The sequence below is a fragment of the Juglans microcarpa x Juglans regia genome, chromosome 2D (genome assembly GCF_004785595.1).
Source record: "Juglans microcarpa x Juglans regia isolate MS1-56 chromosome 2D, Jm3101_v1.0, whole genome shotgun sequence".
Taxonomy (NCBI): domain Eukaryota; kingdom Viridiplantae; phylum Streptophyta; class Magnoliopsida; order Fagales; family Juglandaceae; genus Juglans; species Juglans microcarpa x Juglans regia.
The window spans coordinates 29,026,003-29,158,648 of record NC_054596.1 but is presented as its reverse complement, the minus strand read 5'-3'; the positions used below and the strand labels follow the sequence as shown (position 1 = coordinate 29,158,648).

The window sequence follows — 132,646 nt, the reverse complement described above, 5'->3', positions numbered from 1 at the left end:
CAGCTCCTTTACCATGATCAGAGAGTCACTTTCAATTATGAGGTTGTTGATTTCCAAATAAACACTAAGCTGAAGGCCCCTGAGTGTCGCCAGCATCTCAATTTCTACTGCATCACTAACATCCTGCTCTTTCTTGCTAGCTGTCATAAGTACCTCACCCTCACAATCTCTATGAAGTGCTCTAATACCTGCACTGTGATGTGTTAGAAATATGGCTACATCACATTTAATTTAAACACTCCTAGAGGTGGATGTTACCATCTGCGATGGTGTCTCATTGCTTTTAAAGGTTTCCTTTTGGATTCTTTAAACATCTTCTGCACTACTAGAGCATGCCCAACAGCTTGTTCAGGATGTAAGCACTTGTTCTCAAAAGTCATTATATTTTTTATGTACCAGCAGCTCCAAGATATCATAAATAAAAGTTCAAGATCATCCTTCCTCCCATCTCATTTAGTTGACCTGTAATATCAGTCTAATTTCTGTAAAAATGTTCTGCTCTAGCAATAGGCAATTGTTTATTCCAGCACTCTTGTATAGTAAGGCAATAGCAAAGTGCATGTGCCACATCCTCAATCTCAGAACCACAAAATTGGCACATCTCCTCATTCAAAACCGGCCTCTTTCTTAGATTATGTTTGGTAGGCAAACTCTCTTTACAAGTTTTCCAAGCAAATATCTTGATCTTAAGAGAGAGTTGGATAGACCATATACTTTTCCATAACTTCTGCAGGGACATAGTCTTTGAGCACTCACCTTCCATCCCAATCTTCTTTGATGCTCAGAATAATCTATATGCACTCTTCACACTAAAGTGTTCATTATTTTCAGGGGCCCAAATTAACTTATCAACTGATGTATAAGGGTTGAGAATCAGTTTCAGCACCTCATTAGCAACATCTGTAGGTAACACTGATCTCACCTTCTCCACATTCCACCACTTGGTATGATGATCAATTAGACTATCCACAATTGCATTATTATCTCTGATTTCCTCTTCTCGCATGTTGTTGGCTAGATTAACATAACCAGGAATCCAATGATCCATCCATATATTAATGAATTTACCCTTACCTACCCTCCATCTACACCCCAATGCTAGAAAATCTTTGACTTCCCATATTCCTTTCCACACACAAGAGGGATTATAGCCCAACTTGGCATCCAAGAACTAGACTTTTGGAAAGTACTTAACTTTAAAAACTTGGTGGAGCAAAGTAGAAGTTTCTTGCATAATCCTCCACCCTGCTTAGCTAAGAAAGCATCATTGAAAGTTCTAAGATCCTTAAAACCCATTCCCCCAGCCTGTTTGGTCTCACACATTTTGGCCCAACTAATTCAATGAATTTTATGTTCCTCTTTTTTATGACCCCACCAAAATTTTGTCATCATTTGTTCAAGTCCGTGACATAAGCTGCTAGGGAGTTTGAAACAACTCATAGAATAAGTAGGGATTAAGAGAGCTACAGCCTTGATAAGAACCTCTTTTCCACCTAGGGATAACATCTTCTCCTTCCAGCTTTGCAACTTCTTCCACACTCTATGCTTGATATCAAAGAAGGCTTTATTATTTGATCTACCAACTAAGGGAGGTAAGCCTAAATACTTCTCATATTGTAACAATTGCTAAACACCCCCCCCCCCAAAGAATGACATTATCTCCTCTTACTTTACAGCATCCACATTCCTGCTAAAAACCATTACAGTCTTCTCCCTATTAACTTTCTACCCTGATGCCTCTTCATATTTATCCAACAATTGTTGAATTCGAGTGTTTTTTTCAATAGTAGCCTTACATAACAAAATACTATCATCAGCAAATAAAAGATGTGAAGAGCTCCTCTACATATTTGGATTGCAGATAATTGTCTCTCTTTCAATTTGGTAAAGCAAAGTGATAAGACCTTCTGTGCACGGTAGGAAAAGGTAAGGAGACAAGGGGTCCCCTTGTCTAAAACCTCTTGAAGGTATAATAGGACCTTTAGGCTCACCTTTTATCAATACTGAAAATGTAACAGACTTGATACACATCATCATAAGTGCAATCTATTCAGCTTGAAATCTCATCTTACCCATAACAATCTCTAAGTAGCCCCATTCAACACGATCACAAGCCTTGCTCATGTCCAACTTAATGGAAATGTATCCATCCTTGCCTTGTCTCCTGTTCCTCAACAAGTGAATCATTTCATATGCAACTAGTACATTATTAAGAATGAGGCGCTTATGTACAAAGGCACTTTGGGAGCTAGATATAATATCATTAAGGACAAGCTGGAGCCAATTAGCTAACACCTTAGAAATCAATTTATACATAACATTACATAAGTTTATAGGCCTAAACTCAGTAATTTTCTCAGGCTTCATTCTTTTTGGAATCAAAGCAATAAAAGTGTGGTTAAGAGTAGAGGGAAGAGTACCACTTTGCAAGGCCTAAAAAACAACATTAGTGACAGCATCACCAACAATGTGCTAGGATTGTTGAAAAAATACGTGTCATTTCATCAGGTCCTGGGGCCTTAGTAGGATGCATCTGGTCAAGTGTAGCTTTCACTTTTTTCTTTTTTGAGCTCCTTCAACAGGACAACCCTTTTAGAAAATCCATGGTACTGGTCTGATTAGCAGCAGTAAACAAAGACTGAAAGTAATTTAAAATCACTTGATCCCTTGCTTCTTCAAATTGCCAAGCTCCATCCTCATTCTTCAAGCATTTAATCTAATTTTTACTTCTCTTTTGGGAAACTTTATGATGGAAAAATTTAGTATTACGATCACCCTATTTTATCCAGAGTGCTTTAGACCTTTATTTTCAAAGGATTTCTTCCCTTTCTAACCAACATTGGAGATTATTACGAGCAGCCTAATGAGCCTCCCTTCTAGTACAAAGTGGATCACTAGTTTGAATCTGTTGAAGTTGATCTTGAGCCTGCTTGATGTCTTTGTGAACCAAGCCAAACTTGTGTTTATTCCATGCTTCCAATCTCTGGCTACAACTTGCAATTCTAGTAACAACATTGTCCATAGACAGTCCTTCATGCCCCCTGTGATGATCTAGCAATCACACATTCACACTCTTCATCTTCCACCCACATAGTTTCAACTCTGAAAGGCTTTTTCTTGCTTCTCAATATTTTATTTCTCTCAAACAGAATAATTGGTAAACGGTCAGAATGAGCAACAGTTCCATGAAAAACTCGAGTAGAAGGAAATGTATTACACCAACTCTCATTTGCCAAGAATTTGTCAAGCCTTTCACCAATACTATTCTGTCTGCCCCTCCTGTTGCACCATGTGAACTTAGGGTTCTCATAGCCAAGGTTACTAAGAAGGCAGTCATCTACTAGCTGTATAAATTCCCTCATTTGTCTCTTAGGCCTGTCTCTTCCTCCCAACTTCTCCTGTCTACACAGTATCTCATTAAAGTCTCCAAAAAACAACTATGCTTGATCCCCTTCTCCCTTAAGTGATCTGATAAGGTTCCAAGTTTTCCATCTTCTATCAGTTTCAGGATTCCCATAAATACCAGTTAAATGCCACTCCATGCCATTATCAGTATCACAAACCATAGCATCTATATGGTGTTTAGAGAAGCTTTTAATACTTAGTTGAACTTCTTGCTTCCACAATAAAGCAAGACCACCACTTTTCCCTTCACTAGCCATTGCAAAACAGTATTCAAGACCCACTTTAAATCTTATAAATTCCATTTGCTTCACAGATAATTTTACTTCCTAAACAAACAATACCATGGGAACTTCATTTTTTACTAAGTCACGAAGTGCTCGAACTCCTCGTGGGTTCCCAAGCCCAGGAGAGTTCCAACTTATGGTTTTCATGACTCTCGGCGAGGCTGATCAACAGCCTCCACCATTTTTTATTATAAATTTTTTTATTCCTTTAATTCAAACTTTTGTGTTTTCCTTCCTCTTTTTCTATTTGTTGGCCCAGAGCAATACATTTTTCTCTTCCCCTTAAAATTCTGTTGGAATCACAACATTTGTGTCTTGTGTATTTGCCTTCAAACGTTGCCATTTCCTCCCATTTGTGTTCCTCGTGGGCTTGATGAATTGGGCTAGTGGCCTTCCTCAACAACCCTCTCAGACCTATCTACATGTTCACACTCAGAGTTTACGTGCATTTTCCATTTTCTGCATGCACTCTAACTGATTTTTCTTCAATATGTCAACATGTAACGTATTTCCACCTTCCATACTCGTCGCATTTTCTTCAATCACCGTAATAATGTGGCTAGCATCATTCACGAGATTATTGGATATCTTCTGCTCTTCCGTTATCCCCTTTTCCCTCCTGCTTATTAGTCAACTTTTCATCCATAATATTCTCCCTAGAAATCAAGTCCCGAGAATCCTGCATAACAGATTTACTCATTGAATCTTCCCTCACTTCTGCCGTGAATTCAGTGGTCCTCCAACTTGACTCCGTTAATCGGACCAACGAGGAGTTCTGGCCAAATTACCCTTCTGCAACTTGTGTTCTCTTCCCTACCCTATCGCACCCCTATATGTAACCATGGACCGAATGGTAGGTGATCATCTTATTGTATATCCTGTTGTGTGTGCTGCATGTTACATTCTTTGTGGTTATGGCCTAGCCTCCCATGTATAGCAGAAGTTAAGCAAACTTTCATATGCAAATCTAATCCAATAGGAACCAAACGTCCCCAGATTGATCTTTATACCACGCATGAGAGGTTGAGTTACACTTATATCCCTCTTCACTCTGATCCGCAGATATTCCCCCCAGGCAACATCACCCTGTTCTACATCTATTTCCTCCACAGTTCCAATAACACTTCCAATCAATCTCCCCACTCATTCATTCATGGCATGCAGTGGCATATCATATAGTCTTACCCAAAATGGGGCTTCTACTATATGAATCTTTGTAAATTGTAACTCACCTTTCATTGATTTTAGCAATACAAGCTTCCTATCAAATGGCAGTGGCCATTCCCTGATGACTCGTTATTTATCTCTATCATCTTCAAATTCAACTAGCATTAATCTGGATCCCAACTCCTTGAATGCGAGTTTTCTAATACGTTTCCAAATTTTCTTCATCGTATTCTTGAAGGCTTCTCTGTTGTAATATTGATCTGTAAGAAGGGATACAATTAAACATTTCTCCCCACATGCAATCGTAGGCTCAATGATGGTCGAATCCACCACTAGTTCCCATTTTTCCTTCTCAGACAAAGACATGCTTTTGTATAAAGTTTCCAATTCGTCAGTCATTAGCACCAAGAAAAAGAAAGGCTCGTACTAGGACAAGAGGGTAGGGGTGCTACTTGCCCCCTGCGTGGCGGGGCCACCCCTCCCCCGCCCCCTGCCCCCGCATGGGCGGGGGGTGTCAAAATTTCCACCGGGCGGGGGCGGGGTACCCCGTTTGTTCGCGTGGGTGCAGGGGTGGACCTCCATCCGTCCACCCCCTACTGGGCCTTTGGCCCAGCTCATTTTTCTGGACCCTAAATGGCCCAGAATCTATCTTTGGGCCACTTTGGACCCAAAATTTAACTAAAAAAAATAAATATATTTAAAAATTTAAAAAGAATATACATATATATAGATAGAACTATTAACTATATACTAAATTTCAACTATTAACTAATTAAGTAATAATCATCACTAAGGCAGTAGGCTCTAAGCTATTACAAATTACAATTTATAATTATACAAATTAAGACTCTAAGAGAACTAATAAATTTAAACTATTACAATATTACAAACTCCTCTAAAAAAATTAAATATTACAAATTGTACTAGTAACTATTGTAGCAATATTACACTTAATTGTAAATTACAATTATAACTAATAAATTTTCAATTTGATCAATTTGGGATGGCGTTGTGGCGGTGAGTTTACTGAGTGGTGAGTTGTGTCAACTGCTGTGAAACTGAAAATCAAGATTATAAATATTAATAAGTTATAAAACCTGAAATATTAATAAGTTAAAAATAAAACAAATTAGAATTATAAAGTTATAAAATGAAACAAAAATTAAAAAAATTAAAATACAAAATATTAAAAGTACTAACCAAGATGAGATTGAGATTGGACAGTTGGAATTTGAGATGAAGATGAGGTAGATGAGCATAGATCGGTCATTAGGATTCGGCATGTGTATATTGAGATTATAAAAGCTAAAAAATATAGAAGCAAAATAATTAAATACTAAAATATGATATAAAATTATAAATGCAAAAAATAAATAAAAGACAAATTGTGACAACCATTGCAGACGCCGTCTCATGTATCACTATAACAACAAAATTTGAAATGAAATTAATGAATACCAATTAAATGAAAATAAATAAATTAATAAGAAATTAGAAAATGAAATTAAAATAAATACCAGATTCAGACTGATCATCACCCTCCTCCTCGACGTTGGCCTTCTCATACTCAAGAACATCTGGAATATGAATTGGAGTTCCCTTGATCCAATTCTGCGTGCAAATCAAAGCCTCCACAGTGGTAAAAGCTAATGAACTCCGAAATGAATCCAATAAGCCAATCACATTCATGGAGAGATAAGATATTCACACACGAACACACTGTACACATTGTTCATCAACCATTCAAACCAGTGAACCACATGCACAATCAAGTCTCCACAGCACACAATTCACAAAATCTCATCCTCCATCTCTGATTAAACTTCATCATTCCTCCAATCTCCATTCCATAAAAGAAATTTCACAAAAAATTGTAGTAGTAGATTTAGGGATTCTTATCTTCGGTGACGGAGATGAAAACGGAGTTACGGAAGGCTGCGGCGACGACTACAGTGACGGCGAGCGACGGAGCCAGAACAAAGAGAGCGCGACGACTGGCAAGCGACGGAGAGAGAGAGAGATTCTAGGTGAGTGAGTGGGAGGGTGATCTCGAGGGGGGGATTCTAAACAAAACATGAAATGATACTGTTTCGTCATTGACGAAACGGCGTCGTTTTGTTATGGGTATTAAAAAAAAACTCAAGCATGAAACGATATATATAAATACTTATATATATATATATTTATGATGTGCGGGGCGGGGTGGGGTTTGCCCCTATCCCGCCCTTGCCTGGGGGGTAAGATGAGGGCAGGGCCACCTGCCCCCACATCTGACGGACGGGGTGCTCCACCCCGTTGAATGGGGGCGAATTGGAAGCGAGGGGGGCAGCGGGGGTAGGCCTCTACAGGAGGGGGCCTCTACATAGAGAGGAACAAACACTAGTCACATTTTTTGGAACTTAGAAAATTGCTTGCTTGTTGAGATCTTAATTGTTTTTAAAAGAATAATACTAGATACACATTTAGGCGTAAGTCTCGTGTAATATTTTTTAAAAAATAGTAGAGTTCATTATTAGAAAGTTAGTTTTTTCATATAATAACCATATTTACCCATTATTTTTAAAGGAAGTGCACAAGACTTACACAATATAAGACTACAAATATCTTTTCTCATTTTAAAATTATAACGTTCTCACAATAATTGATATATTACCACACCATTTTATATATGGTACATCTCTATTACGTCTTATTTTTTTAATTTATATTAGAAAATGATACCTCTACAGTTTTTTATAATTATTTTAAAACTCTATTTAGAATAAATGATAATTATGTAAAATTAAATTTATTTTTAATAAAACGACGCAATTATATTAGTTGATTGTGAAATAAATTATAAAATATTTATAGAAATTGTAGTCCTACCTACAACCTCAACATGTAGAAGTCTAATAATTATTATTTAAATATTAATCCCATAAGGTCACTAAAATTAAACTTAAGTAAATATAAATGAAAAAACAAAGTTTAAGATTATTATTATTATCAACTAGGTTCTTATCAACTAGGTTGACATGACATATTTTAATTCTATAAGAATTATTAATTGTTATTAAGGAATTTGTTTTATAAGCAATTGTTATCTATAAGGCATGTATGTCCGGTTGAAACGTGTTACTAAAATAAAATATTAAATATGATAAATTAAAAACTAATCATGAATTAATGTATAAATTGGAAACTAAAAATAAGAATTGCATTTTATAAAATGATAACTATATTAGTCCAAGGAAAATTATCTATTTTTATGAGTTATTGTAGAAAATAAGGTGAAGAAAATTGTTGTTTTTTCCAAATAATATTATATAGGAATAATAGTAATAACTCTAAATCTAAAAAATATAAAAAAAAATATAATTTATTTATATATATAAATGATGTTGTTTTATATTAAGTTTATTTTTTAATAGAACAACATCGTTTTGGGTATGATGTCATTTTAGATTAGGTTTTACTTTTTTAAAAAAACACCCCAAGCTCGCCGATCTCCCTCTCTTTCCTCTTTGTCTCTGTTTTTGGTCACCGTTGTCGTTGCCGATCTCTTGTCCCATTACTGGTCTCTCGAACTCTCTCCCTCTCACCGTTGCCCCCACTCAGCCCAGGTATATATATCCCTCTCTTAGTGTGATGTTGTGGGTAGTGGGTGGATGGCCCTAGGGGCCAATAAACTCGTCAGCTTGACGGGGGCACCTGACGAGGGGCAGGGCCGCAGGGCTCATCCGAGGAGTGCCGGTAGCACCCCTAAATAATAGTGCTCGTCCTAAGGCAAGCACTGCTGAAGTGTAAAGCTTGCCCTCGGGAGAGAAAAAATTACACCCAAGGTGAGTATAAGTGTTCACACCCAAAGTGATCAATGAGAGCTTGCAATTTGGGAGAGAATAAATTTAGGACCAAGACGAGCATAAGTGTTGGCATACGGATCTATATCTCCAAACAATCAATATGGTGAACGCTGCATTCATCCCATCAGGGGAGAGCAATAAAGCTTGTCCCAAATAAAGGTTATTTTCTTGTTCTACTTGGATATTCTGAGAGGTGTATTGATTGGACTGAACTTACTCGATAATCCCGAGTGTGTAAGAAAATAACTGAGCAAAGCAAAAAAAGAAACCCTGGCTAGGGATCCCTAAGTAATGCCATTATGATCAAAACACTGTTTGAGATAACCAACCAATGCATGAAAATAACCCTTGCTTGCATTTGATGGGGGTGGGCTGAAACGTAGGCCAGTATGTCTGCACTTACGGTTGCCTCGGTCTTGAATTTCTTCTCTTCTGGATTGCAAAGCACTTGTTGCTAGCCTGGTGCAAGCACATTTTGCTCGCATCATGTATTATTTTTTCTCTACCGGAGGTGAGCTTCACACTTCTAGAAGGAAAATTTAAAAGGAGTGTAAATGAGCCAGAAAGAAGGCACTGAGGTCCTCAAACATAGGACAAGCAAAACAACCAAAAAGGGCCTTAAAGGCACATTTTCCGCTACAAAACCAAAGATATTTTAGGTAAAGGTCACATGTTTTTTCACATTTGGCGAATATAATCACGTAATTTCAAGTCTGCATGCACAGGGATACCATTAAGCAAAGTAAAACAAATAGACATCATAGGGATATCAACGTTTCACCCCAAAATACAACATAACCAATCATAAAGTTTAAGAGTAAAAATGTAATGTAGCCATCAAACACAAATCACTATTCGTAAACAAATAGACTTATTCTCGTTTGTTTTCACAACACTCATCAACTCATCTCATCACATTTAATTAGGGGTGTAACAGGTCCAATTCGATCCGATTTTGGACAAAATTTAAGACCGAACTAGTATGTATCGATTTTGCATTTTTCAGAAATGGTTTTGCATTTTTCAAAACCGATTACGCACCAATTACCCTCCTAAACCGGTACTTATAGTTTTACTGGTTTCCGATTCCGTCTGGTCCAGTTTTTCAATTTTTTTTAAATGTAAGTTTGATATTTTGTCATTGAAAATCTGTTTCTACTTTAAAAAAAAAAAAAAAAACTGTTTTATACTTTTATTAAAAAATATGCTTTATTGAAAAAAGAATTTGCTTCAGCTTTACTCAAAACTACTTTACTAAAAAATCTATTTTACTAAAAAACATCTATTTTACTAAAAATTCTATTTTAATAAAAGCTGCTATAATTAATATAAATAAACTTTACTACACTGAAATCATAGAGTATTGACTTGACTTGAGCCTTATTTTTATTAAATAACTCAATAAGTTCTAACTACATTGCAATAATTTCAATCTTATTTTTATTTTTATTTATTTTTGTTGAGCCTTCGTAGTTTATTCAAATCCTCAACTCCAATTGATAAACATTAAACAGGACACAGATGTTATTCAAGTAGAAAAATTACAAAATCCTATCAATGTAATTTCACAAACCCAATCACAAAACACAATTTTACAAATCCAATCACAAAACCCAATCAAAGTAAATTTTAGATTCAAAAAATCCTAATATCACAAATATCATCTATCATAAGTTCAAAATAATTTCACAAACCTAATCACAAAGCCCTAATATCTCAAACACAATAATAAACACAATCACAAAAAATCCTAAATTTCAGATTCAAAAATCCTAATATAGTAATATAACAAAACCCAATCACAAAAATCTCAATATCACAAAACCCAATCACAAAAGTCCTAGTATGTAATTTCAAAAAAAAAAAAAATACCGTTGAGGGGCACTGGGCAGACTCGGCAGAGAGACAGAGTGAGGCAGAGAGTCGAGAGAGTTGAGAGAAGAGAGAGCGAGGGACGAGAAAGTGAGAGATGAGAGAGTTGAGAGATGAGAGACTCGAGAGTGAGAAGGGGCGAGGCAGAGATGCAACCAAGGGCCTGAGAGAGTGAGCGGATGAGAGAAATAGAGTGAGGTCGAGAGAGTTCAAGAAGTTCAAACTTTACTTTAGGGTTTAGACTTTAGTAATAGGGGAAATGACATTGTTTCCCATTGATTTATTATAACTATATATATTTATAATAACTATAGTCTATATTAGACTATTAGTATTAGTTATAAAATTATATTTTAGTATAGCTATATATTAGTATTAGTTATAAACTATATATTAGTATAGCTATATAATATATGATCAATTAAATTTTCATTTTTAAGATTAAACTTTTATTTTATAATAACATTATCTTATATATAATTATATTAATAGCATATGATCAAACAAATTACAAATATTTATATTTAAGATTAACATTTTATGTTATAATTTATAATTTATAATATGAAATTATTTCATATATAATATATAATTATATATAAAAATTTCACATATAATTATTTATTATATATTATATATAAAACTTATATATATAAAATATTTTGTATAATTTTAATTTTGTATAAAATATTAATTTTTATATATTTTTTTTATCAACCGGTTTGGAAAATCCTAAAATGGAACCGGACCGGTTCCGGCCGGTTTGCACATTAGAAGAACCGGTCCTAGACTAGACCGGTTCAAAACTGGTCCAACTGGTCCAGTCTGGGTTGGTTTTTCAGTTTAAATTTACACTCCTATATCTAATCATTACAATTTTTTCAAATTTCTATATAAAATAAAATAAACAATTCAACTTTTTCAAATTGTAAAACAAAAATAATATTAAAAATATATATTTTAACAATATTTTATTCAATTTTCAATTTTTAACTTTCATCTCATTTCATCTCATCTGCGAAAATAAACATTACAAGTTAAAGGTGGATATAGACCTTATTTGTTTTATTGGATGGAAGTTTGAGGCAAAACTTATTACTTAATTTAAATAAAATTAAAAAAAAATAACATTAAAAGTCATTTTAATTATAATTATTTTCTTACCTTTTTATATCTCAGATTCTCATCAAATAATTATGATAACAGACGAATGATAAAAAGGTTTAGAAAACACCTATTTTAGTACTTACTTTGAATCATAAGCATATGCAATCTTTTAGTTTAAATTAGGAATTAAATGGAACAAAGATGTAATAAAAATGGCGAAATGACAGGCCATGACCAAATAAATAAATAAAAAAGATTAGGCCTGTTTGAAACTTGGACTAAATTGTAATTAAATTAATTCAGTCTAATTTTAAACTGAATCTAACATCTAAATATCAACTCTTAAATCACTAAACTCATTTCAATTTAAAATCTCTTTATACGTGAGACTCACAATCTTTTTCAACTCAACACTTCTTTATACGTAGGGCTAACAACTTTTTATAAATACATCTAAATTTATTTTCACATCTAAATATATATAAATTCATTTTAGATGAGTTCTATAAAATTTATTTTATTATCTCAACTTATTATTATTTATAAAAAATTTAATTTATTTTAACTCAATTTAACATTTAAATGAGAGTTAAAATTTTAAAAAGTCCTTTTGGTACTATAAATTTGAAATTTGTACAACAACAAAATTGGTGGATCAAAAGAGTCAATTGGCTACAGCCTGCTGCTATCTTTTCCACGGAACATGAATCACGTGGAAGAATAAAACAATTATTTAGACCATCGGTTTGACTTGTGCATTTATAAAAGATTTTATTTATTTATTTTCGAATGAGATTAAATAATTTGAAATACAAAATTAAAAAAATGATTAAATTTCATGAAATTTTTACTACTAGTATATAGACCCTATACTAAAATATAAGATTATAAAAATTTTACGAATGAATAAAAATTTGGAAATAAAAAAGTTTCCTTGCACCTTTCTAAACCCTAACCTAAATAATAAAAATAACATGAAAGATAAATAAAAAAATAAAAATAAAAACACATAAAGTTAATAACAGTAACTACAGACTATAGACTACAAGCATTTTATATAATCTATATCCATTACAATATATAGCTAGACAATATTATTAAGACTATTCATCCGGATTCCAGCCTGAGAACCTGGGTATACGGAGACCGGAACACAAGTTTTAAATCCAGACCGGGTTAGACTAGGTCAGACTTGGGTTGGAACCCGGATGAATTTGAATTTTTAAAAACCCAGATTCTGAGTTCCAGGTTGAACCTTTTTTTTTTCAGCATGCTTGAGTGCATCATGTTTCAAACTTCACTTTAAACTTGCGGTACATACTATGTAACGCCACATTCCCGTGGATCTGGAGAGTTAGCTCATATTACCTAAAATTATCTTCAATAACACTTTTAAAATAACTCAGAGTCTGCATAAAATATTAACCTATTTATATAACACAAATATTCATGCTCCTACATAAAGACACATCAGAAATACCTCAATAATATACATTAGCATTTTCACAAAAACTCAGAAATATCCATTATTCAAAATACTAAAGCAACATAAAATATCAACACTACCAAAAAGACTTTCCAAAAAGTCATTGTACCGTAAGACACTTAATCTTCTATGATCAACAAAACTTGGAAGTACTCCATAATCCTGATTTCTAGTTGATGCATCAAAATTATCTGAAAAATAATATGGAGATAAGATGTGAGTTATCAATAACTCAACAAATAGAGAACATATACTAGTATGTAAACATGAACATTTTCAGAATTCAGAATACATAACAAGATATTTACTTTCAGAATATATAATAAAAAACGTTTATTTTTAGAATGCAAAATCAAAACATGTTATCAAAAATTTCAGAGCAAAGCTTTCAGATAACTTTCTTATTCAAAATCATTTGGTATATCAAAATCTGAGACCTCATACTCATCATATCGGAGCATTACATCAGGATAAATACCATGTTTAACCCCTGTGGTAGGGTTATAAACTATCATTATACCCGTGGTTGGGCTTTATCCACTATTATAACACGTGGTTGGGCCATATACCATGTTTAACCCCTGTGGTAGGGTTATAAACCATCATTATAAATTATGGCTGGGTCGTATCTATTATTATAACTCGTAGTTGGGCCGCATCCACTATTATAACCCGTGGTTGGGCCGTAACTGAAACAGAATAGAACATCAGAATTAGACTTAATCAGAATCTCATTCTAAGGTTTTCAGATCAATAACATATCCAAACAGAGTATTGAACAAATTCAGATCTTTTCACATATTCAAAAACAGTTTTAAAACATTTTCGCATCACATGTACAAATTTTCATAAATTTCATATTCACTCTTTCTGCATAGTTCAAAAACAGAATGTACAAAATTAGCTCATGTCTTCACCAGTCATGCTAGAAAATATTTTATTCTTACAAAAAATTTCATGAGTAATACAGAACAAATAACTGAGGTCGTTTCAAAATTTCTTTTCATAATAAAACATGCATATTTTCCAAAATCGACCTCAGATCATTTTATTTTATGCAAAGTCTAGCATAGAAACCCCGCTTACCTAAATTTCTTAGCTTTTCAGAACATCTTTACAATAGTGCCAAACAAATATCAATCGTTACCTATAAAAAATTAATGTAACTTGAATAAATCTCCAATTGAACAGTTACTTTTTAATTACACCTGAAATACCTATTTTAATACCTCGAAAGATAAAATTTTTCTTAACTCTAAAATATCAATATTTCCTAACTTTCATTGATATCAATTAACTCATTTCAACTAATACATTAATTCTAAAATATTTCTGTAAAAATATAGTTATTGTACTATAATAAAACAAGAATAGGCCCAATTAAAACATTTTACAAATTATCAGCTAACCAGTTAAGGCCCAAGCTACAATTTACGTCCAAAAATAAGAATACAGTTTTGGCTTATAACTCAAAGGGCATAAAAGTAATTTCATCAAAATTATTCCCACATCATGCCAAACTTTATCGTTTATGGGAGAAAACTACAATGCACTATTCCCAATTTAAAATAAGCTCTACTGTGCAAGGAGGGGAAATATTTACCGAGAGGACTTCGTGTGACGGTGACCTGGGTGCAGTGAGCGGAGGTGGTCATGACAGCAAGCTGAGCACTGGTAAGAGAGAGACAGGGTGATGAGCGAAAGAGAGAGCAGACGGAGGGAGAGAGAGAGAGTAAGTAGAGAGAGGGAGAAACAGAGAGGGTGCTAATGGCTTACCGTGAGAAAGACGACGGACCTAGGGTGGCACAAGCGGCAGTTTCTATGGAGGTAGAGGCGAGGTGGAAGGCTAGCGGCGTCATTGGCTATGGTGACTTGAGGAGGTGTAATGGATCATATGTGCTCTGTTTCGAGTTGTCTAAAACAGGGGACAACGGCTGACGACTTGTGGTGGTGTTGCCCCGTGTGTGGGTGGCTCCGGCTTCGTGTGGGCTGGGCACGGTGGTGATCTAAGGGAGGAGCAACGAAGCGATTGGCTTGGCTTCGGGGTGGCAAGGATGCTGGATGTATCGAAGGTTGTGGGCCGCGTTGCATTGCGGTGGAGAAATTTTTTCTTGTCTCTGAGTGAATGGAAACCAGGCTCTAGTGGAGCTGGGACGATGTGGGTTGTTGTAACGCCCGTCCTTGTGCTGAGACTTTTTATAAAATGATTTTAGGAAAGACGATGAGAATTACCGTTCGATTTAAAACTTTTTACTTCTATACCCAAAGTGCAAGACTCTACATTATAAAATAAAATGTGCTTTGAGAATAAAAGAAGTTTACAGTGGAAAATATTAATCTTAAGATAAAAAGGCATTTCCTACAATTAAACTCTCATGCCTAGACTTTCGTGTTCTTCTCCATGGGCAGTGTCTGTCCTGACGCTTACTGCTCATTCAGTTCCTGTGAGGGGGAGGGGCACACATAAAAACTAAAATGAGTCAATGACACGTAAGCATTACTTCATATGTTTAAAATATAATAACATAGGTTTTCATTCATGCATTCATCATTCCATATATATTATACGTACATGCATACATGCATTCATTTGGAAACATCACTGGACAGAGTTTTTCTTTAAAAAGTGTTTTTTTTTTAAACATTTCCCCTATCAGTACCTTAATTTCTTAAAGAATGCGATGCATTTATACTTTTATACATTCTTTTTATCACTTTCTTTGGTCGGTACACATTGTTACGCTCGTGTGTTAAGGTTAACGGTCTTCCTTTGAACCTGGATTCCACTCGTGGCCACGGGTTGGGAACCTCTTTCAGTTAGGGGCAGCACTGAGTGCACTACCAATACTTCACTTGAAACACTTTCCTTCTATCTCGTGCTCTTATGTGCTCTTTACTATGCTAAAACCTTTGGGATCCACTACCTCTTCCAAAGTCATGGTCTTACCTCAAGTGCCCATCCACTAAGGTGAATCTTCACCTTAGGATTAAGACACTGAGACCTTCGTCTTACTCCTCTTACTGACCTCATCCTGATGCATGACTCAGACCGACTAAGTCACGCATCCCAATCCTAGACAATACACCCGTCACTACATTCATGCATCTTAGCTCACACTAAATTCTCATTCTCATCCATACATGTCACACGACTTTAAGCCAACTCTGAGAGTTAAGCATTGTGTAACCATGCTTAGGATAAATTATCCATTACACATGGTAAATCCGTCTGGTACATGTATCTAACCAGATTACACACGTACCTTATCCCTTTATTACCTACGACCAACATATAATCCATTGACCACATCCTCCTAGGGACAAACGCCATACTCCGATACCAACCTTCTCATAACTCGACTAGAATGACTCTTCATGCTACCCGTCCTTCTTAACATTTCATCCCAACACTTAACACGACAAGATTTCATTTACAACTACGCTTTACGTCACGTCATATAGTTTGAGACTACTCTCAAGCTACACTGTGACCTTGTCACGTCACCTGACATCCCACTACATCACTCTTATGCTAACTCCTCACTCGTCACAAGCATGACTTCTGGTTTAACCATGTCACGAAGTGACATGGTCCCGTCATGCTTCCGATGCGTACTCTTACACTTACTTTGTCACTTTGCACTTACTCTGAGCCATAAGTCAAATATGGTGACATTTGTCACCTCATACTACAGGCCACATAACAACTACTTCAGAACACTGTTCTATAGTTCCCGACACTACTTACTATGCTTTACGCCCATCAACTACGCAACCATCATTGTTTTCGCAACACACCACACGGTGTATCGTTGTACCTCATGGAGTAAACCCCACATGCACTCCCTTTACACATGTTACGCCACATCACCATTATGGCATACACACCATATGGTGCATCACTCCATCACATGGAGTACACTCCATATGTACTCCCTTCACACACTACGCCACATCACTACTACAGTACACATTTTATACCCACACTTCACTGTACAGCGAACTCCACAATTACTAACAGCAAAGTTCATAACCTAACCAACCAACTAACATAAATAACAAATGGTAGAGGGTTATACCATCGTCGGGGTTGACCCATGCGTTGATCACTGACCATCATGATTGATGACATTGGAAGGGTCGTACGTAGTGGCTAAACTGCGTACAGTGGCTATCCACCTTACATGGTGGATGTCCGCTGTCCACCACGTAAAGTGGCAGTTTAGGCTTAGGGCTAGGCTAAGGGAGGCTGAGGGTGGTCTCATGGTGGCTAGGGTGGCAAAGCACGGCGGAGCCATGGGTTTTCAAGGAAAATCTGTGGGTCTCAAGGCATGGAAATGGAAGGGGAGCTCAGCTGGTCCTTGGTTGGCCATGGAGGGCTTGAAAGGGGTATGATGGAGCTGTGGTGGCGGGGTGGAGGCGGCACGGTGGCTAGAGGACGGTAGATCTAAGCCAAAGGGTGGAACCCGTGTGCTAGAGAGTGAGGGAGCGTGAGAGAGATGGAGGGCTTGGCTGGTAGGGAGAAGCTCGAGAGGAGTCGTGGTGGTCAGGGGAGGTGCCCGATGGGGCTAGAACCGATGCACGGTGGCACTAGGGCCGTCGGTGGTGGTGAAGCTGTGTGAGACCCATTTCGGGAAAGAGGCAAGAGGGAGAGAAAGGGAAGTTGTCGTGGCTTGGGTTCCATGAAGGGGGTTTACCAGTGAGAGGGGAGGCTGTTGGTGGTGGTGCGGGGGTGATAAACTCGTGCGTTGCCCCGTGCGAAGAAGGAGAAGAAGGCTGTCGTGGGTGGTTCTGGCAGTGGCTAGAGATTGCTGGTGAGGTGGTGGATCTTAGGTGGTGGCACGGCGGTGGAGCTGGGCTGGAGGAGAAGGGATTCAGCTAGGGGGAGGGGGCCTACACGTGAAGGAGAGGGATGAGAGAGAGAGGGAAGGGAAAAGTGAGGGAGAAAGAAAGGGGGTTTGAGTATTTAATTCAGGTCCTTTATCTTGGAAGAAAGGGGGTTTGAGTATTTAATTCAGGTCCTTTATCTTGGGATCTTCAAAAGGATCTAAAGGTAAAAGATTAAACACCGATTTAACTTAAAAATACTGAGAGGAATTAAAATAGAATATCATTTAAAATAAACTTTAGTTTATAAGATAATATTCATTCATCATTAATATAATGATGAAGTCTTATTTAATATCTTTAAGAGAATAAAATCATTTAATTAATTAGAGTTTTAAACATAATTTAAATCTCATAATATTTTAAATAGCTGAAATCATTTTAATAAATGATATTAAAATAATTTTCTCCAATTATAATATTTTTGGAGCTCTTCAAAAATATTATAATTGTCTTATTTAAAATCAAGGTTAGTTCAATAACACTGAAAATACTCCATATAAATATTTCTAGGGCATTTAAAATACTAGAGGGCTTTAAACATTGGATTTACTTTAGAAATCACATAATATCTTTAAAAACATGCTATCGAGGTTCGACACTCATAATGAGACTTGCAGTCAAATTTGCTTACGTCAGAAAGAATGAGCGGGGTGTTACAGTCATTCACGATGGTCTCGTGGTTGATGCTAGGAGAAGTGGCTGCTCGACAGTGGGCTATGGTATTTGGCTTATGAAGGTGCTAGCTGAGGAAGGATGAACGTGCATGAGGTTGGTGATGATACGATGCAGAAGATGGCGTTCGATGCAATCTATTTTGTTTGGCCTCAGGTGCTAGCTGGTTAACAACATGAAGAAAATGCTTCATTGAAAAATCTAGCGGTGGCAACCCTAGCTATAGGAGGGAACACCAGTATGTCTAATGTATATGTGTTGTATATATATTGTGATAGTTGTCGTAAATGTGAGGGATAGAGATGTGCATGGAGTGGTAAACGTGGACTATTGTAGTTTATGGGGAAAAATTAAGGTACGTAGTCATGAAAGTATCTGTTTCACTAAAGAAAATCAGGCCAGGCGGTGGAAAGTTTGCTCCGTGCTTGTTTCCGGAACACATAGGGACGTGCATGGCAATTATCATGCCATGCATGTTGAGTGTTGTGGTGGCTTCATCTGCTTGAAAGAAATTTACGTAGAGGGTGCGGCGTGATTTACATCGATGGTTCTAAATATATCTAAGACAGTGGTTTAAAAAATTTTATCAGAAAGGGGATTCTAAAATTTTAACTCTAGCATGCTTGAAATTGGACATGTTAATGGGCTCGAACTCCATAAATAATTTAGGCCATAAATGTCCAAAATAAATCTCTCATCCAACAATATCTTCGACGTTTAGAAAAACTTTATTAAGCCAAGTTCTAATTATTTCGGCCCCGCCTTGGTCCATGATTTATTTTTTGGACCTTCGTCCAATCATTGAGCCCAATGAAATTCATACTCTACCACAATAAATCTTTGACCCCGTAAGATGCTCTGAAATCACTCGTTAAAATTCAAATAGACTTTTCATACATAAGCTCAAAAATATTTAACGGACTCAGACTTGGCCCGAGTGTTACATTATGTAAAAATAAATAATAAGAAAATAACAGAGTATGAGTGATTTGACTTGTGTGCAAATTCATCAAGTAACCAAGTTTCGGCTGAAAGTGGCTTGAATTCTGCAAACACCAGACACTCTAGACGAAGGCCAAGGGTCAAGCGTATTGATAATGCACCCGAGGCCATTAGCCCCTATATATTTGGGAGCCATTTTAATGGTTTTTAATTTTGGTTTTAGCTAACTTTTGGCCCAAAAAAATAATTGTCTATAGCCTATATGTTATACCTTCAACCCAACTCAAACGGCTAAGGCCATCTTGAAAATGATCTTTTACAAATTATTGAAGCATCACTCAGTCATGCTGAAAAAAAAAAAAAAAAAAACAAAAAAGTTACCGGGTTATAAACCTGGATTCCAAGTTTAAAACTAGATACCCAGATCGGGTATACCTAGATTTTGCAACCCGGGCTCTAGACCGGGCCCAAAAAAACTCGACTAAGATGAACAATCTTAATATTTATTCCTAATAACCATATATTATGTGTCTACATAAGTTAGTTAATAATTATATGTTAGTTTTGCAATGGCTATATGGTATGTGTATGGTAGTATTCAGATTATACAACAATATATATTAACATTTCTTATGTGGTTCTTAGAGAGTAATATATGGAACCTCTAATTCCTACCTACTAACTATTATACATATATACTATATAAAATATCTGCTACAATATAATCACTTAAGTACTTCAACTAACATATATCCAGGACTATCTTCAATATATAAGTATAAATGAGTAGGCATAAGTGACTGGCTTACATGTTAAATATTCAGTTATGAAGATTGTTATGCTTATATTGTTATATTTATATATATACATATATAAGAATACTAATATACATATATATATCCAATAATATATGAATGAACTTAATTAAGTCGAGCTAACGAGTCAAATTGAGCATGAACAAATGAGCTATAACCAAATCAACTTAAGCTTAATTGAGTACGTGTCATTTACTAATCGAGTAGATTTTTGCTTTCATGATCAATCATTTTTTTCACCAGTCGAACTCAACTCTAGGTTTAATTGAGTGAACAATCGTACAAAGTGATTCATTTACAGCCTTAGTGACTGTTGTGCAAGAATTGTAAGTGATGATCAATCTTGGAATTCAGGGTGTGCAATTGAGCCGGATTTTTTTAGGTCCGGTCCGGAGCTTGGAAATCCGGGTGAATCTGAGCGGTTATCCACCCAGATTGGACCTGAGTGGATAGATGAAGCTGGATCCAGTATGGACCCGGTTACAAATCCAGTTATGTAACCAGTTATCTGTAACCAGATCTTATTTAAAAAAAACAAAAAAACAAAAAAATTTGAAGTTTTTCAAATTTCAAAATAAAAATAATATTCTAAAATATTATTTTGGTTTGTATGGAGTACATAAGGATCGGAACTTAAGGTTTGATATATCATTTCATAACTATATTATTCTAATTACAAAACTAGGAGTTATTTTAAGCTTTTTTTCTTCTCTTTTGGATTCAAAAGCAAAAAAGAAAAATAAATGATGTATTTTTTCATTGTGCATAGAATGCAAGGGACAATATCAACATTAATATAAAAATCATAGTACATGCGTACTAGAATAACATTAATGAATGGAGAAGATCAACATTAATAACATCTTGATATTATTGTGATGTATTATTATTTATTTTGTTCTTTGTAAATTGATGTACATTATGATGTAAACAACAATGTAATATGCAGTAAGCATGTATTGTGTGTGTTGATGCATTATTATTTATTTTGTATAAAAAAAATAAAAAACATAAAGGCCTATAAAAAAAAAAGCCTTTTGAATTGTTAAAAAGATTTTAAAAATCCTTTTAAAAAGTGTTTAAAATATTTTTAAAAAAAAATCTGGGTATTAAACATGATATACGAATTTTAAAAAAATAGTACTATAAAAACATTTTCAAAAAAAAGGTAATAAACCCAGATATCCGCGTATCCGGATTTACATCTGGTTATTGCCTAGATTTTTTCTAGCTAATCGCCCAGTTTTTAAAATTTGGATTCAAATTCAGTTATGGCCAAATATCCAGATCCGGATGATCCGAATTTGATTGTACACCTCTACTTGGAAACAAAGAAGGTGGCGTTAGAAGGAGATTGATTGACCATTGTTGAAGCTTTTAATGTCAAAGGAGCCAATTATTTCTTTGGCAGAAAACATTGATAGCTTAGAATTACGTCCTTGTTGCTTCACTATGAAGTATAGTTGATGTGGGCCGTCAGAGGAATGAAGCATAGCAGTTGCGCGCCAGGCATGCAGCCCAATATGTGGACCATAAAGATTTATACATGGCAGTACCATACCAGGTTCCAGACATTAATATAGCATGCATCCAGAGTCATTTTGGATGCTGCTATGTAATTCAATCTGAACAACCTACACACACCCTTTTACAGCTAAGGGTGCTGCTACCCACATATGCAGGGGCGGGGTTAACCGGCCCATTCCCGCAACCTGCCCCGCATATGCGGGATGTAGTGTTTCTACTCCACATCCTACCCCCGTCAGGCGCCTATAAAAAAGTTTAAGAAAATTTGATGGTTCATCAAGCAGCAATAATGGCACAACATCTCAAACAAATCTATTTACACGTACATGTTATGACTGAGATATGATTATTTAAATATATTTTTTTGGTAACAATTGGCATCGGTTGCTTTTCTCATATTCTCCATGGCTATGATGAGCTTTTCTCAAACCAAGTACGTCTCATATTCTCCATGGCTATGATGAGCTATGAGGAGCTTTTATTAAAAATAAAATAATAAATTTATAAATAATTCTACATATAATTATGATGTATGTAAACATCCTATAATCGTTTTGAAAAAGAATAAGTTCTATTATTAAAAATTAATTTTTTTTATATAAATTTTATATTTTTTTTAAATAATTACAATTTAAATAATTTACTATTACAAATTTTCTTAACGAGAATGGGAATTAATAATTATCCTCAACGTGGATGCATGCATGGTTTAACAAAAAAAAAAAAGACGAGGTTGCATGGGAATTAATTTTGGGGAAGGCCATGATTTCCATTGACTTGAAGATGGGAAACACGTGGGTATGCGGCCAGCCACTGCATGAATTGCTGTCTACTTACATGCCAGCTATTCAAAAAGGATTGAGTATTTATGACTACCTTTAAATGAATTTGGTGGTGGTGGATTGCTCTATCATTACACTTCAAAGTTTAAATAATAAAAAATTAAAAAAAACAAATAAAAGTACAATCGGTAAGGACGCTAATTAACTATTTGATGATATGATGTCACTTTCTCTTAATAGGAAGGGAATCTACTCTTTTCCAGTTGGGTCGAAACCATTTACAGGGTTATATTCGTTAGTAATGTTGGATATAAATTTTAAATAGATAAATTTTATATAAGTCTTTTATAAAATAATAAATTTTATTAATAAATAATAATTTTTTTTATATTTTTTTAAAGTGAGGTCTATTTTTTTACAAAAATTTGTATAAGACTTATCTATTTAGAACTTGTACAAATCATTTCTCTATATTCCTTCACTGTCCTTTTGAGACGTGCGTACTTGTTAAAATATTTGAAGTGTAAATTCGGATGCCGATTTGGATACTCGAATTTGTATTCAGATGTAAATTGAGTTGAGATAAAATGAATTAAAATAAAAATTAAATAAAATATTTTTTTAATATTATTTTTATTTTGATATTTGAAAAAATTAAATTATTTATTATGTTTTATATAAAAATTTGAAAAAATTAGATAGGATGAAATGAGTTAAAATGTTTTTTGTATTCAAACTTATAATGCAGTTGAGCACTAGTCCTAATCAATCTGGTTAATAACCCGAACAGATATCTAATTATAAAAATCTAGGTATTCGGTTATCCGAGTAGTAACCATATATCTGAATTTATCTAAAAATCGATTTAAAGAAAATGATTGTAATCACAAAACGATATCGTTTTATCTATAAGATATATTTTTTTAAGAATATGAAACTCTGTTATGCGAATCAAGTATTAGATTAGAATCCACATTATATAACTGTACCTGCACCCGAATAAGGGCAAATAGGAAATTTGCATGCCTGACATTCGGACAAGGGCAGTGCTAGGACCATTAAGTGGTGTCTCGAAACTGCTCACTGATAAGTGCATTTTACACTTTTTATTTTTTTTTCAGCATTTTTTAAATCACTTTAATCATTTTTAAAAAATACAAACTCATCAAAAAATATTTCCTTAACTATCAAGTAAAAAAATAAAAAAATAAAAATCGAAAGAATTCATTGGGAGAATCTGTCGATGGGTTTAGTTTTTTCCTCCAGACAAATATACACACGTGTGAACCTAATTTTGTGGAATGAGATCGGAAAAAAAATCTGGTCAAGAAGAACAAGCCTAAAAATATTTAACAAATCCGCTGCCTTCCACTTTAACTAAAGAAAAAATCTATTTGCAGTCTCCGGATGTAGGCCCTACTTAAACGAAACGAATCGTTTTGTTTAAATGAAAAATTTGTGCGTGGGGAACGGATCGTTTAAAAGAACTCGTGTACAACTGTCATTTCCCTAAGCCTCGAAGTAGTTTGAAAAATTCCGTTCCCTTTTACCGTCACCTTACCTATCTACGACTATTGCCCTCTTAGAACCGTCATCCCCTTCCCCTTGCTCAAAACCGTTGTCCCCTTCCCCCTACTCAGAATCGTTGTCCGTTCATTTCCCCTTCCTCGTCATTGTTGTCGCCTTCGTCAACTGGAGTCTGCCCTCAATAAGGTAAAATGATTTCTGCTATGAACTTTCAATTCTTGTTTTATGGTATGAATTCTTGTTTTATGCTAAGCTTATCTGCTATATTGATTTTATTTTTCTAGTTGTTCGTCCCCTTCCCCTTCCTTAGTCGTCGTCGTCGTTGTTGCCTTCACCAGCTGGAGTTTGCCCTCAACAAGGTAAAACGATTTTGCTTTGAGCTTTCAATTCTTAATTTATGGTGTGAATTCTTGTTTTATGATGAGCTTGTCTATTATATTGATTTTTTTTTTTAAGTTTATCTTGCCATCTCTTGCTCGCCGAATCGAATAAGCAGATGTAGGATGAATTTTACATGTCATTGAGATACAGTGGAATGAAAACCATTCAATAAAAAAAACAGAAATCAATGAAAACTAAATAAAACAAATGCATCCTCAATTTGTTTTTTGGTTTTTATTGAAACCAATTTAAAAACTAATAAAAACAAAAAATATCAATAAAAAAGGAAGTGATGATTTCTACGTCAATATGATAATTAAATAGAGCAGTTAGAAATAACGCCTGCACTTGACAGACCTCGTAAACCACTTCATGCTCTTTCCCAACTTCTCCACTCTGTTTACTCTTTCCTTACCTTTTTTTTTTGTCCTCACTTAAATGGCTCTGTTTTTTATTGGGTTGGAAGTCTTCAGTTTTGATGAGCTTTGAGCTTTGAGCTTTTGAGTATTTTATCAATTGTCAATATCACAAATACTATAAGCTATGGAATTGGTACTCCTGCTATTGACATTTCTAGTATACTTTGCAGCAAAGCCATTGACATGTCTAGTATACAAGTAAAAAATGTGACATATCTAAAATACTTGGCAGCAAAGATATTGACATGCCTACATTTTAGTCTGCTTATCTTATTAAGAGCAAGCAATCATATCATGTCTGCTATACTCATGATTGATTTTTTTTTTCTTCCGAAATGTTTTAGTAAGTCTTTAGCCTGTTAGTGTACAAAGTTGTTCGATTCTGTCTATATAATGAACCTAAAATATTTTCCTTTAGCTGCATCTGGCTGGAATGTTCTGAACTATTATTGCTTTCCATTTTAACCCACTTGTGAATGTAAATAAGCCAATATAGAGAGTCATGCTTTCTACTTTAATAATTCCTTGTCAATATGAACTAAGCTGCTAATAAAATGGTTAGTATCATTTCCAATGACAGTTTTGCAGCAGCTAATAAAATGGGTGGCAGTTTTGCAGCAAAATTTTAATGTAACAGTGTTACCATTGTCACCTACCTACACACGAAATACATATGTATAAAAAATAAAAATAGTAACTATAGTTGTGATTCTTGCTTGTTAATATTCGTGTCCATATATTCTATAATCCATGAAATCACAACATCTAAGGGTGTTTTTGTTTTGATATGCAATGTTTTCATCCCATTATTTATTTTTTTCGGTTGAACGTTCTTCAAATCATATTTTAAAATATTTATGCAGAAAGATGACACGTTTAAAATTTTCAAACACTCTGAAACAATTCAAAGCGACATTTTTATTCCTATCCAAATTAGGAAGGGACGATTGTCAAAATTATTAGTTTAGGGGTGATTTTATTGGATGGTAGTCAGAGAAATATTTTTATATTTCTTAATTTTAATAATTTGTTCTTGGCTGTGATTTTGACGGTTCACTTGTCAAAATTGTCACTGTCTGAAATATCTTATTATATTGTCGTTTTATCTATTTCCGTACCCTTCTTGGTTTGTGTTTTCTAGATCTCTCGTTTATTTATTTTTTTTTGAAAATAATATAGACATACTACTTCTGAACTTTTGTACGAGCTTTTATAAAAAGTGTTAGAGCATTGGCATTGGTTTCATCAAAGTTATCTCTAAAATTTGATGAAAAGTACATGATTTCTATAAATCTAAAACTTCTCTAGTCATAATTCCACATTGAATTAGCCATTGAATTCATCAAAATAATAATATAATATTATTTTTTTAATAAAAATATTTTTATTTTTTTTCATATTTTACAATTACACTAATCATATATTGATTAATAATTTAATTTGATTCTTACATTATTATTACAAGACGGTTGGAGATTAAATGTGAATAAAAAAGACCTTTAGAGATTAAAAGTGAATAAAAAATAGATTTGATGAATGAATAGTAGATCTTCAAATTTGAAGAAACCTATAGATTTACTGTAACTCAAAGTTTCACATTTATCTATTTGACTAATCCAATGCAGCCCTATTTTGATGAAATTCATCAAATTTTACATTTGGCTAGACTTTTGATGAAGCCAATGCCAATGCTCTTATTTATTTTTGAATCCAAACCTATCAAATTTAATTTAAATTAAAAAAATATTTTATTGGAGAGGTGTAATTGTTGTTGAATAGTTTTCTAGGATCATTATTTTTCTTTTTAATTGATAAGAAAAACTAAATCATATAAGGAGACATATCATTGTCTTCTTTTTAAAAAAATAAATGTTTTTTATTGATCAAGAAACGATTATATCATACATGAAAGAGTCCCCTTGAACTATGTTTAAAACCTCTAGAGGACCCTCCTCTAGCCAGATGGTTTCCTTATCATTCCTAATAGCCAGTTTTGCTACTGTATAGGCAGCTTTGTTTTCTGATCTGTAAGCAAAATTAAGACAGCATGCTTGATTGTACTTTATTATTTGTTGTATATCCTCTGTCAATTGGCCCAACCATGAGTTATCTACTTGTTTGGTGTTAACTGCATCAACAACAAGCTTAGCATCCCCTTCAAAACAGATTTGGTTAAAACCAAGTTCAGAACACAATTCCATAGCTCTGAGGAGGGCCATCCTTTTGGTTTGGAGAGCTGATGAGATATGATCCTTATAGAATGTCAAGACTGCTTGTACACTGCTATTTGAATCTCTGATCACCACACCATCTCCCATACACCCTTTCTCTTTGTCGAAAGCAGTATCAAAATTGGCGTTGAGATATGGCCACGTAAGGGGTTCCCATCTTGGAAGTGAAGTTCTCTATTGAGTCCCTACAACACATTTGGACCTCTCCTTGTTGTTTTCTTTAAAAAAAGATAAATCAACTCGAGCCCTTATACCGATGGACTCAAGTTTGGAAAACTGATTCTGAAAAATGAAGGCATTCCTCCTTACCCATATATGGTAGAACATTACTGATACCAACTCCACGATCTCCTTACTTAGCTTTAGTCTCGTTTCATTCCATTGACTGAGCAAGTTGTTCTCTTCACCCCCACACATCTGCTGCAGCATGGCATTCCCATAGAACATGGACTGGTGTCTCACTATCCCTTAAATAGACTGGGCATATGTTGTTCTCAATAATGTTCTTCCTATTAAGATTGTCTTTTGTATGAAAAATATTATTGAGACACTTCCACATGAACAATTTGACCTTGCCTGGGATCTCTAGCTGCCAAACTTCTTTTCATACCCCATTTTCCCCTCCCCTTATCGAGGCTTCTCCTACCATTCTATGCAGTCTTTCAATCTCCAAACACATATCATTGTCTTGAAGCACACTAACAACTCTACCTAAGATAACAAATTAGAATTGTGAAATTGAATGAAAAAACTAATTCATAATAATACCTCACTAATGAAAAAAATACTTTGAGAATTGAGAAAAGTACAATCCTACCCTACAATAGAAAAAAAAAAATTTTAGGCCTCGTTTGGATTCAGAAATACTTTCAACCCATCTCATCGAATCTGATCATTATAATTTTCTCAAAGTCCTATACAAAATATAACAAGCAATTTAACTTTTTCAAATTCCAAAATAATAATAATATTCAAAAATCATATTTTAATAATATTTAATTCAATTCATTTAAAATCATCTCATATCATCTCACTGTACAAATGAGCCTAATATGCACAATAAATATCATCAAATTTATATTATATATTTATCTATTTTATAAGCTAGATCATAAATTTTGATAAGAAATTGCAAAAAATTATTATCAGCAATATATGATTATCAAATAATCTTATATGTTAATAATTTAATGGGAAGAAAGATAGGATGGGGTTGCCTTCCACTCTTCTCAATCTAATATCCTATTCAGCTTCCCTATCAATAATATATGACCGAGACTTTGTGGGCTCATTGTTTTCTGGGGTTCTCTTTTTAAAAAAAAAGGCTTTCCTCACATGATCCGAAAGAAAAGAAGCTACAAAGCATTAAACAAAAGCAACGTATCGTCGTATCGTTCCCCCCCATACAATAAAAAAAGTCTCCTTTATTATAGCATCATAATATAGGAGCGAAAAAGCTCTGTTCTCCTCTGCAACCATGTTAATAAAAAACATGCGTGCAGACTAGTTTATCCCCTCTCTCTCTCTCTCTCTCTCTCTGTCTCGAGAGTTTTCTTTGGATTTCCTGGGTATGATATGGAATAATCTCTCTCCCTTTTGGAGTTTTGTTTTTGGATTTACAGAGTGTGATATGCAATAATCTCCCTCCTCTCTCTCCCTCTCTCTCTCTCTCTCTCTCTCTCTCTTAATCAGAGTTTTAGAGCTCCCATTTGCACCTTCCAAGAACTTGTAAAAAAGTTTGCACTTCCCAAGAACCTGACCGACCTGGTTTCTGGGATCGGCTATTTCCTACAGGTTCTCTCTCTCTCTCTCTAAAGCACATCTCTCTCTGCTAGTAATGTTTCTGTGGCTCAATTGCTTAGTGTTGGATGGTTATGTATGAAGGATTGTTTATCAAGTTTCACAAAACGAAATGCAAACAAAGAATATCGTTTCTTTGCTACGTGTTTCATTTTCTTGGTGACGAGGAGTTTGGGTTTGATGTTCAAGTGTTCTTAAACATTTCTTGATTGTATTGGCTTCAAATAAAGTATCTGTTTTTTTCGCTTCGTCTACTTCATCTTCTTTCTTTTCTCTTTTCCCTTTTCTCGATGAGATTGTATTTTGGGAAAAAATTGGTGGTGTTGAGTAGAGGATTCTGAAGTTATTTCCATTAATATTGATATGGGATTCAAAAGTTTCAATGAATTTGATTTGCTTTATTTTTAATTTTTAATTTTCTTTGAATTGGTTTTGTTTTTCTTGATTTTTCATTGGTGGATAGTCAACAATGCTGCTCATTTGATCAATTTCTTTTCTTTTTCTTGTTAAAAAAAATAGTTATACTCCCAATCCCCCGTATTGTCTCCAAATAGAAAGATCCATTTCTTTCGTATCACTTATTAATACGTTTGGTTGCTGATAAAATAGAATCTCAAAAAGAAAAAAAAGGTTGTATTAAGCTTCCAGTGTATTTGTCCCAACTGATAAAAAGTCAGTTTTATTTTAATTGAATCTCATTTTCTTCTTAATCATAGTTGTGAAACAGGGCTTGAAGGCCAGAGCACTTCAGCTTCTGATTTTGAGCTCAAAGAAAACATTAGTCACAAATACAATACCCGGTTGTCCCATAGGTTTTTCTTTGTTATAATCACCATGTACATGGAGAATGGAGTTAGCAGTTTCTGATTTGTTAGTTTTTTCTAGATGAAAAAACTCACTGCAAACAGTGAAATTACTTGCGTATTGTTATCTATTAAATTCTGATGTCTTTTTAATGCCTGGAAAAGAAAATTCCTTTGGAAAAATTGGTATCCCTCACCGGACGCCCTTTAAGAATAGGGTGGAGCATGACGTCTGGCATTCAAGACTCCCTGGGAATGTGGGTAACTTACCTATAAATATATATATATATATATTTATATTTATCCTCAAAATACATTTAAAAGATACTAAGTATGTTGTGGAAAGGGAAAATCTACTCACCTCAACTGTTATGAAAAAAACCATCAATTCAGTTTCCAAAAAGAAGTCACAAATGCTGTATCACTCCTTAGAAGTTTGAACTTAAGCTAGATGCTCATAGAAAGCTTCTAAACAATACTCCACAGTTTTTCAGATGTTTATTCAACTTAACTGATGCCCAGATAAAATTTTCACAATCTTTTATTAATAAAATGAGTAATTTTAAATCGGCAAGCAAAGAGTATAGGGGGGAGAGACTAGAGGTTGGTATCCTCTATTTGGGCATAAGCATTGTATCACTCTAACCCATTGTTGAGCTCCTAGATGGCGTGGAGCTATAAACGCTCCCTCGAGATGGACTCGAGACATAACTTGACCCCAGCTCCACAAGGGCAGAGTGTACTCAGCCACTGAGCAGAGATAGTGGGCATGAGGCTCATGGAGACTTGAACACGTGACCTCTCATCCACCCAACCACATAAGAGTAAGCCCCTCTGCAATCAAGCCTACACCCTTGTTGGTGTCAACAAAATTGAGCTGAGTTTCATAAGGTTCCTTTTTATGCTACTGTGTAACATGAGCAGTGTAGATTGCATTATGGTTTCTTTTCCTTTTAATCTTTTATTTATTTATATGATGGTGGATAGAACTGGGATTTGTACTTATGTGAATATTATATCTTCCCATGATGTGCCTCTTGTCCCGAGTCTTGCTTAGTGTAGCTGCAGTTTGATCTGATGCTAATATTTGCAGAAACTAATACATAATTTTAGGGAATCTGATGGAAGACAAAAAATTGGATTTTTATCAGCCAATTTTATCTGTGAGGAGGGTTGCATCAACAGCAGTATCCACACAATCTGACAACATAAGGACCACTGATAATTCATCCCCTAAAGTACCTCCCCTTCCTTTTTACAAGTCAGAGTTAAAATCAGGTCCAGTGAGGAACCCAGGAACTGTTCCTTTTGTCTGGGAGAAAACCCCAGGAAGACCCAAGAATGAAAGGAAAGCACTAACTGTTGGTCTCGAGAGGCCTCATATTGCTCCAAAGCTTCCACCTGGGAGGGTTTCAATTGTCAAACAGCAGGATTTTGCTGAAGGTTCTAAACCTACAACTATTACTCAGTCCAAAACAGAAAGTGTCCTTTCCAGGTCTCAATGTGTTTCATCTTTGGATGAAAATGTGACCAAATATGAAAGCTCCAAAGAGAAGATAGAGGGGGAGGGTTTTGGTTCAGAGCAAGGTGATGACGCCTATATGGATGCCCTTGACACAATTTCTAGGACAGAATCATTTTTTATGAACTGCAGCATTAGTGGGTTGAGCAGCTTGGATAGTCAAGATGTCAAACCATCTGGAACGTTCACGATGGATCCACAAACTCGGGATTTCATGATTGGTCGCTTCTTGCCTGCAGCAAAGGCAATGGCTTCTGAAACACCCCAACATGCTACTTGGAAGCAACCCGTTCTACAAGAACAACTGAGACAGGTAGAGAAGGCAGTGGCTAGGGATAAACATGCTCCGCATAATGAGAATAAAACAAATGTTGTGTCATGTCAATCCCATGATATAGGTGTGGAAGACAGTGAAGATGAAGCTTATAATTATGATGGATCTGAAATTTCATCAGCTAGAGTTTGTGGCTTATTTCCTAGGTTTTGCTTAAAAAGTTCCTTTTGCATTCTAAATCCTGTACCGGGGATGAGCATGCAGAGAGGGGTACCCATTTCTTCAGTCCGTACGGTGAAGGCAAAACCTTCATATGCTGGTTCTTGCAGTGACTCAGAAAAGGAGGTATTTATGTTATCCCTATCTACTTGTTTCGTTTCTGCTATGTTGTTATTGTCAGGTATAAATTCATTGTTTGACATTGTTACCTACTTTTTTTTTTTTTTTTTTTTTAATTTCCATAGCATGCTGAGGATGGTGCACATGAGCAAAGATTGCTAGGTGGATGTCGAGCAGATGAATTCCATGAAAATAAGACTGCAGTGAAAAGTGAATCCAATCAAACTGCTCATAAAAGTGACTGTAAGAAACCAGATGAATCACCTTTGAACAAGCGTTTTCAGGGTAATGGCATGTCGATCTTCCAGAATGAATCTTTCCTATCTCTCCATGAAGAAAAAGGTTTTCTTGGTCTTTCTGAAAAAACCAAGAATTCCAGGGTGAATGGGTCAGATTCGCACAGAAAAGGCCAAACCAATTTTCGAGAGTTATTGGTCAATGAGAGTACCGAATGGGAATCAGGTTCTACAAGCCCAGTAGAGAAAACAGTCTATGTTGACTCTGTACATATAGTCAAATCTCGAAATTCAAATTTAAGTTTTCCAAATTTGCGAGGCTTATCCGATAAAGGAGAGGATGATTTTGGGATTATTGGAAAAAGTAGTGTAATGGAAAAAAGTTCTTGCGTAGATTCTTCACCTCAAGATTTCAAGCACTTTGGTGTTGGGGATGGAAATGCAAAAGTGCAACCTGAAAGTTCAGACTCTATTGATGCCTTTTTTCTGTCTTGTTCTGACAGATTCAATCCTGATAGGCAAATGGAACTCATGAATGATTCCAAACAGTCTCAGGATCTTATTCTGGATTCTGCTACATTGATCGGACAAAAAGTGGTTGATACTAAGGAAGTTGATTTACACAGCCAGCAGCCAGTAAAATCAGTTGATCCTGAAGGACCTCATGGCCTTACTCGGGATTATGTTACAGTGACAAATTCGAAAGTGGCTGACAGTTGGAAGATTAGTTCAGAAAACCGACAGCCTAAGAAATCTTGTACTCGAGTAAGTTCTGCTGGCCAGGATTCTGTCACATTTGCATGCTCAAAAGTGGGTGAGAAAATTAATTTAGAAAGCCAACGGCCTAAGAGATCAGGTGAACAAGAAAGTTCTCATGGCAGTTATCCACGCCTTCCTCTTGGCCCACCTTTACCAAAATCTCCATCTGAGTCTTGGCTAAAGCGCACTCTGCCTACCCTTTCCTCAAGGAATTTACCTTCAAGCTCTTCTCTTGCCATGTGCATTAATACTAGAAACCAAGCTTCCAAGACAACCTCTCTTGATTCCAACTGGGAAAGACTTGTTAAAACTTCCAACACACACCATGGGCATTTGCGGTTCTCTGAGGTAATCTCATGACTCTTTGCATTCATTGTTTGTATCTATAGATGTGGAGATGTTATGCTTACATGACTATTTTTACCAGGAATTACTGGCACCTATACCTGAAGGTTAAAAACTTGGAAGCCTTCTCCTGTCCATGCATCCATACATTTGACTGGAATGTACATCCTTTGATGGTGTTGAGGATTATCAGAGTCATTTCTTTTCCTGGTCATTTAGTTTCCTCTTTACTAGGTGTTCCCTTTTTGGTTCCTATACTCGGAAGTCAGTATATAATGATCGCATAACTGTAAATCAACATCCCCATTTCTTCCTGTGATAAGAAACTTCAACTTGCTGCTCTCGTAAATCTCAACAATTTGTTGAACTTATACAAAAGTTTGTTCGATCCTATAATGTTCTACGGAAATAAAGAGATGAATGTTTTTTTTTTTCATCAAAGGAGATTGTCACCTGCCTTCGTGTAACAAATTGGCAAATTGGTAGGATTTTAGAGGAAACGTGGACCTTTGAGAATTTTTTAAGTGAGTACTAAAAACCCGGGAAAATTGGTTCAACACTGTTAACCTCAATGGAAATTGTAGTAGTAATTTCTCAGTTAGAGGGTGAGAGTTTCTGGAAGTTATGAGAGGATGACGAAGATGGAGAAGAGAGGAAATAATTGTTATATTACTTTTTGCATAAAAAACACTAGTATTGCTTCCTTACGAAAACAATTAATTAAATGCCTTAACAAAAGAGGTCCCAGCCAATAGGCGTTTTACAACTCAAGGTAAATAGTAATAGAAATGACAATAGCAAAAATATAAAAAGTAATTGAAATATTCCAGCCACGTGTTTCCTTCCGGTGCTCCTTAGTTGAACGATCCAAGGGCTGAGGCTGGTTTGGAGCACAAGACAAAACACAAAATTCTATTTTTATCTTATTTCATCTCATCATTACACATTTTTCAAATCTTCATACAAAATATAATAAATAATTCAATTTTTTCAAATCCTAAAACAATAATAATATTTAAACATAATATTTTAAACTTTCAAACAAAACACAAAATTCTCATCTCGCTCTCAAACCTGCCTGACTCACGCAACTTACCCATCTCTTTACTTAGACAAACTCTTTCATCTCTCCTTAGCTTCCTTCTCCTTTCTCGTGCTCTTCTTCATTCATAGCTCGGTTTGTAACAATGCCCTCCTCATGAGAACTCCTTGCCCACAACGTGAGGGTAAGAGTTTCTCAAGCTTGTACACAGTTTCGAAGTGGCATCTTCTACCCATTGTCCCTGCCATCGAATAAGCAGTTCTACCACGGGTCTAATATGGCTTTTGACCATGAGACGGGCTATAGATTCCTCCAGCTCTAGTTTGAGGGCTCCACTCGAATCTACCGGCAATATAGGCCACCGTTCCTATCCACTACAACACTGGGAAGGGTCCGTAGAATCTCGGTGCTAGTTTTCAGTCCCTCCTATGTGCCACTGAGACTTGCTTGTATGGTTGCAACTGTAGGTAAACCTAGTCCCCCACGACAAACTATCTTTCTTTCTTCTTTAAATTTGCATACTTTTTCATTCTATCTTGTGCCTGGTGGAGATTGTGTTTTAACACTTGCAAAATTTGATCTCTTGATTTGAGCCCTTCCTCAATTGACTCTACTTTTCATGTCCTAGGGATGTAATTGAGGAGGCGAGGCGGTGCATAGCAACATGGTGCCTGGGGGGGGGGGGGCGGGGGAACTTTGTTGAGGCATAGAGGTTGGTGTTGCACCACCACTTTGCCAATAAAACCCACTTTGACTGGTTTTTTGGTCGATCTCCAACAAAGCACCCGAGATAATTTTCTAAACTTTTATTGATTGCTTCTGACTGGCCATCGGATTGAGGGTGGTAGGCAGTGGTGAAGGTTGTTTCCTTGTAATTTAAAAAACACTTGCCAGAAATTGCTAGTAAATGTGGGGTCAATGTATGAGATTATAGAGAGAGGAAGGCCATGGAGTTTGAAAACATGTTTAAGGAATAGTTGGCCTATGGTCTTAGCTGTGAATGGGTGGGCAAGGGAAATAAAGTGATTGTATTTGGTGAGGCGGTCCACTACTACCTAGAGGTTGCTGTGTTCCTGTGAAAGGGAAAGGCCCCTTATGAAATCCATGGTGATGCGAGACCAAGGTTGAGAGAAAATTAGTAAGGGTTGGAGCAATCCCCTTGGGAAACTGTTTTCACCCTTCACCCTCTAGCACATGTCACACTCTCTTATGAACCTCTTAATATCTGCCTTAAGGCTTGGCCAAAAAAATTCTTTTTTTGTTCTATGCATGGTCTTTTCATACCCTGCATGTCCTCCCAAGGGGTTGCCATGTACCAGTTCCAACAGTTTGGCCTTAGAGGCCTCATCTTAAGGGATATACAACGTCTTTTTGTAAAACAGAAGGCCATCCCAGGAGATATAGTTTTGGGGGGAGGAAGGGGGGTAAGGTGTTACTTGCTGAGTTGGTTAGGAGTTCCTGCACCTGGAGGTCATTAGCATAGGCATTCTTAAGTTCCTTAATCCAATCTACAGAAGGGAAGGAAATCAGACATATGGTTGCTTCTTCATGGTCTGCCTTCTTGACCCAGTAGATAGGGGCGCCACTTGTGAACTTCTGACACTAGGGCAAATAGTTATTTTTCATAAGTGGAGAGCTGCAATGATCTTCCTTTCAACATTTGACCAGCAAAGGTAATTGGCCTACCTCTCTCCATAAGCATTGCCCCCACTGGTCCTTTCGAGGCATCACACTCTATGGTGAAGGGTTGCATGAAATCTAGTAGGGCCAAGACTAGGAGTTGTGTGAGATCCCTATTTTTATGGGTTTTAAGTTATTTAAATTATAATATTGGGTTAATTTATTATTTTAATTAAATAGGTATGTTGAGATTTTAATTTCTTTATTTATTATTTTATATTTGTGTTAGTAATTTTTTTTGTAATTTTATTGTATTCTTAATTGGGCTGTGTGTGTGTATGTGTATTTTTTTGCTGTGGGTCGTGGGTGTGTGTGTGTGTGTTGGTGACCCGATTCCAGCCCAGCCCAGCAAGGGGCCCAGGCTTTGTGCGAAACGCGGCCCAGCCGTGCGGCCCGTGAGACTCAGCTCTCACTTTCCGAAACGACGCCATTTTGGTTTGGGGCTAGGGCTCCATCGTTTCTCCCTTGCGCCGCTCGACTTCTTCCTTCTTCTTCTTATTTCTTCTTCATCCTTCTTCTACCTGCAAATTACTCTCCACGTAGCTGCTGCAGATGCCACTTCGGGACTTCAATCCGCAAGTCAACCGCGAGCCGCCACCTCCACCTTGCTTCTTTCACTCCGTGTCTTTCGGTAGTGACTCCGAACCTTGCTGTCGAGCTGCCGATCCCCACGCCACCACCTCCTTCTTCCATAGCATCTTGGTGGCGTTAGGCATGGGCTCCGAATGAGCTGTCGTCGCCGCCGCTCCACACATCCGCACGAATGCATCTCAGTCCTCCACGGCTTGAAGCCGTTTTCATCTTCTCCACCCGTGCGACACATAGCTCTTCAAAACCGCCATTGCTGGTCTATATATAGTCCACGGATTTCCTCAGATTTATTTTGGAGATCCTCATCCTCTTTCAAGCCATTTCACCTCTTTCTAATTGTGTATTGATTTGTGAGTTTTGGGTTGAACCCGAGTGTTGTTTGGATTGAATCCGAGAGCTGCAAATCGGGTGATTCATGAGTTTGGGTAATTGAATCCGAGAGTTTCACATCTGAAATTGTGAGTTTGGGTGATTCGGGTGATTCGTGAGTTTGGGTGTTTTAATCCGAAAGCTTTGAATTTCTGTTGTACTTGGTTTTGTTTAATTGAGGGAAAAATTATCTGTTATGTTGTTGTTGCTGTGTAATAAAAACCCAATTTTTGGGCACTGTTCCGTTGAGCTGCCGCCTTGAGCATCGTCTTTGAGTGATCTTTTAGAATTACCCTTCATCGTGTGTATGTAATTTTCCATCGAAAATTTAAGTGATTTAAATTGACTTTATAACTGTTGTTCATTGAACTGTTGATTTTGTTGGAAATTGGGCATTGAGCCGTTGAAGTGTTGGGCTTGTTAAAATTAGAGTTGTTAGATTTGGGCCTTGGGCCGGATTAATGAACGGGATTACGCATGTATTGTGAAACTGTATAATTGTAAATGAAATATTTAATATTTATTCCAATAACTGTTGCAATGCATATTTATCGTTTATAATAAATTGTGCTATGATGTCATGTGGTCTGTTGAAATTGAGACTATTGTTATTAATGGCGTGGGTGCTTGTGTATCACGACCCCAAGCCGAGATGGGGTATTATCTCGGTGGAGCTCCTCTGGTCACTCGGAAGCGTAACAGACTGACGTGACGTCCTCTGAGTTGTCGCAGGGTGACGACGGGAACGGACGAGACAGTAACGCTCTTGTATCAATTCCGTGACCTTTGACTGGCGAGGTTAGAGGATGCTTGGCCATGTACGCGCTGGGCGCGAAACTGGGCATCGCTCGTTACGAAGTCTCATGCACGGACGTTACCCGTGATGTGACGAAGAGAGCCAGGGTGTGCGGACGGTCCATAGAGGAGACCGTGGTCCATGATTAGGACAAAAATGGGATTTTTGGTGTAAGAATTAAAATGGTATTTTTGGGAAAATGAATGTAAGTTGTTATTTTGTTCGCATGGGAACATGTGTTTGTATAAATGTGTTTTAAATCTCTTGGATGTTGTTTGGTTAATTACTTGCTGAGATGTCATAATCTCATAGTGGTGTTTACCCTACGGTTCCGTTTTATGGTACCGTAGAGTTTGACGCAGAGCCCGAGTATGAACCTGAAGGACCGACTCCGCCAGAAGCTTAAGTCGCTGTTATGTTGTTCAGCGTTTTGGGACTTGTTTCCCTTATGTTATTTGCTTTCTTTAAATTATCTGACGGAAGACTGTAAAATATTTGTAAAGTTATTTTACTGCTTTTTGAACAATTCTGGTACTTAATAAAGAAAGACCCTTTTATTTTCTCCGCTGCGAATATTACTGTACATTTATTGTATGTTGTACACACTTTGAGCACTGGTCGTTGGGGTGCGTGATCCATGTGGTCATCATCCCGGTGTCACGAACTCCACAAAAATAACACGTGGGGGTCGAGGGCGCCACAGGTTGCATAACTGCCTCTTTTAACTTCTCAAAAGCTAATTTTGCTTTTGTTGTCCATTCAAAGTTATTATTCTTGAACATATAGGTGAGGGGTGCTGCTATCAATGTTTTAAATTCCGTTCCGCTAATCATTTCAGTTTAAGTATTGGAATGGAATATTTCGGTACCTAAATATTTATATGTATATATAAACTAACAAGTAATGTCAAGACAACAGTGAATGGCGTAGGTGGTTCGTCTGGAATTTGGGCAATGCCAAGGTTTTCCGTAGGGCGTTCAATGTCTTCCCGTTGGTTCAGCCGTCCGAATTGGCCTCTAAGCAGTAGTTTTATGACTCGCAAGAGACGCTAAATGGCGTAGGTGGTTCGTCTGGCCCTTCTTTTGGAAGGGTTTTTGCTGATTTGGTGGTGAATAGGCCGCAATCACTTCCTGAAGTGGATCTTCCAATTCGGGTGCCGCGGTTCACTGAGGGGGAAATGTTCTTCTTGTTCTCAAAGACAGAAATAAGGCAATCGGCAGAGCCTTTCAAGTTCTCGATTGTTCTGAAATTCCTTCGACGTAGGCCTTCTTTGGATCATGTTTGAGCTTTCATCAAGAATTGTTGGGGCTTGTCGAATGAAGAAGATTTTATTAGTGTTATGGCGTGGGGTAATGCTGATGTTTAGGGGGTTCCTTATAGGGTCTTCCATTGGACTCCAGATTTTAATGGGGAAGAAGAATTGCCGATGGCCCTTGTTTGGATTTCTCTACTAGGGCTGCCCTAAATTATTTTCATGCTTCAATTTTGAAGAGTATCGGAGGAGGCTTTGGGAGACTTTTAAAGAGAGATAACGCAACGGCTTGTGTGACTCGGCCAGAGGTGACAAGGATTTGTGTGGAAATGGATATTTCGAAACCTCTGGGACATTCTTTTTGGTTGGGTACCTCGGAATTGAAGACGAGTCATTTTCAGAGAGTGTTTTATGAAACAATTCTGACATTTTGTTTGTGTTGTCGGAAGCAAGGTCACTTGGAAAAACAATGTGGTAGAAAGGAATGACTTGTGAAGGTTGGTGCTAAAATGGAAAAGAAGGAGGAAGGAGGAAGGAGGGAAAGAACCTTCTAAAAAGGTTTGGAAAACGGTTGGTTTCAAAGGAAAGGAAGATAAAAATACTGCTCTGCAGCAAGGGAATACAAAATTTAATCTGATTAGAAGACATGAAATATTGGCAGGGATTCAAAGGCGTCAGCGAGATGTGGTGAGTAATTCAAAGTCTATGCTATTTGTAAATACTAATGGGGATGTGCTTAACCGGTTGCAGGGTGATTTGCCTCAACCTGAGGTGATGGTGATGGAAGTTGCTTTGAAAGGTGTCGAACCATCTGAAAATTCTGATGGTTTACATTCGGCTTTGGTGGATGATGGTTCTCCTAAAAGTTCTCCAAAGGCGATTAATGAAGCTATTGAGGTTGAATTATTTTGCTTGGCTGACAGGGGAGTGAGTGATGGAGTTGGGGATGATATTGTGGAATGTTCTTCATGTTGATCGATGTCAGATGTTGAGGTAGAGTTAAGGTTTGATGAGTTAGCAATGAAGTGCTTTGATTCGGATTTAGAATTGAATGTTCCGTTGAAGCATTTCAAGGGTACCAAAAACAAGAAACCTATAGTGGTCCTTAAGAGGACTACTCTACCAAAAATTTTTAGTGATGTTTAACATTCTTATATAAAATATTAGGGGAATTCATTCGTTAAAAAGTAGGCTTCGGCGTATTTTGAATAAAAATTGTCCCTCGGTTGTAGCTATCTTAGAACCTTTTTCTTGTTGCGAATAAATGTAGGCAATAGGCAAGGTGGATGTACTTGCCAAAATTTTGTAATAATGCAGTGGATGGTGGGAAGATTTGGTTGTTTTGGGAGAGTGGTTTGAATTTTGATTTGATCTCATCCTCGGACCAAGCTTTAATGAGTTGGTTTCACAGAGATGGTGTGCGGGTTTTATCAACTTTTGTGTATGCTAGCTGTTTTCAAAGGAAAAGGTGTGAATTCTGGTCATATCTTAATGTCCAAGACGCAGGCGGATGGCCTTGGTTTGTTGGCGATGATTTTAACATTATCCGTAGTAATGATAAGAAAGTGGGTTGTCTTTTTCTGGCCTCTAGTGCTAAACTGGAATTTAATTCTTCTACCAAGATTGTGTTTTGTTGGAGCTTCCTTGGGAGGGTCAAAGCTTGTCATGGTGTAATGGTCGATTGGGAGGTAGGAGGATTTGGGGGAGGTTAGATCGTATATTGGTGAATTCTGAATTCTTGGCATTATTTGAGCGTGCTCGGATGGAATATTTGTCCAGAACCATATCGGATCATTGTTCGATGCTTACATCTTTGCTGCGAGAAAGGAGTTGTGGGCCTAGACCTTTTCGTTTTCAACGTATGTGATGCTCTCATGAGTCTTTTTTGCATGTTGTAAAGGAATGTTGGGCTCTAAATGTGGAAGGTTGTCCTATGTTTAGATTAGTACAAAGCTTAAAGCATTAAAAAAGGCTTTACAAAAATGGAATGTAGAGGTGTTCGGCTGAGTGGAAGTGAAGATTAAAGCGCTTGAGACACGTTTATTGGAGCTTGAACAATGGGTTATTGAAAATTATTCCCAAGAGCAAGAGGCTGAATTATTATTATGCAAGTAACATCATTTAAAATGGCTTCATCGAGAAGAAGTTTTGGGGTGTCAAAAATCTCATATTAAATGGTTGAGAGAAGGAGATTCTAACATGGCTTTTTCCCATGCAGCGTTGCGAGTTAAGAAGAAATTTAAGGCTGTTGAGCACATGACTCTTGCTGATGGGCGAGTGCTGGGATCGGTAGAAGCAGTGCATGATGGGGCTGTAGAGTTTTATCAAGATTTGTTGACTACTTCTTCGGTGTAGTTTGATGAGGAGGCTTTGGGGTTGCTCACGCTATTATTTTAGAGCAGGATAATATTAATTTGTGTGCGCCTCCTTCGATGGAGGAGGTGAAGGGTGCTTTATGGTCCATCCCGCAATATAGTAGTCCAGACCCAGATGGATTCTTAACCAATTTTTTCATGGTTGCTTGTGAGATTATAAAGTAGGATTTGTTGATTATGGCTCAAAATTTTTTCAATGGTAAACTGTTGATAACATTTTTGGTGCGACCAATATTATGATGATCTCAAAGGTGGATTCGCCGGATGGCTTTACATAATTTTGGCCTATTAGTTTGTGCTCAGTGGTGTATAAAATTATGGCGAAGATTGTGGTGTTCCGTTGTCACCCTTTCTGGAGAAAATTATTTCTCTTGAACAAACAACATTTATTTGGGGGCTAGTATTTTTGATAACAGTGCTATTGCTCAAGAGTTGGTGAATGGGCTAAATCGAAAGTCGAGGGGGGGGGGGTAATGTGTTTTTTTTTTTTTTAAATTGATAATGATGAAAGCCTATGATCGGGTTAATTAGAGTTTTTTGTTGGAAGTATTGAGGAGATTGGGTTTTTCTAATAAATGACAATCCATTATTTTTAACTCCATTTCCTCTCCGATGTATTCAGTCATGTTAAATGGCTATTCTAAAGGCTTTTTTAAGCCTTCCCGTGGCTTTCGTCTGGGTGATCCTTTATCATCGTATCTTTTTATTCTTATAGAGGAGGTGTTGTCTCGTATGCTTCATAAACATCTTTTAGAGGGAAGTATCAAAGTATTTAATCCAAGCGGATGAACTGTGATTAAATGGTTTGTCTGCAAATAGTGGAAAGTCTTTTATTCGCCAACTGATGAGAGTACTTAATAGCTATGAAGTCATGTCAGGACAGTTTGTGAATTCTCATAAGTCTTCTATTTATTTTCCTTCAAATTTCTCTTTTGCCAAGAAAGTGGAGTTGAAGCGTTTAACGGGATTTGAGGAGGGATCATGGCCTTGTTCGTATTTGGGGGTGCCGCTGCATGTGGGGAGAATGACGGTAAGAATGTTCAATCCTTTGTTGTAGAGAATCCAAAAAAGCTTGCCGGATGGAAAAGTAAACTACTATCTTATGGGGGAAAAACCATTCTCATCAAACATGTTTTAAATACCATGCCGATACATTTGATGTTAGTGTTGAAGCTGCCAAAAGGTATTCTCAAGAGTCTTAAGTTGATTTTCTCAAATTTTCTTTGGGGTTTGACTTTGGATGGTAAAAGAAGGAAATGGGTTTCCTAGAGTAAGATTTGTTTTCCGGTTGAGGAGGGTGGTTTGGGCATTCGGGATCTCTCGGAGGTTCAAAGCTCGTACTAATGAAATTTGCATGGAAGTTATTGACTGGAGGTTCTTTGTGGTATGATTTCTTCCTAACAAAATATGTTGGTAATTCGCATATTTCGCTTGCGATGCTGGCTAATAAGGAGTCGTTTTCCTGGAAGGGGATTATGAGGCTCGTGCTGAAAGTCTTACAAATTCTAGATGGATGGTTTGTGGTGGTAATCTAGATTTTTGGTATGACAATTGGTTGGGAGATGGAATTCTTGTTGGTAAGTAATGCATAACTGGAGAGGATTGTTAGTTCTCAAGTAAGATTGTGTGAGGGACATGATATATGCATCTGGAAACTTTCGACTGATGGAACTTTTTCCACCAAGTCTGCTTGGCAACTAATAAGAAACCAAGGTGCTGTGTATTCATGAAAAAAATGGTTGTGGCAGCAATATGTTCCTAAGAATATGTCTTTCTTGTGTTGGCGAGCTAAACAACATGCTATTCTTGTTGATGAGGTGATTCACCTGTTGGTATTCAGATGGCCTCAAAGTGTAATTGTTGTGTCTCTCCTTAGATCAAAACGTTGGACCATGTATTGTGTGATGGGGACTTAGCGAGACAAGTATGGAATTATTTTGCATCTGTTTTCGGAATTAGCTTACCTCAGGTTTATGTATGGCAGGACGTAGTGAACATTTGGTGGTTTTGTGCGTCTTCATCATCATAAGTTGGTTGGTTTCGTGGGGCAATCCCAATTATTATTACTTAGGCTTTATGGCATGCTCGTTGTTCAGCATAGATGGAAGAAGTGGTGTTTGATTGGAGGGGCTTAGTTCATATGGTGAAAGGTTTTATTGTGCATATTTCTTTGTCCTTAGGAAGTTTAAAAAATTGGGCACTAATGAAAGTGTTATTCTCAAGGAATTAAACTACCCTATTGTGCCAGTTGTCTCAAAGCCTCCTAAGATTGTTGCATGGTCTCGGCCTACTCCAAGTTGGTTTAAATTAAATGTCGATGGCGAGTCATGTGGTAACCCAGGTATTTTGGGTGGGGAGGTGTAATTCGAGATGTGCATGGCTGTGTGGTTCCGGGCTTTGCTCATTCTTATGAGCATGGTACAAATACAGTAGTGGAATATCGTGCTTTTTTAGATGGATTGAGGATGTGTCACCAACTCAGTTTGAGAAATGTTTTGGTAGAATTTGATTCAAGTGTTGTGGTTGGTTGGCTTCTTTTGGGGACTTGCAGTTATTGGTATATTTGGGATTATTGGAATGAGCTTTTGATTCTTTCTTCTTTGATTGATATCCGAGTTCGTCATATATTCAGAGAGGCTAACATGGCAGCTGATTTCTTGGCTATGGAAGGGTCGAATGGAAGGGTAATGGATTTTTTTGGAGAAGTTTTTGGTCTGGGGCGACTTCGTGGACTTGTACGTACGGATAGATACTTGTACGTATAGATAGATGGGGCATACCTTATATTCGTCGTAAGTAGTTGTTTGGTTTTGGGGGTTGTTTTGTTGATGTATTCATGGTTTTCCTTCAACTGAGTGAGAGTTTTATCAATAAACAAAGGTGCCACCCTCGTTTATTGATGTATATATAAATACATATATATAAGTGTGTATCATGTATATTTGTGTGTGTGTGTGTGTATATATATATAGAAGAATTGAAGATTTATAAAATGAATATATGTTGAGAAAATCACAAACTTGAGTTGAAACACTTATTAAAAATAATGATATTTAAAAAAAAAAAAAAAAGAGAGAGAATGAGGAAACATATTTAAAGTTACAAAAAAAAAATTAAAATTATATAAATACATTTTATATTTTAGAATTAATTAAATACCATTTAGATTTAAAATTTAAAAAAATGCCATCTAAGCACAAGAAAATTACAAAAATAGTCCAAAACAGAATAGGGCCTAGAATGCTAATTCCAGTCGAAATGGTTGAAACTCACTGGAATGGGCCGGAATTTAGAGCAAAACAGAACGAGGAGATATAGTGTCCCAGATACCACACCAATGGAATGGAATTTAAAATTATGACTACTATGCCACTATACCCTTCTATAAACCTCGTGTAGTAGCTTGTTAGGCTAAGAACCCCTTAAGTGAGTTACTGCTTTCACATTGATTGTAGCTTCTCGAGACTTGCCCTAACCCGCTGGAAAGAAATCAAGTGCCCCAAATAAATAATTTCACTATAGCCAAACTTACATTTTGAGAGTTTGGCAAAGAGCTATTGTTGTCTGAGGGTCTCCAAAGCAATTTTTAGGTGCTCAACATGCTTTTTGTCACTCTTGTTGTACACTAGGATGTTATAAATAAATAAAAAAAAAAAAAAAAAAACCAAAATGAATTTTTTGAGAAAGAGCTTAAACACCTCATTCTTGAGGCTTTGGAATATTGAAGGAGCATTAGCTAGCCTAAAGGGCATAATTAAGGACTCGTAGTGGCCCTTGTGTGTTCTAAAAGCTGTTTTGTGGACATCATTTGGCTTGACATGAATATGTTGGTAGCTAGACCTGAGATCTAGCTTAGAAAAACCACTGACCCGTGTAGTTCATCCATGAGTTCCTCCACTATAGGGATAGAGAACTTATTCTTAATTGTGACCTGATTGAGGGCCCGACAGCCCACACATAGGCGCCACGTCCCATATTCTTTTCTGACTAGTAGTATAGGTGAGGAATAAGAGCTTTGATTGGGTTCAATGACCCCTGAAGCTAAAAGTTCCTTGACTATCTTCTCGATCTCATCCTTTTTGAAGTAGGGGTAGCGATAGGGCCTCATTGAAATAGGTTTAGAATAAGGTAGTAAGTTGATTGAGTGGTCATGGGACCTATGAGGAGGTAGCCACTTATGTTCCTCAAACACATCACCATAGGTGCCCAGCATCTGTTGTATTGGTCATACTATCCCTTCTTCTCCAGTTAACCCCAGTTCTTCAATCAATTGTAAGACCACTCCCTTAGCCTCAAACTTGTAGAATTTATTTAAGGAGCCCTCCTCAATTAGCTGTGCGGCTGCCAATCCCTTTATTTCAACAACTCCATTCTGGTAAGTGAAGTGCATGGTGGGTTTTCAAAGTTCCAAAGAATGGAGCCTAAGCCCTCAAACCACTATATTCTCAATACTATATCACAACCAACCAACACTAGAACATGCATCTCATCCACAAGATTCACCCATTGAATATTAAATTTGGTACACACACTTTTGCCTTCACCCAACAATTGTTCCACACTAGCCACCCTAACTCAGGCCCCTTCTCGTGATTAACTGGTAGCTACCCCTTTTTGCTATAGCAGGGTCCAAAAAATTGCATGTGCTGCCAGTGTCATTTAAAATAATGGCCCATTGGGATCCCGACTTCCCTTTTACCCTCATAGTCTGAGGATTAAGTGAGCCAATGATGGCATGTAATGCGATTTTTGGATTGAGATCTATGGAGATGAAGTTTAAGGACTCCACAATAGGATCCTGGTTCTATGTCTCCTCTTTTCCTTTCTCTTTAGTATCTTCTAGCACTTATTCCAGAATGTATAGCCTAGATTTTTGAACTTATGATTCAGGTTCCACTTGGAGTCACAATAGTAACACAATTGCTTCTCCCTCCTATCTTTCATTTGATGTTGGTTGATCTTTTGAATGGACATTTGGGTTTTAAATGGGCTCTTGTTATTCTCCATAGACAAGCCAAGTGGATTCCTTAATAACCTTGGTTCATTATAAGGTGCCAAGAGTCCCTTATGATATTTTCTGGTGAAGAGTTAAATTTTCTTTATGTATTTTTGCAAGGCTGTATGCAGTCATCAAGTTAGGGGGGTTAAACATCCTAATTGGGAGGAGAATATCATCTCTCAGCCCACTCAAGAAGTAGCTCAATTTGTTTGCTTCAGATAGGCCCCTTAATCTATTCAACAAGTTCTCAACATTTCCCTTGTACTCCTCTATAGTCCCTGTCTGCCTCAACCTAGTAAATGATTCCATGGGATCATTATATGCACTAGTGTCCGAACTTTACCAGCAAGGCCCTAACAAATGACTTCCAATCATTGAACAACCACATTTCCTCCATATTTTGAAACCATACTAATGTCTTGCCCTCCATGTGGAAGGAGGCAAGCCTTAATGTATGATGAGGTAAGGTATTGTGGAAGGCAAATACGTGATTTACCTTGTAGAGCCAAGCATTGAGATCTTCCTCGTGGAAGGTTGGAAAATCCACCTTCACAGATAGGTCAGCATTTCTCTAGTCTGTCCCCCTGAATTCCCTGTGGGCATATTAACCCTAGAAGATGATTCTTCTTGCCACTGACTCAGATTCTTTTTTTGCAACTCTAGAGTCAACGCGGCTAGCTAGTTTACCACCAAATCCGATTGCCTCTTCAAGACCAACATCTCGGTTTCAAGATTTTTGAACCATGAATCATTGGCTTTCTACATGGCCATCATCTCTGCTTCAAGACTTTTGAACTGTGAATTAGTGCACTTCTTCAAAGCATTCAAACCCTCTTGCAATTGGTTGTGATGTATTCCTTCAGCTATTGCTTTACAGAGCAAGGGATTGGTATCTTTGATACCAACTTGTAACACTCCTGTTAACTTCAATGGAAATTGTAATAGTAATTTCTCACTTAGAGAGTGAGAGCCTCCAAAAGTTACGAGAGCATGAAGAAAAAGAAGAAGAAGAAGAAGAGAGGAAATAACTATTATATTACTTTTTGCATAAAAAGCACTAGTGTTGCTTCCTTCCACTATATTGTTCACCCCAACGACAACAATTAACAGAATGCTTAACAAAAGTGGTCCAAGCCAATAGACGTTTTACATCTCAAAGGAAATAATAAAAATAGAAATGACAGAAGTAAAAACATAACTAAAACTAATTGAAATCTTCTAGCACGTCTCCTTTCGGTGCTCCCTAGCTTAACGATCCAAGGGTCGAGAACTGAAACTAAGACTTTACTCTGACTTACACAGCTTACCCATCTCTTTACTCAAACAGACTCTTTTACTCTCATTCTTCTCTCCTTGGCTTCCTTCTGTTATTTCATGCTCAATTTCCTTCAAAGCTCGGTCTGTAACATTGGTAGGATTTTAGAGGAAACCTGAATCTTTTATAATTTTTAATGAAGTCCTAAAAAAAACCTTTGCAATTTTGAACATTGTTTTGGTGGGAGTAACTATTCTTCCCTCTCATTTATTCAAGTAACACCCTTAAAAGGGGTTACGGAGTTATATGATAAAAAAAAATGCTAACCATTGCAACAAACGAAAATCTTATTTCAAAACTAAAACCAATCCTAAAAATAAAGACAAGAGAAACATAATATTCCAAGAGCTGCTATAGAACGAAGCACATAATATTCAACTCCAATATAATTGTTCTTGTCCTCCCTCAAGGACAAAGTTAGGAAAAGTAAATTCATAACCATATGTAGGGTTAGAGGTGTAAAAAAAAGCTGGAAATCCAGTTGAATGGACCAAACTGGTGGACTTGTTTCGATCCGGTACTGATTTTTAAGAATCGAAGCCGGTCTGAAACCGGCTTGAACATAACCGAGCCCGTATGTATATATTTTTAATTTTTTTATTATATAAAAAATATTTTTTATATATTTTTTATATTATATATAATTTTTTATATTATATTATATGTTAAATTGCTAATTAATATAACATTAGTGTAACGTACAAATTAGCATGTGCCAGAAAGTTATATTTTCATCACATTCATTTGCGAAATATAAATTTCAGCTGTGAGGTTCAAATGAAAGTCTATTAGTTTTTTATGACTAGAAGCACCTTTCTATGTAGATGTTGTGGAGAAGTAATGTTGATGAGTATCATTGCTTTAATTATTGACTATCAATTGTAAATGATGCTTAGTATTACCACAAAAACCGACTCTCAAGTCAAGTAGTACTACACGTATAATTGATAAACCGAAAAAATTCCTAGCCAAAATTTGTCTAAAATCAGACCGGTTAGGCTCCTAGTCAGCTGCACTTTTTACAGTACTTGCAACCTCATTGACAACACAGTAGCCAGGGGTGCTACCTGCCTATACTCCCATGCACCCGCATGGACGGTGTGGTCATTCTCCGCCCACTCCCGGCCCCACCTTGAGCCACTGTTCGTTTGATCCCATCTAACGGACAGGGGGATTTTTCAACCCACTGCCCATACTTCGTATATTACACACAGATCTAACCCCAAATGCGGTGAGGAACGTCTTCCCCACGACCACGTCTTGGCCATGGATCTTGCAGAGGAACAAACGGCCAAGCTGTGACCGTGGGTTTGCACGCAGACCCACGTCTTGGCTGTAGGGCTCTGAAGACCCATAATGCTACCCACGACTCAGTTGTGACCATGGGTTGTAATCTGTAGGGAACGATGGCCATGGCCGTGGATCTCTTAGCCACAACCAGTTCAAGTAACACACGACCATGGGTCGACTAGAAGAAATCTGGAAGAAGGTGAGGGGGAGGAGGAGAGAAGGAGATGAAGAAGAATGGGAGACTTGGCCGCTGGAGGAGACGAAGAGAAGAAGTGAGTTGTGGGCTGCTGGAGGAGATGAAGAGAAGAAAGGGAGGAAGTGAGCAGCGGGAGACTTGGGGGAGAGAAGAATGAGGATAAAAGTAGAGTTTTTTTTTTTGCTTATATAGTATGGGGCGGGCGGGCGGGCGGGCGGGAATTCATACCACCCCACCCTCTTTTCATATTTTAAGATTTTGATCCGCTCGCTCACCTGATAATATAGGGTGGGTAGTTCACCCAGTAGCTTGTGGATGCAAGTGGATGGACTGGGTACAGGGACCCACCCACCAGGCCTAATCAGCGCTTGAGACTTCTCTAGCCAACACTAGCTAAATAACTCCCATGTAATTGACAACCTCTTGATATGATAGACAATATAGAGTATTTCTTTTATAATTTAATAAGATTGTCATCTCTGGACAATCTCACTATCAAAAGATTGCGTTTTGCTGCCTTTGATTAGACTTCCACTCTTAGGTTTTTTCTTCGTAGTTGAGTAGTAAACATAAGTGCACAATTGGTAATAAGATACATAGCCACTTCTCAAGAACTTCTAGAGGGGCAAGATTAATTTTACAAGAAACATTTTTTTTTTATTTATAAATGTTTCATTTATTCTAAATTTTGTCATCTTCAGTCATACAAATTAATAAATTATATTTTGAGTGACTTTATTTAAGTGGTTCACCTCAATTCATGTGATGAAAAATGATAAAATAAATAATGAAATTGCTCTTAATTTTACTCAAAAGCAACTCCAACTCCAACTCCAACTACAGATTCTTGTTAGAGCAGGATACCATCAGCAATTTCTTCGTATAACACAACCAATACCTTGGAGAGAACTAGCATCAAGAACCTCCAAAAACAACTTACGATCCTTGAGTGACTTCCATAAACTTCTTTGAGGAGAGGGTGCGTGCCTCTTAACTCTCTTATGGTGATGACTGGTGCAATTAATTGAGTCTGGCTTTTCAAACTTTCTCAACATCGACAACATCTATGGTTTGTCTAATGGTTGAAGGTTCTTCTTGGGTCAGAGGCTCCACTAGCAAAAGGAGAATTCTCAAGGAAACTAGAAACTTTCGGTGTCCCTACTACACACATTTTAAAACTTCAATGCAATGCATTTAAGCCGTCTGCACCATTAATCCGAAAAAATGTTACAGGACATATAGATGGTTTGTAAATGGTAAAGCATGAGACCGAAGCCCCTACAAACAAAATGGCGAGAGAGTTTGTTGCTGGTGGCCTGAGCCTACTTTTATTGGTGGCTTCAGAACAAACAACAGTTCAGGTGGAGATTCTGTATAGGATAAACTGGGTTGAGGCCCAAGGTAAAGGCGAGTCTAACTTTTTCAGTTACGTTTAGATGTTGAAGTAATCTCAGATGATTTGTGAATAATAGTAAAAAAAATAATAAATAATAGTTAAAAAAAGTAATGAATTGAGGTAGTCTGAGGCGAACTCATATCACCTAGCTTGCTTTTGTTTAAAGGCTGTCTTGTGTCTTTGGGCTTCGGCCGTGTTTTCATCCAAATAGGCTTATGCTTGTTTGTACAAAACTCTATTCAGAATGTAGCGACTGTATCAGGTCTTTCCTAGCATCTCTAATTAAAATTGACACGTGTCAATTTTGTATTTTGGCACACGTGTCATCTTATCTGATCATTATAATTTTTTTAAATTCTCATATAAAATATAATAAACAATTCAAAATTTTCAAATCTCAAAACAAAAATAATATTAAAAAATTATATTCTAATAATATTTTATTCAACTTTCATATCATCTGTGTAACCAAATCAAGCCTTAAACTAGGCCGACAAATGTTGAAGTAGAAGAAAAAGCTTCTATTCCACCAACCCTAAAGAAGTTAAAGCCTTCTGATGATGTTTATCATATTGAGCTTGGACAAGCCTTGTTCTCCTACCGGATGATCACTCACTGTTCAATAACAATGACAGTGGCAATCAATCATTTTATATGTAATTATGATGTTAAAAGAGAAATTGAAAAGAAAAGAAGCGAGAGGAGGAGAAGTAGAAAGAAATAGAGCCAATGGAATCCCAGCACAAGACAGCAGCAGAACTTCATCTCCAGAAACTAATTGGTGTAATATGTACAAACCAAATGCCTAACATAGGGCCAAAACAAAACTTTTATTGCAATGGCTATTGACAACTCATATACCAGGATTCCCTCAATATCATAATAACAAGTGTCAAGATAATTAAAATGTATGCTACACCAAAACAAGAAGAATCAAGTCAAGTTCTAATAACAGGACCCTTGTACCGCCCTCTCTGAATCACAAAGTTGTCAGGAGGTTGGAATTCTTCTAACCAAGTCACACCAGAGACCGTGGTCCCATTCAACTGAAAATCACCTGCATTCCAAGAAGAAAAACAAACAAAAAAAATTACTACTATAGTTGAGCCGAATAATAAATCAGTTAGCAACTTCATAAAATCAGGAGAGGCAATTAAACAACAAATATAATTGAAGACAATACTTGATAATTCACATAAATTTTATACCTGGTAGATCCTTTCTAGGAGACTTTCGGAAATAAGTGCAGTGTCGTCCATGTTCAGCAGAGTACGGTGGAGAAAGGATGTCAAATATAGCACAGGGAGTTAGAGCTCGGAAACTATGGATATTGCCTCCACTAGTGGGATAAAGAACTGTTGCCGGACAGGGCGCTGTCATCTCAATATCTTTAGCAAGGTTTGCAGGTCTTGCTGAAAAACCACCAATTACAACTTGTAGTGTAAAGCTAAAATTGCAGATTACACGAGAGAGAAGATGAGAAAGGGGGAACTGAAGAGGGTAGGGACATTAAATAAATTCAACAAAAAGCAGATATCATTTTTCTTAAGTATAGTTTATTAGAAAACAAAACACAAATTATATATAGCAGTTGTTAATAATGCATATTATATGTGTATATGACAAAAATTGGTTATAACATATACTATAGATACATAATTTTATATGTAATATGTGCATGCATGCCTGCATACATGTAAATGCATAAATTTTAAATGTTATATACGTATGTATGTATGTATATAAAAGCATAAATACAAATATCATATCCAAGTATAAGATTGCAGTGTGTAAGCATTAACATAATAATTATACAATTAATAACAAATTCAATCATAATATATTAACTAATTAGAATTTTAGACAATATATTCTAATATTTTTCAATCTTTATACAAGATTGCTCTTTCAGAAGGTGAAGCTTTTGAGTACGAAGGCCTTTAGTTTATTAAAGTTGTTGCTTACTGTCTATACCATATAGTCCATTTGATTGTATTTACAAATTATAATTGTGAGTATAAAACAAAAATAGTCTGCGTACTTGTAATTTTGGATAATTGATTGAATATTTTGAGTAATTAATAAAATTTTGTTATTTTGAGTTTTCTAAAACTCTACTTTTTATATCTTGTGCTTGAAAAACTAAAAAAAATGATAAACGAGTTGAGTCGAGTCTCAATAGAGCAATGGACCTGAGTTTTAATCAAGTCTCGAGCAAAGCTCGAGCTTGGCTTTAGTATAATTTACCTGAGCTTGGATAGCCACAAATAAGGTTGTAATCAATCCAAGCCGAGTCGATCTTTTGGGTTTTTGAGTCAAGTTCGACTCAAATAACTTGATCTCGAGCTAGGAGCTCGCTGAGCCGGGTTCGAGCTGATCAAACACGAACTCGAGCAGAGTTGAATCTTTTTTTTTTTCTAACTTTGCCAGTGCTCTTTAACGAGCTCGAGCCAAGTCGAATTATTTCTCGAACTTTGCTCGTTTTCTTTTAAATATTTATTTATTTATTTTTGAATGAATTGAATAATTAAAAATCCAAAATTATAAAAAATATTAAATTTAATAAAACTTTTACAACTAATATATAAACTCTATATTGAATTATAAGATTATAAAAATTTGATGAGTGCATTTCTTATATGGTTCCTACATTGTAGTATGAAACTACCAAGCCCTCCATACGAACTATTATACATATTATAAAATAACTACTATAATTTAATCACTTAAGTACTTAATTAACTAACGTATAACTATGGACTATATTCAATATATAGGCATAAGTAAGTGAGTTGCACGTTACACATTTAATTATAAAGATTACTATACTTATATTATTAAATTTAATATGTATACATACATATCTATATATATAAGAATATTAATATATAGGACTAAATTATATACTAATATTCACGAGTTGATATTAGTATATAACTCAACTCAACCCTCTCGATCCAGCTTTTTTAGTAATTTACTAATCAAGTATGTGTCATTTAAATTTAATTGATATAAAATTTAGTAATTTAGAAAACTTTCACATACTTGAACCGGCTAAACTTGAGTTGTGTCATTTACTAAAAGAGCTGAGTTGAGTTTCTGCTTTCACGATCGAGCTTTTTTCTCACGAGCCGAGCTCGGTTCAAGTTTAGATGAGCAAGTATCGGGTGAACATTCACGCAGACTAGTTCAATTACAGCCCTAGCCACAAAACTTGAGTTGAGCTTGAGCTTGGTTCTAGTATAATCAAGCCAAACTCGAAAAACCACTACTCGTTTAGACTCAATTTAATTACAGCTTGAGCCTAGGCACAACTCAAGTACATAGGGGTTATACATAAGGGAACACCTAGTTTAAGGCAAAGTGGGTAATGTTATGGACCATAGTTCACTCCTACAAAGATTTAAACATGGAAGTTTTTAACTTTGGCAAGTTGCACACCTTCCAAAGACACCACATTAAGCACAAAGGAGCCATCCACCCAACATCTACACGCATTTCCACTTGGACTGCTAACCCAAGCAGCCATTAACTCCACCACTCATAGTGTCATCACCCATTCTGTTCCCAAAAGGTGGAAGAACTCAGGGCCGTAGCCACTTCACAATGAAGCAACAAGTGGTTGATGGTTTCCTCACTTTTCTCGCAAATACAAAACCAATCCATCACCACTATGTGCCTATTATCCATGGTTAGAATCTTACTAAGCCATTGCCCGTATAGACAATGTCACTCTTGAGAAAGCCTTGTTCTGCCATGTACTTTTCCGGGGAAAGGAACATCAAGCCATAAGATCTGACCACAAACTAACTCCACCCATTCTATCCTCATGGTTTGACCTCATCCTTGGTGGCTACAAGAGGTTGACAAGCAAAAGACCAATTCCACTTCCCAATCCTGCACTAAACTAATGAAGGAGATTCTCCACTATGCATAGCCATTCATAACCTAAAAAATTCGACCATTGATGCCTCCTTGCAAGAATAGATTTTGAACATTTCTGGGTAGATTTCCTTTCGATCCCAATCCCCTCACCACGCATCATGCCAGAAGTTAGTTCTAGACCAGTCCACCACCTCATACATGATGGACTTGGAAAATTTTCCCCATCCTCGGTGAATGTTTTTCCACACCTCCACTTTGAAAGGTCCATTGACTACATTAGAGCACCATCCACCCCACATGCTCCACATGCTTAACTTCTATCACCAATTACCGTAGAGCCTCTCCTTCCATTGCATAGTGCCACAACCATTTTCCCATTAATGCCTAAATAAACACAAGCAAGTTTTTCACTCATAAACAAACCATAAGAGATCTCTCCTTCCATTGCATAGTGCCACAACCATTTTCCCATTAATGCCTAAATAAACACAAGCAAGTTTTTCACCCACAAACAAACCATAAGAGATTGGAGCACATCGTTGACCAATTAACTAGGTAATGTGTGGGCTCGCCCTCCACACTACCCCATAGGAAGTCCCTTTGAAGCTCTTCAATGTGCTTTGCCATACCAACAGTGATTGGAAAGGGGGACAAAATATAAGTCTGATCAAAAGCTTTTGACAAATTAACCACTTTCAGCCAACCGGTTGCCTTTCCATTTTCTCAAAAACACCATCCCATATTGTTGTTTCCTAGTAAGATGTCCCCAAGGGACGACCCAAATACTTCATGGGCAAAGGAACCAGCCTACAATCGAGGATAGAAGTCACTATCCCAATGTTTTCCCTATCACCAACCGAGACTAATTATGATTTTGCCAAGTTTACTTTCAAACTTGATACAACCTCAAGCATAGAAACAAGCACCATAAATACGGAACTACTCTTGGTCATGCTCATATGATATCAATGTCTCGTTCGCAAAAAAGAGACGAGCCACAGGCAGCCTGTCCATGTTCTTTTGCTCCACTGTTTTTTTCTTACTTGTAAAAAACACTGAGAAACTTAATAAGAATCCATCATCCACCGATGCACATAACATTCCACTTACGTTTTCCATGACCACCACAAAGAGCAGAGAAAATAACGATGAAGCAAACTAGAAAAACAATGAAAAAACACGAGGGTGCACAGCTAATCAAAACTGAGAATCTCACATTGAAAATACAATGTGCTATCTGCTCACCACTTAGCCCAAAAACCACATCTTCTAAAAAAGTACAACAAAATATCCCAATTGACGTGGACGTACGGCTTCTCTAAATCGACCTTACATAACACCCCAAGGATCCATGAACAAACTTCGTCGTCTAGAAGTTCATTACTAATTAGGACCGGGTCTAAAAATTGTCTCCCTCCAATGAAAGCATTATAAGCCCTGGTTATCACCTTCTCAAATGGCTTTCACCTTGTTAAGAAATTACCTTGTAAACAGCTTTTGCAAGACTGAGGGTTCAAAAATCTTTTATCCCAATTGGTGAGAAACATTCATTAGCTCTGTCTTGATTACCTCCCAACACTTCTTAAAAAGGCAATAGACAAGTCGTCTAGACCTAGTGCCTTCTCGATGTTAGAGCTTGCAAGACTTCAGGGATCTCGCATTCCTCAAACCATGGTTCCATGCAGTTTGACTCCTCATACAAATAGCATCAAAATTAAGAACATCCAGTTTGGGGCACCAGTTGAACTGTTCAGAGCAAAAGAAAATTATAACATTTTACGATGTACTCTCTTACCTCTGAGTGGTCTGATGAGACAAAGTCATTGACCATTGGGGCTTCAATACAATTATTTGTCCAGCTCGAATTAGCCAATCGGGGAAAAGATTTAGTATTTATGTCCCCCTCCCTCAACCAAAGTGCCCTTGATTTCTATCTCCAACTCCTTTATTCCATAAGGATTGTTTGCTAGAGGATAAGGCTCTCTTCTTACTTATCAAAAAAGATAAGGCTCTCTCTTCTGCAATCTCATCAAGACCACATATTTCATTCAATAGCAGCCTTTTCCGGTTTTCAACACAACCAAACTCCACCTCATTCCATTTTCTCAGATCTTGCTCCAAGGCTTTCAACTTGCCTGTTAATACAAAATGAGGGGATCCATAGTAGCTGTGGGACAGCCACCACTGCTTCAATTTTTTCACGAAGTCCTTTGCTTTTAGCCACATGTTCTCAAATTTAAAGTACCTTTTACTATCACCATCACAGTCAAGTGGGGACATTAGAAAATATTTCCATATTGACATTGCATTTGGTTGTGTATATAGGAGAGAAGGGATTTTTTTTTTTTTTGGGGATAAGTGGAGAGGAGAGAAGGGAAAAATGAGGAAACAAAGTGGGAGGAATAAGCATTGCTATTGTTTCATTATAGCAGGGCATGAAAAATTATTTGGGCAGACACGATTTTCATTTAGGCCCACAGTTTTTTGACTGCCTAAATCAGGTAAAATGGAAGGGAGAGAAAGCAGCTTGTACTTGCCAATAAACAAAAAGACTGAATTAAGGGAAGCCTATCAGGTACTAAAACCATGGCAGGAGGGCCTTTTGATCTACCAATAAAGAGAACAATTGGCACTTTGGCCCCCTTGGCAATATGAAGAAAAAAACAAGGGTTGAAGTTTGGACAATATTTCTTATATGAGAGCATGTATGTCAATATATATATATATATATATATATATATATATATAAAATATGCTTTCCCTTCTATTCACCCAACAAACCAAACTGGAGAAGAACACATCTTCTGGATTTCTCCTCTTTATTGAAACATATAAGAGGGGAGCCATTTTCCTCTTCCTTCCCTTCCCTCTTCCTTCCTTTACTCTTTTTTTTTTTTTTCATTAACCTTTCCAAAATGCAGCCAAGCAGAATGTGAGCGTCTGCTCAAGGAAGTGGATCTATCCATCGCACATTGCTCTTTGAAGTAATTTGTCAACAATCTTGCCATTCCTCACACAAAGGAAGACCAAAAATATCACAACAAAGTCATTATTTTGACAATTGCTAGGACTAGAAACACGCGAATCTATTGATGAAAACTTGGAACCAAAGGAAGAAATAAACAGCTTCTTTATGGTTATATATCACTCAAACCCCTCCTGAGTTAAACCTATAAACAATCCAAACTCAAACATGCTAACATGTTAATGAGAAGGCATTGTACAAAGGGCTTGACTTATATATGCTCTTCATATAAGGTTGTGATTAGTGTGTCTCTAAGCTTATGAATATTGTTATCAAGATATCAAAAACTTGTGGTTCTACCTGATTATCAGTATTATCACTAAATTGTTTTATCTATGCATTTATTATTTTGTTTGTAAATGTATAAATCAATTATCAAGTTCTTAAATAAAGTAAGAGGTTTGCAATAAGCTCTTTCAAAATCGACTATTTGTCCCTCTATTTAGAGGTGTTCCAAAAATTTCTTTGATCGAGTAAATAGCCCTATGAACGAATGGATTGAAAATGTAAAGATTTGTACAAGTTATACCTTTCATCACCACTTTGTGTAAATATAATGTATCTGATCAAACATGCATAAAACAACTTCACAATGAACTTGATAAAAAAATCTTGTAAATAAGCTTGAGCTATGAAGCAAACTTTAAAATGTAGCCAGCTTGATGACAAGTTTTAGCTTGTCTCGAGGTTGATATACAAATAAACAAACAAATCTTTAATCTTTAATACTTGCCTCGTCTCTAGTGTCATGAAAGTTTCTCTTTTTTTTGGATAATGGTGTCAATAAAGTTTTTATGCACACAAGTGACTTTATAGAGCTTACATACTAAGCGCAAAGCTCAAGAGTATGTCTGATTGAAGTAAAACACACATTTCTAAAATAGACGTATTAAATGCCATTCCTTTTTTTTTCTTTTTTTTTTTAGCATTTCTAAATATATAAAACACGTTTCTAAAAGTCACTTTTGTTCTTAGAGCCTACAAGACAGGAATGGATACCATGCTTTTTTCCCTGATGAATATTGATTAACAAAAAAAATCAATCCCTTGTTTATGGGCGAGACAGTGCAAACAAAATGATATGGTTCTTGTTGTTGTTTGCCCGTCATATCTTTTATTTCCATATAAATCTGTTTTTAAGGTAAACATTATCATTAGTCCATTTTATATACTTTCGGAAAAAAAAACTCGAAACCTCATATACCCAAAAAAAAGAGGGGTAACAAGTGTAAATGATGTGGTGCCTAGAAAAGTTGGTGGCTTCTTCTAGATTTTATCCCTCAGATTTAGATGAATAAGAGAAAAAACAATTGCTTGTGTGGTGGAAGACTTTAAAAATAAAGGTGGCATAGCTACTTAACCCTTAAAAACTTAATTTAGTTATATATTTTGAAAAAAATAAAACCATTATTTGTGCTTGATTTTTCACAAAAAAGTGGATTCTTTGTTTTATTTAATCATGCAAGTAATTACGTGCTTTGTTTTTGTTTTTTTTGGTTACGGTGTCCGGGAACAAAGTCCCGACTACTCCTGGGGGTGCACAAGCCCTCGGTAAGAAGTTTCCCACAAGTGCACATAAGGTAATTTAAGGAAAAATCCCCTAGTCTGATGGCCCCTAGAAATTATTTGCACCCAAGAGGATTTAAACCTAAGACCTAGAGGGAACATTACCACCAAGACCATGACCTTTACTACTTAAGCCAACCCCTAGGGGTTACATGTGCTTTGTTTAGGGTAGAAAGCACTTGATTTATCTATTTACTATTTGAGATTTAAGCACACCTAGGCACACTATTAACAACACGGCTCGAATCGGGATAAGTGCAACTCTAATCATTGGTAAAACGGGGCTTCACAAGTCCAAGTGGACTCATGTAACATTGACAAAAGGGTGTGTCTCAAAAATCACGTGCATCCTTATGGGTTTGGGTACCCAATACACACGGATCACTACTATGCTAACATATGGAATACTCTCCTATGGGATGGATAGTCACCAACATCATAGTTAGAATGTATCAACTCCTTGGTTGTCCAAATTCAGCCTTGTAAAACTGTCTCCGTATCTACTAAAGCTGAGTTGCCAGTTTGGCGATCCACTCGGCCGGTTTGAATCAGAGCAGAGGTAGGTATCATCACTCTTACCGTCCGGCCTTCTATCTGCTTTCTTCTATTGATTGATAGCGAGGAAGCCAACCGCCAAGTAAAGGTAGATATATGTGACATATTTATGGGGAAATAGTTATGGAAAATATAATAGGAGGACAAAGTTCTTCTCTTCTAATATTTTCTCAAACAACATATTGCTTTTTGTCTACTTAATGGAACATTAAGGCCCCGTTTGGATACAAGAAGTGTTTTATCTCATCTCATCATTACAACTTTCTCAAATTTTCACATAAAATATAATAAACAATTCAACTTTTTCAAATCCCAAAACAATAATAATATTTAAAAATAATATTCTAACAATATTTTATTCAACTTTCAACTTTCATCTAAAACCATCTCATCTCATCTCACTATTCAAACCGCACCTAAAAGTTCATGACTAGCTCTAATTGTGATCTCAACTTTTTCATTTTAACGTACAAGTACTTCAGAAACCGTTCTAATTAGCAACGATTGTTGTACAAAGCTGTGCCAAAAAAATAAAAGCAAAGTTCATAGCTTGTGATCTACAAAGATGATATTACACAAATTATTATGATTGAAATTCAACATAAAGTAAGGCAGCATGTTTGTAAGCAATATATTAACATCAGAATAAAGTTAGCCATGTGACTACCGGCCAAGAGCAACTAGCAGGAATGACTATCCAAAATTATCTAGAAGAGCAAGATATGCGAGATTGAAAGGTAGGACAGGCTAACATAATCAAGTAGGAGTGACATTATAAATAGAAAACCTTGCAAAGGGTCAGCAGGCCCAGGTGCATCAAGCCAGTCGTATGAGTTAACATATAGTGTGCCATAAACAAGCTTGCTCAACACAGTCATTCCAGGATGGTTATGAAGAGGTATGATAGAGGAAGGTGGCATGCAGAAGATTCCTATCTGCACAAATTATTAAATAACAGTAACTAAGCAATAAGTTTCCAATTATCTAATTCTTAAGTGAAACTTTCAGGGAATATATATGGTGGATTTGAAACTTAAAATTCTCAAATTAAATGTAGCTTCCAAGTCAAATTCTTCAAAACTCAAATTTGCAATGGATAACTTATGACTTAAGGCATGTGCTTACAGAGAAGCTGTCACACTCGTGTAAATGCAAGTATTTGATGGGTGGCATTGATTGATTGCTCCCATTACGCCCTTTTACAGAACCTGACCAACTGCGTATCAGTTGTGCTTCCTGTTCGAGGCCTACATCAGAAGGCTTGATTTTGTCTGAAATAAAATCATGTCTAGGGTTAAAAGTGAAAAACTAGTACAAAATGGGGGTGATGGCATTATGAGAGCTCACACTTTATACACTCAAAACAAAATAGAAAGGAAATAAAAATCAGCAACATCATAAAGACGTGATTTAGAATTTGACATGGGCATCCAACATATTCATAGTAGGAACTCCACTCTTAATTAAATTGCTACATTATACATGAATAAGTATATAAAGCACAGCAAAGCACCAATATACATATTGATAGTAGCCACTTATATATAGAGTAACGACTTTTTCAGTAAAGTTTTGAAGAGATGTAGAACTACTAGCATCCAACAGTTAAACCAAAGCTCATTTAATAAAAAAAGTCTTGGAAACACCAATCTACGAACATGAAAAGTTGCATCATTATAAAACACACACAAGCATCCTCAAACAGATTGCAAGTCTCAAATGAGAACAGTTTGATCTTGTTTGATATACCCAAACACCTTCACCAAAATAAGAATGTTGCTATCCACTAGCAGTGCATCTTGATAAGCCAGAGGCCTCACACTACTGTTAACAGCCTTGTAAGAAAAATCCCTATTTTATAACTTCTTTTGTAATGAAGCAATCATCGTATGCACGCATCACAAACACAATAACCACATGGCATGACTTTTATTGGCTTATTCAGCCTCATATTAGACACTGACACCATGTCAACGTCCTACCAATACATTTACTGATTAATCAATGGTACACTCTTTACTTATAAAAAAAAAAATCAATGGTACACTCATGACCACAAAATAATTAATAGAATGAAACTGAACACACATAAACACCAGCATAAATCCAAATACCAAAAAAAGATCTTTCAAATGAAACATGTGAAAAATCAGCAGTTTTCATAAATGTTTTTTCTGTCGATTTTTTTTTTTTTCCTTTTTGGATAGTATTAGCTTTATTGGGGAAGAACAAGCAGAGCCCCCAAGGACATGGGAAATGTGACCCTCAAACAGAATACTACTATACAATATGACAAGTACAATCTGCACATGATTACGAAAGAAGCTAAGACAAATGTCAAAAAATCCCAACTTGGTTTGGAGCATTGGGAAAACATACCAATACTCCAATATAGAGGAACTTAAATTATCATTTTCCAATATGTTTCTACAGATGTTCTTATAATATAGCATAAATCAAGAACTGTATCGATGACGGCTATGCCATTGGAAATTTTCGAGAGGGATCTCCCATCAAAATTTCATACAGGACAATGGAAGCAGCAGGCAGCTTCTTCCATACTGGACAAAAGTTGTTAAAATTTTATGACATCAATACCACCAATACAGCTTGAACATGCCAGAGATACATGTGCCTATTTGTGTCTGCCAAACTAGAGTGGACCAATTCTTGGTAAACCAATATGTTAGCTTTAGAAGCGTAAAGCCAATAAAATAATTTTCGAGGAAATCACTACTTTGAAAATGTGTTGTACTTTTCAAAGCGCATCTAATATGTTAAACATTCCAATTAATAGCAATGTAAATTAGCTAATGAGAACATTAAGCTATAAAATCCAAGTGCATTTTATATAAGCTCGAAAGTATACACAAGGCAACAAGAAGATCCTTTTTGTAATACCTAACATAGCACAAACTTTCTCAAGAGCTTCTTCCGAGACAGGTCCATTCGGGGAAAATGACGCTTTGCAAGTATTATAAAGTCTCTGTATAAAATATGGCATCTTGTAAAGACAATGCCAGCTTAGCTGAACAAAATTATCAGTAAGCTGATAACACCTCTGCAAGAAAGTTGCTATTGATTGCAATGACTTCCAACAACACAATTGGGCAAAATTTGTATCTTACTCTGTGTAACAAACACACAGTAAAAGACCTGCGTTGGAATTATCTCGTCCTTCTCTGCCTCTCAAATTCATGAGCACCTATTGAAACAAAAATTAAAATCAAAGTAAGTGACATTTCATTTTAAGATCAATATTCCCAGAACTTAAAGAATTCAATTGCCATGCAATTTATTTTTGGACTAAAGCATAGAAATATATAACATAAAAATGCTCTAAATTTATTTTCGGTTGCTCAGAATGGTAACCCACGAAGGATGTTATCAAGGTTTTCCCTTATAACCAGATGAAACCATGAATTGCCCAGCCACCAAAAGGGAAAAAAAAAAAACAAACAAATAAACCAGCCAACCTGCAAAACTAATTGAGTACATTGAAATACTTTCATCTCGGAAATTTTCAGGTATCAGCAACCCAAAATAAGGGGCAAATGAAAATATTTGAGGAAAGCCCATTTTTGTCATATTGATATGGTTAACAAAAAACAAATTGGAACTTTGCCAAATTGAATAATATTTCGAAGAAGAAAGCACATGCTGGATCAGAACCTGAAATAGCAATTGAAAGACCCAGCAACCAAAAGCAGAGACAGAGAGGAAGAGTGAGAGCCTTAACGAAGGTGAAGAAGCAGGAGTGGGAGGTGAGGAGGGCAATGAATTGGGAAGCGAGGGATCGGGACTGAGCCGAAAGAGGATCTTGCACACGTCATCACCTCACGAAACTACCGCTTACTTACGACATTGGGCCTAAAAACATGGGGATCCGACAGGCAAGTTTTGTTTTTTTTAATTTTTATGTATTTTTTAACACTTATTTTTAAATATTTTAAAAATAATTCATAACATTATTAAAAAATAATTATTTAATCATTAAATTAAAAAAAACTACTGTTGAGAGCTCTTGTGTGTGGATTTAGCATTTTTTAAACTAAAAAGCGATGACAATTAATATTGTTTCGAATACGGACTGTGATACTCGAATTGAGAGATCTAATCGAGAAAAATGATCAATAAATATAAATGCATTTTTTTTTCTTTTCAATATTTTTTTATATATTTAAAAAAATACAAAATATCAATTTACTAATAATTATTTCCTTAATTATTAAATAAAAAAATTAAAAATTTAATCGATCACTTTTATCGATCATTTTTATCGATTCAACTATTATTTTCCTTTGAGTAATATGATTATGAAAAAGAAAATGTTAGAGACACCGAGAAAATGATAACACCGAGAAAGTACATATATTATTTGTACTGATTAATTTTTTTAATATTTATATTTGTTTATTTTTTGGTTTCGTGTTTTTAATTTTTTTGTATTCTTTTAAAAGTAACCACACAAAAAATGCTTTTAATGAAAAAACAAAAACAAAACTTTTAATACCATGCGTACAAACTTACAGAGTCTCGGTAGACTTTGTCGTGACCGTAGTACTATCCATATGGAAAATTATATAAATCTAGCTATTTTATAAATTCTATATATTTTTTAATAAAGTAGTATTATTTTTTTAAAAATTGAAACTTATCAAAATAGAAAAATTATGTAAACTCAAACAATTATAATAAATTTTTTATATAAAAATAATAATATGTTGTTGAACAGATGTGTAAAAGTTGTAAGTATAGGAATTAAGGATGGCAATATATGACACGACCCGTTATCCAATATAAATACAACACGATAAAAGTGGGTTAGCATTTAGTCTTAATGGGTTCAGATCAAAACGAGTTAACTCGTTAAGACACGATTGCTTAACACGTCACTAACGGGTCAACCCGTTATGACCCGTTAAGAAAATAAAATTTACGTTTATACCCTTAGACCTAAAACTCAAAAAACCCCAACTCTAACACTTTTAACCCACGTCGCCTATCGCCCACACAGAGTCACGGATCTTCAACCTTAACTTCGTTGCCCACGCAGAGTCATGGACTCAGGCCGCCCGTCGCTCGTCGCCCACACCCCGTCGTCCATTGTAAGTCAATCTAACCGAGATTTTTCAACACATTTACCTATTGTTTGGTTGTCGAGAGAAAAGAAGATGAAAATTTCCTTTGCATTTAAACGTTGGTCTGGGGGGAATTTCCTTGTGTCTCCAACAATTGTGTGATGTTGATTCGAAATCTCTGGAGGTCGGTTGCTGTGTGAATCAGCTGATAATCTTAACAACCAGTGAGATTTAAGTCAACTCAACCAATGTTTTTATCCATAGGATTAGATGTTTAACAAACCCTGTTTTTGTTTGTTTAGAATTTGTTTATATTTGGTCACGCAACGCACAAATTATGGTAAAATGGCATCATCCATCGTTTTCCAGGACAAATTTATAATTTTTCTCTTAAGAAAGTTGCTTCTCTCTTCCATAGATGATATATTTAAATATTTATATAAAATAAATCAGGTCAAACGGGTCGTATTATGTCGTGTCTGTTCAACCCATTAACATAAACAGGTTCAAACAAGTCGTATCGTGTCGTGCCGTATCGTGTCAATTTATTTTGTATTCACTAAAGGGTCATAGTGGATTGTGTCGTGTCAACCCATTATCTTATTATGTCGTGTTAGAGTTTGAGATTTTGATATGAAATCCTTAACGGGTCGTGTTTATGTTGACCTATTAAGTATAATGTACATACCTTGACACGACACGAATACGACTCGTTAACACAATTTGCTACCCTAGGGATAGAAGGGGTCACCCATTGTGTATATAAAGAGGGGTCATCCAAACCCCTTCGCTCAGCCCCAATGAGCAATGGCAACTCACACATTCTAACTTGCTCGCTTGCTCTCAGTCGCTACAAATTAAAGATACCTTCTTAAAAATAACTAATTTTATTTCACATCTCTTAGCCACTTTCCTTCATTCTTTCTTTTGTTTTCTTTTTTTCATCAAAATCATTCAACACTATAGCACGGCATCTTCATTATGGGCATGCCCACGGCCTATGCCAAAACCTTGGTCATGGGTCTCCCATGTGCGGAGAGCCACGAATCTTATGCCATCATGGCACGTAGATGTTTTGTTTTGATTAGAGTTTGATTTCGAATCTTACAAGCCGATGTCATGTGTTGATTGGGTCTAGAAGGATAGTTTGTGTTGATCTGTTGACTATGTGAATGACTGAATGATTGGCTGGGCCACCTGCCTGCTTGATACATGGACAAAGTCGAGAACAATGCGAGGGCGAGGAAGGAATCTGCCATGAGGAGTATTAAGATTAATTCTTAGTATGCATATCAGATGTTTGATAGAATGTGTAAAGGAAACTTTTCATTCTGAAATATTGATTTTCCTTATAGTTTTGACCCTTTGTACATCCATATATATAGACAATATTTACAGTAACTAATTTTTCACTTTTCTTGGATCTGTTGACACTTATCCTTTCATAAAATTATTCTCAATTCTAGATTGTTTAGTTTTCCCCTGCTGTGCTTCTTTGTTCTCTATTGCGATGTGTGTATTGCTGCTGTTGCATATTCCTGCAATATTTGGTGGTTTGGTGCTTGTTGTTCCTACAACATTCGGTGTTATAGTGCTTGCCATGTGGTCTTCCTTAACAGCCCCCCTCGATCCAAGTGACACTTGTGAAACTTTGATACTTGATTGAAGAAGGTGAAAACGTGCTGCTGACAAAGGCTTTGTGATGATGTCAGCCAATTGGTCTTTGTTGGACACAAATGACACCTTAAGAGTCTTTGCCGATACCCGGTCCCTAACAAAATAGTAGTCAAGTTCTACATACTTGCTACGAGCATATAAAACTGGATTAACAGATAAATAAGTTGCCCCTAGGTTGTCACACCACATGGTTGGTGGATCATCTAAGAAAATATTAAGTTCCTTAAGAAGTGATTGAATCCATAAAATTTCACATGTGGCATTGGCAACTGCCTTATATTCTGCTTAATAGAGGATCTTGCAATGGTTAGCTGCTTTTTGGAGTCCCAAGAAATAAGATGAGAGCAAAAAATTACACAAAACCCGCCTGTGAATTTTCTATCATCTAGGCAACCCGCCCAATCAGTATCGGAGAAGGCCGAGAGAGAGATTTTGGAAAATTTAGCAAAATGAATGCCAAAATTTGAAGTAAGCCTATAATACCTAAGAATTCTTTTAACAGCTGTCCAATGAGATACTTTGGGATTATGCATGTATTGATAGACTTTATTTACAGCAAAAGAGATTTCAGGACTAGTGAAATATAAATATTGCAAGCTACCAACAATGGTATGGTATAGATGGGGATCCTTAAAGGAAGTGCCCTCAAATGCCGAAAGTTTAATGGAAAAGGACATGGGAGTATAGACAGGTTTGGCTTGATGCATGTTGGCTTGTCTAAGAAGATCAGAAATGTATTTAGATTGGATAAGATACAGCCATTAGCAGTTCTGGAAATTTCAATTCCCAGAAAATAATGCAATTGTCTTAAGTCCTTAACATGAAAAGACAAACTAAGAGCCAAAATAAAATCAGAAATAAGAGATAAACTAGACCCAGTGAGAATGATATCATCAACATATATTAAAACAAAGATCATATGTGCATCATGACGATAAATGAAAAGAAAAGTGTCCGATTTGGACTCTTGAAAACCTAGTGAACACAATTTGTTACTGAGTTTGGAAAACCAGGCCCGAGGGGCTTGTTTAAGGCCATAAATAACCTTCTTTAATTTGCACACATATGAGGGAAAATCAGGATGTATAAAACTAATGGGTTGCTGCATATAGACTGCTTCCTCTAGACACCATGTAAAAATGCATTTTGTATGTCTAATTGTTGCAGAGGCCAATTGAATGAAACAACAAGTGAAATCAATAGACGTATAGTAGTAGGTTTAACAACAAGGTAGAAAGTTTCAGTGTAATCTATACCAGCCTTTTCTTATGACGGTTATAGAGATGTAAATTTGGCCAACAAGCAGCTCCAAAAGTGCGTAAAAAATTGTAATCAGGAGATTTTTTAAAAAGAATTTGAAAAGGGGATTTATTTTTTTAAAACTGGAGTAGGCATTCTAAAATAAACTGATGTTTGAAAGGCATCGGCCCGATACATATGAGGCATTGTTACTTGAGCCAAAAGTGATAAACCCATTTCAATAATGTGCCTATGACAGTGTTCAATTGAACCATTTTGTGCATGGGAATGAGGGCATGTTATGTGATGAACAATGCCATAAGATTGAAGGATTTTCTTAAGGGGTCGGAACTCACCACTCCAATTCGATTGGACCTCCAAAATTTTTGAAGAAAAATAATTTTGAACATAACTAAAAAAAGCAACAAAAATTGGGGATGCATCCAATTTTGATTGAATTGGAAATAACCATATATATTTGGAATGATCATCAACTATAGAAAAATAAAATCTAGTACTATTGGTGGATAATACTGGGTCGGACCCCATACATCAAGAAAAAGTAAAGAAAATGGGCATGCGGAACATGAAGGGGATAAAGGATGAGGCAACTCATGTGCTTTTGCCTTAATACAAGTAGTGCAAGGTAAAGGAGATGCATGTGTAGTAACAAGAAGTGCAAAGTGACGAATCATGAAGGCTGTGATTTTTTGTGAGGGATGTCCTAGCCGAAGGTGCCATTAGAACGTGTAAATGCGTTCACCAATGCAAGCTTGTGGAGAAACCGAAATGGGTGGATGAGTAGTGGCATCTGCAGGTAAGACATACAGTCCATCTTTAACGGTGCTTGAAGTAGAACCCGTCGTATTTGCAAATCTTTCACAAAGAAACAATTAGAGTAAAACTCAAAATACATAGAATTGTCATGAGAAAATTGATGAACAGAAATTAAATTTTTTGTAATTAAAGGAACATGGAGTATTTAGAGAGAAGAAAGGTGCCAGAAGGAGTATGCAGCTTAGAAGTGCCCATATGTTGGATCGGTAAAGTCAAACCATCTGCAATGCTAAGTTGATTGGAGCTCTGATAGGAAGAAGAATCCACATTAAAGTTGTTGTAATCTGAGGTAAAATGATAAGTCGTTGCTGTATCAGGAAACCAGGAACTAATATGAGAAGTGGGTGGATACGCAGTGGTGAGGTTAACTGAAAGAGAAGGGGGAGGGGTATTCTGATAGCTCTGATTAAATTTGTGATAATACACAAGTGCAGCATGCCCTGGCTTGTTACATACTTGACAAGATGGACGAAAGTCTGGTCGTTGTGAGGAAAAGGAGGATGGAAACCTGCCTCCTCCACGTCAACCATGAGAACCTCTAGACCCTCGACCGCGAGAAAAAGATGGAGTAGAGTCAAGTGATTTCGTTGTGGTAATATTAGCTAATATTGAAGATTCACTGAGGTGTGTTTGATGTTGGTGAGCAAGTTTAGACTCGTGGTTTAGCAAGAAGCTATAAATCTAATGGGGGGAGAGGGGTTCAGCACGGGTAGTCAAAGAAGTAAGTAAGGCATCATACTTAGTTCCTGATCCGGCAATGAGGTAGACCGAAAACTCAGATGGTGTTAACGGATGACTTGCAGCTCCCAAGGAAGCACCTAAAGTTTTTGCTTTATGATAATACTCTGTAATAGATTCAGGATTCTTTTTCAAGGTTGCTAACTGATAATGGGTCTGCATTGTGTGTGCAAATGATTGAGCAGCAAACAAAGAGTGCAGTGTAGTCCAAACTTCTTTCGAAGTGGCGCACTCGAGGACTTGAGCTAATTCATGTTCAGACAAAGAAGAGTTGATTGCAGAGAGGATGCGTTGATCAACTAACACCCACTGCTCATACTTAGGATTAGGGAGATTCTTGATCATAGGAGATGGCATTGGAGAAGAGCCATCTACATGTCCAAAGAGTTGATTTCTCTTAAAAAATGGAACCATCTGAGCATTCCATAGAAATAAAGTTTTCTATGGTTAGCTTGATAGTTACGAAATGATTCACCGAGTTGAAGTGGGAAGGATTAATGGAGGATGGGTTTTGGGTTGTGGAGTTAGGTGATGAATTTGAGGATGCCATTTGGCTGTGATGTAACACTGAAAAAAAAAATTTTATGAAGAATGATGCAAGTCAGTAGGCTCTGAATACCATATTAACATTAATTCTTAGTATGCATATAAGATGTTTGACAGAATGTGTAAAGGAAACTTCTCATTCTGAAATATTGATTTTCCTTACAGTTTCGACCCTTTGTACATCCATATATATATATATACAATATTTAAAGTAACTAATTTTCCACTTTTCTTAGATCTGTTGACACTTGTCCTTTCAAAAAATTATTCTCAATTCTAGATGATTCGGTTTTTCTCTGTTGTGCTTCTTTATTCTCTGCTGTGATGCGTGTATTGCAGCTATTGCATGTTCCTGCAATATTCGGTGGTCTGGTGCTTGATGTTCCTGCAACATTCTGTGGTATGATGCTTGCCATGTGGTATTCCTTAACAAGGAGAGATGAGCAAGGTGGGGTTTAGATAGTAAGATGAGATTGGATGGTTTTAGATGAAAGTTGAATAAAATATTATTAAAATATTTTTTTAATATTATTATTGTTTTGGTATTTGAAAAAATTGAATTTTTATTGTATTTTATGTGAAAATTTGTAAAAATTATAATGATGAGATAAGATAAGATGGGTTGAGATGATTTTAGTATCCAAATTGAGCCAAGTGTGCTATGCACTCTTTTATGGTGGATAGCAATCCTAGTTGTGTTTTTTTCATTTTTGTACAATTCATCTAATTAAAAAGATCGTGCCTTTATTTTTAATATTACCAACTTAAATAAGAGATGACATGATCTGATTTGTAATAACCGATTTAATAATCAAGTCGAGTTGAATTGATAGAACACTACTTGTTTCAATCCATTTCATATAAATGATTTAAAGTTATCTAGATATTTCTAGCATAATTCTCAATATTCCAAGTGTAAACTATATCAATTATTTATATCTATAACTAGATTTATAATAAAAATAAAAATATGTCATAATCAATATCAATATTACTGGCCAATGGTGAAATCTAGTTTCTTGGTAGATATCTAACTAAAAGGATATTCAACCTAATAATTCATGTGTAAATAAAAATATAGCCCCGTTTGGATATAAAAACACTCTCAACCCATCTCATCTCATATCATCTCATCATTACATTGTTTTCAAATTTCCATACAAAATATAATAAACAATTTAATTTTTTTAAATTTTAAAACAATAATAATATTAAAAATATTATTCTAACAATATTTTATTTAACTCATCTAAAACCATATCATCTCATCTTATATTACTATCCAAATGAACCCATAGTGTAACGTTCATCCTTGTGGTGGGACTTTAAGAAATAGTTTTTAGAAGATGACACTGGAATTACTAAACTTTTTAAAACTTTTCCTTTCATTCACATGATATAAAGATTTTACAGTTAAAAATTAAAATCCGCTTTATAAATTTAAAAGAAAGCTTGCAGCGAAATTCATTATATTAAATTATAAATTCATTTTACAAAATATGAGTTCATGCATTATATAAAATATGCCTAGGCTTCTGTCACTGTTTCCTTGGATCATGCATGTTTTAATGTTTTGTCCTAATTTCATCCATGGGAAGGGCATACATAAAAACAAAATGAGTCAAATACTTAATAAACATTACTTCATACTGTAAATATATACTAACATAGATTTTCATTCATACATTCTTCATTCCTCTACCTACATTACATAAGGCATTTTCTCCCTTTGAAAATATTACAAGGTGAGATTTTTGTTTAAAAAAGATTCTCATTCCTCATAAAAGCACTTTCCACACTTTGTACATTCCTTCATAAAGAGTTAAAACGATTTCATAACATCGAATTTAATTGTTATCACTTTCCATTGGTCAGTACACACTATTACGCCCTGTGTTAGGGTTAGCGGTCTTTTGGACTCGAACTCTGCCATTGGTACCATCATTCATATAGTCATTGGTTGTTGCGTTGCTTCATACATTAAAATATTCATTTAATCTCCTTTCATTCATTTATTTCAGTCATTTCCTTTTTATTCTTTTTATTCACAAGTCCATTTCATTTCATAAACACCATTTCATAACATTCGGCATAAAACATCAACATTTCATTTCATGGAATGTAAATATAATAAGTACTACATGTACCATCCATTTCATCATGCATATAATTTTCCTCAAGGTGCATAAAAAGGGAATGCAAAAGAGGCCCATTTCATACATATATTTCAAAGTATTAATTGTAGCGCCCCGTTTCTTGGTGGAAGACCTGGCGAGGATCCATGGTGCCAAAGGTGCTAGCCAATCAGCAACACCCAATGTTCGAATCGGGTTTGACATGCAATATTTGCTAGGAAGTGCACGTGTAAGAAAATAAATATTTGGTTTGTAAAGGAAAAGTAAAGGTTTAGTCGGAAGGCTAAACGTTATAGTACCGACATGCTAAAGACCATAAATACATTCTCACAATATCCACAAGTCACTTCATTCCTTAAATAATTATACACATGTCCAGCTATTTGATTTGTACACCCAAAATCAGGGGTACAAAACACGTATGGTCGTCTGACTGATAATTACAAATACAACTCCCATCAATGGGCAGCTTCTACAATAAAGAACAGGCCTACACGCCTATTGCTCAGGCTGTGTTGGCTCGTCCTCTTTGGGCATCACTCATGGGTCTATGTCTGTATCAAAGTCTATGATTCCGTTATTGAAACCATACACAAGTTAGACAGCTATGACAAGATCGTTAATGAGAAACAATGCTCATTTTCAACTCTAGTATAATTTTCTGATGTAGTTGGGATTATGGTTAAAGGAGGGAAGTTTTGAAACAAGAATATAACAAAATTGTTGGCTATTCAAGTTAGTGCAAAAATTTTCTGCTATAAAATCTATTTTAGTTCAAATCAGCCCCCTTCATTTCCACATTCAACTTCATCTTCTACTCAACTAAGTTTACTTATTTGTGTTATAACTTCTAGAAATAAAATACAAAACCAGAAACCAAGTGAGCCTTAATTCTTCAGACTTCTTAGTCCCAACAAGTTTACTAAAAGTTGTTAAACATCCATTTTGGTGACATTTTCAAATTTTGATACTTTCTTTGTTCCATTCAATTCCTAGAAACTTTCTATAATCTTTACATTTTTAATCTATGGTTATGACTCATATCTAATGTAGAAAACTCGTTAGTTCTTGATGGGCTTGTTTGATATGGAAGCAAGTTGAAATGATGGAGGTTTTATCTTTTAGTTTGATTTTTTCTAAGAGGAAGTTAAAAAAATGCTATACTTTCTTCTTGGGATTAAAGTAAAGAACTAGCTTATAGTTAGGAAAACTTAATATGAGGTGGATAATGATATGTTCATTCCATTTCATTAAATAGGACTTATTGAAGTGCAAGAGGAACGAAAAGTTAAGCTTGGAGGTAAGTAGGCATGATCATGCTTCTTCCACAATATTTTTCTACTAAAATGCTCCATTTTTTCTACAAATGGTTCTTTGTAGTAAAATAGTAAATGTATATAATATATATAATGTATATGCCTTTCTCGGTAGCCCATGTCGAGCATCATATTAATTTTAAATGTGTGTATAAATATGATATAAAGCATCTGCATTCATGGTTGAGATAATGTAATTTATCATGTACATGTTTTCTTAAAAATTAGTGACTTTCCTAATGTAAGGTTATAGCATGAAATGCATACTTTTTTTTTTTTAATAAAAGAAAATGCAAATTTCATTGGATTAAAAAAGAAAATGAAAATGTTATGATATGATAAATGGAATGAAAAGGAAGTGAAAGTTTTATGTATGAAAATACGTAATGACCAATGACTTAATGATGATGGTACGGAAGAAATGGACAAATTGCAATGCCGGATTGGTTCTATTGGTAGTGCACCTAGTGGTGCCAACCTGGCTTATGGATTTCGAACCTGTGGCCACGAGCGGGTCTAAAAGACCACTAACCCTAAAATGCGGGGTGCAATAGTATCTACAGGCCAATGAAAAGTAAAAATTGATTTATCAATGTTTAATGGAAATGTTTTAGAATGCCCTTTCAAAAGAAATGGAATAAACTATACATAATATTTTAATTGTATGGTGTAACTACTTACTGAGTATTAAATTCACTTTTGTGTTTAATGTTTTAAATGTCCAAGTAATGATGAAGAAAAAACTGCAAAGCAAGACACTACTCAAGGAGAGATGGATGCTTAGTAGCGTTGGGTTGAGTCTTATTAATGGAGTTTTAGTTTCTGTTGATTTTGTGAAACTATTTTTTGAACATGATGGACTTTGGTTTATGTATTTTGAGAAAACAAGTATTTTGTAAACATGATAGATATTCATATTATGTATATAATTCTGGTTTTTAATGTGTAACTTATGGGATAGTCTTATATTTTGACAAACATCTTATTTTGAGTTTTGACGTTATGAGAAAAATGAGTATATTTTATTAATTGTTAGGTTTTATATTATTTATGTATAAAGGGAAAGTAGGATGAAACGTAGTAGCTGATTCAATCTCTAGGGAGGGATTTTTACATTCTCATTTGACATTTTTAGATTGAGAAGGTCAAAATCATATACAGAGAGATGTAGAAGGCCAACTATACCATAAAACATTGCTGTAACTTATGGGATAGTCTTATATTTTGACAAACATCTTATTTTGAGTTTTGACGTTATGAGAAAAATGAGTATATTTTATTAATTATTAGGTTTTATATTATTTATGTATAAATGGAAAGTAGGATGAAAAGTAGTAGCTGATTCAATCTCTAGGGAGAGATTTTTACATTTTCATTTGACATTTTTAGATTGAAAAGGTCAAAATTATGTATAGAGAGATGTAGAAGGCCAACTATACCATAAAATATTGCTGTAACTTATGGGATAGTCTTATATTTTGACAAACATCTTATTTTGAGTTTTGACGTTATGAGAAAAATGAGTATATTTTATAAATTGTTAGGTTTTATATTTTTTATGTATAAAAGGAAAGTAGGATGAAACGTAGTAGTTGATTCAATCTCTAGGGAGGGATTTTTACATTCTCATTTGACCTTTTTAGATTGAGAATGTCAAAATCATGTACAGAGAGATGTAGAAGGCCAACTATACCATGAAACATTGCTGTAACTTATGGGATAGTCTTATATTTTGACAAACATCTTATTTTGAGTTTTGACGTTATGAGAAAAATGAGTATATTTTATTAATTGTTAAGTTTTATATTATTTATGTATAAAAGGAAAGTATGATGAAACGTAGTAGCTGATTTAATCTCTAGGGAGGGATTTTTACATTCTCATTTGATTTTTTTAGATTGAGAATGTCAAAATCATGTACAGAAAGATGTAGAAGGCCAACTATATTATGAAACATTGCTGTAACTTATGGGATAGTCTTATATTTTGACAAACATCTTATTTTGAGTTTTGACGTTATGAGAAAAATGAGTATATTTTATTAATTGTTAGGTTTTATATTATTTATATATAAATGGAAAGTAGGATGAAACGTAGTAGCTGATTTAATCTCTAGGGAGGAGTTTTACATTCTCATTTGACCTTTTTAGATTGAGAATGTCAAAATCATGTACAGAGAGATGTAGAAGGCCAACTATACCATGAAACATTGCTGAAATTTATTGAAACACCAACCAAAATGGCAATAACATATGTCAAAACTATCAACAAGAAGAAAACCAACTGGGAAATGTTCGGCTATTGTGGAGTCGACTCCACTAGGATACGACATTATAGATGACAATGTCGTGGTCAATTGTAAAAGGCCTCTAGGCAAGAAGGTGGAGAAAAAAAGTGAGAAAGAGAAAAGGTAGAGAAGCTTCAGCCACTGAATTTAATAATCCATTAAGTAGCATGAACAATAACAAAACCATATGAGTGATGGAGAGAAAACAAACGGTCAACATGATAGAGAACGAAAGATGTGAATTACTACATCTTAAGAAGAAGAAGATCGAGATGAAAATTATGAAATTAAATTTTACTGGCATTAATATAATGCAACAACAGTATTTTGAAAATCTTCAAAAGGAAATTTTTGAGACCTCAAGGAAGAGGCTTTTATCTCCATCTTTATCTTAGCCTTTTGGAGGTATGTAGATGATTGTTAACTCATTTTGTATTGTTTTTATGGTTTTAATGTTATTATGTAACACTTTTTGGATTGCTTTAGTGGCTCGGTAGTCACACATGTGTTGGAAATACATTTGTTCTTAGATAATGTTTGATGGCCAGGCAACAACTATTGTGACAGATTTTGGATTGTAATTCGTGTTTGATTTTTTGTAATTTCTGGAATAATTTGCTTTTATAAATTTTGGAGTAGATTTGTGTTTTTGTAACTCCTCATGAACCAATTTGCTTTTGTAAGAGTTGGTAGTTTTTATAATTTCTAGAAATACAGTTGGGGGAATACAGTTTTGTGACTTTTGTGGAGTTTGCCTAATATAGTTTTGTGGTTTTTTAGAAACAAAGTTTGGTTAATACTGTCTGTAATTTTTGTAGAGTTTGGTACGTTGAATTTGGTGAAGTAGATAAAAAGTCCTGGAAGATGTTTTGTGAAGTAGATGGAAACTCCTAGTTTGATGCGTTCACTTTGCAAGACTCTTACATATCCTATTATGTTTTAATAACATTGCCCACAAAGTCTTTTTTATTTTTTTTATTCTTTGGCAATATTCATTGACCACAATGACTTTGTAGTTTAATTTTCTCAACTTCGGTGTGGTCTTTTTTTTTTTTTTTTATTCATCCCTCATGTTCACTTTGCAATATTCTTTGCTCATAAAGTCTTTTTTTAATAAGTAATTAAACTTCATTAATTAGTTATCATATAAAACTCAATTGGATAAAATCCGATTGTAGTAAAACTATAATAGATCAAATAAAACTCATTTAATAAAATTTCATTGTAGTAAAATTATGATTGGCCATGTAAACTCCATATATGCTTGATAAGGTCAACTTGGAGTTGAGAATGAGCTCATCTATCTATAATATGATGATCTTGCTCAATAAACTTCATTAATTCAGGTATATGATCTAGTGAAACTGGTTCATAGGGATTATAATTCATTTGTTCAAAAACGAATTGGTCTACACCAAGGTATAGGTGATGCTTATCTTCAACAACATATTGTGAAAGATAATGCATATATACATAATGTCCTTGAATACTTTACGGTGAAAGTATCAAGCAAGTCCACTCAAAATTGCAAATCTGGCTCGAATTCCACCAAATGCACGTTCCATATCTTTCTTTGTCGACTCTTGAGTGACAGCAAAATGTTTTCTCCTATTTCTTTATGGATCAAGGATAGTTTTCACTAATGTTGCCCAAGAAGGATATATATCATCAACAATATAATATTACATTGTATACTCTTGACCATTAATTGAGTAGTTGCATGGAGGAGTACAACCTTGGGCTAGGGTAGCAAACAAATGAAATTGATCTAGTACGTTGATATTGTTATGAGACCTAGGTAAACCAAAAAAACATACCATATCCAAAAACCATAAGGCGTAATGACCTCTAAAATAATAGTTGGTTTATCTACATGACTAGAGTACATATCTTTCTAAGCACTTAGACAATTTTTCCATTTCTAGGGCGTGCAATTAATGCTCTCAAACATTCCTAGAAATCCACGTCGTTATCCAACATCTAGTAATCTTGATGTATACACTGCTGCTTGGAGACCTATTATTTATAAAAAAATTGTCACGATTGCCTTAACAAGTTTTTTCATACTCAATCGTGTGATGCTTTCTCTGATACTTAAATATTCATCCATAAGATCAATCATTACTCCATATGTGAGCATCCTAGTTGCTGCAATCATCATTTGAAGGGAAGACAATCCAAGTCTTTCACTCGCATATCTTTTTTGGACAGAATAATCATTATTAGCTTCTACTGCATAATGGATGCATAAAAATAGATAATGACTCATTCAGAACCCTCTCCTAAAATATTGGGAGGATATATTGGTGGTTGATCATAGTAGTCATGGAAAAGACATTGATGGCCTTCCAATGGAACATGTGAGATGAACGTATGGCGTTGAGTAGGATGACGACGTGAACTAGACGCTCCCTTGGTAGCCATTTGTTCTTGTTCTATTGCCATTGCTACAATCATATTGAATTTCTTATTAAAATAATATTCTTATAAAATATGATCAGTACTCCAAGATAAATCCATAAAAAATTGAGAATGGTGTAATTTTAAGAATTAAAAAAAGAAAGATCAGAAATCTCAAAAGGCTTGGTTTTATGAGTGAGAAGTACTTAGAGCCCTTGATCTATTTATAAAATTTCAATAAGACTGTTAGCTATTACAAAAAATATGAGTAGTTGGATAAAAGAAAGTTTGGCATAAGAAGAAGTGAAAATTGAATTATAAATATGCTTGTTGGATATAAGAAATGTTGGCAAAAGAAGATTGTTGGATAAAAATGTAGATATTCGATTGGTATATTAAGACATTTATATGAAGTTTTAGATGAGTGTAATCAACGAATTTTAGATATTATAGTTAAATGATCATTGAAAATAGAAGTAAAAAATAATTTAATTAGAATAAACAAAATAATCATTATGTTGTTAAATATAAAACCCTCGAAAAAGTGCACGTTATAAATTATGAAACTTAACATAAAATAATTTTATTTGATTAAAAATTAACATATGTCTGGTGGAATTGTAAAATATAATAAAAATAAATTAAATAAAAAATCTAAAATTATTAATATTTTATTATTATTAAAGTTTAGATAAATTATCTAACGTGACATTAGGTTATGAGTGAGCTAGATAAAAAGTAAAATATATAATATTAAACAAAGAGTAATGACATTGTATCCCATAATTTATACCACTCACTTTGCCTCTTGAAGTGGTACTATAATGTGGTGTCATGTTGCTTATTAAAAAAAATAAAATTAGAAAATGTATATAAAAAAAAAAACAAAATGACGTCTCAAAACACAAAATGAAGACTAAAACTCTAAATTCTCTCTACCCTTTTATGTTTATGTTTTTAATTATTTTAATAACTATTTAGCACCATACTGTGATGCCAAGATAAAATGAGTGATATAAATTAAATAGCATAATAGTATTTCTCTTAGACAAATTTTAGCTAACAAGTAGATTAGGCTCCGTTTGGTTTCATAGATGGTCTCAACCCATCTCATCTTATCTCAACATTTAAACATCATTTAAACATAAATACTTCAATTTCAAATTTTCAAATTTCCAACCTTTTCATCTAATTATAATCTAATTATTATAAAATTTTCAAATTTTTAAAGAAAACACAAAAAACAATTCAACTTTTTCAAATCTTAAAACAAAAATAATATTAAAAAGTTAAATCCTAATAATTTTTTAATTTTTTAATATTTTTATTCAATTCTTTTTCATTTATTAAAACTTCACAAAATATCTTAACTCAAACTATTTCACTATTATTTACAAATTATTTTTGACTCACTACTATTTATAAATTATCTTTCTACTATTCATAAATTTTTCATTAATTAAAAGAGGAGTAATGCTATACACCACACTTTCATCATATTTTGGTCATACTAAGTAGTATGTTAGGGGTGTGCAAAATTCCGAAAATTTCGACTCCGTCCGACTTCCGCTCCGACTCCGACTCCGACTTCGTCGGAGTCATCGGAATTCGGAGTAGCTCCGAATATCTATTCGGAGTCGAAGCTCCAAGAAGCTCCGATTCCGACTCCGAAATTTTTTTTACTGTACACTTGCGCTCGAGCGAGGTGTCGAGCGCAAGTCGAGCACACGTTGTATTGAACATTGGCTCGATTGACATGTCGAGCGGAAGTCGAGCGAACCTTTTCCATGTCGAGCGGAAGTTGAGCAAACCTCTTCCAGAGAGGTTCGCTCGAGCGGAAGTCGAGCGAACCTCTCTGAAAGAGTTCCGCTCGAGCGCCACGTCGAGCGCACGTCGAGCTCCAATCTTATGTCGGAGCTCCTATAGGAGGTCGGAGCTCCGATAGGAGGTCGGAGCTCCGATAGGAGGTCGGAGCTCCGACCTCCGATTGGAGTCGGAGTCGGAGCTCCAATTTGGCTCCGACTCTTGTCGGAGTCGGAGGTCGGAAACGAGCATTCCGACTCCGTCGGAGTCGGAGCCCAGCCCTATAGTATGTGATATATTCATCACCATTAGATCATAAAGAAGTATAGCATAAATGATCAGTTAATAGTGATAAATATACCATATCTTATTTAATGAGATAAAATAAAATAGTAATATAGTATATAAAATTTTCCTTAATCGAGGCTTAATACCCTATATTACGTCCTAACCGAATCCGAAAATCTGTCCATCTTATTAAAAAAAAAAAAAAAAAAAAAATCTGACTATCCGATTGTTGGGCTACGACTCGTAGAAATAGACGTGCGCCCCAAGGCGCTATATATATATATATATATATATATATATATATATATATATATATATTTATTTTACACTACTCTTATCCTTTGTTGCAAACCCCCGAAAACCACAGCGCGAGCACGAGCAAGCAGTTAAGCAACAGACTAAAGGGAGAAAGAGACACAAAAGCAGCAGCGCAAAGAGCATGGCAGGAATCGGACCGATCTCGCAGGACTGGGAGCCGGTGGTGATCCGCAAGAAGGCCCCCAACGCCGCCGCCAAGAAGGACGAGAAAGCTGTCAACGCCGCTCGCCGCACCGGCGCCGAGATTGAAACCATCAAGAAATGTCCGTATTTTCCTTATAATCCCTGCACTCAAATCAATCTTTCTGTATGAGAAGAAATTTCCACAAGTCGAAATTTGGCTTTTTATGTCATTTTTTTTTTTTTCTGAAGAGAAACTTGTTCCTTTTTGTGATAGTTAGGGTATTGATAATATTGATTCATATTGATTACATTTTTTTTAATGAAATTGGGATTTTTTAAACGTCATTAAAGACATAAATCTGTTATTACAGCATGTGCTTTTTTTAGTTAATTTATTTTTTTCTTCACCCTTATTTTGATATTTAGTTTATTTTAGCGTTAAGATGATAAAATGATGCATGCTTGAAACAAATATAATCCGAGTTTTGTGGGATTTATGAATATAAAGTGAGGCTCTTTCTCCTGTCTAATGACGAGCTTTTGTTTCCTGGTACTGGCATCTGTGTACATGCGTGCCCGCTTGCAGCTTGATAAATGTCTCTTCTCCTCTGAGTTACAATCAATCCACCGAAGTGGTATCTGTCGTATGATCTCTTCGTTACTCTATTTGTGTGGTATAACTTGTGTCTTATGTCAATAGGTTTATTATGGTGTTAAATAATTCGTAAAATTATATTATTGCTCTACTAAGTTCTGTATTGTTTATTGTTGTCGTCCTCCTTTCTTCTATTTAGCTGTACGGTTCTCTGTTGGTGTATTTATGAAGGTGTGATGGGTAATTGGTGCTCTAAGCTCATTTAATCTTTTGTTTCGAGCAAATTGTGGATAGATTTTTGAATGCTCCATTATAATAGTTATTTTAATATTTCCAGCTACTGCCGGAACAAATAAAGCTGCCTCTAGCAGCACTTCTCTAAACACAAGGAAGCTGGATGAGGAAACTGAGAACCTTGCTCGTAAGTAGATTTTTCCTACAACAGCTACTTTTCTGAGTCTCTTCATACTTCATATTATTCATGCAATTACTGATGAATCTCCCTTTAGCTCTACTGTAGACATTGAATCTTAGAAGTGATTTGAATTCAGAGATAAGTTGAAATGGTTTGTGAATAGTAAAATAAAAGTTGAATTGTTGATTATATTTTGTGTAGAAATTTGAAAAAGTTGTTTTGGGATTTGAAAAAGTTGAATTGTTTATTATATTTTGTGTGAGAATTTGAAAAAGTTGTAATGATGAGATGAGATGAGTTGAGGTGGGTTTTGAATTCAAACGAGGCCTTAATTAGTTGATATGATAGGCATGAAATCTTAAATTTTTTTCCTAAAAAATATTATATCTTTCAAGTTGTGAATTATTTCCTGGGAAATCTTTGTGTTTTAAGTTTTAATATGAGTTTGTGGATTGCTTAGCTTCATTTTCCTATCATACATATAGAGGATTTTTATATTTTTTTTTTTTTTGCCTGTTAAGTCTTGTTTCTACTTAGATTTGGGTTGTGGTCAGAATCTTCTTATTGCCATCATATCAAACTCTTTTACCTACCGTGCAAAGCAATAAAGAGTACACTAGAAAGTTCCGAAGTTCCACCAAAGTATGCTCCTTATCATTGAAACACTGCTCATTCCTTTCCATCCAAATACATCACATAAGACGCAATGAAACCATCTTCCAAAATACATCCACTTGAGAGCAACCATGAAGCCTGTTCCAACATGCATGAAGATCAACCGCTCTCAAAGGCATCACCCAAGCTAAACCGGTTCTACAAAAGATTCCATCCCACAATCCCCTTACCACCTCACAATGCAAAAGTAAATGATTTATAGATCCCCATGTTTCTTACACATGAAACACCAATCCATAACAAAAAGACCACACTTCCTCAAATTGTTTGTCTTCAAAATCTTCCCAAGAGAGGCAAGCCATATGAAAAAAGCAACTTTGGAAGGCACGTGAGACCTGCAAATACACTTCCAAGGAAAAAGGACTATTCTGAAATGTCAACAGCTTATAATATGATTGAGCTCCTAAGGGCACTGCCGTGGGGTGGTTTCCCCATCATATAAAAATAATAATACGATCGAACTGTAAACTTTTTACTCCCCTTGGACTTCCACAACATCCTATCCCCATCATTACTACCAAGCCTCAAAGAGTATAAAAAGATGAAAAAAGCTGAAACTTCATCAGTTTTCCAATCCTTGAACAGCTCTAGCAAAACAAACATCCCACTGAAAAGAGCCATTAGAACGAACTAGCAAATCTGATACAGACACATACCGATCAGAAATCAGGCGAAAAATGGCCAGAAACACCCTATTGAGGTCTCGATCACCACATCAAATATCAAACCAAAAACGGATCCCAGATCCCTCTCCAACAGCATAACTAACATGGATTACAAAACTCTCCCAACCCTTTCTAATGAACTTCCAAAGACCCACACCATATGCCCCCCCCATGCGCTTTTAAAATTGATCTAGTTAGTCATTCTATTATAAATTAAACTACCAACTATGTTGATGTGGCAAATCATTAGACATGTCCCTGTCCCATGTCATAATAAAATTAAAAAATCTTAAGGGTTTGTTTGGCAACACAACTGTTCTCAAGTATTCTTAGATATTTTGTTCACAAACATCACTCAAACATGATACTTTCCACTATCAAATATAACTTTTTCATCTAATCATTGCAACTTTCCCAAACTTCTAAACAAAATACAAAAAACAAGACTACTTTTTCAAGTTTCAAAACAAAAATTATATTCAATTTTTTTTTTAACTTTCTAATATTTTTATTCAACTTTTTCTATCTCCTTTCCCAAAACCCAATAAAACATCTTAACCCAAACCATTTTAGTACTATTCACAGATATACTGATATATTCTATGTATCCAAACTGGCCCTAAAAGTATAAAATAAAATTTAAAACTTAAAAATGTTAAATACAAAAATCAAATTAAAAAAAAAAAGAAAAAAAAATGATGTCAAAAAAATTTTGTAACTTTGAAAAATAAAAATGTCTTGTAATTAAAAACATTTAAAAATTACAAAAAAGGAAATGGGGGGAGGGGAGGTAAGAAATATGAGAGATAGGAAATTGAGGAGAGGAATAGCATAGTGTTATTTGATATTCGAGAGCTATTGAGCAAGATTGGAAATCGATTTCCTGGTTTTTTGAGCTGAAACCAATTTCCATAAAAGAAGCTTGAGTTTTCCGTTTGACTTACTTTTCCATGTGCATCTAAACACCTTAAAACTGTGAAAATTATTTCCAAAAACCATTTTACAGTGAAACAAGCAGACCCCTAAAGGAAAAGGATTTGTGGTTCTCAAGTTCGAAAGGTGTGAACAGGAAGCAGAGGTTTTATGGCTGAAATCAGAATGGGAATGATTGGGTTTTGAGGGGGTTTCAATGCGCTGGAAATAAGAAGCACAGTTGCAGGATTTTTCTTTTGAAACAGTTATTTCAGTAAAATTAGGGTTTTGTTTGGGTTAGGATTTTGTGGTGGAAAAGTAGATTATGTTTCTTAAGATTTAGTTGTGGACTAGCAAGATGGATATGCTGGAGCTCGAAATGTGTGAGAAAAGGAAGAAAATCAGATCTGGTTTTGGGGTTGTGAAGTGCAAACATTACACCTAAGGTTTTTTTAAACATGAAATCTTAGAGAAGTAAACCACACGAACTTCAAGAATTTCTGCACAATCTTCCAAAAAACGTTTCCATCATGGAAGCGAAAGTATTACATTCATATGTAAACTCTTGGAAGACACTGCTAGTTTTGGAACTTAAGAGGGGGTCATGGCGTTAAAAATCTCTGGTGCTATGGTTAAAAGAGGGGATTGAAGTACGATGGTTTTCCATAAAGTGGCCAATTCATATAGGGAGGAGGATAGTAAAAGACAAAGCACTTGGTCCATATGGTTTTCGATAGGTTTCTTCCAATCTTGCTAGATGTGGTGAAGGAAGGTCTTCTAGGAATTTTTCTTGTTTGACGAGTTTGAGAAGAGCATGCCACATGTATTGTGCTTATTCCCAAGAAGGTTGGGACCTTGAATATCAAGGATTTATTGCCTATTAGTCTTGTGAATGGGGTGTATAGGTTCTAGCAAACCGACTGGGGGAGGTCTTGGGGAGGATTATATCGAGACCCCAAAACACATTTGCAAGGGGAAGAGAAATATTGGATGTAGTACCAATTGCGAATGAATATTTGGATATTAGATTAAAATCTGGTGATCCGGGCATATTATGCAATCTGGATATGGAGAAGGCTTATGATCATATTTACTGGGACTTCCTCTATACTTGCTTGGAAGGTACGGAATTGGGGAACGATGGTGCTCATGGATCAGGTATTGCATCTACACGATGGGGTTCTCAGTTTTGGTGAGTGACACTCTAGTTGGTTTCTTTAACAACTCTCGTGGTCTAAAGTAGGAGGATCATTTGCCCCCCTTCTTTTTGTCATTGTTATGGAGGCACTTGGCATAATGATGTCTGCTATGGCTAAGGTGGCTTTATGGCTGGGTTTCCAGTTGGTGACACCAATCGGGGCATTCTTAACATTTCTCATTTGTTGTTTGCAAATGATACTTGATTTTTTGTGAGGTAGAGCAAAGTTAGATTTGCTTATTGATGGCACTCCTACCATGCTTCGAAGTTGTGTCTGGTTTGAAAGTGAATTTATCCAAGTTGGAGTTGGTTCCGGTTAAAAATGTTCACAATCTCTGGATGTAGGCAAATACTTTGGGATGCAAGGTCTCCTTTCCCATGAAATACCTTGGCCTTCCATTGGTGCCTCTTTCAGGGTTAAATCCACATGGGATGAAATAATAGAGAAGATTGAATGCAGTTGGTAGGTTGGAAGAGATTTTATTTGTCGAAAGGCAGTAGGACCACATTAATTAAGATCATTGTGGTGAACCGGATTGAGAAGCTTCAACGTGACTTCCCTTGGAGCTAGCCAGGTGATGAGTTCAAGTTTCACCTAATCAAGTGGAATAGGGTATGTTCTCCAATCTTTGCTTGTGGGTTGGGGATTAGAAATTTGATGGTATTCAATCGGACTCTTCTTGGGAAATGATGGCAGTATAACTATGAGAGGGAGGCTTTGTGGAAGTTCGTAATTCATTCCAAATATGGTGGTATGTGGGAGAAGAGAGAGAGAGAGAGAGAGAGAAGAGGGGGGGGGGGGGGGTGGAGCACTATGGAGGTACAAGGGGTTTGTGGGTTGGAGTCTGGAAGCATATCAAAAGAGGTTGGGGATTCTTTCTCGAATACGAGAATCATAATGGGAGATGGATCTAGAATCAAATTTTGGCATGATATTTGGTGTAGAGATAGTCTTTAAGGACACATTCTCTACAATTTTTAGGATTGCATGAATAGGAGGTATCAATGGTGGACCTCATGGAGATGTGGGGTGGCTCAATACAATGGAATGTGAACTTTATCCAGGTGGCCTATGATTGGGAAGTTGGCAACTTTTCCGTTTTGGGAAATATTCTAGCCACAAAGGGATTACACAAAAGCAATCTCACAAATTGATGTGGCTTGATGTGGTTCGTCAGATTGTAAAGTTACTTTTATTAAAAACTAGATCTAACAGATTAAATGAAGCCACATTAGTTTGTAGGATTATTTTGTGTAATTGTTTTGTGGATGCAGCAGTACTCTTCTGTTTTTCAGGCTCTTGTATGCCATGAGGTTGAGGACCCAAGGAATTGATAAGATTTGGTGGGTACCCACTTGAAAAGGTACATTTTCTGATTGTTCCTACCATATGACCCTTACAAACCTGCAGACCAATCATTTTCCTTGGAAAAGCGTTTGGAGAAATAAGGCATTTCTAAAGGTGGTATTTTTTGCTTGGACAACTTCTTTGGAAAAGATCTGACTATGGACAACCTATAGAAACGCAGGTGATTATTGGAGACTAGTGTTGTATGTGCAGAAAGAATGGTGAGACTGTGGATCATCTACTACTACATTGTGAGGTTGCTAGGTCGTTATGGGATGATGTCTTCAGGATATTGGAGCTAGCCTGGGTTATGCCTACTACTATGGTCGAGCTTCTAGCCAACTAGACGAATCTGGCAGTATTCCACAAATCACAACTATTTGGAAGATGGTTTCTATTTGTATTTTATGGTGCATATGGAAGGAGCGAATTGATCGGAATTTTGAAGAGAGAGCATTCACTGGAGGAGATTAGATTGTTCTTTGTTAATACTTTATTCCTATGGGCTAAAGTTGTTGATTTTAGTGGCCTAGATTTTCATATTTTATTGTATCTATTTCTTCCTTTTAATTAGGTGTTACTTTTTGTATACTCATTGTGCACTTGGGCTAGGTCCATTCTTATTAATATAATCTTTACTTAATAAAAAAACATTCATATGTATAGACAACTAGTAATTTTAATTCTAATTGGAACTTAAACTCCGGCTTACATCTACTAAACCGAAATAAATATATACTAAAATCATAATAAGAAGGGAAAAAAATCTGAATAACTGGGTTGCCTGGAATTAGATTGAATGATTGTTGTCTGGTTTCACGGAAGACGTGGTGGGGGTTTTGTGCAGGCTATAATCTGTCTAGTTCTTATAGTTGCAACTCCCATGCATCTCGCTGGCTCCCTCTCTCTCCCTAACGGACCCTTGCATTCTGCTTGACCTGTTGTGGTGTTTTGTTTTTTCCAAGTAAATGCATGGGATTGAATCTGCACAGAATTATTTTTTCCATTTTCAGGAGAGTCTGCTCATCTATATATTTATAGGATCTAATGTTTATATCTCATCTGAAATGAGTGTAGATGACCGGGTACCAACTGAACTGAAGAAAGCTATTATGCAAGCCCGAATGGAAAAGAAGCTTACACAGTCTCAGCTTGCTCAAGTAACTCTCTCTCTCTCTCTCTCCCTCTCTCTCTCTCTCATATTTCGACCTGTTAAATGAAAATCATCTCGTGTTTGTAGATGATTAATGAGAAGCCTCAAGTCATCCAGGAGTATGAATCTGGTAAAGCTATTCCTAATCAACAGATCATTACCAAGCTGGAGAGGGCTCTAGGAGCTAAACTACGTGGAAAGAAATAAAAGGAATCTTGTTGGCCCCTCTATTCTCAAATGATGTTGCACTGGAACTACTTTTGTGTGTCTTTCTTTGTGTCCGTATGTAAGACTACTCTCTGGAATTACTTATCGAAAAAGTAAAAGATTACTCTTTTGGAATTGATGACTCGTGTTTGTAACGACTGGTTCGACTTACCTGATCTGATGAGTTTAATGAAGATGTGTGTGTTCCAATCCATGTACGAGCCATTTTGACCAAAATCTAATTTAAGGACGGGACGATTATGTCTATAAACAAGCTTACGGTTAATTTCAAGTTAGTTCTTTCATTCTCTTTGTTTTAATTAAGATAATGTAAATTACTGTTTTAAGTCTAAGGGCTTGAACTTTTTACATATTGGTACTTGTTTAAAAAGTTGAGAATTGGTCCTTGGACTAGGGTGATATTTCAAATTATTTATTCCATCACAATTCCGTTAGTATAGTAGTGGCGGAAAATGATGTGACGCATAATTGTCACCCCACAACCAATTATAAGAGAGCAGGAATCTTACTAGAAAAATGTTAAATCAATTCAAGATTTTGTCTCCTCAATTTTACTGTTTGTGCATTTTATTTTATTTTTTAATTAATGATTAAGGAATTCACTAATAGTGAAATTGTGTTTTTTTTAATGATCAAGGATGTTAAAAAATTATTTAAAAAAATAAAAAATAAAAAATAAAAACAAATAATTTTGTGTTAGAGATATGCCCAGCATTTAACGTTAGGCGGCCCGCTAGCAAGATCCATCTTATTTATATACAGTTATGTTATAAAAAAAATTAAAAATCACAATCATCATGCCACGTTAACATAAATAATAAAAAACTAATGAAATGGGAAAAAATCTTTCAAAAAATAAAATTATAAAATCTAAAAAAGAACTAAATTAAATATAAAACCGGTTTAACCTCTCTTATGATTTGCAGACCTTAATTTTACCTTTTAGCACCTCCAACTACAAAACAAAACGTCAATATGAGTAGTGTTCTGCTATCCTTTTTTTTCCTTCAGCAAACAAACTACAGTTTCAAGGAAACTTAAAGAAACCACTTACAATAAATGAACACCATGCATATATTTCATTAATATATTTGAGGACTGCCAAAACGAGAGAAAGGATCACCTCACATGAGCAAAACGCCGATTGAAAGAGGTAGCTGAGTGAGCCTAGTAGATGCAAGACAACACATGGTGAGTAAAGGATGTTCTGACAGTATGAAAGGCGAGAAATGGGTGAGGACAAGTCCAGTGCAAAGCTGAGAGCACTCTGAGATAACACGAAGGAGTTCAAAGGGTAGCATGTGTCATACCCAAGGCCAATGGTCCATTAGGGACCTCACAACAGGAGTATACATGGGAAGAAGGAATACGGACTTGCAAGCCATATCATTTGACCTTAGAAGTATGGCCTAATACCATATGAGAGACTCTCATAAGGAGAATGACTACGAGTTTGGTCCCAAGGCAAGTTGCAGAGACATGTGCGCCTTGTCTCATCAGTCACTCGGTGTCTACCATTCTTTAAGTCTAAAAGACAAAATGATGATTGAGATTAAAAGTCTCTCATTCAGGCAAGACAGTGGTCAAAGGAAACATCAAGATCTATTGGGATTATAACTGGCAGTTATATCATATAACAGTCATTGGACAATAGTTGATATCTCACTTTTGCGATTATAAAGTGTTTCTCTTTTCTTTCTTTTTCTACTCGAAGACTTCAAGGAAGCAGAAGACTCAGGGTCTTCACCAAGTAGGGCTGAGCAAAAATCCGAAAATCCGACTCCGACTCTGGCTCCGCTCCGGCTCCGACAAGTCGGAGTCGGAGTCGGAGGTTTTTTCCTCCTAGAAGTCGGAGTTGGAGTCGGAGTCGGATTTTCGGATGAACCGACTCTGGCTCCGCTCCTATCCGACTCCGACCCTCCGCCTCCGACTCCGACTCCGACTCCGACTCCGACTCCGACTCCGCCTCCGATTTTATATATATTTTATAAGAAGATGTGTTTTTCTATATATTAATTATTTAAATTTTATACAACTATATCTTATATAGTTAATTAAACTCAATAATATTCTAGTTAAATAATATATTTATACTATAATATATGGACTAAATTGACTAATAATAGTTTAGTATATAACTAGATGTAAATATCATACTATTACAAATTTACAATATTACTAAATACTACCATGCAACACTAAATTACTAATGTATAAATATAATAGCATATAATACTAATGTATATATAATATACCATAAACACTAAGAATCTAAGATGCATAATAACATCGACATGTAATATTGTAATACTAATGTATAAACACTAATCTATAAATTTATAATAACATATAATATTAATGTATAATAACTAAAGTATTATTCATATAAATTACTAATAGTATTAATTACTATATATAAATTAGTAAACCACTTTAAGCCTATATATAAATTACTATATAAATCACTATAGTATTAATTACTAATATTATATTACAGTATTACTATATGATACTATTAACTGTAGTGATATACTAGTATTAGATATTAGTGTACTAATACAATCAGTGATATAGTCAGTATAACATTTATACTAATACTATTATATAGTTATACTAAATTAAAATCACTATAGCAAACACTAATATATAATTATGCTAATCATCATAACTAATACTAATACTAATATAGACTATAGTTATAACTTATAGTATTATAACTATACTAAATTATTATAACTTATACTAATATAGTTATACTAAAATTTAAATCACTATAAGTAATACTAATATAGTTATATTACTATAGGGTGCTATTAACTATAGCAATATACTAGTATTAGTATACTAATACTAATTACTATTAGTGATATAGTTAGTATAATATTAATACTAATACTATTATATAGTATTAATATCACTATTAGTATAATATATAGTATTAATAATAACTAATACTAATATAACTATTAGTATAACTAATATCACTACTAGTATAACTAATATTAATACTAATACTAATACTATTAGTGTCTTACTAATATTTATATATATTAATATATATATCAAGTATAAGAATTAAGAGGTTAGAGATTTAATCTATATACATATATATATATATAATATATCAAGTATATTAGTGTATTACTAAATTACTAATATTTCTTATACGGTACCTTTTTTTTAATATTCATATATAATAATATATATATCATATATTTTTTTTATGAATCTTAATATATATATATATAATAGATAAAATAGATTTTATACTACTAATATGTATAATACGGCGCCGTTTAGATTTATACTTATACTTCCAGTCCCCCTTTTCAATTTCATCTTCATGTGATTCGGTGAATTAGGGCTAAATAGGCATAGCTAATGCATTTCGGCTGAATCGCTGATGAGACTCTGTCCCTCTCTTGCGCAGCGCCGCAGCACAGTCCCGCAGCCCTCCCTTCCCTCTCGCGCAGCAGCAGCCCTCTCTTGTAGTCGTAGACTAACACAACTCTCTCACGCAGCACTCTCTCGCACCGGCACAGCAATCTCTCGAGTCTAGCCTTGCCGCGCAGCCCTCTCGCGGAGCCCCTCCCTCGCGCAGCCGCAGCCCTCTCGCGGAGCCCCTCCCTCGCGCAGGCGCAACCCAGAACCCTCTCGCGGAGCCCCTCCCTCACGCAGCCCTCTCGCGGAGCTCCTCCCTCGCGGCGGCGCAGCCCTCTTGCAGAGCCCCTCTCTTGCACAGCCCCCCTCTCGCTCAGCTCCTCTCGGCTCTCGGTAGATTGATCATTGATTTTTTCTATGTTTATTTTGATCATTGATTTTTTCTATGTTTATTTTGATCATTGATTTTTTCTATGTTTATTTCTAAATTTGGCATTATAGTTTAATTCATAACAAAATGATCTCCATAATTTTTGGCATTCATGCAAACACAACACTCATCAGTCATCAAGTTTGGGTTTATTTTGTTGATTGTTGATTGGGGAATCTGTTACCCAAAAGGGCCAAAAATATGTAATTTTTGATGTTGTTTTAGTGGTGTTTTCGTTTATATTGTTGAATGTTGGGTCTGATTTTTTTTTTTCTATTTTTCTGTTTAAGATGGTATATATTTTCTCAAATATATTTATGTTTTAGTGATTGTAAAACATCCACTAGTTGAGTTAATGAGTTTGTATTATGCTTTTAAGGCTGTGTTTGGCTGTTTTAGTGATTGTCTTAATCGTATGATTTTTTTTGTTTGTTGTGTTTTAGTTCTTAAATCATGAATATAGAAGGCACAAACACTCCTACATCCACAGCTGCATCTTCCCCTGGCATCCCAGAACAGTCTATTGATGCTCCATGTCCCATAGTTGAAGAGTCTAGCGGACCAATAGAATCTTCGGTAGGCACTCCTAGTGCCTTCTGTTCTAATCCTCGCCCTCCACCTGGTAGTAGAGTTCCTAAGAACAGGTCTTTGGTATGGGTCCACTTCACAAGAGTGCCCGATTGTGATCCCGAAGAGCCTATAGCTACTTGTAACCATTGTGGGAGGCAATGGAAATGCCATCCCAAACGGCAAGGCACTTCGGCCATGAAAACACACATCCAACTTTGCCCCAAAAACCGTAAGAGTAAGTTGGACAAGACTCAAACATTCTTGGTCCCAGAAGCAAGAATTGAAGGCCAAGGGGAGAAGAGCTTAGGAATGACCAAGTACAATGAGAAAAAAATCCGGGCAGCTCTTGCTAGGATGGTGATAGTGGATGAGTTACCCTTTAGGGTTGTTGAGGGCCAAGGGTTTCGGGAATACACTAAATCCCTTGATCCTAGGTTTTCAATTCCTTCTCGATTTACCGTAATGCGTGATTGTATGAGGCTATTCTTGAAAGAGAAGGATAGCTTGAAGAAAATGTTTATGACCACCAAACAAAGAGTGTGCTTGACCACCGACACTTGGACTTCTATCCAAAATATTAATTACATGTGTGTGACCGCTCACTTTATTGATAGTGATTGGAACTTGCAGAAGCGAATCATTTCATTTGTTCGGATTAGCGACCACAAGGGGGCAACGATTGGGAGGGAGTTGGAGGAGTGTATGCTTGATTGGGGCATTGACAAAATCCTTACAATTACCGTGGACAATGCTACCTCTAACGACTCTGCTATTGATTGGTTGAGAACAAGGGAAATAGGAAGTGAGGATTGTGTTGCAGCTCACGAGTTTATTCACATGAGGTGTACAGCACACATCTTAAACCTTGTTGTGAGTGAAGGTTTGAAAGATGTTGATGACTCGATCATAAGAGTCAGAAATTTGATTAAGTATGTGAAGTCTTCTCCCCAAAGACTTGTCACTTTCAAGTCTTGTGTTGATAGGTCAAAAGTGTCATGTTCTAGTTTCTTGTGTCTTGACGTGCCTACTAGATGGAACTCGACTTTTCTTATGTTGGACGTGGCTGAGAAGTATCAAAAAGCCTTCCAACTTTTGCTTGATGAGGATCCTTACTCACGAGTTTATTTGTTTGAGGATGGGCATGGGAAAAAGGGTCTAGGAGCTCCTGGGGCTGATGATTGGGAGACCATAAGAAACTTTTCAAAGTTTCTTCATGTATTTTATAATGTCACCCTGCGTATTTCTGGTACACTATATGTCACATCAAATTTGTATGTCCAAGAGCTCATTAATATTCATAAAAACTTGAATACTTTTTGTAACAATAGTAATCGACGCTTGAGTTCAATGGCTTTGAGAATGAAGACAAAGTATAATAAATATTGGGGTGATCTAGAAAAAATAAATCGATTGTTGTTTGTTGCTGCCATTCTTGATCCACAGTACAAATTGGTTGCTCAAGCATATTGGTTCAACAAAACATTGGGCGATGAGAGGGGTGAGGAATTTGTTGGACTCCTCAAGAGGGATATGGAATATTTGTATGAACAATATGTAGGATTTTGTGGTGGTTGCGTAACTGGGTCTAAGTCAACTCGGAGTCGGAGTGGTGAGGCTAGTGCATCAATGGGGAGTAGTAGTAGTAGTGCCTGTAATGATGATGATCCCATGGACTTTTTGTTGGGATTCCATAAAGATCGAAAATCAGCATCCTTGATGGATTGTAAGTCTGAACTAGAGCGGTATTTGTTGGAGGATGTTGAGGTTCCTATGGGAAATTTTGAAATTTTGGTATGGTGGAAAGTCAACTCAAGCAAATATCCAGTTCTTGCTCTAATGGCAAGAGATATCTTGGCCATTCCGATCACCACCGTTGCATCTGAGTCGGCATTTAGCACAGGAGGCCGTGTCCTGGATCCATTTAGGAGTTCTTTGGCTCCTAGAACTGTCGAAGCTCTTGTGTGCACACAAAACTGGTTGAAGTCAACTCCTATATGCTTGAGTCAAAATTATACGGATGCCATTGATGATGTGTAGAGTTATAAGTTAGACTCAGGTAATGTATTTAGAGATTTTTTTAAGTTGTTATATATGTTGATTTTGCCATTTTCTGATACTAACCTCCTATACTTTAACATCTTAATGTAGAATTAATCACTGGTATGGCCAACTTACTTCGTGAAGATGATTGACAATTTGACATATTGAGCATTTGAGGTTTGAGTTACTATCCAAAATACTAAATACTTCATGCTGAATTCTGTTTACTTTTCAAGGATAACTCTGCTATTTACTTCTACTTTGTTTATACCATAAGTTCATATTTATTTAAGTTTCCGAGACCTTAGTTCAAAAAAGCTAAATGGATCCATTCCTCCTAATAGGTTTTTTGAGAATATTACAACTATATAAGATTTTGCATCTTCCTAATAAGATGTAATATACATGTTTTTTATATTTGTTTAAATTTTTTTTTCATATGATATTAAAGTTGGGTTGTTTTCCTTACTAATATTCTTTTTTTTTCCTTTTCAGGCACAACTTGAAAGTTGGAAGTTGGAACATATGGAAGTTTCTAACATTTAATATATTTTGGTTCATTTGTTGGGCATTTAGAATATTGTAATTTAGAAGTTTGTAATTTATTCTATTTTGGTGCATTTGAAAGTTTGTAATTAAATATTTAAATGTTCTTGGGAACATTTATTTTGGTTGGCTCTTAGAATATTTTGGATTTTTTTTGTTGTTAGAATGATGTGGATATCATGATATGGATGATATCATGATGAGAGTACATGTCAAAATAGAACTTTCTTTTTAATTTTTATGGATGATGGATGGTAGGTGTGATATGTGAATGTTTATTGTAGTGATTAGTATTTAGTTGGATGTGGATATCAGGATATGGATGATGAGAGTATATGTAAAAATAGGATTTTTTTTTTTTTTTTTTTACTTTTTGAATGCATGTTAGTATATTACTTATTTTATTTAGTTGTATTTTTTGTTATAATCAAAAATTTAATTAGTTTAGATTGTAATGTTGAGAAAATTGAAATTTAAAAGTCCACAATTTTTTTTTAAAAGTAGGTCAAATATGAAGTTAAAAAAGATTAAAAAAAAAAAATCAAAAAATCCGACTCCGCTCCGACTCCGCTCCGACAAGTCGGAGTCGGAGTCGGAGCGGATTTTGCATATCTCGGAGTCGGAGTCGGAGGTCGGATTCGACCTCCGACAAAGTCGGAGTCGGAGTCGGAGGTTGGGCCCTCCGACTCCGAAACAGGCGGTGCTCAGCCCTATCACCAAGTAAAGAATCGGCACCGCCAGTGCAACCTTAGTATTAGAATGAATAAGGGTCTTTCTTGTGTGGGCTTCCGTGGGCTTCGAGAATGAATAAGAGAAAAATTCACATTCTGATACCGTCTATTTGGCTATTGAGGATAGTACAACCCTACCACGGGGGTTAAACATGGTTTCTGATATGATATAATGATATGATATGATACGATACAATACGATACGATATGATAAGATGATGATATTCAGTCATGCTGTGCCAAAGGGTTTTTTAATATGAACAGTTTGAAATGTCACTTTGATTTTTTGATAACACGTTTTGAGATCTGCCTATTGAAACTAAAATGATTTGTTACTACATTCTAAACTCTCTAAAAAAGTTCATATTTACATACTAGTATATATTTTCTATTTACTGAATTGTTGATAAATCACCTCTTATCTTCATAATATTTTTATATGATGTTGATGGTTCAGCTAGGGATCATGAATAGAGATTGTGAACAAGACTAGCTGAGGATGGGAAGTTCACCTAAGAGTACCAGTGATTAATAGAGGATTTTTATTTATTTGGATTTTGGTTTGTTTTGGCTTATGGGGATTTATGTATTAATTGTTCATTATGTCGGTGATACTAGAGATTGTAGAAGCGTAGGTTTATGTTTATTGGATTTATCATAATGATGACCTTGTGGAGGAATTTATGCATTAAGTTGAAACATATGAATTTATACTTTCGTGTTTTGGAGCTTTTGAAAATGATCTAGGTGTGACAGTGGCCTAGATCATATACAGAGATTGTAAGTTATGATTTTTATGGCACGAACTTTGAAAAATCTTAATAAATGCTTTCGGACACTCATTATGATTTCAGTATTTTAATACAAAACGAGTTTATTTATTATAAAGATTTTTTTATACTTGGCGCTTCCTTTAGAAAAAAAAAAAACAAATATATTTTTAAGTCAAGTTCAGTAGTAGCACTCCGGCTCTCTTGATTTTCTAAAAAAAATGTCTGTCTTAATTGTTGGGAGTAGGGTGTTGCATGACCTAATCATTACAACTTCCTCAAACTTCTAAAAAAATACAAAAAATAATTCAATTTTCTCAAATCTCAAAACAAAAATTATATTCTAACAATATTTTAATTTTATAATATTTTTATTCAACTTTTTCTCTCATTTTCCAAAATCCCATAAAACATTTTAACTCAAACCATTTCATTACTATTCACATATTTCTATCTCGTCTCATCTTATCTATGTAACTAAACAAGGCCTAAGGGCTCGTTGGTCATTTAGAATATTTATAAATTGTAGTGAAATAGTTTGAGTTAAAATATTTTATTGAATTTAAGAAAAGAAAAGAAAAAGTTAAATAAAAATTTATAAAATTAAAATATTGTTTGAATATAATTTTTGAATATAATTTTTATTTTAAAAATTCAAGTTATATTATTTTTTTTTCTTTGCAAGTTAGGAGTGGGCAGCAAGTCATTTGTAACCACCATGCTCGCCACATTCCTCCGTTCTATTAGGGAATGAACAAGCAACTTGCCCGCCGTGGGAGAGGTACAATTCAGAGAATTTTTAACACATGGTGGGTGTGCAAGTGGCATACCAACCTGCCCGCTTATATATTAATACACACACATATATTAAAAAAAACTCATCTTTTAAAAACGACACCGTTATAAATTCTATAAAAATAGACTAAAAAAAGCCTAACAATCTCACACCCCTCCTTGATTTTCTCTTTTCTATCTTCTCCCCTTTCATCTTTCTCTACCTTTGCTTCTCTATTATTCGTCTTCTCATATGGCTAGAGCCCAAAAGTCTACAATAATCAATAATGCCACATCAACTCTAATGAAGGGACTCGCAGCTAGGGGTGCTACCCACACCCTGTCCTCGCATTTGCTTTTTTTTGGGGTTGGGGGGGAGGGGGGTTTGCCCACCAGAATCTGCCACCGCATCCTAGAGGTGGGCTCCCTCCATGTGCTGGGGAGAATCCCTCTTCTGTCCAACCCTAATCCACTACCCACCCACAGTTGTCACAGTTGAAAAAAAAAAAATCAACTCTAACGAAAGGATCTACAACTAGGGGTGCTACCCACATCCTACAAGGTGAGGTTGCCTTCTTTCCACACCTCACCCTCGCATAGGGAGGGGGGGGGGGGGGGGAGTGTTTGCCCACCAGAATCTGCCACCGCATTCCAGAAGCAGGCCCCCTCCATGTGTCAGGGAGGACCCCTCTTTCGTTCGACCATCGTCCACTGCCCACCCACGGTTGTCACAGTCGGAAAAAACCGAAAAAAAAAAAAATCAAAGAAAAGACAAATTAAAACAAAATACAAAATCACAACAATGAAAAAAATACAAATCAAATCCACAATACTGTACACAAAAAAAAAAAAAAAAAAGAGACAAGAAAAAAGAAAAGAAAAACCCACGAGTGTGAGAGGGACTAAGGGAGAAAGGGTCTAAGAAGAAGATGAGTGGTCGAGGAAGATGAGAAGAAGAGGACTCAGGCTACATCACAATGACAACTGTGGGAGGAAGACAAGACAGAGAGAGAGAGAGAGGGGAAAGATACGCTTTTGTCGAGGAGAGGGGGTGAGTTAGGTTTAATTTTACCCACAAAATGACGTCGTTATAAAAAAAAAAAAAATGTTACCAAATCGGCGTCGTTTGGTAATGAATTTATTATTCATTCATACATACATACATACATACATACATACATATATATATTTATATTATATGAGTTGGGCTTAAGCCCAGGCCAACAAGGTGCAGAGGGGGCGAGCCAAGGCCCAGACCACCCCCTGACCCCGCTGTATTTTTCCAAGGGTGGGGCCACTTGCCCCTACATGGTGCGGGTGAGGTTGCCCACACCGCCCAAGTGGGGCCGGGGCAGTGGATGTAGGGTGGCGGCGGGACACCACCCCTACCTGCAGCTACAACTGAGTCTCTTCATCTCCAACTGAGACCCAAAAGTCTACAATGATGCCACATCAATTCCAACGAAGTTGATTTTTATACAGTATTTTGGAATAAAAAAAGTTAAAAGAAAAATGAAAATTATTTTATTGTCTAATCTTTTAACCCCATCACTGGAGTCTTGAAACCAAATGTCAGCACATGCATAAAATAAATCATATTGAGATTTCTATGTGACAACGATGCGATCACTGGTTTCTAAAATAATGACAGCATTTTGTGCAACACAACTGGATGTCTATGATGCAACAAGATGTCATCCATGATATACCAGTACAACAAGATGCGATCACTGGTTTGTTGATGCCCTTCGTCGTATAAGAATAAAGGCAGATTCAAATTATTGCAAAAACAAAAACATATATGAAGAGAAGATTGAGGTAGGCCCTTGCACTGTGCTCATATCTGTGCAATACAGACCGCTTACATTGCTTTACCGGGAATTCATTTCGAGGCTCCTTCAAACTGAGACCGTAGCAACTCGTATCTCTTAAGCTCAGCTGTGGAGATGGAAGGAGAAAGCACTTCTAAGACCTGATAAGTTATGGCAAAGCATTCGCACATTAAACTCCAGATACTGGCTTTTCAACTATTTTTTATGGGTTAGACTGAAAAATTTGACTAATTATTATCTTGAAACAGTCTCATGAAACGCATGACTTTCTTTGAGAAGTGTACTTTACGTATAATTTGTCGATCAGTCTAAAATATTGAACTATTAAATATTTCAGCAAACCACAGATACGATTTGATAGGAAATAATAGTTATAAACATTCAATGTGGTTTTCTGGTATTCTCATTTGTCAATTATTCATCATCATATCAATCGATAGAATAATTTCAACATATTCCAAAACAATGACATACTTTCATGGCCCAGAACTCTATTCCTTAGTACTATTCTTCTCTATTATGGCTAATTTGAAAGGAACAAAAACTCACTTGGATGAAAAATAACTGTCATACCTTCACAAAATCATTGTATTCGACAACAACAGAGTCTGCTTGATCATCAGTGTGAGAAGAATCTGAATCAACACCCAAAACCTACAAGAAAGTAGACCAGTCTAAGTACCTCGTCTCGTTAGTGAACAAACCAAGAATCATGACAGTAACAATTAGGTGTACAATTGTGCAAATGATTGCACCAACTAAAACAGGCCATAAGATAAAATCCAACAAAATACCCATCAGCAAAATAACCTTCTACTATTTCTAATTATTAAAGTTAGACATATTTAGTCAGAACCAAGGTTATATTGTACAAGTATATCTACATATATAGGGGTATATATATATGTGTGTGTGTGATGTATTACGTATATATATATATATATATATATATATGTGATGTATATTCTGTAGTGCTGACTCTTGACAAAAAATAAATCCGGATATAATGTACACTGGCCTCACCTTGCGTTTTGCAGCATGAAACCAAGCATCTGCACATAAAGCATACATGTCTGCTCCCGTGAAGTTTGGGGGGCATTTCTTTGCTATCGAGTAAAGTGATACATCTTGATGCAATTTAAACTTTCGTGTAAGTGCTTTGAGGACCCTGAAAAGTGAAAATCAGGATGCAAATAAAAGCACATCACATTAATAATCATACACAATTTGTTTGTTTTGATTGACAAGTTATACACATTTGATGGATCTTAAATCACAGGTTGACTAACGTATTTGTATCCCTTCTTGCAGAGGAGGTCCATTTAAACCAAAATAGTTATCCTAAAAGATTTACATTTGTGTGTGTGTGTGTGCGCGTGCGTGCGTGTCACAGAGAGAGACAGAGAGAGAGAGAGAGAGAGAGAGAGAGAGAGAGAGACTAACCGCTCCCGATAAGATGCATCAGAATTAACTCCCACATATAGCAGCTTATCAAATCTGCCAGGCCGTAGAAGTGCTGGGTCAATTAGATCTGGTCTGTTGCTTGCCCCTATTATAAACAGGTCCTAGAAGCCAGAAAGATTGAAAAAGATAGTCCTCCCTTTAGGATTAAAGTTAAAGAAGAAAAAAAAACAGTAGTTACAGGAAAAATGTGAAAGAAAAGTACTATAAATTACCTGTGATGAATCATTTAGGCCATCGATCTCTGCAAGCATCTAGTGACAAGATAAAGTTTCCGGTTCAAGTATTTCTAAAGGGAACAAGACAAACAATCTGCAAAAGTTTATAGCAAATATTCATTTTCACCTGAGAAACCACTCTGTCCATTACACCCCCAGAATCTCCAGAGGCCCCTCGAGCTGGAGCAAGAGAATCAAGCTCGTCAAAGAAGATAACACATGGGCGTGCTGATCTTGCCTGAAAAGCAATGTCCAGTATCATAAATAGTGAGTTGCAGAAAATGGTCATAAGATTATGCCATATTTGGGGAAAATAAAGAACACGTGACAAATATCGATCAAAACAAGAAAAACTTACCTTCTGGAAAATGTCTCGAACATTTTTCTCGGATTCTCCAATATACATGTTGATCAGCTCAGGCCCTTTTACACTGAGAAAGTTTAGGGAACACTCAGTTGCAACAGCTTTCGCCAACAAAGTCTGAAGTTTGAAACAAAAAATAAAAAAAGTTATCAAACAGGTTCTTGAATTAAGAAAAAAAAAAAAAAAAGCAGAGAGGGAGAGAGAAGGTAAGTTGAAAAGTCACTAGTAACAAAGACATGCCAGAACGTACTTTCCCTGTTCCAGGAGGACCATACAGAAGAACACCAGATCGCTTACGCAACCCAGATGAGAATAAATCCTTGTGCAGCAGAGGTAACTGCATATATGACAAATAAGAATGATCATAATAATCAGAACTAATTACTGTGCAAGCTAGAAGTGGACGTTGAAGCCTACTTCATAAATTTCATATTATGTCTTATGAAATGAGCAAGATATATGGAGACCAACAGCATCATGTCATCTAGTCATTTCTATGGTGAAACCTAGCATAAACCAGAAGAAAGCATTTGACTGGGTGGAGTATAAGTACATACTGACACGTTCACAGATGCATGACTCTCCAAACCTCCTTAATATTTCTTTTTATTGGCATCAAGTGTCCGGAACAAAGTCCCTACTAATCTCGGAGGTGCATAGGCTTTCGGCACAGAGTTTCTTGCAAGTGCACCTCAGGTAAATTCAAGGGAAAGTTCCCCCAGTCCAATGGCCCCTATAAATTGTTTGCACCCAAGGGTTCGAACCTTATACCAGAAGGGAGCATACCACCAAGACCAAGGCTCTTACCACTTGAGCCAACCCCTAGGGGTTTAAACCTCCTTAATATCTTGTCATCTTTCAGATTAAATCTACCACTAAGGACATTTCTGAGCAATGTGACAGTCAATAACCCATAATCCTCTTTTGATCAAATGTTCTCCTTTTCTCCTTTTCAGTGAATTATACACATGCCCAATGGATCTTGAACCCATGACCTTAGGGGTTTATGGGTGCAGGAAGTTCCATTTGAGCCAGCACTCATTAATTTTTTTAATTATCCATTCAATAACCTGTATTACTTTTTTTTTTTTTTTTTTTATAAGTAAGAAAAAAACCTGTATTAATTTACTTTAACCAAATGGTGTGGTAGGCTACAAAAGGTGGGCCTTCCCACTCCAAAATCCCTGCCCTTCCACGAGCAGAACCCAAGATCTCTGCCTTAATGAAGGGAGAGAGGTACCACTTAGCCATAAGGGTCAGTATTGAAGATTTGTAATACCAAGTAACCTTTTTCACAGAAGTATAAACAACACTTGGTAACCTAATTGAGGGAGCAACTCTTCATTGACGATTTCTAATACCAAGTAACCACTTTCACTGAAGTATAAACACCACTTAGTAACCTAATCAAGGGAGCAACTTTACATTAAGGATTTTACCAAGTAACCTTTTTCACGTAAGTATAAACAACACTTAGTATCCTAATTGAGAGAGCAACTCTTCAAATTTCACGATATTGTTGAAGAACCACTAAGTTCAAAAGCTTGTGTGAGTAGACTGGCCCTGACAATTCACAAGCCCAAAGATACAATTCTCTCTTTCAGGACAATGAGATGAAAAGGACCAACCTAGAAAAGGGTGTTAAAGACTGTGTTCAACTTTTTGAGGTCCTGCACTCTGGTTGGTTAATGTTTCCAACAAGCAAACGTGATGCAATATACCAGTTTCAAATATGCTGTTAGAGTATGTACAAAAAAATGTAAAGTTTGCCTCAATGAAAAAAAAAAAGGATATTCTGATTTATACATTGTTGAATAGGCAATCAAACCAGAAGCTCCAGTAGTTGCATTATCACTATCTCTCCCTCCACCCACCCCTCTATTCTTTTTTTTTTTTTTGGGGCGTGGGGGGAAGGTTGGGGGTGAACTTATGATAAGAATTCTAATATTCCAATAAAAAACCAGTAGTCTTTACAGGTCACGTGAAACCCACCTGAACAGTATCCAATATTGATTTCTTCACATCCTCTAGCCCACCGACATCTTCCCACTTCACATTGGGAACCTATGGTAAAATGAAGGGATAGCAAAAAAAATCCCAGATCAGAAGCAAATTTCCCCGAGAGTAATTTCCCCACAATAGACCGAAAACTAAAATACAAACTTCTTATTATGAATGATGAACTAAGAGCAGCAATGAATCTAATTTAGTGGCTTAGTTAACCTTTGGAGTGCCCAATGCTGATGCATTCCTTTTCTTTGATCGTTCTAATGCTTTAGTCAGGTCTTCTTTACCCAAATCTTGGGGCACAACTTCAGATGGGTTACCATCAACTTCCTTGGGCTCAACCTTTTGATGTGGAACATTGACCCTGGGAATTAAGTTTACACCAGCATCAGCAATTAAAGCGTGCATATCCCTGGGCATGAAACCAGATGTCTGCCCAGCAATTTCCTTGATAAAATCCTCTGAGCCAGCCTGCAACAGGCAATATTCTAACCCATCAAAGTTAACAGTCATGATCAAAAGAAAATAAAAAAGAATCGGTTGTGTAATATAATATATTCATAGAAAGTGATGTACAAGAAGTTTTGTGACCCTTGATGGCTGCAAATGATGAAACACCAATCACAACACACATGAAGGGATAAATCCTTTGATTCATAGGCTCCATATGCATCTTCCACTACTTATTCAATTAGATAATCTTTCATCCAAAAACAATGCTTGGGCATACCCAAAGAAATATTCTAGAAAGATGATATGGACAACGAAATAGATGTCACGTTTTACTGATTCCATTGTACCAAAATGCTGGGTACACATTTGCCCCATACAAGGAAGCCGTAAAAATATTTCTTTTAACAACCTCCATTGAAGCATTAAATGTAGCATTACTCTAGTAAGCTACATAAAGATGTAAGAAAACAGTGTTCACTTACATCTGGCAGGAGCTTGGAAATGCTTTGCAGCGACTGGGACAGCATTTCAACCCTTTGTTCCTCCGTCAAAGGACCCATACTTATTTCGTGACTGAAGCAACGCCTTATAGTTGATGGTAGACCTTCAGAACTGTCAGCAGCTGCAACTAGCAACACCTTCATATGCTGCATCAGCACAGTATCAGAGTAAACACCCTTGACAAACCATAGTGCACAAAAAGTCATCTTCTTAATATACGCAGCAAAAAAATTTCCATAGATAGTTATTTCCATTCCCAGCTTGGATTCCATTGATACACAGGAAGGGGAAAGAAACACTTGGATCCCCCCTGAGGTCCAGTCAAACCATCTCTAGTATTCTAGAAAAAGGTGTCTCTGTTATACACATCCTGTGTACTTGGATTGCGCCTTTTAGTGAAGTCTTTTCTTTATTACTTGTTTAAAAAACCCTCTATGGTTACCTATATAAAAATAAATAAAAATAAAAAATAAAAGAAACCGCTCTCTGGTATATGGGGCATTTTTGGAAGTTCTAAACCAGTAGTGTGGCATCTAAGAGGCATGATATAAAAATTATCACTTGCACTGCATGCCTTTTTCAGAGGAAAAATCCATAAGCAATATCCTAAAACAATAGTAACTTCACCCAGGGGCAATGCCTCTTGAAATGGAACCAGTAGCTTGACTCTCTCCCTTCCCCTTGGAGCCACTCACTCACTTATCCCAAAAAGAAATGCCAACCGTAACAAGAGAGAGATTCTTTTCCTGGATGTTCATTTGCTTCTGCCTTCTATCCAACTTCTCTCTGCCCCATACATACACCATTTCTTTTGATCCTCCTACTTTTGTTCTTTTTTCCTATAACTTTTGAGTAAAAAAGAAAACGCTACGTTTCAATCCTAAAATGGACAAGTGTTTATAAATGGCCCACATTTTAATGAAAAACTGATCAACACAATACTCATTCTATAATAGATTTAGTCGGGCTAAGAAAGGTGGGTTCAAATCTGAGAGAAAAAAAAGCGGATTCATAATTACAAGTAATATTGGACAATGCAAAAAACAATACATCCAATCCATTTTGGGATGGAAGGAATAGCATCTGTGGGAAGAAAGGAAAGGATTGAAAGAAATGTAAGAAACTTCCTATCAATTAGCTTACAGTCATTCATGAAATTACAATATTAAATTATATCAAAATATGATAGAAGGTCCAATAAGAAGAAGAAAAGCGCACAATAGTTGAATCTTACAAAACCACCATTAGGTTCTCCTTTAGAATTAGTGCCGTCATCCTCATTGACTGGCTCGGTGTACTTTCGAATAACCGATGCAACTTCTGAAGTGACACCTAATTGATCATTTGGTGAACCCTCATGAGAGCCTAAATCTCGGAAAACATCAAAATGGCGGAGAAGAAGAATTGTGGGCAAGTATCTGTTACAAAAGCCAAATTCATGAGAAGCAAGAAGTGGAATAACCATTACTCAGTAAAATGGTCAGAGGCCAAGTGGCATAAAAAGTAAGAAGTGATGCAAATAAGGACTTCAAAGAAGGCCACCTCATCAAGAGTTTATGGACCGTTTCTTGAACTAAGCTTGACATTATTTTATAAATGTAATGCTACTCCCTTGGCATGATTATTAAAGAAACTCTTGAACAACAACCTGTTGGAATTATATCTATGCATATTCCCTTCCAAAATTATTTAGCAAGCAACATAGGGATAGATTATAAGTACAAAACCTGGGTATATCATACTCATCATGCTCAATTGCCTCACCTTTGGGCTGTGTTGAAAGCTTGGGCTAGAGCAACCGAAGCTTTTCTCTCAGATGCCATTAGACTTCGACAGCTATATTCCACCACATGCAGGCCCAATCGACGAGAAACATATTTGACCACGGTCCTCTTTCCACATCCTGCAACAGCTATCAGATTAGAACCCACCAGAACCAAGCACAAGAACACCAACAAAACCAATGCCCTTTTTCGTACCATTTTTCTTACAAAGCTATTTTTCTTTTTCTTTTCCTCCTTTTTATTATTTAAAAATGATATTTAGTAGAAAAATGTAGGTTAACTAAAAAACCATATTTATACAGTGAACAAAGACAGCAGATCAGGAAACATAAAAGACACCTGCCAATCCAGATAAAAGAACAGAAACTCTGAACTTAGAAGACAGAGATGATGGGCAAAGAGCTGGTGTAAGAACAGAGGCCAAAACTTTCACTGTGTCCCCTTGCAAAGGAGCAAAACTTTTTGGTCCAGCAATTAACAAATCTGGGGGAACAGCAGAAGGAACACTCCCCCCAAGCACAAGGGCAGTTTGGGTGCTATTGACTCGAAGAAGTTGTTCCTCTGATGGTTCCATGGCCACAACCTGAGGCCAATATTTATATCATATAAGAAACGGGCACTACTATGACATTCCTCAAGCATATGTGCAACCATAAATTGGTAAGAGGGAATTTACCTTGAAGTAGATAAAGTTATCACCACTATTTTGTGACTTCTGGTTGCAAGGAATGCAGGTTATTGAATTACATTTCCAATTTATGTAAATTCTGAAAACATCACCTCTTGCCAGATATCTATCCACTTCAAAGTAGTTCTGCAGTGCCAAATCAATCATATCTTGACGATCTTCAGCTTCAATAGATGAACTTCCTTTGAGAGATTCAAGGATACCACATTCCGGTATCTTCACAAAAGAAGCCCTCAAGTGTGAAGCATATCTAGGAAACTGATCCACTGGCTTCAACCCTACACTAATCACAGAACACTCAATTGCCTCCCTAGACAAATCCTCGTCTACTTTAGCTTGGAAGTACGACGCTAAAGTTTCTTGCCCTCCGTAAATGAGAGATTTCAAGCATGATATGTGCAAGTCAAGATTGAATGCCAAAAGTGGAGACAGATAGGCAACTTCATCGTCCAGCGGCAGACAACCATTTTGAGAGAAAGTAACCGAAGGGAATACAAGCATTGTACGGTATGTAGATAATCTAAAACCAGGTGAAACTTGCATTCCTGGAGGATCCAAAACAACAGCCTGGGCAATTTTTTGCACATTTGTCTCGATATTCTTGATGAGCAACTTGTGTATGCAAAATCAAAGCAATAATAATTTCAACAAATGATTCTGCATGAGTGTTGAAAGTTTAAAACTATGGTTTCTCAAAAATTGTAGAAAACCACGCTAACTCGATAAGAACTTTTCAGCAATACAAACATCAAAATCATATAAATTACATGAATCTAAGCTCCAATTACTAAAAATATTGAAATTGCATTTCCAGATATCTCTAGCGAATTAATATAAAATAAAATATTTGTTATTCACCAACAGACATCCGTTGATAAAAAGAAAAATCAAGATTTTCAATCATGATATTTAATTTATTTCATTTTTATTTTTTGTTCTCGGAAAGTGTCTTTTACAGTGATCCAAATACTTCAACTATGCAACTTCTTCTTCACTCAACTAAGCATATTAGAAATAAAATGATATGTTGCTCTGGCACTGAGACTTAACAAGTTCAAAAGTTCAAGCTTTCGACTAATTTCATTTCCTTCTTTAGCCCGGTCAACCAACCAAAGGCTCTGATAGAAATTTGCTTACCAGCGAGCCCGAAGTTATTGACAGCCGTTTAAGAGCAGAGGTTGAGAGCCCGACCAAAGCAGCGTCGTCGAGAGAAACCAATTTGGGGTCCAAAATGTGTTCATCGTTCCTCGAGAATTTGAGAATCCCTGCCCGCAACAAGAAGCCCCCAGACTCGTTATCCTTGAGCGGCTTGTCGTCAGCAGTGACCAAGACTTGGTCTCCTTCACTGAGTCGTGACGAACATACGGAATGAATAAGGAATTTGGTGGAAGATAGCACCAGAGGCTTCCTCCTCTCCACCATTGCAAACCAAAACCACTCAAAACCCTACCTTTTTCCCAAACCCCACTTTAATGGGAGCTGCTCAGCTCCAGTTTAGTTGCACCGATTTTTACAAGGGAGGAAGCCATGTGTAAACTAACCGAAGATGAAGATACCAACTGCAAGCAGAAAGGGCCACATAGATGAAGATAACAGAACTAACAGCCATAGAAGAAGCTCAATCAAAGTTTTAAATTCGGGAACAGAATATTTTGGTACAGGTGGTACTGGCGTACCTTCTCAGAATTACCGTTATATATATATATATGTATGTATGTATATACATTGTTCGTATTTAATGAAACAAAAGCAACAACTTATCATCTATCAACTTAAAGACAAAAAAATCAATCATAAAATAAACCTAGAAAATTTAAGAATTAATAAGGTAAAATATACATTACTGCCTAGTGATTGAAAGGAAAACAAGTTTAATAGCCATTAGACACCACTATATACAGTAAAATAAAAAAAAAAATACATGAATCAATAAGGTAACAACGAGAATTGATTTAGCTCAAGAGTCAAGTCAATTAAGCCAACTCATAAAACAAATAATTAGCTCAAGATAACCAATCAGATTATAGACAATCTGTGTTGACTCTGTATCATCATAGCACTCTGTTTCTTCTTCTTTATTGATAGAAAAAAGCATAGGCCCGAAATTAGACAGCCATAACCGACATTAGAAAGTTACAAACAGAGAGCTACTCACCTTGCTACTCCTTGAGAAATTCAATGTTTGAGTAGGCAAAGAGCGAGTTTCTGGTTGAACTGAACACCGCGAGAGAAGAAATCGCCTTACCGCGGAGTGGCGTCGGGGACGCTGGCTGGCAGCTCGCTGGGTGGAGTCGGTGGTAGACTTGAACCGGAGCAAGCTAACTACGAAGGAGAGTAAGACAGTGAGCGGTGTGGCTGAAGTCGGCTGATGCTGGCTGAGGATAGGTGTTGTGAGTGACTGCGGCAGGGGAGAAAAATTAGGGTTATGTGAGTATATGATTCTCACCTATGAAATGAACAAAGAGGAAGAGAGGGTACTGTAATCAATACCTGCGAATTTAGGAGGTAGAGTGGGTACTGTTAACAATCTATATGAGGGAGAGAGGGAGAGGGAGAGAGAGAATCCAATTGAGCAAATCGATGGAGTTTTTGTCTGGTAATGATTTATTTATTTTTTCTGCGTACCACGTCGAAAAAAATATATATATATATATGTAGCTAAGGCAACCGAACTAAACAGATGTTGGAAATAGCTTTGTTATTCTATTTGGTTTTATTTTATTTTATCTTATTTCTTTCTAAAACGTTAATTAAATATAAATATTTTTAAATAAATTATTATAATTTTTTTCTAATTTATAAAAAAAATTAATTTTTTTTAAATTTAAAATAAAAATTATATTAAAAAATTATATTCTAATAATATTTTAATTTTATAATATACCTATCTCTTAATTGTGTTCAAAATAGTCAACGAATAAATAAGAAGAGAGGAGATAGAGATTGAGATTGAAAGAAAGGGAAGATGAATCTGATAGTTGAACTTCGATGACATTCCCTCATTTTCTCTCCAATTATATCCTCTTCACTAAATGACATCAATTACACTTACAATTAAAAGAACAAAATGTCAAAGTATTACATTTTGGTAGGACCTCATGCTTTGTGGCCCATGGCCAATCCACTAGCCATGCAAGCCAGGCCAGTGCTTAGGCTATTCTTGGGCCATGTCAGCCACATGCCAACAGCCTTGCCAGCAATGTCAGCCATGCCCATGGCCCATGTCATGGGCCAGCCTAGCCCACCCATGGGCTCATGTATGCCATGGGTCAACTTGGCCCATGCTAACTATGTTTTTGCTTATTGTTTATTTTATTTTAGTTATTTATTTTCCAAGGGACCTATTAGAGGTTTCCAAGTTGTAATCCTTATAAATAGGACCCTTGATATTTGCATTTACATCTTTTGGCAAATTCCCTAGAGGAGGATTATTTTGTTTAGGAGATCAATAATCGGTGCTAGGCACTTGGGCATTTTGGGTGCAATTTGTGAATCCCAAAAAGAGGATCACACCTTGCAATTCGTGAATATGTATAATTCATTTATCTTGTTCTTGCAGCTTGGTGCAATTCGTGAATCCAAGTTGTTGTTATCCTTGTTTTTATCAAGTTATCAATTCATGAGATTTATTTCAACTATTGTGCAATCTGAGAATCATTAGTTTATTTGTTACCTTTTGTTCATTCAAGTTCTTAAGTATTTTACTTTGTTCTTGAGTGTTCATCATTTTGTTCTTGTGTTCATTCTTTCGTTACTTATTTGATCCTTCCATACCCTCATTCTTGACCACTATAGTGTTTGCCACTTTCTATAAATTCTTCCCATCATCCAACTTACCCTAACCGAAACATTTGCTTCCATATCCATAAAACCCTAGCTATAATTCCCACTTATTATTCTCGACCACTAGTGTTGCCCTACTTTCCATAAGTGAACCATTTCCATAATTGTCATTCATCCTTCACAAACCTTGACTTAACCTAAACCCTAATCCTACGATATCCATTTTGGCAACCCCAGTTGCCTTACACCCAAAACCCTAATTTCCCACTCTTCCACCTCATTCCCAACCCTTGACTCACTCAAACTCCATCTCATCTACCATATCCAATCCCTCAAATCTCTCATTCCCTACAATCACTCAAGTCAACAAAGATCCCAATCCTATCTTGCCATATTCAAATCCTATCTTCCATCTGCTAATCCCTAAAGTCAAGGAGCAACTCTAGACTCATTTAAACACTTTCCAAACCTTAGCATCCCATCCAATACTCAAATCCTAGTCCATCTCTTCCCAATCTTGAAATCACCCTTAGCCATCACACAAAACCCTAGTTACACTTCACCATACCAACCCTAATCTTTATCCAAGAGGCCCTAACATCAAGGGCAACCCTTAAGCCATCCACATTGTATCAAACACCCATAATCCTAAGCCAATCTTCAAAGACCATGTCAACCCTAGTTCATTCCCATAGTCCACGGCAACCCTAGTTGCCTCCAATCCGTAATCCTAGCCTCATCTCATCCACTCAACCCTAGCTCCATCATCTTGGCGCCTCACTCAAGAACAAGTCTCTAGCCGCCCACATTGATTTGTCTTCCCTAAACATTTAGCCTACCCAAGTTTATCATCATCTTCATCATTCCATCACCCAAACACCATCCCTTTGTTGAAGGCCAAGCAAGTTGGCAAGGTCACTCAGTCATCATTCACACCAAGACGAGCTTGTGGTCTTTAGTGTTAGGGACAAGACCGGGTTCCCTAACACATTTATAATTGAAAGACAACACATCACCTGACTTATTACAATTACATATACAAAACGACATCGTACAACTTATTCAAACGATGACATCCAAATAGAAACACAAACTCTTGATTCCTGTAAAACGACTGTGTTGCACCAAGACCAACTACCTTTAATGACTCATTTTCCTTCTTAATAACCCTTCTAAAGATTTTGTTCTCACTTCACCCAGATTAGCTCTCGCCATCTCCCATGACTCGAGCTCTCTTCAACCCATGACATAATATTTTTTATTTAATTTTTTCTCTTTCTTTTCTCAAAACTCAAAACATTAGCTCAAACTATCTTACTACTATTTACAAACTATTTTTGTTAATGTTGTGTTTCGCATGCCTTTGGGCTAGGCCCCGGCAATTTGGGTCTTCAAAGTTAGGCCTCGATTGGTGCTGTGTGTGAGCCCCCGACAGTGGTCTGGTGCAGTTGTATGACGTCAGTTCGTACATCCATGGCGATGAACAGTCTTTAAATGCAGAAAATAAAGAGAGATGAACACAGATTTACATGGTTCAGCACTAGGCCTACGTCCACGGGGGTTTGGGAAGGGGTGATTCCACTATAATAAGCTTGTTTACAGTCTCTCATGACCTCTCATTTCTCACTGTACAATGGAAGCTGTAGATCTATTTGCTGGAGAAGAAGTTCTCTCTAGAGCTCTCAGGTTGAAGAAGAAGTCACAGAAGAACCCCAAAGTCGAAAGAAAATCCAGAAGTCCGAAAGAAGTCGAAGTCGTCCCAAAAAGAGAGAGATTCCCACATCCGTATGTTACTCTTGCCTTTTATCTCCTGCCCCCATTTGCTTTAAGCCACTTCTCTCATTTTCTCTCCTGACATCTTGTTTTCCTTGCTTTATGTCAAATCTCATATTTTCCTCTCCTGACATTACTTTCTCATGCCTCCTGACACTTCCATGTCTTAGTCCCTTCTTGTCTCCCATTCTTCTTTAATGCTTTGTCTTCTAGTGAATCCCCACAATGGATGGGTCTAGGAAATTCCATGGGCCAGGGAAAATCATTTTACAATTACCTCTCCAATTCCTACTAGACCTGATGGGAATTTCTTAGACTGTTTTCCATTTGCCTCGCCTCATTCTGCTGGACTGTCAATTTTTCCGCTTGTCGGTTTTTAGGTGGGGTTCTACCCCGCCGAGCTTTCATGTCGTCGCTTTGTCTTTTCGATTTCCTTTAACCTTATTTTCCTTTCCTATTTCCTTTAGCCATCTTTTCCTTCTATTTCTACCTTTCCTTCAGCTATTTCCTTTCGCCGCCTTTCCCTTTCGCTGCCTTTCCCTTTCGCTCATATATCCTTTAGCCACCTTATCCTTTTGTCGCCTTTTCCTTTCGCTCATATTTCCTTTAGCTGCTTTTTCCTTTCGTGGCATTTTCCTTTCTAGCTCCTATTTCCTTTAGCCGCCTTTTTCCTTTCCCTCCTATTTCCTTTCACTCCTATTTCCTTTAGCTCTGTTCCTTTCGCTCTTATTGATTTACCTTGCCGAACCTTTTTTCTTCCCCTTTTCTTTCCTTTCACTTTGTCCCGCCATTTTTGCTTAGCTTTTCTTTCTGTTTTCTTAGCTTTTCTTTCTGTTTGCTCCTTCCTTTTTTTTTTTTGTCCCGTCGCTTTTCCTTAGCTTTTCTTTTCGTTTGCTCTATCTTTTTCTTTTCTTTCGTTTGTCCTGCCGCTTTTCGTTAGAGTTTCTATTAATTTGCTCATTCATGCATTGTCAGAGTGTTAGTTTCTGTTTATGAAGATTTCTTTGATGGAGATTCCATTGTTGAATATTTTGTTGATGTAGATCCTATTGATGAATATTATGTTGATGGAGATTCTACTGATGAAGATTATGTTGATGGAGATTCCGATGATGAAGATTTTATTGATGGAGACTCCGTTGATGAAGATTTTGTTGGGGGAGATCCTGTTGATGGAGATTCCGCTGATGAATATGTCAGGCAGCTACAGGCTGAGCCGCACTCCTCCTCGAAAGGGATAGAGCCGCCTTTGGCGTGACGCATCCCTTTTGCTTCGCAGGGAGGTAGGTTGGAGCTAGTGGAGTGTCATTTGTTGGAGATCCCGTCGATGAAGATTTCCCTGATGTGGAGTCCGTTGGTAGATATTTTTGTTTTCGAGTAGCAAAGGGCCGACCCGCACTCCTCCGCAAGAGGGACAAGGCAACCTTTAAGGCCTACCTTTCCCTTTTGCCTCGAGGGGAGATAAGTTGCTGATGGTGATCTCATTGATGATGTTTGTGTCTTTCTCTTCATTATTCGGGCGGTTCATAGATTTGGCCTGCTCTTCGTTGGGAGAGGTTGGAATGCCTCATGCCAAACCTCGTCTCTCTCCCCCGAGGAGGTAATTCAGACAGCGATGTAGCTGGTTCACTCCTTCACCATGGTGGGGTCAAGGTAAGTATTTGGGTAGCCACAGAGCTTAACCCGGTCTCCACTACGGGAGGGATAAGGCAACCTTTCAGGCCTCCATTTCCCATTGGTATCCCGCAAGGAACTAAGTCGTTCGGGCAGTCTATTATTGGACCCACTCCCCTATGTTGACACTGTAGGAAAGGGTAACTTTGGGACTGGCTGGCGCTGATCCCACACTTCGTCGTAGCGGGCTCAGGGTAAGTTATTTGGTTAGCCATGAAGTTGATCCTGCTCTCCACTGTAGGAAGTACAAGGCAACTTGTTAGGCGTACCTTTCTGTATGGTATCCCGTAGGGAGGTAAATTGTTCGAACAGTTTTGTTGCTGAATCCGCTCCTGCCAGTTGACACTCACGAGGAAGGTAAAAGTTTTTTCCTTTGAGTAGCTGAGGACTAACCTGAACTCTGCCGTAGGAAGGATAAGGCAACTTTTAAGGCATACCTTTCCCTCTATTGCCCCGCAGGGAGGTGATTTCGACAACGATGTGGTTGATCTGCTCCTTCATCGTGATGCGGGTCAAGGTAAGTTATTTAGGCCACCTCGAGGCTGGTCCCGCTCTCCCGGATGAGGAGATTGAGCTGCCTGCTTGCCTATCATCCTTCATGGGGAGGTAAGTTGTTCGGGCATTCAATTACTGGACCCATTCCCGCCTGTTGACATCACATGAAAAGGTAGGTTTGGGTTAGGTTGACGTTGATCCCACACTTCGTCGTAGCATAGGTCGAGGTAATTCATTAGGGGAGCCGTGAGGCTGATCCTACTCTCCACTGTAGGAGGGACAATGCAACCTTTTAGGCATACCTTTCCCTTTGGTATCCCACATGGAGGTAAGTCGTTCGAGTAGTTTGTTACTGAATCTGCTCTTGCCTGTTGACACTTACGAGGAAGGTAAACTTTGTCTTCGGGTGGCCAATGACTCACCTGCACTCCTTCATGAGAGGGACGAGCAACCTTTTAGGCTGATCTTCCCCTTTTTGTCTCGCAGGGAGGTAAGTTGTTGATGGAGTTCACATTTAGTGGAGTTGAATTTGCCGATGGGAACTAGTCGATTTTATCTTTTCAAGTTACACTAATTGGAGATATCGTGTCGGGTTGTACAACTGGTATTTCACACCATAGGAAATACTTGCATTAGTAAAACAGAATTCACACAAGTTTTTAAGGAGATAAACCGGAGCGTGTAGCTACCACGACTGATTTTTGCCCACAGTTGTTTTGTCGTTTCTTATCTTCCTTACTCCTTCTTTTTATTTCCGTTTCCATTGTTCTTCTTCTTCTTCTTCTTTTATTTTTTCATCCGTTGCTTGACCGAGTGGCCCGCTGCCATTTTGTCATTTCTTTTCTTCCCCGCTCTTCATTTTTATTTTCGCTTCCATTTTTTTCCTTTCTTTTTCTCTTTATTTTTTTGGCAACTTGCACAAATGAGGTTAGTCCGACCAGATGAAGAGCAGGCGGTTGATGAGTTGTCGGTGACAAGTGCACATGTCCGTGAAGTGCATCCACTAGCCGTGGTGCACATGGCCAACGTGCAGTGTTTGTGTCTCCTCCGCCACTGAGTATGGCCAACTAGAGGTGAACCCTGGTTGTGAGTTGGCTGAGGAGAAGAGGCCGTAGAGCTTTTAGGCTGCAATGCATGGAGGCTGTGGAGCCTTTTTTTTTTTTTTGCTGCAATGCATGGAAGTCGTGGGTGAGGTGGCTAACATGTAGTGGCCATGGATGGGCGAGGAGACCTCGGCCATGAGTTGGCCGAGGAGTCCATTGCACTGGGTGCATGGCCGAGGGGCCACTGAGGTGAACCACGATGGTTGGGGAGAAGAGGACCTCGGTTGTGGTGCACATGTCCAAGGAGAGGGGTCGTGCACGTGGTCGAGGAGTAGTTCTCCCTCTATTGTATGACCGTGGAGAGGGGCCGTGGAGAGAGGCTACCAAGGAGTCCATGCCCGTGGGGACTTATGGTCATGGACAGTCTGTTAAGGCTATGGAGTTTGGTCGAGTTGTCCTTTCCCGTGGGGACTTGTGGCTATGGAGAGTCTGTTAAAGCCGTGGAGTTTGGCTGTGTAGTCCTTACCCGTGGGGACTTGTGGCTATGGAGAGTCTGTTAAGGCCGTGTAGTACTTGCCTGTGAGGACTTGTGGCCGTGGAGAGTCTGTTAAGGCTATGGAGTTTGGCCATGTAGTCCACTCCGTGAAGGGTGGTTGCAGACCATTGCCACGGGAACAGAAGGTGCAGGCGGTTACATAGGTGACCGCCGGTGCCGCTTCCATGCCGCGCCACGGCTGGGTCTTGGTACTTTATGTTGTTGCTGTTGCTGTGCGCTGCCATGCGTGGTCGCGGGATGGCGTTTGTTCGCCGAGGTGGTTGGAGACCTGTCTAGCGGGGAAAGACGATGCCGATGGGCCACAAGGCAACTACTGGCGAGGTCCCCTAGTCTCACCGCTGATGGGCAAAGCCGCTGCCCCGTGTGTGAGTTAAGGTGCACACAGGAGTGCACTGTTCATGGCTTCCCGTCTGTGGGGCCGGCGCGCCTGCCCTCAGAGATCGTCGATGGTTAGAGTGGATGCCACAGGCAGGTGGTCTGGGCTCATTGTTGGGTGCCGCGAGCTCCTGCGTGCACCTGACATGGTACGTGCATGGTACTATTCATACCATGCACAACCACCTGTAGTAGTGCACTGTGCACAATGCACACTTGGTCCTTTCCTGCGAGCGTGTCTAGTGTACCTCGGCCTCTCTTTTATTGTAAACCACATGCTCTACCAACTGTGTATTCGCAGTTCGAGTGGCTAGGGAGTTTGGGTTCTCGACCCTATGCTGCATGCATGGAAAGCAATCAAATGCAATACATTTAATTGCCTGGGCAAGTAGTTGCCCATTTTTTGCAGCAACATTTTTTATAAAATAAAAGTCGAAAGGTTGAGAACAGTTATCTGGGAGAGTTCCATTGGAGATAATTTAGCGCGTCGGAAAATTGTCCTCCTTCAGCTTCGGTTCCACAAAAAAATCTTCAAAGGCGTACACGAAGAAAAATCTCGTTCTTGACTTCTGAGTCGCCTGGAACAGGTTGTCGCAGGGATACAAAGTACATGAAAGATCTATAACTATCACACAGACGACGCCACTGTTAACGTCGTGTTTCGCACGCCTTTGGGCCAAGCCCCGGTAACTCGGGTCTTCAGAGTTGGGCCTCAATCGGTGTTGTGTGTGAGCCCCCCGGCAGTATTCTGGTGTAGCTATACGGCGTCGGTTCGTACATCCAAGGCGATGAACAATCTTTAAATGTAGAAAATGAAGAGAGATGAACACACAGATCTACGTGGTTCGGCACTAGGCTTATGTCCACAAGGGTTTGGGAAGGGGAGATTCCACTATAATAAACTTGTTTACGATTTCTCATAGCCTCTCATTTCTCACTGTACAATGGAAGTTGTAGATCTATTCGCGGGAGGAGAAGTTATTTCTGGAGCTCTCAGGTTGAAGAAAAAGTTGCAGAAGAACCGAAAAGTCGGAAGAAAATCCAGAAGTTCGAAAGAAGTCGAAGTCATCCCTAAAAGAGAGAGAGCCCCCTAATCCGTAGGTTCCACTTGCATTTTATCTCGTACCTCTCATTTGCTTTAAGTCACTTCTCTCATTTTCTCTCCTGACATCTTGCTTTCCCTTACTTTATGTCAAATCCCTCATTTCCCTCTCCTGACATTACTTCCCATGCCTCTTGGCACTTCCATGCCTTAATCCCTTCTTGTCCCTCATTATTCTCTAATACTTTGTCTTTTAGTGAATCCCCCCAATGGCTGGACCTAGAAAATTCCATGGGCCGGAGAAAATCCCCTTGCAATCTTATTACTATTTATAAAATTTTCATCTCATTTTATTTCTTAAGCATCACCTAAAATTCCCTGAGCAGTTTGGCCCTTGGGTGACTTCTAGAGAGTTGGGGGCGGATAACCTCAATCATAGACTCTCAGCCATTGTAAAATTTCTTCTTTCTTTTCTAATATCGTAGCCATGATTGAATTCTAGTAACTTAATAAGATAGCCATGATAAAAAAAAAATAACGTAGCCATGATCCATAGTAATAACGAATGAAAACTACTTTGCAGCGGTCCATCCGATGTTGAGACATTAACAGCCCTCCAATAACACTCTGTCACATCAGTAATTTCACAGAAATTATAATAGACTCATTACATTGAAACAATTTTAAACTTTTTTAGAAATCAATGAGAATGGAGCTATCCACAAAAAGAAAACTGAAAATTCACTTGTAATCCCAAAACAAGATCTTCCAAACCTCATCACAAAAAAAAGATCTTCCAAACCCAATAGCCTCTCCGATTTCTCGGAACAAAACCAAAAAATTGATAAATTCTTTTTGTTGAGATCAGAAGACATTTGGCATGCAAAGATTACCCTACTATCAACATTTGGCGCATAAAAAACCCCATAGTATTAATCGAAAATTTGAGTAAAAATATGACAGAACACATTTTCACTAAATCATTTTGAAAGGAAACCTAGAGAGAGAGATCAAACAACAGGTAGATGACAAACGTTGTAAGGAAACCCAAGCAGAGAGAAATATTACTCAGAGACCGTACTTGTAATAAAATGTTACACAACCATTGAAAGCCCTAAGAATAAGTGGAAGAAACGGCTACAGAAGGAGAGGGCAAGGGGATGAAAACGGATACAGAACAAAATTTGTTTTACTATAGTTAGGAGTATAAGTTTTAAGATAAAAGAGCTACGTAACAATAGTTTATTGGAGAGCTATTATTTGGGTATTAACAGTTGGACTGGTGGTAAGGTTCATAATGAATATGTTCAAAGATCGACCTATTAACAAATATTAATTGGCATTATCTAATTGATATGTTCAGATTATTATTAACAAAAATAATTATTATATATTCTCAAAATATGAACACGTGGTACTTTTTCTATTATAGAATATCATTTTATTTAAAAATATTAATTATAGAACACTTGGTACTCTTGTCCTAATCACATAATATGTTATAATAGGTTGAAAACACCTACTAATTTATCCAAATATAATCTATTCCTCATCCTTTTGCGATTTTTAAGTATGTTTGTGGCATGTCCTAACAGCCTGTAACTAGAAAGAAAAATTAGCAAAATCTAGTGAAGATGTCTCAAATGCACAAGTCAGTAAGGAGTTAAGCTTGTCCGATGACTAAGGAAACTATATATCAATGGTACTTATTTGTAGGTTATTTATAAAGAGTAATGCTAGAGAGAAGTCACTGTAGCAGTGCACACTTTGCACTCACTATATGACTACTTTTAGTTCTCTATTTTTTTATTTTAGACTTGGGAGATGTGTGGTCTAAATGATGCCATATCATGTGTACAAAATGATTACTCCTAACAGTGACTTCTATCTATATTTATTCATTTATGAGCGATGAGATGGGCTATTGTGGCAAAACTTCTCCATAGACACCATTTTGGTGTGTTACCTTTTGTAATAAGATTCGAAGCCCATTAATTGCATCAACAACTTATATAATTTAAAAAGAAATTCTTTTGCTTCTCCACATAAGCAATTAAATTTCTTAATTATTAAAAAACAATATTTTATAATTATTCCACGTTTAATTTTATTTAAATCACCTTTCATTGCAAATGAAAAAAAAAAAAAAATCATTAGTTTTCAATTCCTTTAAACCTGTCAATTTCACTTCCCAAAACACCCTTCAATTTTTACTTTTTTAAACGACCCTTTGGTTCGACTTAAATGCCTTTGTTGCTTCCTAAAATACCTCAATACTTCTCGAGATCTCATTTGGTTAACTTGAAAGTTAAAAATTAAATAAAATATTATTACAATATTATTTTTTAATATTATTTTTATTTTAAGATTTGAAAAAATTAAATTATTTATTATATTTTGTATGAGAGTTTGAAAAAACTGTAATGATTAGATGAGATGAGATGATTTGTATAACCAAACAAGGCCTTAATATTTATTAAATCATTATAGGAACTAATTAACTATCCATTTATTTATTTTTGCTTAAATGACATGATTTCATATAAAAGATAAATTTTAAAATTTAAAATTTTCAAAACAAATCTTTAAAAAAACAAAAACAAAACAATCTTATTCATGAGAAACTTAGGCCTGGTTTGGTTTCACAAACCTTTGAAATCATCGTACATAATCTCATATCATCTCAACATCTAAACATCATTTAAATATAAATATTTTTTAATTTTTAATTTTCAACATTTTCATCTAATCATTACTTAATCATTATAACTTTCTCAAACTTACAAACAAAACATAAAAAACAATTTAATTTTTACAAATTCCAAAACAAAATTACATAAAAAATTATATTCTAACGTTCTTTTAATTTTATAATTTTTTTTATCCAATTGTTTTTCTATTCTTTCTCAAAACCTCATAAAAATCTTAATTCAACAATTTTACCATTATTTACAAATTATTTTATTACTATTAACATATTTCTCATCTCATCTTATCTCATTTCATCTCATATGCGTAACCAAACAAGGCCTTAATCAATCATTACATTGTTTCTCCAAATGAATACAAGGCATAATCAATTTAGGACCCTCTTCTAACCAAACTAGCTATCTTCACAAGAAAGAGCTAGCTTGGCCATTTGATATGCATCTTGATTGCCTTCTCTAGGAACATATTGAATCCTTCATATATCTCTTCTTTGAAAAGAAGTTTTAACATCTTCTATCGCCTGTCCTCACCATGAACAGTTCTCTTCAATCTTTTAAACATCTTTAATTAATGAAAGAGCATCACATTCAAAAATGACATTTTCTAACCAAATTTCCAAACAGGCCTCAACAGCTCTCTATAAAGCAAAGACTTCAGCCACAACAGGATTATTCACAAAAAGTTTTGGCATGAGAAGCAATTAATTCACCTCCCCAATTCTTGACCACATACCAGTTCCCATCCTAGAATTATTAACATCTAATGCAACATCCCACTTAAATTTATAGGAGTTGATATCTGGGTTTTCCACCTAATAGTCTTGGTCACTAAAACTTCAACCGGTATTGGATCTCCAATCTTCATTTGTGCCTGTTGAAAGCTCTCCACCTCTTCTTTTGCACCTTATAAAATTGACCTGGGGCTGTCAAACTTTTTACTAAAAACAAATTTATTTCTCTTTAGCCAATTTTTTTTTTAGAACACATGCAGTTTCGTGAAGTTCACTTTTCTGTAAACATGTTGCCATATCTTCCCATATATTATAAAAACCAACATCTGCACATTTCCATTTTTGTAAACTGCTCAAAGAGTCTGCCCAGACATCTTGAGTAGCAACACAACTCTACAAAGTGTGACATCTTGTTTCCTCATCTTGTTCACATATAGGATAGAGGTCATTTCAGTAATTTTCCTCCTAAAAAGATTCCTCTTTGTAGGGAGTACTTCACTGACAGCTTTCTAGAGGAAAGCTTTAATAGAATTTTAGACTTTCAACTCCCAAATTTTCTTCCACCCAACTAAAACTTTATTGTTGGGTGATTTTCACCTCTCCCAACTCTCTTCAATTGAATTGCTAAGTGATATGTTGTCTTCGCGGAGAACATACCACATTTTTTGGGGCCCCATATTATTTTATCTGATGATTCTCTCTTGCTCACTAGTAAGATTTTAATTACAATTGCCTCTTCTTGACTCATCACTTTATGAATAAGTTTTATGTTCCAACAACCTTTGTCATCAATTAACTCTTTAACCGTAGCTTCACTAGGAAGAATTTTCACTTGTCATTGAACCATATGAGTAGTAGGAGTTGGTAACCATTTGTCATCCCATAATTTAATATTTTGCCCATTCCTCACTCTCCATCTCATACCCTCTTTTATTAGGTTCCCAGACCTCCAAATACTTCTCCATATTTGTGAAGGACCACTACCAATCTTAGCCACCAAAATACACCATTGTAGGTATTTTTCTTTCATAATCTTGGCAACTAAAGAATTGGTATTTGTTAGCAACCTCCAGAACTCCTTAGCCAAAATAGCTTGGTTGAAGCTCTCCACATCTCTAAAATCCAATCCTCTTTGACTCTTAGAAATTTCAACTTTACTCCATCTCTTCCCCGAATGTTTCTATCTTGATTCATATGTCCCCGTCAGAACTAAGCCATCATGGTGGAGATCTCATTACACAATTGATTAAGCAGTTTAAAACACTCATTTCATATGTAGGTATTGCTTTTATAAGGATTTCTTTGCTAGCCTGAGATAAAAAATTGATTCTTCCAACTGTTTATTCTATTCTATACTCTCTCCTTAATCCCTCAAAAAGCTTTGTATTTAGACTTCCCAACCATTGTAGGTAACCCCAAATATTTATCACCATCCCAACAGACCCTTGCTCCTATGCCTTGTACTAATTCCTCTCTAATATCTGATCTTGTATTAGTGTTGAAATAAATGGAAGTTTTTGCATATTTAGTTTCTGCCCAGATACTTGTTCATACTTGTCCATAATTTGTTTCATAGATCTTCACTTATGCATATTTTGATTTATAAAACAACATACAATCATTTGCAAATGATTGATATTGATTCCACCCTTACTTACAGAAACCACTTTTATAGCCCGTGTTCTTTCAGCATTGAGAACTATTGAACTTAACCCTTCTACACATAATAGAAAAATGTAAGGAGACAAAAGGTCTCCTTGCCTAAGACCCCTGGTAGGTGTTATCAAATTTCCAGGCTGTCCATTAACAAGCACTGAGTACTGCATTGTTGAGACACATTTCATTATTAAATCTGTCCATTTATCACCAAAACTAATTTTTTCCATAACTACCCTCATGTAAGTCCATTCAACTCTTTCATATACCTTAGACATATCCAGTTTTAGTGCCATACTCCCTTCTATACCTTTCTGCCTAGTTTTCGTGGTATGTAGGGCTTTATATGCTATCATAATATTGTATGTAATAAGCCTACTTGGTATAAATGCACTCTAGTTATAAGAAATCATGTCTAGTAACACCTTCTTCGGCCTATTAGCAATAGTTTTAGCAATAATTTTATACAATACATTGCAAAAACGTATTGGTCAAAAATTACTAACAGACATGGGACTATCTATCCTGGGAATTAATGCAATATATGTGGAATTAATTCTCTCATCAATCTACCCTTCGTTAAGAAATCTTAGAATTGCGGTAGTAATCTCATCCCTAATTATATTCCAATATTCTTCACAAAACAGTTTTTTCTCTTGAAAAACCTTTTTCAATCAAGAAATCACTAAATCTCATACCAAGCTCTAAGAGCTTGTTCGAGTCCATATAGTGCTTTCGTGAGCTTGAAAACATGATTTAGAGAATATGGTTTTCAAAACCTAGATGTTGCTCAACATATACCTCTTCATTTAGGAAACCATTTAAGAAAACACTTTTAACATCCACTTGAAAAAAATTTGAAATCTTTATAACAAACATATATGCTAGTAACACTCAAATAACTTCTAATCTTGCGACCGGTTCATATGTCGCATCATAATCGATTCACTCTTTTTGATTGAAGCCTTGGGCTACAAGTCGAGCCTTGTTTCTAGTGTTGACTCCAAACTCATCTTTCTTATTTCTAAAAACTCATTTTGTTTCAATAATAATATGATTTTTGGGTTTAGGAACATGTGTCAAAACATCATTTTTTTCAAATTGATTTAGCTCTTCTTACATAGCTAGAATCTAAAATTCATTAAGAAGTGATTTATCAATATTTTTGGGTTCAATTTGAGATAAAAAAGCAGTATGATTGTAAATATTTCTAAGCGATGATCGAGTATTTACACCTTGTGATGGTTCTCCTAGAATTGTTCTGCTGGATGATCTTTCACAAGTTTTCACTGTTTGGTTGCATCTTGTATTAAGTTTTGATAATCTTTCTTGATGTCTCCCTGTTTGACTTCCTCTGTTGTGTTCTCCTTATTGAGTCTGAGGCTTTCCATGTTATTTATAATTTATGCTTTTCATCAACAAATTTCTTGGAAAGTAGAGGGTTAGATTCATCAAATGCTACATGCATAAAGTCTTGTACAGTTAGAGTTTCTTTATTTAAGACTCTATAAGTATTACTATTAGTATAATACCCGAGAAATATACATTCATTAGATTTTGTATCAAACTTACCTAAATTATCCCTTTCATTCAGAACGAAACATTTGCATCCAAATACATGAAAGTAACCAATGTTGGGCTTTTTTCCATTCCAAAACTCATAAAGGGGTTTTATCCAATTTAGACCTTAACATGACTCTATTTATAACATGAAAGTAACCAATATTCCATAGCTTGTATCATGTGGAAGATCATTGGATCTCTTTCTCTCAAGCCCATATTGAATCCGTTGAAGAATCTGTCTCAAGAACCTAGATTACAAGGAGGAACGCTACAAAGGTTGTGATTTACCTTTGATAAGTTCAAAAGTTCAATCAAGAACAAGAGGAGATAAACTCAGCTCACAATGAATAAATTCATAAAATTTTATAAACTTCTTAACATGAGGCAACAAAGAGTGTTGATCTAGTGATTATCCACGTGATACAAGCTATGGAACAGTGCAACATAAATTAAGGCCTATTATTATGATTATGTGATTGAAGGCCATGAACTTGTTTATTTCATTAAATGGGCTTATTTTATTAGTTATAGGAATTAGTCTAGAATAATTGGGTTTGAGGATGCTTGGCCCTTCACACGTTGTTCTCATTGAGCATTGTTCTTTCCATCTTTTAAAGAGATCTGTTTTTTCTTTCTATTATCCTATTTTATCGAGGAGTTTGAAGAGTAGAGAAATTATGTACAAAATCATTTTCATCACAAAATGCTTCATTAACTTTATTAGCAAACTCTTTCCCCTATCACTTCGGATACTTGAAATCGTATAGTCATTTTCATTTTGAATTTTCTTGCATAGCTTGGTAAAGATATTATGTACCTCATCTTTATGAGCAAGAAATATGATCCAAGTATATCTAGAGAAATCATCAACAATGACAAATGCATTATATTTTCCTCCTAAACTTGCAACTTTGTTTGATCCAGAAATATCTGTGTATCAGTTGCAGTAGTCTAGTAGTGAAAATATGTTTCTTGGTTTTAAAAGAAGTTTTTGTTTGTTTACCAAATTGTCATGCATTATAGATTTTGCCTTTAGTAAATCTCTAACAAGATCATTTTTTGAAAGTTTGGAAATAAGTACCATGTTTCCATGACCTAGTCTTCTATGTCATAGCCAATTAGTTTCATTTTGAGTTGAAAAACAAATAGCATCTTGTAAGATAATTTCTTCAAATTCGTTTGTATAAACATTGTTGCTTCTAAAAGAAAAAAAGCGAACATTGCAATTATGCTCATTCAAAATAATGCACTTATCTCTATTGAAAGTAACTATAAAACATTTATCACATAATTGACTTATGCTTAAAAGATTATGTTTTAGACATTCAACAAGTGGTACATCTTCAACTATTAGAGAAGATTTATTACCAATTTTACCTATCCCCACGATCTTTCCTTTCGAGTTGTCTCCAAATGTCACGTGCCCTCCATCTTTGGATGTTAGATCAATGAATTTAGTCTTATCTCCCATCATATGTCTTGAAATACACTATCTAAAAATCATTTGTTTTTTTCTCATAGAGAACTTCATGCATACTTACAAAAATAATTAAGATGATTTTTCTTGGTACCCAAATTCTTTGGGTCCTTCATTTATTAGTATTAAAAGAAATAAAATTTTTAGATACTCATATGGCCCTAATAGTCATTGTGTGTTTTCTTCTAATAAGACAAACATGATAATTATAACCATTTTTGTTACAAAAATTGCATATAACATGTGACATATGTGAAGAACTTAAGTGATTGTAATAGTATATTTCTTTGAAAAGATAATTTTTCTAAAAATGTTTTTGAATACTAGACTTTGATTTAGAAGGATTATCTAATAAGTTTTTATAAGATTTGTATTTTTGTTTTGACAAATATCGTAAACCTGCCTTGTCAAAAACATATCTTTGACTACTAAGAAGTTTTTAAAATTTCCTTTTTCGTTTTCAATAATCTTTTCTAAATCAGTAACTTTCTCGATTTTCATTTTTTGAAATGATGTTTTCTTTTTTTAAAATATCAATTTCATTTGTTAAAGAATAATTTTTCTTTCTCAAAGTAGTATATTTGATAACTAATTTCTCAAGTTCCTCATATAACGCTTCCAAAACATTATGCGATTCCTCATATGAAAGATTTTCAATTGAAATATTGTCAAGATTTGTTATCTCAAGGTCATCTTTAGCCATAAGACAAAGACTTGACACTTCTTCATTGCTTGTTTCACTGTTTGAGTTACTTGAATCATCATCCTATGTAGTTTAAATTGCTTTCTTGCCCTTATTTCGATCTTTCTTTAGCATAGCTCAATTCACCTTGATATGGCCAGACTTATTGCATTTGTAATAAGCTAAAGAGTCATTTTTATCTGTAACTTTCTTGAAATTTTTTTTGGAGGATTTCCTTGGAAGAACTTTATTTTTCTTTAAAAGTCTTTGAAATATCCTTGTTAACATTGTAACTTCTTCATCTTTGTCTCCTGTTTCCTTGTCTTCATCACTTTCGCATTCATAAGGAACAACTGTAAGTGCCAAGCTCTTCTTTAGATTTTCTTCTTCTTCTCCTCTTTTCAATGTGTTCTCGTGAGTAATAAGTGACCCGATGAGTTCATTTATCTCGAGTTTCGTAAGATCTCTGGCTTCAAGATTCGCCGTCACTTTTGGTTCCCAGCGTTTTGGTAGAGAGTTGAGAATTTCTTGGTATCTCCAAGTTCGAATAAACTTTGTCTAGAGCTGCTAAGTTGTTTATAATGTTAGTAACACGAGTATACATAGTGGAAATAGATTCATTATCATTCATTCTAAACAGTTCCTATTGATGAACAAGAATGAAATTTTGTACTCCTTGACTTGCGAAGTTCCTTCATAAGTTACTTACAATTTATCCCAAATTTCTTTTACTGACTAGCAAGTCATTATTCTATTGAACTCATTCCAATCGAGAGCACAATATAAGAAATTTGTAGCCATCACATTCCATGTTAGAGATCTGTTTTCATCATCTAACTCTTCCTTTTCTTTTGTGAATTTACTCCATCAACAACTTTTGTTGGGATATAAGGTCTGTTTAAAATACTTTTCCAAATTTCTAGTTCTTGGGCTTGAACGAATATTTTTATTCTAACTTTCCAGAATGTGTAATTGTCTATACAAAATAGTGGGGGCTGACCACTAGATTGACCTTCACCAAAGGTAGCTGAAATGTTAGCCATAAGATCTTTATCTCAAAAGATAGTTAACATTACAAAAGAGCCCCTTTCTTTGATACCAAATGTTGCCCAGATGACTAATCCAATAGTAGGTGAATTGGGTTGTTTTAAAAAATTAATAATTATAAATCAACTACACAATATAAAATGTGAATAAAATACTAAGTAGTAGTAAATAAAAAGAGTAAGGGTAAGAGAGATGCAAACTCAGTATTTTAGAGAGGTTCAGCCCTACTGCTTATGTCCTCGTCTGAAGCTACCCTTGAAGATTCCCAAATTCACTATTCAACCTCATTCAGGTGGAGATAGAAACCTATTACATTTTTTAGCAATACCACTTCAAAGAATCTGTATAGAACACATTCTACACTAACAATCACCTTACGAATTGTGATTCAACTATTTTTCGTGTAGAACTCCTACTACACTCACAAAGGTCACACACACTCTTTTACTATTTATTCTCACTAGTCATTTATACAAGAAATAAAAATAATATAGCGCAAATTATATATCTCTCAAAATGAACAAGTGTCAAGGCTCAATGCTTAGAGAATGGACATTGAAAGCCTTTGGTGAATGAATGTTGTAAAGCTTGTAGTTGATGTGCAGTGTTATAATTTTGAAGATCTTAAATGAGCTATTTATAAACATATGAGATTTACTTTTCAAATTTCAAAATATTTAAATGTCAAATAGGAACACGGCTTAATTTTCAAATAAAAATTTCTCATTTTTACAATTGTCAAAGACAACATCATTTACTTATTAAAATTTTCAAACAAAAGCTTATAATTTTTGCATTCGTAAAAAAAAAATTATTTATTTTTCCAATTTTTCAAACAAAATCATCTACCTTTTGCATATGTGAAAAGGAACATAAATCACTTTTTTAAATTTTCATACAAAATCCTCTACGTTTTGCATGTGTCAAAAAGAGCATCAATCACTTTTCAAATTTTCAAAATTCAAATTTTCAATCCTATTATGCACATGTGAAAGAAGACAATCAAACATCTTTCAAAAATTTAAATTTGAAACTTTCAATTGTTGAAATATATCATGCACAAGTGAGAAATTCAAATTGATGCTTTATGAGAAAAGATTAGTTTTTGAGCCTTAATCCTATTTCAAATTTTGAAAGAGATGTACAAAGTTACTCTAAGAGCTTTATTTGTAAGCTTGTTCCCTTTGTTGCTCATGCTTGATACGTTGATATGCTTGGTTTATTATGTGTATAACTTGAGTTTGAGACTCATTTATACTTGAACTTATTTGCTATTATCAAAATCCTTATGCAGATATATAATTATAAAAAATGATAGATACAACCGCCTGATGCAACCGGCGCCTCCACGTCACTAGTTTTATTTTTTCCTTCCTCTCCCTCTCCATTTCGTTCCCCCTCTCTCCTGCTCGAAATTTCATTTCTCCATCCCTCCATCTCCATCTCCGTTGGATCACTCCCTCTCCCTTGAAGACGCCTAGTGACCCATGCACGTCCTTCTCCTTTAGGAAACCAAACAGGTATGGCTCCCCTTTCTGAGCAAAGAAACCACCACTGCCGCAAACCTTCAAGCTTCAGTAAAGCATCTCCACCTTGTAGCTTCCGTCACTACATGTGAATCCCTTCAAGCAAGGCAACTCCAACCATCTCGCAAGGCACTGCTTCAAGTCGGAGACACCATGAAAACAGCCCAGCCAACCTCCCCGTTGCCATTACTCCTCTGTTTTAAAGCGCCAAAATAGAGCAATTTTGTGCTCTCAGGCCAGATACCTCCCACGCATGACCACCCACTTAAAACTGATGCCAACTACACCCAAGCCACCGTAAGCCTTTGCTTCACGTTGGCTTCAAAATGTACATCTTTTTTTTCTTGATTTGGTCTTAAAGCAATGTTTTTTTTGGTCTTCGTCAAATGAAGTTAGCATCTTTCACAAAAGAACTAGATGGGATCCGCGTACCAAACTGTGGTTTTAGAATCAATGCGAGATGGGATTTGAGAGTGAGAGAGGGAGAGAGAGAAGCCAAACCCAAGATTGCGGAAGGAGTGTGGAGCATTGGGCTTAGAAGGTCGCTGCCAAACAACGACGACGACACACTCTCTCTCGGACGCTAAGCTACCTTTCGTCTGCTTTTGTTTTCGTGTTTTTTTTTATTTTTTTGAAATCTCAAAATCGGCACATCCCATGCATTTTCAAGTTTTAAACCTCAAGAGAAGTCTTGAACAAAATAAAGTCAGATTTTCAGTATAAACTAATAAACTGAAATGTAGTTTAGCTACAAACAAAATATAAGAGTGCGAAACTGGTGCTTCATGATCAAGCATTGCCTCCATAACCAAACTCCTCATACAACAAGTTGCATACTTCTCTGAAGAATTGGGTCCACGCTTCTTACCAAATCCAACTACAGCGGTGACGAAGTGGCGATTGTACTGCATACGCTTGTGGGCGCGGACTCGCAGCTTCTTCTTCTTGTCCTGCTTGGCCACCTTTGGAGTTTGACCCCTCACCTTTCCGGCACATGCCAGCGATCTGTGAACCTTATCCATGAATTAGTTTGCTTCTTGCTGTGATGGAACCGTCGACAACCACTTGACAAGCGAGAGGGATCAGACCCTGAAAGGCTAAATAAGTTGTAGCTTTGTTCTCGTGTTTTCCTTCTGGGTTTTGTAAGGCCCAGTGTTTGTGAGGCCCGAACTGTGCGCAAGGGCCCAGCCCTTTCCTTGGAGGAGTGCGAAATGGCGCCGTTTGGGGTAAGTTTCCCTTTTTCCTTAGCTCCCCCTATTCCTTCTCCCTCTCTTTCTCTTTCGGTTTCTTTTCTTTTCTGGTTTCCCTCGCGCCTCTCTCTCACGTTACTCACTTCCTCCCGTTTTCATCTCTTTCTTTTCGTTGGTCTGTTTTCGGGAGTCCGAATTTCATGCCCTAAATTTCTCCCATTTTCCTTTCCCTCAAAATCGGTTCTCACCCAGTCGCATCCCTCCATTTTCTGCAGATTGTGTGTTTCTCTCTCTCGCGTCCCTCCATTGCTGCAAATTTGGTGCATCTCTCGCTCTCTCTCTCTCTCTCGCGTTCCTCTATTGCTCAGTAGTTGTGGAACTGCAGTTTTGGGTAAAAACAAAATTTTAGTCTTGGTTGCTGAGAGCTTCTCTAGTGGGTAAATCTTTTCTTTTCTCTTTTCCTCTTTAAGATTTCACATCTTTCTTACTCTTACTCGAAATGGTTATTGAAAATAAATTTTTCTTTCTAGTGCAGTCCGTGGATTGGTGGTTTTTCTTTCCATGCGCCTTGTGTTTGTTGTAGTGCAGTGAGTATGAAGTTCTACTCAGTTTCTCATAAACGTTGAGCCTTCACCGTAAGTTTTTCACTTCGTTGGGTATTTTTTTTTTCTCTCATGAAGAAAATTTTGATTTGTTGGATTGGTGTTTTAGAAATATATAAAAGGGAGTTTTGTTGGGTGTCGATTAACATTTAGAAGTGTTGGGATTTTTATTTTGTGGAGTTGTGAATGGAGAGAAATGCACAATGTGTAGTGTTGTTTTGGTTAAATTGTTGGTGGTTGGTTGGGGCTATGAGCTGCTGAAATAAGTGTGATTTATTGATGATTTGAGTTGACATTGGTTTTGGGGTTGTATAGGACAAAATTGAAATTGGTATAGAGCATTTTTGGGTTGAAGTGTGGGCTGTCCAGATAGTTATTTGGCTGTTTGAGTTGGATTAAATTTGCTGAAACATGGTCTAGAATTTGGGTCTTAAATTTTTAGATCGAGATTGTGTTGTTGGTTTTTTAACACTTAGTTTATATATATTATTTTTATGCATAGGTGACGAGACTGATAGAGATCGCTTTTAAGGCATAGATAATACGCTGCAAGAGTCAGGTAAGCGGGGTTCCTATGCTAGGCCTTACATGAATTATTGTTGAATTTCTGAAAACTTTGCATATTTTTGTGATGAAATGAGAACTTGGGAAAAACCAACATCGGTCGCTTATTTGCATAACTCATGCAATCTGTATGAAAAAAGAGAAAATATTTTCTAACATGCATTGTGTAGACATGAGCTAAATTTTGTCATGTTGTCTCTGAAATTTGAAAAAGAGCGATATTGAGAATCTGAAAAATTGTGCATTTATTTAGAAAGATGCTCCGGCTTTTATTTTCAGTATGTGAGAATGATTTGATTATGTTTTGGTACTATGTTTTATTTTGATATGGCATCTGAAAACCTTTGGCATGGTGTACTGATTTTGTATCTAACTCTGTCTTTGCTCTGCTCTGTTTGGGTTGGTACCAACTTCTCTGTCTCTGAGTGCACCCACTTTGGAAACAAAGTGGTTTTATATGGTCTTTCCTGTCTGCACACTCGGGGCTCCGAGAGTAATAAGGGAAATATTTCACCTCTGTCTCTTCCTGGTTTGGCCACCGGGGTTAGCACAACCCTACCCCGGGGGTGAAACATGGTCTCTGCTCTGTGAGATGCTCTGTTTTGATGTGATGATGATGCTCAAGTTTTGTTATGCCAAAGTACTACAGGTTTTACTTGTCTTAAAATCATCGCTCTGTTACTTTTGAAAACACGTCTTGTTCTGCATGATAACTCTGTAAAATATTTTGTTCTGCATAATGTGTTTTGTAAATGCTCATGTTTGCACGCTAGCATATGTCCTCTACTTACTGAGTTGTTGATAACTCACCCCCTATCTTTATAATAATTTTCAGATGATGTGGAGAGTCCAACTGAGGACCTAGATTAGATTGGTGAGCATGATTAAGCTGAGGAGAGGATGTTAAAAAGAAGGAATTCTGATGTCCTTTCAATTTAATGTCTCTTAGATTTAATTTTTATCTTGGGTTTAGTAAGACTTATGATATTATTAGTTAGTTTGTTATGACTACTGGGAGATTGTGGACTCTTTAGTTTATTCTTTTTGTTACGGTAATAACTTTGGGGAGTTTTTCAAGGTGTTATTTAGAAGACATGAGATTGAATTTTGCTAATAAAGTTTATTGTTTTTGGAGATTTATTTTAGTGGTGTTGGAAACATGTTTATAAGTGACAGGTAGTAATTCTCCAAGCCACCCGGGTTTGGGGCGTTACATTTGGTATCAGAGTTAGGTTTGAGGTTCTGCAGACTATAGTATGTAAGATTTCAGAGTATAGATAGTGTTTAAGAAATCATTTTTAGATTTATTATGATAGTGAAGTGAACTATAGGATTGAATATTGTAGATGTGGGAAGTCTTAGAATTCGCAAGCTTTAGGAATGGTTTTGAGGTGTGGTATTCCACAGGTCTATGAACTAAGTTCATGTTGATTAAGGTTTAGTTTAATTACAGAGTCTTCTTAAATAGTTAGATGGGGTAAGGTATTAGATTTTGGGAGATTTGACTATTACTACCATTGTGCGTACTTCTTTTCTCTCTTTTATATGTATTCTTATAATTTTCAAGTATAATATATATGTTTTGTTTTATGAATCCCACTAATTATTTATGTTCATATAAACTCTATTTTTTGAAACGTTTATTAAAGATCCAAGTTATTTTGTCAGGATGCCACCTCGTCGTCGAGAACGAAGTATATCGGACCTGAATGCAAACGAAAATGAAAAGGAAGCAAACCCGAGTGCTTCCGAAGTACTACGAGCAGCGGCCATCAATTAATTGATGACCTCGTGCAGAATCCCTCGGGTTGCCAGAGTAACTATAATGAAGGGGTTGTACCGTAGAGCAATTCAATCGAATGCACTCCCC

The 132,646-nt window shown here is 36.2% G+C and overlaps 6 protein-coding genes across 15 annotated transcripts; 2 read left to right on the top strand and 4 right to left on the bottom strand.

Annotated features, from left to right (window-relative positions):
• Positions 1–27,004: 27,004 nt before the first annotated feature.
• On the bottom strand, positions 27,005–27,439 carry LOC121249423. The gene has a single exon (XM_041148134.1). It carries the CDS (start codon positions 27,437–27,439, stop codon positions 27,005–27,007), a length of 435 nt encoding a protein of 144 aa, XP_041004068.1.
• A 1,307-nt stretch (positions 27,440–28,746) lies between these two features.
• Positions 28,747–33,826, top strand: LOC121250919. 5 transcript variants are annotated; one of them, XM_041150176.1, is made up of 5 exons: positions 28,747–28,920; positions 29,045–29,146; positions 31,069–32,096; positions 32,216–33,433; positions 33,513–33,826. In XM_041150176.1, exons 3-5 carry the CDS (start codon positions 31,077–31,079, stop codon positions 33,540–33,542), a joined length of 2,268 nt encoding a protein of 755 aa, XP_041006110.1. In that variant the 5' UTR covers positions 28,747–28,920; positions 29,045–29,146; positions 31,069–31,076; the 3' UTR covers positions 33,543–33,826. The 5 variants fall into 5 exon arrangements, with proteins under 5 accessions (XP_041006110.1, XP_041006113.1, XP_041006109.1 ...); XM_041150179.1 differs by having other exon boundaries at positions 31,049–32,096; XM_041150175.1 differs by having other exon boundaries at positions 28,755–29,146.
• Positions 33,827–51,466: 17,640 nt separating this feature from the next.
• Positions 51,467–63,652, bottom strand: LOC121250341 (plant cysteine oxidase 5). Of its 4 annotated transcripts, none has more exons than XM_041149443.1 (7): positions 63,435–63,652; positions 62,891–62,967; positions 62,664–62,748; positions 60,888–61,033; positions 60,550–60,697; positions 51,940–52,143; positions 51,467–51,788 (listed from the first exon to the last, which is right to left on the bottom strand). In XM_041149443.1, exons 3-7 carry the CDS (start codon positions 62,668–62,670, stop codon positions 51,670–51,672), a joined length of 624 nt encoding a protein of 207 aa, XP_041005377.1. In that variant the 5' UTR covers positions 62,671–62,748; positions 62,891–62,967; positions 63,435–63,652; the 3' UTR covers positions 51,467–51,669. The 4 variants fall into 4 exon arrangements, with proteins under 4 accessions (XP_041005377.1, XP_041005378.1, XP_041005375.1 ...); XM_041149444.1 differs by having other exon boundaries at positions 63,502–63,644; XM_041149441.1 differs by having other exon boundaries at positions 62,664–62,967.
• A 16,785-nt stretch (positions 63,653–80,437) lies between these two features.
• On the top strand, positions 80,438–87,930 carry LOC121250470 (multiprotein-bridging factor 1b). Its single transcript, XM_041149600.1, has 4 exons — positions 80,438–80,690; positions 81,483–81,566; positions 87,436–87,518; positions 87,599–87,930. Exons 1-4 carry the CDS (start codon positions 80,549–80,551, stop codon positions 87,716–87,718), a joined length of 429 nt encoding a protein of 142 aa, XP_041005534.1. The 5' UTR covers positions 80,438–80,548; the 3' UTR covers positions 87,719–87,930.
• A 10,555-nt stretch (positions 87,931–98,485) lies between these two features.
• Positions 98,486–108,930, bottom strand: LOC121250100 (peroxisome biogenesis protein 6). 3 transcript variants are annotated; one of them, XM_041149036.1, is made up of 18 exons: positions 108,780–108,930; positions 108,535–108,687; positions 107,427–107,848; positions 106,278–106,901; positions 105,941–106,184; positions 105,582–105,720; positions 105,052–105,235; positions 103,799–103,963; positions 103,080–103,334; positions 102,849–102,920; positions 101,107–101,193; positions 100,851–100,973; positions 100,620–100,730; positions 100,490–100,528; positions 100,257–100,378; positions 99,837–99,981; positions 99,387–99,467; positions 98,486–98,919 (listed from the first exon to the last, which is right to left on the bottom strand). In XM_041149036.1, the coding sequence occupies exons 3-18, from the start codon at positions 107,709–107,711 to the stop codon at positions 98,755–98,757; spliced, it is 2,841 nt and encodes a 946-aa protein (XP_041004970.1). In that variant the 5' UTR covers positions 107,712–107,848; positions 108,535–108,687; positions 108,780–108,930; the 3' UTR covers positions 98,486–98,754. The 3 variants fall into 3 exon arrangements, with proteins under 3 accessions (XP_041004970.1, XP_041004972.1, XP_041004971.1); XM_041149038.1 differs by having other exon boundaries at positions 98,486–98,953; positions 108,535–108,905; XM_041149037.1 differs by lacking the exons at positions 108,535–108,687; positions 108,780–108,930 and adding an exon at positions 108,445–108,520.
• Positions 108,931–128,856: 19,926 nt separating this feature from the next.
• On the bottom strand, positions 128,857–129,554 carry LOC121250472 (40S ribosomal protein S30-like). Its single transcript, XM_041149601.1, has one exon. The coding sequence runs from the start codon at positions 129,440–129,442 to the stop codon at positions 129,086–129,088; it is 357 nt and encodes a 118-aa protein (XP_041005535.1). The 5' UTR covers positions 129,443–129,554; the 3' UTR covers positions 128,857–129,085.
• Between the last annotated feature and the right edge of the window lie 3,092 nt (positions 129,555–132,646).

Excerpts from the sequence above, each read along its gene's own strand:
- LOC121249423 (XM_041148134.1), bottom strand. The coding sequence starts at position 27,439 with ATGGGAGATGGTGTGGTGATCAGAGATTCAAATAGCAGTGTACAAGCA.
- LOC121250919 (XM_041150176.1), top strand. The coding sequence starts at position 31,077 with ATGGAAGACAAAAAATTGGATTTTTATCAGCCAATTTTATCTGTGAGG. Across the intron at positions 32,097-32,215 it reads GCAGTGACTCAGAAAAGGAG|CATGCTGAGGATGGTGCACA; the intron begins GTATTTATGTTA and ends TAATTTCCATAG. Across the intron at positions 33,434-33,512 it reads GGCATTTGCGGTTCTCTGAG|GAATTACTGGCACCTATACC; the intron begins GTAATCTCATGA and ends TATTTTTACCAG.
- LOC121250341 (XM_041149441.1), bottom strand. The coding sequence starts at position 62,766 with ATGCCATATTTTATACAGAGACTTTATAATACTTGCAAAGCGTCATTT. Across the intron at positions 61,034-62,663 it reads GAAAGTTTGTGCTATGTTAG|ACAAAATCAAGCCTTCTGAT; the intron begins GTATTACAAAAA and ends ATTTTATTTCAG. Across the intron at positions 51,789-51,939 it reads TCCTAGAAAGGATCTACCAG|GTGATTTTCAGTTGAATGGG; the intron begins GTATAAAATTTA and ends CTTGGAATGCAG.
- LOC121250470 (XM_041149600.1), top strand. The coding sequence starts at position 80,549 with ATGGCAGGAATCGGACCGATCTCGCAGGACTGGGAGCCGGTGGTGATC. Across the intron at positions 80,691-81,482 it reads GATTGAAACCATCAAGAAAT|CTACTGCCGGAACAAATAAA; the intron begins GTCCGTATTTTC and ends TAATATTTCCAG. Across the intron at positions 81,567-87,435 it reads GGAAACTGAGAACCTTGCTC|ATGACCGGGTACCAACTGAA; the intron begins GTAAGTAGATTT and ends AAATGAGTGTAG.
- LOC121250100 (XM_041149036.1), bottom strand. The coding sequence starts at position 107,711 with ATGGTGGAGAGGAGGAAGCCTCTGGTGCTATCTTCCACCAAATTCCTT. Across the intron at positions 106,185-106,277 it reads ATAACTTTATCTACTTCAAG|GTTGTGGCCATGGAACCATC; the intron begins GTAAATTCCCTC and ends TATTGGCCTCAG. Across the intron at positions 105,721-105,940 it reads TCTTTTATCTGGATTGGCAG|GATGTGGAAAGAGGACCGTG; the intron begins GTGTCTTTTATG and ends TAGCTGTTGCAG.
- LOC121250472 (XM_041149601.1), bottom strand. The coding sequence starts at position 129,442 with ATGGATAAGGTTCACAGATCGCTGGCATGTGCCGGAAAGGTGAGGGGT.